The sequence below is a fragment of the Ruditapes philippinarum genome, unplaced genomic scaffold (genome assembly GCF_026571515.1).
Source record: "Ruditapes philippinarum isolate M1 unplaced genomic scaffold, ASM2657151v2 ctg228_1_1_1_1, whole genome shotgun sequence".
Taxonomy (NCBI): Eukaryota; Metazoa; Mollusca; class Bivalvia; order Venerida; family Veneridae; genus Ruditapes; species Ruditapes philippinarum.
The window spans coordinates 489,632-633,810 of NW_026856125.1; the positions used below are offsets into that span (position 1 = coordinate 489,632).

General features: G+C 31.9%; 6 protein-coding genes and 1 long non-coding RNA gene across 13 annotated transcripts; 2 read left to right on the top strand and 5 right to left on the bottom strand.

Annotated features, from left to right (window-relative positions):
* The first annotated feature begins 4,894 nt into the window (after positions 1–4,894).
* LOC132745452 (macrophage mannose receptor 1-like) lies at positions 4,895–11,767 on the top strand. The gene is made up of 4 exons (XM_060734383.1): positions 4,895–5,304; positions 9,071–9,114; positions 10,718–10,802; positions 11,092–11,767. The coding sequence occupies exons 1-4, from the start codon at positions 4,962–4,964 to the stop codon at positions 11,325–11,327; spliced, it is 708 nt and encodes a 235-aa protein (XP_060590366.1). The 5' UTR covers positions 4,895–4,961; the 3' UTR covers positions 11,328–11,767.
* Positions 11,768–14,637: 2,870 nt separating this feature from the next.
* LOC132745467 (fibropellin-1-like) lies at positions 14,638–66,368 on the bottom strand. 6 transcript variants are annotated; one of them, XM_060734412.1, is made up of 17 exons: positions 66,226–66,367; positions 65,595–65,668; positions 62,846–62,986; positions 58,534–58,578; positions 57,099–57,218; positions 56,006–56,119; positions 55,438–55,554; positions 53,268–53,381; positions 52,092–52,199; positions 50,989–51,117; positions 49,356–49,469; positions 47,072–47,194; positions 44,586–44,702; positions 43,821–43,931; positions 43,312–43,425; positions 15,072–15,230; positions 14,638–14,738 (listed from the first exon to the last, which is right to left on the bottom strand). In XM_060734412.1, the coding sequence occupies exons 2-16, from the start codon at positions 65,662–65,664 to the stop codon at positions 15,091–15,093; spliced, it is 1,677 nt and encodes a 558-aa protein (XP_060590395.1). In that variant the 5' UTR covers positions 65,665–65,668; positions 66,226–66,367; the 3' UTR covers positions 14,638–14,738; positions 15,072–15,090. The 6 variants fall into 6 exon arrangements, with proteins under 6 accessions (XP_060590395.1, XP_060590396.1, XP_060590394.1 ...); XM_060734413.1 differs by having other exon boundaries at positions 47,072–47,182; positions 52,092–52,205; XM_060734411.1 differs by having other exon boundaries at positions 52,092–52,205.
* On the bottom strand, positions 38,716–39,189 carry LOC132745468 (uncharacterized). Its single transcript, XR_009627843.1, has 2 exons — positions 39,131–39,189; positions 38,716–38,815 (listed from the first exon to the last, which is right to left on the bottom strand). It is a non-coding gene; the product is annotated as an uncharacterized LOC132745468 (long non-coding RNA).
* Positions 66,369–77,489: 11,121 nt separating the features above from the next.
* Positions 77,490–80,588, top strand: LOC132745453 (uncharacterized). Its single transcript, XM_060734385.1, has 2 exons — positions 77,490–77,604; positions 77,932–80,588. The coding sequence occupies exon 2, from the start codon at positions 77,967–77,969 to the stop codon at positions 78,792–78,794; it is 828 nt and encodes a 275-aa protein (XP_060590368.1). The 5' UTR covers positions 77,490–77,604; positions 77,932–77,966; the 3' UTR covers positions 78,795–80,588.
* A 14,511-nt stretch (positions 80,589–95,099) lies between these two features.
* On the bottom strand, positions 95,100–96,856 carry LOC132745454 (C-type lectin mannose-binding isoform-like). 2 transcript variants are annotated; one of them, XM_060734386.1, is made up of 2 exons: positions 96,768–96,856; positions 95,100–96,423 (listed from the first exon to the last, which is right to left on the bottom strand). In XM_060734386.1, exon 2 carries the CDS (start codon positions 96,368–96,370, stop codon positions 95,579–95,581), a length of 792 nt encoding a protein of 263 aa, XP_060590369.1. In that variant the 5' UTR covers positions 96,371–96,423; positions 96,768–96,856; the 3' UTR covers positions 95,100–95,578. The 2 variants fall into 2 exon arrangements, with proteins under 2 accessions (XP_060590369.1, XP_060590370.1); XM_060734387.1 differs by having other exon boundaries at positions 95,100–96,420; positions 96,768–96,844.
* Positions 96,857–103,221: 6,365 nt separating this feature from the next.
* LOC132745455 (C-type lectin mannose-binding isoform-like) lies at positions 103,222–104,687 on the bottom strand. The gene is made up of 2 exons (XM_060734388.1): positions 104,531–104,687; positions 103,222–104,145 (listed from the first exon to the last, which is right to left on the bottom strand). Exon 2 carries the CDS (start codon positions 104,093–104,095, stop codon positions 103,301–103,303), a length of 795 nt encoding a protein of 264 aa, XP_060590371.1. The 5' UTR covers positions 104,096–104,145; positions 104,531–104,687; the 3' UTR covers positions 103,222–103,300.
* Positions 104,688–133,378: 28,691 nt separating this feature from the next.
* Positions 133,379–135,586, bottom strand: LOC132745469 (C-type lectin mannose-binding isoform-like). The gene is made up of 2 exons (XM_060734417.1): positions 135,478–135,586; positions 133,379–135,078 (listed from the first exon to the last, which is right to left on the bottom strand). Exon 2 carries the CDS (start codon positions 135,024–135,026, stop codon positions 134,235–134,237), a length of 792 nt encoding a protein of 263 aa, XP_060590400.1. The 5' UTR covers positions 135,027–135,078; positions 135,478–135,586; the 3' UTR covers positions 133,379–134,234.
* Positions 135,587–144,179: the final 8,593 nt, after the last annotated feature.

Below are 144,179 nucleotides of genomic sequence, written 5' to 3' on the forward strand. Positions count from 1 at the left end.
AAACTCTTTATTTCTAATGTGTCCCACATACCTTAAGATATGTTAATATGTTTAGAACTTTAGATTTGTTAATATCTTAAGAAAAAAGTAGAAAAAAAACCTCTCTTTTTTCGCCGATTCTTACATTTTCCATTTATTATCATACATAAATCGGTGTGAAGAGATGAATAAGACGTTTTAAACTTCATTCTGTGGAGTTAAACCGCGATATTTTGGCATTTAATCACTCAAGCGCCTTGTCCAGTATATACCGGAATACGGTTTTTAGTGTGGTACTCCAATCTCTTTTTTAGTCTCTGAGTTTGTGTACAAAATATCATAAATTTCAAATATCTTATAAGGTGGAATGCTTTGGTCAACAGACTTCATATTTGGTATTGAGGCTGATTATGACTAGTAGATGATCCCTATTCATTTTGAGGTCACTAGGTAAAAGGTCAACGTAAAAAGGGCATTGACTAAAAAAAAATTTGCGCCCAAAATCTTAAGAATCCTTTGACCTACAGACTCTTATTTGGCATGGATTCTAGATCATGACCATTAAGTGAGCCCTATTAATTTTTAAGTCACTGGGTCAAAGGTCAAGGTCACAGGTGCCTTTAGTTCAGAAAGCTGGTATGCTAAATTGCTTAAGAATGCTTTGGTCAACAGTCTCAATATTTAATATTATGGTTAGTTATGACTAGTAGATGACCCCTTTTGATTTTTAAATGACTGTGTCAAAGGTCAAGGTCACAGGGGCTTTAACTACAATAAGCTTGTCTGCTCAAATACTTAAGAATGCTTGTCTTCAGTGTATTGACTGACATTTCACACTTGAAGCATAATTATGTAATCTCATATATTCATCATAAAACACTCCCCAGACAAAGCTGCATGAATGTGTGGATTCAAGTCCTGCAGTGGCAGTTTCAGTTTTGTAGTCAGTAGGTCAAAGGTCAAGGACACTTTGATCTTTTCCACTAAGACATGTAGAATATATAAATTAGAAATGCATTGGCTTACCACCATCATATTTGGCCGGGAGGTTCTCGTTGAGCTCTAAATCACCACTGTTGATTATGACAAAGTGGTATACGGGGGTATTTACGCCATGACAGTGGCAGTTCTAGTTTCATGCAGTACTCCGATATTCATAAGACCTGTGTTGTGCAATATCTAGAGTATTAAGATATACCTATCTTTCTAAGTGAGTAATGTGTAGTCAGTGATATCAAATAATTCATTGGTAACAAACAACAACGACAACAACAACATTGACGAAAATAACAAAAACAAGAACAGCAGCAACTGAGCAGAAACAACAAATAAATAAATAAATAAATAAATAAATAAATATAATAATAATAATGATAATGATAACACAATAACAACAGATGTAGTAATAATAAAAAACAATAACTATGATTAAAGGAATAATATTAACAACAACAACAACAACAACAACAGCAACAACAACAACAACAACAACAACAAATACGACAAGAACATCAGAAGCAACAACAGAGGTAGTAAAGATAGTTACAATAATAACTATGATTACCGTGCATATCCAGTAACGCACGAATGTGCAGATAACGTAAAAGTAACGCCGAATCTGTGCAGCGATATTGCCGAACAGAATAACACAGTAAGTAAAAGAACCAAATATCTTATTCTTGATAAAATCTACAGGAATGCATGAGCGCATACGGCTGCTACAACATTATACTTTAACCACCAGTACATTTTTTTTCAGTAATATGTTTACTTCTTTAGATCATTCCTGAGAAAGTCAACCTGATTACCGTTTTAAAGGTGACTATGTTTAGTTAAATAAATATACTGAAACAAAAAAGAAACTTTCTCCAAGTTTGAATGTAGATATGTTACTTTTGAAACTCGATTTTCACGTTGAATAAACATATCGGGCTTTTATACGGTGATTAGCTGACCGATTTTACAAACAAAACGAGTTTTACAAGCTACTTCATGTATATATGTGTGTACATCTAAGTGGTACCCTTGAACAACTGGCACATATTTTGCGAAAGTTTCTTTTTTGGTTCAGTATATGTACATTTATCACATTAAAACAGTATCTTTATATTCTGTATAGTGGCCACCCAAGACATTTGTCAAAATACAAGTGCCGTATAACAATAGATGGAAGCTGGTAAAATAGGATTTAGCTACTTTTAAAGCAGCACGCCTCCAGATTTATGTTAATTTTCATGAAAAGTTTTAAAATATGCTTAAACGTATAATACTGTATAGTGACCAAAAGAAAGCAATTTACACCTAATTAATTGCATTTACAACTCTCTTAAATCACTAAAATGTGCAAAAAAGCCCTTACTGCGTTAGTAACGCAGTAGAAATATAGTCATAATATTGAAAAAAAAATCTGTCATTAACAACATTTAACAATTCAATAATTACTTGAATCTTTAATATGTTTAAATTCCTGGTGTCTAAGTTATATTTTTTTCAAGTTTGATTTTATTGAATATATATTTATTGAAATATTTGGCATATCTGGAGGCATATTTGGAGACATGTAGCTTTAATGCAAAAACCGCCGTTGCTTCAGTACTTCACACACGAACTCGGCGTTACTTCGTAAAAATGGTCTTAATTACGTTTTATCTGCTTAATCAAGTGTAATATGACCCGAGTAGATTGGAAAATGTCTCAGGTACACCGATTACAAAAACACATAAAGAAATATGTACATTATTGTATTTAAAGATATCGAGAAACTAAAAATCGTCATCAATACGCTAATCAGGTCGACATTTTCATGAAAGATCTTAAAAAAACATTTTCATGGAGATATTTTTGATGAGGTCTAAACGCTTATTGTTTTATCCCAATTTGGTGTACAATGAAAAATACTTCCTTCACAGCTCACTGAATTCACCCACGTTACTTAAATGAGAAAGTGAGCGATGGTGGAACATTCGACAGATGCACAGGAGAGTGACTGTCCCGGTAATGGCCACGGTATCGCTACGGCGTTTTAAACCGGTAAACCAGGATGTTCCGTGGTGTTTTTCTGAAAAATCAATTGCGTTTACACATCCCCGACAGAGCCTAGATGTATTCCCGGTTCAGTACCTTATATAGCACCGGATATATACGGTAAGTGCCAATGCGAACCCGGTGTATTCCCAGTGGAGACCCGAATAGACACGGTTTCATCACGGTTCATCCCGGCTCAAGTTTATGAGAATAAACTTGTTTGACCACGTTGACATCGGTCATTTGGTTAGAAGACAGCAGAGATGCTACCCAAAGGAAAGAAGAACGCAGTTGGAAAAAATTCGCTTACAACGCCTACAAAGGTTGAGGTACGTTTGGAAACGATTCAGGGAAGGACAATAAGGAAAGCTTGCCTCAGATCAAATAGCAGAGAATGGCTCTTCTTCGTCTTCACTTAACAAAATTTTCTAAAGTAGCACTTCATATACCTGTTCTTTAAATCACCTGTTATCGGCATGAGTTCGTGCCTCCACCGTCTATCACCGCTATAACCGGGGCTTGCCGGCAATATGCGGGACATTAACGGAAACAACCGGAACGTTGTCGCCAATAACCGGAATGTAGCCTAGCTCTATGTCTTACCGTGACGACATATTGTCATTACTGGGGCCCTGCCGTTTTTTGACATTGGTAAAGACACTTCGCGGTTTACTACGATTTATTACGATATGGTTGCGGTACAGATACAGTGGTTCCTCGGTGATTGCCGGTGCCAATCCGATAGAACACGGTCCTGGACTTCCTTCCCGGTGAGTGGCAGTGAGCTTGTTTGTACTAAACATGTTGATACAACCGTGACAATCTCCCGGTTCGTCCCGGTTCACCAAGGTCTATTCCTGTACTTCGCTACGGCCTTACACCGGTTTAATACGGTTGATCCCGGTGGACAAAATCGGGACGCCAAACCGGGGCTGTGTAAATGGGGCTTTACAGGATATACACGGTGATGATGAAAGAACAAGTAAAAAACATTATTGTAACAACAGATATTGTAATGATGATAATGGAAATAACCATAATAATAATTACGAAAGTGAAAATATGAAAGTGCTAAGTATAAGAAAGAACGTTGAAACACGAGGCCATCTGATAAATCAGATTGCCAAATGTTTTGATGTTCTTTTTCTTTTGTATCAAAGTCAAACATAAAAACATGTTCCCTGTTGTCACAATATGAAACCCCAGAAAAAAAGTAACCAATGTACGAGCATATGAATATGATATTTCTATCGCTTTCCCTTCCTCTTCCATCACAATAAGTAAACCCCAGCAAAACTGGGCCAATTAGAGGGCATACTCTGGAGTGCGCACTGTGCATGTATATGTATACGATTTAACTATGACACTTTTTCAACAGAAAGGTCCCCAAACTATGATACAATTTTTTTTTGTCATTGTATTTCACTGGCTTGTTTCCAGAGTGGTTTCTAACAATTTTACAAAATCCGATATTCAATATTTATTTGTAAAAGGCATGTCTATTTTTTAACATGACAATATTGATGAATATCTAACCAAACGTTCAGCATTTCTTTCGTGTGTGTGTGTGTTTCTGAATGAAATTTGTTAAAAACACATCACTGGTAATGAATAATAGATATGTTTTTCCTATTTCGCTTACTCGTATTATTAACGTTTTCTGAATTTTTTTATCTGAAAAACAAACGATTAAACATACAGCGTTTGTACGGGGATTATTTAAATCCATATTGAGGTTGCGCATGTGCCGGAAAAACAAAAGCAAAAGTTGAATAAACAGACGATTGGTGGATAAAATATCAGTTTATGTGTATGAATTATTCCTGCACACTTAATGTCAATGTTATAAAAGGTCGAATAGTCACAGTAGTTTCGGTAAAGCAACGCTAGTTACAATTTAAGCAAAAAGTCTATAGTACTTTTTTAATAGATTTGATAGTAGTACATGTGTAACTTTGATGTGTGCCATCATGAAAAGAGCTGATCTTACCATTTTTTTTATTCATTTGATATTTTTTAGTCGGCACTTTGGCTTTGCTTATGCATTTCTCAAATTTTCCAAAGACGTCGAATTGAGCGGGTATACTTGTCCGTCTGAGCACGTCGTTTTCCGTAATGGGAACGGAATAAGCTTATCACAATGTTTTTTTTTGTGTGTAGAAAGTGGCAATTGTTACGGATTTTTTCATCAAGACGCTGGACAATGTATCGGCTGTGGAGATATGTTTCCGAAGAGCTCCAGCTATCCAACATCCTCTGACACGCTTTTCTATAGAGCTCCTTGGGAAGATATTATTTCAAGTAAGTCTTTATTATTAGATTAAAAACATTATAACCGCCTCCATGGTCGAGGTGTTAGAGTCGATGTCCTGTTACCTCTCTGTGGGTTCGATCCCCGGGAGATGCTTTCAAAAAATTGGTAGTTTAACGCGGAGGAAGGTAGTCTAGTACTGGTGTTACTCTCCAGGAACGATGGTTGTTAGGGAACTACCCGCCTATATGACTGAAATACTGTTGGGAAAAGGTGTAAAATAAAAAACAAACAAACAAACAAACAAAACATTATATTATGTAATGGTTTCACCTTTCAAGATAGAGAAACGTCTACTAACCATTCAATAGTTAAAATTTTAGCTCAATTTGTTACAGTAACGTCAGCGTTGCCGTTACCTTGCCGTCCGCAAACTTGTACCTTGATTATAACTTTATAAGTTCTATGTGTATTTTCACTATACTTGGCCACAAAAACCAATGGGAAAGACCTTTTAGTAGACCCGACTAAACTAAACCTTCATCCATACTGATCTTGACTAAATGTTTAAATTTTGCTTGTTTATCTTTATTAGTGACTATAACTTTGTTATCTTTGAATGAATTGTCTTTAAACTTGAGCACAATGACCTTTTAGGAAAGACATTCAAGTTAACCAGATGGACCGTGATCTTTATTCAGAAATGACTCAAATGTCTAAATTTGCTTTTTTTTTCTTTTTATTGCTGTGGCTATTACTTCGTTATTTATGAATAAATTGTCTTAAACTTGAGCATAATATCTAAGGAGAGACCTTAAGGTTAACCAGACAGACCTTAAAGCAACACGCCTCCAGATTCATGCTAATTTTCATGAACATTTTCAAAATGTATTTGAACGTGTTAAAATGTGAAGTAACCAAAGGAAGAAATTTACACATTATCAATGACACTTACGAACCATGTAAATTACCAAAAAATGTCAAAATATGCATAAATAACCTTTACTGCGTTAGTAACGCATTCGAAATATAGTTGTAAATACTAAAAAAACAGTCATTAATCACACGTTATATGTAAAATATCACTTGAATCATGGATCTTTATTCTTTTCCTCACATCTTATTATATTTTTCTCAAGTTTGATTTTATTGAAATATTTTGACTTATCTGGAGGCGTACAGCTTTAACCTTCACTCATATTTGACATTGGCTTTGAAGGTCAAATAATTGATTTTATCATTTTTTTGTGCTGTAATTGGCTATTACTTTGCTATTTATAAATGGATTAACTTCATATTTAGACATAGCATATTTTAAGTTAGGACCTTCATGTATATCAAAATCAAATTGACCTCGACTCATGTTTGTCCTTGACGTTGCAGGTTAAACTATTAATTTTCACTGGTTTTTGCTATAAATGACTGTAACTTGGTAATCAATGATTGGATTATCTTCATACGTTGAGAAAACAACATTTTGGACAAGACCTTTTAAATGGTTTCATTGATCTTGACCTTGAGCTTTAAATAACATCGACCCTCAAGGCCAAATAATTGAATTATGGTTAAATTGTCATAATTTTGTTATTTATTTACTGATTTTAGTTAAACTTGGACAGAACAAGACTAACTTACCAAAGAAATATATTGAATAATTTAGATGAGACCTTGACCTTTAATTTTACACAATTAAAGAAATTCTCTTTTTTCTGTAACTGACTATACCTGTTATTTATAAATGAAATTTATAAATGACATTGACCGTCAAGGTCAAACTATTGTATTTTAGTTAATTTGTCATAAGTTTCTTATTTATGTACGGATTAGAATCATATGTGGAACTTTGATTATATTCTTTTCTTTAGTTTGTCCTTTATTCACAATGGAACAAAACAACAAATGTGACTAGACTAAAACTTATTTTTTCTTAAATGTCTTGTTAAAGATTTGTTTGAACAATGTATTTGTTTGCATTCAGAAAAAGCAAACAAGTCAAGCGTTGTCCATGACCGGCGGTGGCTCTTGTTTGTTTAAAATTGAAAATAAATATATGTATGGTGTTTTGTATATCATATATACCGGTACGAGATATTTGATCTTAAAGCAGCATTCAGGCTAATTTTCATGAAAATTTTGAAACTGTATGAATGTGTATTATTGTGAAACAATGGCACTTACTAACACGTAAATTACCAAAAGGTGGTATAAATATGCATAAGAAGTCTTTACTGCCTTAGTAACGCAGTAGAAATATAGTTTTCAATACTGAAAAATCAGTAATTAATCGTATATAATGTGTTTAATATTACTTGAATTTTGAAACGTTTTTACTTTTTCATTACATCTTAGTACATTTGTATCAAGTTTGATTTTATTGAAATATTTTGTGTACTCTGGATGCATCTAGCTTTAAGTGAATATTGCATATATTAATAAATAACCTGTCAAGATTACTTTCACCACAATTTTAATGTTTTCATGTTTCCTCCAACAGTTCGAAGCTGATAAAATTCATTTTTAAAACAACTATTAAACATCTAGTCTTACTTTTATTTGCAATTCATTTCATGTTAGTGCAGTTATTAAAAATCAAAGCACAGAAGGCGCTGAATTTGTTTGGGTCTCAGAATGTCAGAAAGGTGAATGTTGTGAGATTTTAAACCGATTGTTTTTTGCATAGTGTCATAAATGCTGTTTCCAGTGTTATAACTGTAGTAAATTGGCTATAAGACTAATTGATTTATTTGACTTAAACAAATATAAAAAAAGATGCCTTAGCTGGAATTTGAACTCCAACCCCTCGCTTCCAAAGCAAGCGTGCAAACCCCTCGACAACGGGGAAGTTAACAGATAACAGTCTGGAGAGAACCATATTATTCTAAGTTTCGATATATTTTGTACACGGTAAACCTGTTGTTTAACACTGATGTAAATAATCACGGAGCTTCATATTTATAAGCATGTATATCTATAAAGAATAACGTTATATAAGGAATTTTCGACCAATCGGGAACTATTTTTTCTTTATCGAGAAGGCTTGAAAATTAATGCGCCTGTCATTTGACAATCTTTACGCTGTGATCTCCCTTTAAATTTTTCGGCGTTAGTTAGCATATAAAGGGAAATATTCACTTCGAGGAGTTTGGACTACTTTCGGTATTTGCACATAAGCACATCAGGGTCTGAAAAACTACCATTATTTGTTTGGTCTGACGACCAAAACAAATTAAAAGTACGTTAAAAGAAAAACACACATTTGTTTAATCTATTTGAGACGTTATTTATGCGACGTCATCACAGCAATCGTTTTCTGTCAGGTTCGTGACGTTGCTTATCCAAAAATTTGAAATAGGGGAGATCCTCCGAAATAAATAAGATGTAAAAGTTCAACATCTTTTACGTCCCTCAGCACTGGCGCTAAAGCGGTAATCAATCTTCAACAGAAAATGTGCTTGAATCCATGATCAAGAAGGACCAGAGAAATGTAATAATACTGAATTGAAGAAGAGATGAGAGTAATGAATGTTAAAGAAATCATTATCATTCATAAAAATTAAACATTGTTTTTAGTTTTGTTATAACGTAATAATTACATCATAAAATGATAGGGTTTTTATCTATGTATTGATTAAGCTGAAATGAGTTTTTTTGCGGTATAGTATATATTAACAAAAATGAGAGTTGAAAATTAGTTTTCCCATGAAGCTATACCCTACCCATGATTGCTATTTGGTAGAAAACGTTTATTTTTATCCAAAACATCATTAAGTTTTTTGTTTATTGCACATCTTTTGAGTTCTGCTTTTACTCTTTCAGAATATGTCTACGTACCAGAAGGAATGACATGGCATCAGGCACAGGTATTTATGATAAAAACATAGAAAACAGTAGAAAGTAGAAAATTCTAATTCCAGATTTTAAAAGCATGTGAATTTAAGATAAAAATGACATGAATTAATGTGACAGGTAGACCATGCGATCAACAGGAGATTACTTATTTTTGTTTTGGGTAAACACTCATGGGAGACACAGGCAATATTTTTATTTCTTCCTTTTGTTTTTTTCCATTTATTATCTGTAAATGTCCTCAAATGAATAAACTAGGCAGTCATAGGAACAAAACTTTTCACCTTAAATAAATAAATGGTGGTTTCCTAAATAGACCCACGTGGATCAGGTTAGAGCGTTAAGATTTCACAAATAGGTGTCACAGTGAACTCTGAAAACGTTTAGGAACATGTCAAATGAATACAATCATACAATATCCACAATATATGTTATTGTAACATCAAGAGTTTGTTAAAGTCGCTTTGTTTTAAACCTACTCAGTGATTCTGTCGGTATCTAAATTTTGTTCAGCATGGATATTTTAACGCTTCAAACTCAAAATATATTTAATTTATGCCGAAATGCATGCTAGGACTTAAAAATGTTATTTTAGCATGATAAGGAGTACATAAGATCAATTTAAATATTTCTGTCATTTATTTTCCTGAGTATCTTGTTTTTCTTTGATACGACTAACAAGACAAATATTTAAATAGCTAAATTTAGCATTGACGTACAGTGCAGTAAAACAAATAAGCATTCTAATGATTAAATGCTGTCTTTGGAACTCATTAATTTAATTGTCTGATATCAAAAGTATTTCTTTAGAAGCAGACTGGATTTTTAAGTGTTTGAACCGTTGCCGTCTGTTTTAGATGGTTTGCAATATTTAAATGTTGCCGACAATGCCTATATTCTGGTCTTTAATATAGCGCAAAACAGAAATTGTCCTAACCTATTCGTTTTGACAGTTTGCATTGAAACAAGAATATAGTTAATCGAAGCCGTTGGATTTCCGGATTTCCAATAATTTTATTTTCCTAGCACGTCTGTCGATATTTTCATTATGATTATGATTGAAACAATATTTATTATTGTTTCTGTCTATTGACGCTGTTTCGTTAAAGGCTATAACGCTTTCCGTAACGAAATATTATCTAAGTTAGGTAATTTGTAAATGCTTAAATGAATTATGTCGTTTCCTTACAGAATGATCAATTCTCAGAGGAATTGAAACGTAAAATGTCTCTGTTATATATGAAAACATGAAAACTGTACTTAAACAGAATGAAATGTTCAAGAACAGTATTTATATATTATTTAGATTTTGACCATTGTATATATATATATATATATATATATATATATATATATATATATATATATATATATATATATATATATATATATATATATATATATATATATATATATATATATATATATATACGTCTTACATATATGATTTATAGCCTTATAAATGTATAATAAAGCTATTAATCTGCTGCCTAAAGATTTCAAAACTATTGTTTGAAAAAAAAATGTAAATACCGGTATGAAAGAAATGTGTAACACTTTCTATATTTCCGATATAATATAATTTTGATAAAAAATGTATGTTTAATGAAATCACAGGACAATTGCAAAGCTAAAGGGGGATCGTTGGTGGAGTTTGGTTCAAATGAAGAAAGGGAGCTTGTGGAAACGAACATCTTACAGGGTTTGTCTATATTGTTTTTCAGGTAAAAGGCGGATTAAGGTTAAATAGTTGTTTGAAAAGATTAATGAATACAAAATAAGGATGTATACATATAACTTTTTCTTACGATGTTTTAATTAACCAAGTTAATAAAAATTTCTGTTACACTTGAAATTGTGAACTTGCGTTTGCTTCTATCTAAGATGCTGAAAATTTTAAATCATGTTCAATTTCAATCTGCTTAGTTTTCTCTTGGTCGACACCGATGTCTGCTAGTCCCATTGCTATATATTATGTTTTTTTTCTTCAGGTTTTGGTCATGGTGCAGGGGTATGGATAGGTGCATATGATGACAATATGGACGAGATTTTTCTCTGGTCTGACGGTACCGTTGTCAATGACATTTTCATAAAATGGGGACCTACTGATCCAGACCTTCACGATCATACTGAACATTGTGTATTATTTGCAAACACAAATGGTATCTGGGCTTCGCATGATGTTTTGTGTAGTAGAGCTCCATCAAGCGTATGCCAACTGGACTAATAAACTAGTTGACATTACGGACATTTATTCATTTTTAACTTGCTTGACATTATTGTTGATGTAAAAAGATAAAAGATAACAATTGTGTGTCAGAGTAATACCATCTCCTTTAATGCTGTAGATTGAACCTCTGTATAAAACATTCATAGAATATTCAATTTGATAGATTTGTCTAGAATCGAAGCAGATTAAGGCATAGACATGAATATGAATTGACCTATAAAGGATGAAACCACTTCTCAAAAAAAAAAAATAGATAAAAATGCATGGATTGAATTTTGTTGTAGATATTGTCTTACATTCTTTCAGCATCCAACACTTTTTGAACTCCTAAAACATATATCCGTAGTTTTATAATGATGATGAATTTTCGTTTACTAATGCTCTAATTCATGTGCACTGGCTTGCGTCAATTTGTACAACACCAATAAATACCCTTCTCTCTGCATCGGCTACACTTGTATTATTATTTCTTTAGCCAATGTAATTTGATAAATAGATTAATGTTCATCATGCGTTTAATTAACTTATTATAAAGAAATAATGAACGAATTCAGCATGTGTCACATTACAATGATTGGTTTTAATGAAATGTCACTGTGTGAGAAACCATGGACTCTCGGAATACTGTTTCGCGGTTCAACCGACTGAGCTATCCTACCGCATACACATTATCTCCCCTAAATAGTGAACAGTATAAATATAACTTACGACCCCTCGTACATATCAGATAGCCTCGTGTTTCGATGATCATTAAATATGAAACCCCAGAAAAAGGTAATCAATGAACGAGCATCTGAAAATGTTATTTCTATCGCTTTCCCATTCTCTGCCGGCACAAAAAGTAAACCCCAGCAAAAATGAGTCAATCAATGGGCATGCTCTAGAGTGCGGGTCTCCAGTTTTTGTACTGTGCATGTACAGGTATTCGATTTCACTATGCCACATTATCAACAGCACTATGCCACATTATCAACAGAAAGGTCCCCAAACTATTATGCAAATATAACTTACTAGGCATTAACATTCCTTGGCTCTTTACCTGCAGGTTTATCATTTAAATGAATTCAATGTATATATTAGTCAAAGACATGAAGAACATTTTAAGTATGAACAATTTTGTAATTAAAACAAATTCATTCCGCATTGACTTAGATGTAACTTGAAGTTGCATTTTCATAGTGATTAAGAAGATTTACAAAAATTGTTGTAAATTGCCTTGGCAGTAAATAAAAGTTTTTGAATTCTATTTATAATTCTGACACTTTCGGGATTTACCGATGACCACAATAAGGTCACAAAATATAATAAGGGATCTAAATAATAAATACGCTTACACATTATTTGAATTAATTTTAAAAGTAAAACTAGTCAAATGGTTATGCAACTATTAAGTGTGACAAAAATGCGGATCGCTTGTCAAAAAAAACAAACAAACCAAAAAAAAAAAAAAAAAAAAAAAAGGAAAGAAAAATGAAAACTATTTCTCTACTATTCTAGTATTGACAATGAAAATGATATAAAAACACTTACTGAATAAATATATAATTATACAGACATAAATATGTGAACAAAAATTCATGTTAGCCCTTCTTTTTGTCATCGCCTATCAATGCACAAGTTCTAATATATAAGTGCATGAATATCTAACCTTATCGTATGTACACATTTAATATAATGTATGTACCTCCCAAATGGCAGAATGACTTTATCTGCCTTGGTTCATGCAAAGTTTTGAACAATCAAAGATTGAAAAATTGTAAGTTAACAGGTCAAAAGATACTACCCTCAACTCTGTATTGAGTATAAGCATAGGATAAAAATGTCACCGTACGCGTGATACTGATGCCATAAAACAGGAACGACTATTTTAAAAACTCCGATACACTTAATGACGAATTCAGAGAAAGTGCATTTAGTTTAAACATATTTATTTCAATATTTTACATATAGTACATTTTATATATATATATATATATATATATATATATATATATATATATATATATATATATATATATATATATATATATATATATATATATATATATATATATATATATATATATATATATATATATATAATTGTTACATAAATTGGAAGGGATTAGAACGAAAGAAAATTATATAGTTCCTCTCCCTAAGTGCATTTGTTAAATTTATTTTCAAATTTTCTAAACACTTATTAAAATCTATAAACAGCAAATTTTATATTATTCAAGAGCAATGACATTGGTTAAGGCACCGGCTGAATACTTTTTGCATTATAAATAAGAACCAATACAGGAATAGTGTAATGAAACAAAATAAAGTGTTCTGGAACATTATATGGCTATTTCAAGAATGGTTATAACCGTTTAGCAATGGTATTAATGGTATCTTGCATGCGCCATTCTCTTTTGAGGCAATTTACTATCATATTTCTTGTATATAGGCATTTGCAAGTATTTGAAAACTGAAACAATAATCTTTAAAACAGATAAATAGCTTAGTACACTGTTAAACCCTATTTTATCGAAATCAGCTTGTATAGACTGATAAGAAATCTTTATAAGATATATTAGTCTATTTTTGTAAAATTAGTATGCCTATGATATTTGGAAATTCCAAACTTCCTCTACTTATGTCTACTTACGTTATACAAATAATTCAGATGTGAAGAAATCATAAATAAGTCAATTTTCTGATTAAAATCTAATTTAAAGATTATTATTGATTACTCAAAATTGCATTCGGTGTATGTTGCATCGTCTTTGCAAACTGGTTGTTGTGGAGGGGCAAATTACAATCCTTAGGGTATTTTTCAGTGAAACAACATGCAAAATATCTATGAAATGGGAGAATATTTCTATAATATTGTTGACATGCAAGTCTTAGACATTTGACCATATGGACATATCTTATTTATTTTTGGTAAAGATAGACTAGGCAATAATACATTCAAATAGCTAAGTATAAAACATTTAACGTCGTCTGAAGAACGTGTTCTGCAGATAGTGTCTGAAGAAGTCTAAATCTCTGTTCTGCAGATAGTGTCAAAAGCTTTTTATTTCATTTGATTGGTTTAAAAGATACAGAGCAGGGACAAAATTGATTACAAACCGACATATTTTAAATACATAAATTCTAAGAAACAGGTATTTTACAACATGTATAATTTACTTTGCCATGAACTTAATGAAGCATTTTTAAATCTCAATTGTATCCAGAGTTTATCATCGCATCAAATTATCTATGTTTTTTCCCATTTAAATATAAGTAGACATATACATACATTTGTATTTATAAACAAAGTGCAATAAAACACAAATAGTTTTGCTTCGTGTATATTAACATTTCACAAATAAGAAAAACAGAAAGAAAATCGTATTTGAAATCGGTAGTATCCACTTGTGTCTTACTACAAAGAACCTAAAATAAAAATAAAAGACGGACATGAAATAAAAGAAAATACGAAAAAAAGAATAATAATTCAGATATTGTATTCATTAACTAATCAAACTTACATTCTTACATTCGGTATGGTTCAAAAGTACACTTCTGGCGTTTTTTTTTTAAATATGATATTTAAAACTGATATATTACTTTCTGGATTTAAATAATTCGCTTGCTCAGAAAGAACTTTTAGAGACGTGAAATCTAGGATTATTGCCAGAAGGTTTCAGTCTGATCCGCTAACATATGTTGTTTTGAAAAAGAAATAAATGAAATTTATTTAAAAGCATATGATTATGTTTTTAATACCAATCAACACTGTTGTGTGTTAGCACGGAAATATTTGCATAGAATCTCCCATGCAATCGCTCTCACGCCCCGTACTACATCTTCTTATCCCAGCACGTGTTCCAGATCCGCATGTCACAGAACACGAGCCATAAAACCATTCTGACCAGCTTGGTGTTACTTTCAACAAGAAAAAGGCATTGAATATTAATAAAAAGAAAACACGTATAGTTATCGCATATATTAGGGAGCTGGAGTTCCTGAAACCATATATTTTTAAATTCTTGCAGAAATCTGGCCAAACACTTATACTGATCGTGTATTGTCATATTAAACATACACGTGCTTGTTTAAAAAAAGTGAACTAATTCGATACATTAATATGAATTTGTTGAATTCTAGGTATCTTATCACCTCGGGTTATTGAAACTCGTGTAATTCTAAGAGATATATTTTTGACATTTCTGTATGTTTCAATCTCAGTTAAGTGTATAAACCAATATATATTTTTTGGAAAAAATATTGTCTGAATGTTAAAAAAATGATTTTTCCGAAATGCTGATATGAATTTAATATGGCATGAAAAGCAAAATCATTGTAAAATCAATGTTAAATAACAGAGACATCCTCTATTACATCTCTTCCAAGGATTTGTCATACGATTATGGAACCAATATAAGTTTAAGATGGCCCCTACAAATGTGACATTTGAATAGGCATTTTTTCTGAAACATGGGTTTCATCACTTCCATCCAGAATAAAAAAAACCCAGAGCATGCAGTAGAAGCACCCGGCTCATCCCTCCAAAGAAATTCAACAGGGTGCCATCAGCACTGACTAACTTCAGCAGGTCGTTCCATAAACGGTACATAATATGCAATCGAATTTAGACTTCTGCGTAAAAAATATCGCGCGTAAAAATAAGGACAAACTGACTCAAGGTGTTCTGCTCTTGCACGACAATACGATGACTGCTGCCACCGACTGCGGCTTAGAAATTCTTCCCCATCCCCCATGTTCTCCGGACTTTGCTTCCTCTGACTTCTGCCTGTTTACGACTGAAAACCATGTTTCGTGGTAGACGTTTTGGAAGAATGCAGTTGTCATGGAGGCGGCCAAAATATAGGTGACATTTTGAAGGGTATAACAAGTTGGAGCACAGGTGGGCAAAGTGCATTGATGTAGAGGGCGATTATATTGAAAGTAAGACTATAAGTTCGGTTCTCTTACTACGTAAGTACATCGGGCCAAGAACTTTTTGATCAATCCTCGTATCTACTCAAAACTTTGATATAAAACTTTCTTAGGCAGTTATTGGTCGGGGTTTTTGTGAATACTTGTAGTTAAATTATTGAAGAGCTTACCTATCTCACAATTATTTTCGTACCAACCGGAACAATAACATAAATAGCCCTGCTGGTTACTGACACAAAGTCAACCATTTTTTGCACAGACTGCTTGAACAGTGGTCAACTTGTGTTACCTCTGTATTATGACATAACAAGTTATTTATACGGTATAAATCCATATTTAAGTCGAGATTGAGAGAGATTTTAATTTAATCATATTGAAATGTTTACCACCATGAGTAGCCGTGTCGTGCACATGAAACATGTCTCTAGGTCACAGGTCAGGGTCAATCTTAGAGGTCATTCCAAATGTTAGTAGGGAGCAAAAATTCTACATGTATAGAGGGATTTAAATATAACTTGGGACAAATGTTAACCATAGTGTCGCGCAATAAATTTAGGTCCCTCCACCACACCAAAGAAACGTCACACATAGACATCAAAGGTCAGATAAAAATATGAAGATATATGTAGGGACCATTGTTTGTTTGTTTCATTCTACGCCTATTCCCAACAGTATTTCAGTCATATAGGCGGACAGTTTCATAACCATCGTCTATGGAGAGTTACACCGGAATCAAACTACCTTCCTATGTGCTAAACTACCAAAGCATTTCCGGGGATCGAACCCACGCCAGAGAGGCAACTGGATAATAAGTCATCGACTCTAACCCCTCGACCACGGAGGCGGTGTAGGCACCATTAAGTCATCACTAATTGTGTGAATGTAACACAAATGGTCATTATCATGACTAAGGCGGTACACGTACTATTAAGGTCAATATATGCAAGGTCACGGTCACGGTCATAAAATATGATGAAATATACAGATTTCGTCAGGAGCATATATCCTACATGTAAAGCAGAATTTATATAATACTTTATATCAATGTTAAACACCATGAGAAGTATTGCTCTACACAAATCTGACTAAAGTTCAGATCAAGTCATTTCTTTTATGAAGATCTGATGTCTCGCCTTCTTTATATTTCGAATTTTCTATTTTTATCAATGTAATAAATCGGTATTTACATAGGCATTAGAAGAAGTTTCAGAATACCGTTATCCGTAGAAGTTATACAAATTGATGATTTTTGTAATTGGTCAGTTTTTAATGGGCAAGATTGTTTTGACAGTTTACCTGTCGGCTATATAGACAACAGAAATGTTTGTTCTCGTTATCGTGAAAATTAACAACTAAGTATTGGTTATCTCAGAATTTAACTTAAAAACCACATCGCTTTCAAAATCACGAAAGCGCGCCGATGATTCGCTGTGAGAAGGGTCACCAAAATGATTTTCTATTTGGACACGGTCAGATCTAAAAGAAGAGCGTTATTTAAATCTGGTTTTAATTAGATAGTGCTCTTTGCATGATTAAGATATCTAGATAGAAACAAGGTAACATTAAGAGCTAATTTAAAAACGCTTGTTCGGAGCAAAACATATACATTCATAGAGGAATTTTGATAAAAAAAGTAACTTGGGACAAATGTTCACCATTGTAAGGCCGAGTGCCGGGCGCGAAATTCGGTCCTAGCAATCAAAGTCAAGGTCACACATAGAAGTTTTGCAAGTCAAGATCATACGAGATGATTATATTGCCAGATATTGTGCAGAGCATATCTTCTACATACAAAGAGGAATTTTATTGTTATTTTACAGAATTGTTGACCGCTATTAGACGCAGTGTCTTGCTTACAAACAGGTCTCTAGATCAAAAGTCAAGGTCACAGTAAGATTTATTTTGTAATAAAACGCTTGTCTCGAGCAAGCCTTCTACAAGAATTAAGGGATTTTATATTTACTTGGCAAATGCAGAAAGTTTCACACACTCCCTAGTATCAGTGAAGTAACATAAGTTTTTGCAGAAATCATGCACACACAGTAACTGTAATTTTTTTGTCATTTAAAGCTGCACGCCTCCAGATGAGCCAAAAAAATCAAGAAATTCAAAATTGAGAAAAATGTACTATTATTTTAAGAAAAGTAAAAACATTCAAGATTCAATTTATATTTTACATTTTATATTCGGTCTTAGACTGATTTTCCCCAGTATTCAATCACCATATTTCTACTGCGTTACTATTGCAGTGGCTGTTTTTGCATATGTTGCTCACTTTGGGAAAATTTCTTGGATTGTAAGTGCCGATTGCAATATATACTGTAAATTGCTTTATTTGTTCACCTCGAAATAATTTACTATTAAATTCATTTCAAAAATATTCATGAAAATTTACATGAATCTGAAGGCGTGTTGCTTTTAAAGGATCTGACATATACTGAGATAACATCAAATTCTTTATTTCTTATGTGTTACACATACCTTAAGATATGTTAATTTGTTTAGAACTTTATTTCTTAATGTGTTCAAAATACCTTAAGATAAAATTAAACTTTTATTTTTTTAATGTGTTTAACATAACTATAACAAAAACAACATATTTATTTGATAATAAGGCCACCGGCCCATAATATACAAAGCAACATGGATAAACATTTTACGTCCCTCTAATTAATATCGTCAGCTTTACAAAGAATATGGTGTATATACATGTAAATACATATATTACGTATTGTTGTATCACAACTCGAGTTCATTAATGAGTAGAAATCATTTAAATTTGTTCTTCCATCATACCAATTTAGTAAGAATAGTTGGCGTACTTCATTATATTTATAGCAATGGAAAAAAACATGAAATTCACAATCTATAATTGAGATATTTCTATTATTTATACAATATGTACAAAAGCATTGTTCTCTTGGTATATTTAAATGTTTGCCGATTTCTATTTTAAGTTTGTGGTTAGAACACCTAAACTTAGAAAAAGATTTTTTATAAATAAATGGTAAAGCCAATATTAAGTATTTTTCAACATTTAAAAGTGATTTAAAATTTCTATAATGAAAGCATCGACTAGAAGTATTAATATCGTTATGCCAATTTTGAGTGTAGCAATCAACACAGTCTCTGTTTAAACAAATGAATAAACATGTCAGGATTACCTATTTCTTGCAAAATTCAGGCAAACCCAAAACCAAACTCGAATGATAATTTTTTTTATCTAAGTAGCCCAATTATATCTCCCACTATCATCATGATTTTTCAACATAAGATAACTTTGTCGCGAATATCTCGATTGTTGCATAGTCAATAACTTGCACCAATATTTTATACAGTTTTATACAGTCATATAAAATATACATAATGGTAATCTGCCACATTCTCCTAGTGCCATTGCGTTATTTGTAGTTCTATTAACATTTAGGCACCTTTTACAAAAATCATTATGAACAGTTTCAATAGTATTTACATAACAATAACCCAATACTTGTGAGGCATAAGATAATATTGGTTTCACCAAAGCATCAAATAATTTAAAGTATTCTTTGACTGGAAAATATCCAAATGACTTTTGATACTGTTTGATGGCTAGAATAGATTTCTTGGCTTGAATAAACAAATTTATTGTGGGTTGATGACCAAGATATAGTAGGTGTAAGATAAACAACCATATATTTATAAATTGATACTACATTAACAGGAGATCCACGATAGAGCCAAGATTCATAATTTCAAAGACCACCTCCATTACGGAATACCATAATCTCTGTTTTATTTAAATTCAATTCCATACCCGTATCTTGACAAAATACGTCTATTATATTAATTTGTTGCTGTAATTTGACAGCGGTTTCTGCGCAATTAGGAATGTCGTTCGCAAACATAAGACAGCTAATGTCATGTATGTCGTTAGTTATAAAAATTCATGTTCCACACGAGAGACGTAGTAACTCTGCTAATTCATTAATAAAAAGTATGAATATAGTTGTGCTGCTTACGTCTCCCTGTTTTGTTCCAGCATTAAAGGGGAAATAAACAGTAGATTAATAACAGCAAATGTTAGCATTAAAATTTGGTCTTTTTTAGCATGATTACAGTAGAGTTTAACACACGATAATAGATCGGTATACATAGTCTTGAGCACGCGTAAAAAATTGCCGCGGAGACCTCTACGATATAATATTTCAAAAAGCTTCCCGTGATTTAATTTGTCGAATGCTTACTTAAAATCAACATAAATACAATAGAATCTACCACCTTTTCTTGTTAAATATTTCTGAGCCATTGCTTGTAAACAAAATATTTTATCTACCGTTGAGTACCCGTGTCGGAAGCCGGCTTGTGACTCGTCGATTTTATTATTATTTTCGGCCCAATTATAAACTAGAAAATACTTTATACAGAGTATTCTATACAGAAATCCCTATAAAGTTACTAGGGTCATTAATCGACCCGCTTTTATGGATTGCCGTTACCACGCTTTTACCCCAAATTTTAGGAAAGACGCCCGTGTTAAGTATTCTGTTAAACAACGCTTCAGTAACGTTAGTACTGTCATTTAATGTATATTTATAAAACTCTGATGGTATGCCATCAGGTCCGGGACTTTTGTCATTAGACAAATTATTAATGGCTGATTCGATTTCAGCACGAGTAAACGGTTGATCTAGCTCAACACACTGTCCATTATTTATTTCAGTCAAATTATCCGTGTTAAGTGATATGGCGGAATCATCGAACAAAAGATCTTTAAAATACGCATACCATTGATTGGCTGAAATATTACAAAGTGTCTTTTTCGGAGGACGTGAACGCTTAATAAGTGACCACATATCCTTAGGATTATTACTAACATTAATGAGTTTTTGTCTTTGGTCGCGCTGAAAAAGTAGCTGTTTTCTACGACAATACGCCTTAAACATATAACGTTTTACCTTATATACTCTTAAATCATGTATTAAGTTTGATGTTCTAAACCTACGTAGCGCGTTATATTTCTCGCGTTTATGCACCGTTTAAATCTTTATGCGTTTAACATGTATTTAAAGTTAATTAAATTCCTTCTTATTGTTGTTACATATATTTAGTTTAAATTAACTATTTTTACATGTGGAGAGAACCGGCCATGGAATACACAAATGCTTTGATTGTTTTTCACACAGCAATAGATAAATAAATGTTAGTTCTAGTATGTGTACAAAATATCATGAATTTCAAATATCTTATAACAAGAAACTGCACTCGAAATAGTATACAGTATATTTTAACTTTACTTTGACCATATTAAATCTACTTGGATATTTTATCCTAATAAGTCTTGAATTCTAAAACGGAAATTAGTCACGCTTGGATCGACAACTTAAAAAGGTGCCTATCGGTAACAAAAGTCACTTAGATTCGAACCCATCCAAGAATATCAGTGACCATTTATGAATTTCTTGATTATTTAAATACGTTATTTGCACATTCCTGTGTTACTGTATATGCACAGTGATCATAGTTATTATTGTTATTATCTATACTACATCTGTTGTTGCTGTTGCTGATGTTCTTGTTGTTGTTGATTTTGTTGTTGTTGTTGTTAGTATTATTTATTTAATCATAGTTGATTGGTGACGATACTATAAAAGTCTTATTAACAGAATTTATCATTTTAAGCTAATTCAAGTCTTGCACGTTTTACAAGAACGATTGAACATATCCTCTTTAATCCTTTAAGATACAAGTTCTGTATAAATTCAGAATACAATCTGGTCATTTCAAGACGGCACCAAGACATACTGGTAATACAAGTTCTATACAAGTATGGATCAAATCACATCAACAAACAATTGCTACCATAGTTACAAGGCGAAGTATGCTGAAAATGGCCGCCATAGTAGCAACATCTATGTAATGCATGACAGGATCAGACCATTTAAAGGAAATGATTTAATATCAAAATGAACTTGTTACTTACATATTTTTAATTTGCTAAAATTCATTTCCATGTCATCTGAGTATTTTTCCTTGAAAATGTAAAATTTCATCTAAAATCATTGATTATTTATTGTTATATCATGCAAACTATAAACTAAATGACCCCAATTAAGGATTCATTGGAACAAGTTTTTACCCAAGGAGCATGACTTATGTAAATTCAATAGCGCATAAATTCGCCTTTCCTTTTATTAGTTTGTGTTCAAATGCTCTTTTTAAAACAGAGTAAAGATGATAAATAATATATGAGCATACCTAAGATTCCACAGAAATGATAACAAACTGCTATCATGCCAAAAGTATACACGTCTATTGAAAATTGCGCATGCGTTAACACTTTTAATTAGAATTTAAAGGATCAACAGTCGTAGTAAACGGGTACGAATTCAACACACTATATTATGATTTACAATGTCATTGATGAACAAACACGTGTCAATAATTCAAAATTTATACATCCCGGCCATCTTTTGAAAACCTGATGTAGTTATTTATGTGTAAGAATAATTATGATTGTATGACAATCTTAAAGGCTTGTTCATACTGTTTTGGTGACACTTTTGCTTGTGTCCCTTGTTGTTTTCTCGTCTACGGTTAGTTTCTTCCCCTTTGCCCCTGGTTTTTGTTTCTTTTATTACCCCCCCCCCTTCCCCCGGTCTCCTGTCCCCTACCCTGTGTCCTTTGACACAGTTAAAAATAAACAAGTTAAAAAAAGTTAAAAATAAACAAGAAAAAGTAAAATGACGTTAATAGAGGACATTGAGTGAGTGTAAGTTCAACACTGAATTTATTGCACATTTTGAATAAAATTATATTATCGAGCCTCTGGCGAGCATAATATTATTTTATTCAACGAGTGCAATAAATTCAATAATGAACTTACACGAATTTAATATTCTATTTATCAAATACCCAAAATAAAGACCGTTTAAAGTTAAATAAGAGTCATTTTTCGTCTATAGTATAACGCTAACATTTAGCGCGTCTTTACACTATGTTTGTATAGTGCTAATGACGTCACGTAAAAATGTATTCACGGCCGTGCAATTTTTTTTTCGGAGTCGCAAAATTGGCACGGGTTTGTGATAAGTTTTTTTATGTTACGGTCGATATTTCGACGTTACGTCATGTGACTGTCACCATCATGTGACGTCTGCGAAGTCAATGGTTGCAATCTTCAAAGGGAGGTTATCACTGTGAGGAGTTTAAACCAGACAGTTAAGTATTTTAATTGACGTCATATACGATGTAATATGACGTTTAAGTATACATTTTATATGTTGTGAATATATCGTATAATATAGCACTTGATTGCATTTTCTCACTAATCAGATAGAAAAATCCGTAAATGTTACTGAAAATAGCGGTGTTGGAAAATATTATCTCACATGGGATTATCTCACACTTAACATGTAGCACTTCTAAAAACGTATTCCTACACATTCGCGATTCACTCCTATTTTAACAAAAGTGAAACGCAAAAGGTCAAAATGTGCTTATCTATTTAATTGTCCGCGGAATCAAAAAAGATTGGTATTAACTTTCACACTGCAATGAGTCCTACTCTACCTTGGTCCGCCCGTTTCAATATCGTTCGGTTACTAAAAATAGCACACTTTAAAACATGCAAAATTCTTCGTCAAATCGGATATGATGACATTTTGCCTGAAAAACATCCATGTTTTCTGTTATGATAACGATGCATCTTGATGACGAATCTCATTTTGATATATTTTAATTGAATATTCGGCCAAAATAACCGAATAAAGTAGAAAAATCATTGCAAACGGTAAACGCTTTTTGTCAACCATAAAAGTATAGACTGAAATCCTTATAAACACTTATATAATGACACTTTTCGAATTTAATATTAATGTGTTTTGTCATGATCACCTTGCTTTTTGATGAGGGATCTTATTTGAATTTACTTTCATTGAATTTTTCACAGAAGAAAATTTTGCGGACGTACTTAATGCTTTTTGTCAGACGCCTAAGCCCCGCCCCGCTTTTCATAACTAGGTACGTTGTAATGCGCGTAGCAAGTAGTTTCACTGATATTTTGTTTCTTGTGTGTCCAGGTGAGTGAGAAAAATAATCAATCATTGGGTTAGATAGAGGATCCTGTATCTAACCCAATGATAGATTCTATTAATCTCATTGATTTTGGAATAGTGTGAAGTGTGTTATAATATATCACTATGAAAATTTGAAAATTTGAAAATTTAGTGAAAGTCAAGGGGGAGAATCACGCCGTTCATTACCCAAATAAGATGGCGGATGACGCCGAAAAGTAAGGTTTAACTTTTTTTTCTCTGTAATTCGTAATTTTCTCGTGTAAAGGTACATATAATAACCTTCTTCACAATTTTCCGGGCTCATAGGATTTTATTTGATGATGTTTCGTCGCGTCCTTCATCTTAAATGCGCGTCACAAGTATCGAAGCGAGATAATATTCCACCGATTTGATCGTGATAACGTACTGCTTCCTCTTTCTCAAATTTACTGTTTCTTTTACATATATGCGTATTGACTGAAACCGCTGACTTTAAAAAGTTGCAATATGTTGTCATCTAAGCATTCATGCCCATTCTGGCTAGAATTACGGCTGTAAATATTAATATCGGGGCATTTTCCGGAACTGATAACGTATAGCGCACAAAAGATCAATGATAACATACGGTGCATTTTACTACTTGATAGATTTCCATTTCTCCAATCAGCTTTTAATGAATTATTTGTATGTCGGAAATGATAGATATCTGAAAGTGGTTTCTAGCAATGTTACAAAAATCCGTCTTTCAATATCAATTTGTAAAGGGAATGTTTATTATCATATCAAACTAAACGATCAACTAATTTGTTTTGTGTTTCTGAATGAAATTTGTTTTAAAGACAGCACAGGTAATGACTGATAGATAAGTGTTTCGGTTTTGTTAATCTGCTTTCTTTTATGGCACTACTTAAATTCTAATACATAGGGTTTCTACGGGGATTGTTTTAAATCGATATTGAGATTGCGCACGTGCTGGAAAAATAAAGCAAACGTTGAATAAACAGACAAGGGGTGGATACACTATCAGTTTATGTACGAATTATTCATGCACACCTAATGTCAATATTATAAAAAGAACGAATAGTCACAAGTTTTGTTTCAGTTAAGCGAAGCAAGTTACAGGCAAACAGTCTATGGTACTTTTTTAAAAAGATTTAATAAATATACATGTGTAACTTTAATGTGTGCCATCATGAAAAAAGCTCATCTTACCATTCTTTTTATTCATTTGATATTTTTCTGCCGGGAATTTGGATTTGCTTATGCTTTTCTGAAATTTTACAAAGACGTTGAACTGAGCGGGTATACTTGTCCGTCTGAGCACGTCCTTTTCCGTAATGGGAACGGAATAAGCTTATCGCAATGTTTATTTTTGTGTGTTGAAAGAGGTAATTGTTACGGATTTTTTCATCAAGACGCTGGACAATGTATCGGCTGTAGAGATAAGTTTCCGAAGAGCTCCAGCTATCCAACATCCAATGACACGCTTTTCTATAGAGCTCCTTTGGAATATATTATTTCAAGTAAGTCTTTATTATTAGATTAAAAACATTATAATATGCAATGATTTTACCAGCAAAGATCGAGAAATTTCTACTTACCATACAATAGTTACCTTTTTAGCTCGATTTGTAACAGCTACGTTAGCGTTGTCGTTGTCTTATCGTCCGCAGACGTGTACCTTGATCATAACTTTATAAGTTCTATGTGTATTGTCACCATATTTGGCCACAACAACCCTTCGGAAAGACCTTTTAGTAGACCCGACTAAACTGAACCTTCATCCATAAATGACCTTAAATAAATGTTTAAATTGTGCTTGTTTATCACTATGAGTGACTATAACTTGGTTATCTTTGAATGGATTGTCTTGAGCACAATGATTTTTTAGGATAGACCTTTAAGTTAACCAGATGGACCGTGATATTTATTCAGAAATGACTTGACCTTGTCAAATGTCTAAATTTGCTTTTTTTTCTTTTTTTTGCTGTGGCTATAACTTCGTTATTTATGAATTAATTGTCTTAAACTTGAGCATAATATTTGAGGAGAGACCTTTAGGTTAACCAGACAGATACAGACTTTAATCTTCACTCATAAGTGACATTGACCTTGAAGGTCAAATAATTGATTTTTCATTTTTTTTGGTGCTGTAATTGGCTATAACTTTGCTATTTATAAACGGATTAACTTCATATTTAGGCATCTTTTAAGTTAGGACGTCCATGTTTATCAAAATCAAATTGACCTCGACTCATGTTGTCCTTGACGTTGCAGGTTAAACTATTGAATTTTCACTGGTTTATGCTATAATTGACTGTAACTTGGTAATCAATGATTGGATTATCTTCATACATTGACAAAACAACATTTTTGACAAGACCGTCTTAAAAGTTACATTAACCTTGACCTTGAGCTTTAATTAACATCGGAATTCAAGGCCAAATTATTGAATTTTGGTTAAATTGTTATAATTTTGTTATTTATTTACTGATTTTAGATAAACTTTGGCAAAACAAGACTTGCTACTAAACAAGTATATTGACTAATTTAGATGAGATCTTGACCTTTACTTTGACACCCAAATTAGAAATTCTCTTTTTTCTGTTTATTATTTATGTACGGATTTGATTCTTTATTTTGTCCTTTATTTATTGAAAGGATTCACAATGGAACAAAACAACAAATGTGACTAGACTAAAAAGAGGAAAAACTTATTTTTTCTTAAATTTCTTGTTAAATATTTGTTTGAACAATTTAATTGTTTGCATTCAGTAAAGCAAACAAGTCGAGCGTTGTCCGTGACCCTAAAATTACAATGAAAAATAAAAATGATTATAGTGTTTTGTTTATTATATCTATACGGGATATTTGATTTTAAGTGAATATTGCATATATTAATAAATCCCCAAATGTCAAGATTACTTTCACCACAATTTTACAATTTTCTTGTTTTCATATTTCCTCCAACAGTACGATCTGATAAAATTCATTTTAAAAACAGCTAATGGTTATCTAGTCCTACTTTAATGTGCAATTCATTTCATGTTAATGCAGCTAAAAAAAGAAAAAAGAAAAAGCACATTAAAAGAAAAATGCGACGTCGTCACATCAATCGAAATAGGGGAGATCCCCCGAAAGTAAAAAAAAATGTGAAAGTTCAACATCTTTTACGTCCCTATCACCACCAGCTAAACGGTCAATGGTCAAGAAGGACCATAGAAATTTTATAACACTGAATTAAAGAACAGATGAGCGAAGTGAATGTTTAAAAAAATCATTATCATTCATAAAAATTAAACATTGTGTTTAGTTTTGTTTTAACGTAATAATTACTTAATAAAATGATAGGGTTTGATCTATATATTGATTAAGCTAAAATGAGTTTTTTTGCGGTATAGAATATATAAACAAAAATTAGAGTTGAAAATTAGTTTCCATGAAGCTATACCCTACCCATGATTGCTATTGGGTAGAAAACGTTTATATTTTTCCCAAAAATAATTAAGTTATTTGTTTATTACACATCTTTTGAGTTCTGTTTTTACTCTTTCAGAATATATCATCGTGCCAGAAGCATTGACATGGCATCAGGCTCAGGTATTTATGATAAAAACAAAGAAAACAGTGGAAAGTAGAAAACTCTTATTCCAGATTTTAAAAGCATGTGAATTTAAGATAAAAATGACATGAATTAATGTGACAGGCAGACCATGCGATCAACAGGAGATTACTTATTTTTGTTTTGGGTAAACGTTAATGGGAGACACAGGCAAAATTGTTATTTTTTCCTTTTGATTTTTTTATTTATTATCTGTAAATGTCCTCAAATGAATAAACTTATAATTGTTTCTGTCTTTTGACGCTGTTTCGTTAAATGCTATAACGCTTTCCGTAATGAAATATTATCTAAGTTAGGTAATTCGTAAATGCTTAAATGGATTATGTCGTTTCCATACTCATATGATCAATTCTCAAAAGAATTGAAACATAAAATGTCTCTTTACATATAAAACATGAAAAATGTACGTAAACAGAATAAAATGTTCTGTAACAAATTTTTTTTATACATTTAGATTTTGACCATAAATCAATCTTTTAGTGTCCGTGCCATTCGCTTTTTAAGGAAATATAGAAAGTTTTACATATTTCTTTCATACAGGTATTTACAATTTTTCATTTTTTCAAACTATAGTTTTGTAAATTATAGCCAGCAAATTTATAGCTTTATACACTTTTAAGGCTTTCACGACTTATTTATATATATAAGTGATTACTTATTATCCCGAGCCGAAAAAATTCGGCGGAGGATATAGAAATAGTCTCCGTCCGTCCGTCCGACCTTCCGTCCTTCCGTCCGTCCGTCCGTCCTTCCGTCCGACATTTTTGTCCGGAGCATATCTCTAAAAGTATTTGAGTTATCAACTTGAAACTTCATAGGTGGATAGACCTCATTGAGGAGGAGTGCAGTGCACAAGAATGATAACTCTACCTTTCATAATTTTTGAGTTATTGCCCTTTGTTATTTTCCATACCTAATTTTTCACCTGAGTGGAGCATAACTCAAAAAGTGTTTGAGATATCAACATGAAATGACATAGGTGGATAGATCTTATTGAGGAGGAATGTTGTGCGCAAGAATGATAACTCTTCCCTATACAATTTTTGAGTTATTGCCCTTTTTTCATGCTATTTTGTCCAGAGCTTATCTCAAAAAGTATTTGAGGTATCAACTTTAAACTTCAAAGGTGGATGGATCTCATTGAGGAGAAGTGCAGTGCTTAAGAATGATAACTCTACCCTGCATTATTTTTGAGTTATTGCCCTTTGTTATTTTTCAAAATTAATTTTTGTCCAGAGCATAACTCAAAAAGCCTTTGAGATATCAAAATGAAACTTCATAGGTGCATAGATCTCTGACTCAGGAGGTGTGCACTGCACAAGAATGATAAACTCTACCTTTTATAATTTTGAGTTATTGCCCTTTGTTCTTTTTCATACTTTAATTTTTTCTCAGAAAGTATTTGAGGTATCAACTTGAAACTTCATAGGTGGATAGATTTTAATGATGAGGGATGCAGCACACAATAATGATAACTTACCCTGCATTATTTTTCAGTAATTGCCCTTTGTTATTTTCAGCCATCGGTATTCACATAGGTTTCAAATCTGTAATCACTATAGCCATCAGTTTTCATTACCAAAAGACCTCTTAAAATAGAATTATTCCGCTCTACTACATATACATTCTTCCAATGAGCAAACACATTCGGCGGGGGATGGCCATGTTGACATGGCTCTTGTTTAGTATAATTTTACAAATATATAACTTTGATAAAAAATATATGTTTAATGAAATCACAGGACAATTGCAAAGCTAAAGGGGGATCATTGGTGAAGTTTGATTCAAATGAAGAAAGGGAACTTGTGGAAACTAACATCTTACAGGGTTTGTCTATATTGTTTCACATTTAAAAAGCGGATTAAGCTTAGTTGTTTGAAAAGATTAATGAATACAAAATAAGGATGCACATTTTAACATATAACTTTGTCCTGCTACACACACACACACACATATATATATATTTGTTTATAACCAAGTTAACACGATTATCTGTTACACTTAAAATTGAAAACTTACATGTGTTTGCTTCTATCTAAGACGTTGAAAGTTTTAAATCTTGTTCATTTTCTCTTGGTCGATACCAATGTCTGCTAGTCACATCTAATGAATTAATTTGCTATAGATTATGTTTTTTCCAGGTTTTGTTGATGGTAGCGTGGTATGGATAGGTGCACATTTTGAACTGAACCTTCATGATCAAACTCAGCAATGTTTTAAATTACACAAAAGTAATGGAATCTGGGTTTCGTATGATTATTCGTGTAGTAATACTCTCTTTAGCGTATGTCAACTTAACTAATAAATTAGTTGACATTTCGGACATTTATTCATTTTGAACTTGCTTGATATTATTGTTGATGCATATCATAACAGTAAGTTGTGTGACAGAGTGATACCATCTCCTTCCATGCTGTAGATTGAACCTCTGTATAGAAAAATTCATAGAACATTGATAGATTTGTCTAGAATCAAAGCAGATAAAGGCATATACATGAATTGGTCTATAAAGGATGAAACCATTTCTCCAAAAAAAGATAACAAAAAATTAATAAGCGCTTCTGGTAAAGCTGAATACAAACAAAAATGGAGATATTTGAATAATATTTTATTTGTAACCATTATATCTACAACATTTAATGGTTGGACTGCGCTATGAAAGCGTAAACATATCATCTCTGTTTCCATAAATTTAATGAGTATTGACAAGTCATGGTAATTTATTAGCTAAGTATTATTACAGTCAACAAAAGATTAACAAATTATAAACGAAAAGAAAGAAATAGATGAAAATGCATTTTGTTGTAGATATAGTCTTACATTCTTTCAGCATCCAACTCTTTTTGAACTCCTTAAACATGTTTCCGTAGTTTTATATTGATGATGAATGTCCGTTTACTAATTCTCTATATTCATATGCACTTGCTTGCATCAATATGTACAACACCAATAAAAACCCTTCTCTCTGCATCGGCTACGCTATGTTTGTTTTATTTTATATTTATTTCTATAACCTATGTCATTTGATCAATATATTAATGTACATCATATGTTAAATTACCTTATTGTAGCTAGGCAAGAAAAATGATAACAAATCTAGGCCAAGTATTGCCAGGTTTAGTTCAAGATTAGTAAAAGACAAGATCATGCGTAACAGAAACTTGTTTCCAAAATCTGTATCTATCATTGATGATTTAACTTCTGAGAACTACGAGGCGCTCCAATCTATTAAATATAAAAAACCAGACACAGTCCAAGCTGCATGGTATAGGAATGGTAGAATATTCATGAAGGACCATTATGAACAGATCCGTCACGTGCCATACAAGGATTTCACTTTCTTGACAAAACTTCCCTGGCCAGAAAAACAGCAAAAAATATTTAAAAAATGTGAACTTGTTAACTGCTGGTCAAGCGAAAAGAAGAAAAAACACTAATTTATCTAAATGCAAGAGAAACATTTCATAAAACATGAAAATAAAGAGTATGCAAAATTACCTATTAACAGTTATTCTTTAATATATTAAAAAATATATGAACATTACTTTAAAAAAATTATATGAATAATAAAATTATCTATTACATATATGAACATTGTGTATTATTTAATGTGACAAAAATTCTTTTGTAATTACTGAAAAAGAGATCAAAACTTATTGACCTAAATGTACTTACTTTACAACCTAAAAGTGTGAAATCTTACACATTCACCTTTCATCATGACTTTTAAAACATCAGATTTGTAAAAACAACTGTACAGGTAAAATACCAATTCATTCTTAATTGGCGTCTTTACTTTCGATTTTTTGAGATGCCATCAAAAATATATTGGCTTTGGTATAAGTTCCCCGAAGCTCAATATGACAATACAATAGTATTTGACATACAAATCATAATATTCTATGAATAAATATCAATGGAATGTTTGTAAACCTTCTCCAAATACACACTTTTAAAGGTATGACATCTATTTTTAAAATGCGAATGCTAAACAAAGGAGAAGATTTAAAAAAAACAGCTCCATTCAATAAGCATGTGAGTTATTTAGCCATTTTGTTGTTTTTGCTTTTTTGTTCTTATTTTGTTTTGTTTTTTGAACTTTTTGAAAAAACCCAAAAAAACTGAGTAATATCAAAATGTCAGTGAATAATTATGGAGTATACAATGCAATGTAAAAGAGTCATACATCTTTAAAATTGGCCAGTGGCAAAAAAATACTGACAATGCTATTTATTATATTGTTGAATAACTGTATAAAATTAGAATGTAAACAACTGTTCAGCCTATTAATAACTACATGATGCATTGTATATCATATATGTGTACTATTATTGCCTAACCTTTGTAAACACTGCAAAACAGCTTTACTTGCTTTTCATGTATACGCTTATTGTAAATATTGCACTTTTAAATATTTATAAAAATTTGAGAAATACAATTTTTGCCTATATGAGAGTAAAGCATTTGATTATACATATTGTATTTACAGTAAACTTCTCTTATAGCAAACACGGATATAGCAAACTTCCGGTTATAAGGAACAATTTATTTTGGCCCGACTTTTGCCCTTCTTTATTTAATATAAACTTATACTGTTATAGAGAACACGGTTATACGGAATTATCGCTAATAAGGAACTCATTTCTTAGTCCCAATTTAATTAAAAGTAAAGAAAATTACACTTTGAGAACGAACTCCAAAATATCGGCTATCCGTAAATAGATCTTGCACTTTCAACTTTCATTTTCATTGGCACATATTAAAACTCGGTTTATTGTTGTATGTACTTCATTACATCTATGAAAATAAATTTGTAAAGCAGTACGTAATAGTTTTCTTTTTAAAACGGTTAATTCTTTTATTCTATTATTTCTTTTTTTAAATAGTTTTTCTCGAGTAAAATAATTATGATCATTAATAATCGGTTATCAACATAATCACACATGCTTGCTAATCCATTGAAAACTACAAAGTACGCTTGATTGAAATAAAAAGAAATATATATCTTTCATAAGGAAAAGTCATAGAAGATTTTCGATATAAAAGGAAGGAAAAATCGAAAATCTGGATTATTCTTAATCATGAAAGAAAACGAAAAGCACTGAATGTAGAAAGGAAATATGATATTTTATGAGAAATTGAGAAAGGAAGTAAAGCTAAAACTGAAATAGCAAAGGATTTTCAAATTCCAAAAAGTACGGTCTCGAGTATTGTGTCTAAAAAAGAATAAATGACTTACCTTTTTTAATCAAATGATTTTCAAAATGGAGGACAATGATTTCGTGATATGTAAAACTGTTCGCTAAAAAAAACTACTGATACAAGGAACTAATTCGCTTTATGCTTACATATATGTTCCGGTTACAAGGAACAGATTTTAATGCCCCTATGAGTTCGTTATAAGCGAGTTTACTGTACTTTTCCTTATGAAGAGTTTCTCAGTTGAATTATGTTATAAAATATTGTTTTTTTTAAATAAAAGTGTTGATGTTTTTGTTTTGTTTTTTTTTTCGGGGGGGGGGATGTTAATGGTTTTTTTCTCCACTTTTTAGGTGAAGTTAAATCGTGTTTTCTCTCTTGTGTGTGTACTTTTCAGGTCATTTGTTTTGAGGGTTTTTTGTTGTTTGCTTTTTTAAAAATGATTTAGTTCGTCATTTTTTTATCTTTCATGTGATTTAATCTCCTTTTTTTAAAATTCAATTAAAGAATCTTTTTTACAATTACCTTTATATGCATCTCTCAACCAACACCCTTTCTTCACCTATTTTAAAAAGTCTGTTTGACTTAAAATACTTTCTGTAGTTTTTATTTTTTTTTACTATTACATATACTCAATACTCTAGAAATTAATTACTAAATTTCCCAAGGCCTTACCTTCATTAATGAATAATATTATCTTATTTCATAAATAATTATTAAGAACAATGATCGTTTCCTCTCTTAACAACATCTAAAATATCATCTATAATTTTAATAATATATGGAATCAACAATAACCACAATGAATGTTAGGGGTTTAGGAAATGCAAGTAAAAGAAAACAAGTCTTTCAATGGCTGAAATCCTTGAGAACGTCCAGAAACTCACCTACCTGATAATAAAAGTTCATTTTGGAAATCTGATTGGAAGGGAGATTCTTAGACAGTGAAGGTGTTGCAATTCTGCTTATTATAATAATATAGAAGTAACATATGATGTTATTAGCTTTAAAAAAATTGTAAAAGGACGTATTTAAGCATTAAAACTTACCTATAAAGATCAAGATATAACAGTTATAAATATATATGGACCAAATAAAGATGATGATGCTTTTTCAAACTTCTTGAAAACTATATTCTTGAAAATAATGATAAAAATCTCATAATTGGGGCGATTTTAATAGAGTTCTTGATCCTACAAAGAATGAAAGAAATGGTCTTTTTGCTTCGCACCATAAATCAAGAAATAAACTCAAAGATATTATAAAAGATTGTAACCTTATTGATATACAGAGAAAACTAAATGAAAATTCATATCAATATTCACGACGGTCAAATACCACACCAAAAATATACTGCAGAATTGACTATTTTATTGTGTCTGAATATTTAACTAATTTAATATCTCAATATAATATCAAACCAGCCTTTAAATCTGACCACTAGTGCGTTACCTTAAATATTAAACTTTGAAATTGTAATAGTTGTCTTGAAGGTTGGAGCCCTCAAAAGAATAATTTAAAATATGCAGAAAATATGAATTTTACTTGGACTTCAAAACATGCGAGAACTCTTGGCATAACGTTCTACACAATCTCCAAAATGAATATGCTTAACTTAGAACCTAAACTACTTGAATTTAAAACATATTTAAAACAGTGGCAACACCGTAAACTAAAATTCGTACATAAGCCTTTATAAATTTGAAATAGCAAAACAAATTATAAGTCATGATACACAAGATTATTTAAAATTTCATCAATTAATCTCAGCTATCCCAAAGAGCCGTAAAGAAATCATTTCAATGCATCATCTCTATAGGAATAAAGAAGATGTTCAAATAGAAAAAACAAAAAAAAACAGAGTCACCAAATCAGCTGTTGTATAAATTTCAAATGAATGCAATAACTATTTAAAAACCAACTGCATCCATAAAATGGGAAAACATATTTAATGACAATGAAATAGATTGGAAACCAATATTTAATATACCTTTTAAGTCTACAATCGACACCAATCTTCGTAGTTTTCAATACAAATTTTAATGCAGTTAGTCCCAACAAATAAATACCTTTTTAAATGCAAATTATCATCTAGCAATTTGTGTGATTTTTGTTCTATGGAGATAGAATCTTTTGAACATTTAATATGGGAATGTCAATTGACACAAGTTTTCTGGAACAAAATTTAAACAATCTTATTCTCTAAAGATTATGAAATACCTCTAAGCTTAAGACAGGTGTGTTCCGGTATATTAGGTAAACATAATTCTATAAATTGTATCATAGTTCTGTGTAAATACTTCATATTTCAAATGAAATATAGCAAAATATACCCACTTTTGAAAATTTATGCCATTTCTCTCCTACAGGATTAGAATTGAAAAAGAAATATCGTGAATACAAGACAATCTACAAAATTTTGAAGGAAAATGGTCAATTTTCAATGAAACTCAACTTTTACAGACCCAAAAAACCACACAATTTAGACATATAATTATGCCAATACACATAGAAAAGGAAACGAACTTGAACTCTTATCCCCTTTAGTCCATTCCTTATATTTTTTCATTTATATATATATTTTACTGAGTATTAGCTTTGTCAAATATTATAATGAATGTAATTTTTTTAATACATAACTGTAGGGATATAACTGACTTTCATCTTTCCTCTCTCTCTCTCTTTTCTTCTCTCATTCTTCATTTATTTTTCCTTTTTTATACACTTTCTTTTCTCTTTGTTCATACTTATAATGCACTTTATAGTACTATATGTTTAATTAGCACTCATTTTTTTGTCAAAAACTTTTGTAAAAGATCTTAAGATACAAATATTCTTTTCATAATCTGATAACATTGATTTGACATTATTTTTATGTGTTTAATTACATGTACTATGATTTGAATGTTTGTATATTATGATTGAAAAATAAAAGAGAAAAAAATACCTCATTATTAAGAAGTAATGAACGAATTCAGCAGGTGTCGCATAACAATGATTTGTTTTAATAAAATCTCACTGTGTGAGAAACCCTGGACCCTCGGAATACTGTTCCGCGGCTCTACCGACTGAGCTATCCTGCCGCTTACACCTTATCTCCCCTAAATAGTGAACAGTATAGATATAACTTACGCCCCTCGTTCAAATCAGTTTGCCTCGTGTTTCGATGTTCGTTCTCTTTTGTATCATAGTCCAACGTAAAACACGTTCCCTGTTGTCACAATATGAAACCCCAGAAAAAGGTAACCAATGAACAAGCATCTGAATATAATATTTCTATCGCTTTCCCTTTCTCTGCCTTCACAATAGTTTAACCCCCGCAAAAATGTGTCAATCAATGGGCATGCTCTGGAGTGCGGGTAACTTATACCTGCTCTCCAGTTAATGCACTGTGCATGTACAGGTATACGATTTCACTTTGTCACATTTTCAAAAGAAAGGTCCTCAAACTATGATACACTTACTAGGCATTAACATTCCGGCTGTTTACCTGCAGTTTTATCATTCAAATGAATACAATGTATATATTAGTCAAAGACATGAAGAACATTTTAAGTAGAAACAACTTTGTAAATTCATTACGCATTGACTAAGATGTAACTTGAAGTTGCATTTTGATAGTGGTTTAGAAGATTAACAAAATTGTTGTAAATTGTCTAAGAAGTAAATCAAAATTTTTGAATTCTATTTATAATTCTGACACTTTAGGGATTTACCGATGACCACAATAAGGTCACAAAATATATTAAGGGAGCTAAATAATAAATACGCGTACACATTACAAATGTATTTGAATTAATAAATTTTAAAAGTAAAACTAGTCCAATGGTTATGCGTCTATATAGTGAGAAGAAAATGCGGATCGCTTGTCAAAAAAAAAAAAAAAAAAAAAAAAAAAAAAAAAAAAAAAACAACAAAAAACAACAAAAAAAAACAAAAGAACAAAAAAAAAAAAAAAAAAAAAAAAACACAACAAATTCAAGACTATTTCTCTGAGTATTGACATTAAAAACACTTACGGAAATAAATATATTATATTTAAACAAAATTAAAGATGAAATAACTATACAGATATAAATATGTGAACAAAAATTCATGATAGCCCTTCTTTTTGTCATTGCTTATCAATGCACAAGTTCTAATACATAAGTGCATGAATATCTAACTTCAATTTAATCGTATATACACATTTAATATAATGTATTTATCTCCCTAATTGAAGAATGATTTTATCTAGCCTGGTTCATGCAAATTTGTGAACAATCAAAGATAGAAAGATTGTAAGTTAAATGGTCAAAAGACACTACCCTTAACTCTGTATCGAGTATAAGCATAATAAAAAAATGCAACCGTACGCGTGATACTGATGCCATAATAACAGAAACGACTATTTTTAAAAACTCCGATGCATGAAATGACGATCCAGAGTAAGTGCATTTGTTATATTTATTTTCAAATTTTTAAACACTTATTGAAATCTATAAACAGCAAAATTTATATTATTCAAGAGCAATTAAATTGGTTAAGACTCATGTTACCAGTTTAATACTTTTTGCATTATAAATAAGTGATGAGAACCAATGCAGGAATAGTGTAATAAAACAAAATAAAGTGATCTGGAACATTATATGGCTATTTTAGGAATGGTTTTAACTGTTTAGCAATGGTATAAATGGTATCTTGCATGCGCCATTCTCTTTTGAGGCAATTTACTATCATATTTTTTGTATATAGGCATTTGCAAGTATTTGAAAACTGAAACAATAATCATCTTTATAGCAGATATATAGCTTGGTACACTGTTAAACCATATTTTAACGAAATCAGCATGCATAGACTGATAAGAAAACTTTATAAGATATATAAGTCTATTTTTGTAAAATTAGTATGCCTATGATATTTGGAATTTCCAAGCGTCCTCTACTTATGTCTACCTATGTTTTACAAATAATTCAGATGTAAATAAATCATGGATAAGTCAATTTTCTGATTAAAATCTAATTTAAAGATTATTATTGATTGTTCTAAATTGCATTCGATGTATATTGCCTCGTCTTTGCAAACTGGTTGTTGTGGAGGGGCAAATTACAATCCTTGGGGTATTTTTCTAAAAAATCTAGTAGTGAAACAACATGCACAATATCTATGGAATGGGAGAATATTTCTATTATATTGTTGCTATGCAATTCTTAGACATTTGACCATGTGGACATAACTTATTTATTTTTGGTTAAGATAGACTAGGCAATAATACATTCAAAATATAAGTATTAAACATTTAACGTCTATATAAATTTGATGTCTCAAAGAGTGATGTTGATCTTAATCTGAAGAAGTCTTAAACTGTGTCAGATAGTGTCAAATACTCTTAATTTCATTTGATTGGCTATAAAGATACAGAGTGGAGACAAAATTGATTACAAACCGACATATTTTACATACATTCTAAGATATATATATTATATAATTTACTTTGTCATGATATAATGAAGCATTTTTTAATCTCAATTGTAGTCAGAGTTTATCATCCCATCAAATTATCTTGATTTTTTTCCTTAAAATATAAGTAGACATATACATGTATTTATAAACAAAGTGCAATAAAAAACACAAATAGTTTTGCTTTGTGTGTATTAATATTTCACAAATAAGAAAAAAACAGAAAGATTTTATTTGAAATCGGTAGTATCCACTTGTGTCTTACTACAAAGAACCTACAATGAAATAAAAGACGGACATGAAATAAGAAAATATGCAAAAAGGATTAATAAATTTAGATATTGTAATCATTAAGCTACATACTTTCATTTGGTATGGTTCAATAGTACACTTCTGTCGTTTTTAAAGTATGATATTTATAATGATATACTACTATCTGGATTTAAATAATGCGCTTGCACAGAAAGAACTTTCAGAGACGAAAATTCTATGATTGTTTCCAGAAGGTGCCAGTCTGATCTACTAAAATATGTTGTATTGAAAAGGAAATAAATGAAATTTATTTATAAGCATCTGATGTTTAAACTTACGTTTTGTTTTGAGTACCAATCAACATTGTTGTGTTTTACACGGAAATATTTGCAAAGAAGGTCTCAACCCGGTACGGAATTAGACCCAGCCCATTGTAGTCTAGAAAGTAGTTCTTTAAAATTATGAAATGGCCCAATTTAAGTCATCTCTAGTTAGATTGTTCATAATTAAAGTGTATTTATTGCATGTGTGTAGTTTTTGTGTGTTATATGATGACTTTAAAAGTTGTTTTTTTGTGTATTCTCCAGGAACTCATTTGTTGGTGGAAGGATTAAAGATGTACTACCCACCAGCTGTCAGGAGTTTTTAAAGTGGTGAATTTAAACAGTGTTACAACAGAATGAAGATTTCTGAAAAAAGTAGATGGCTAACCTATTATATTTTGGGCATCATTTGACTTAGATAGTGTTAATGTTTAAAGTTGAAGACAGTATATAATTCATCAAGAACATTGGAATCCAGAATTAAACCTCAAATTTGACTGATTTACTATAGAACTAATAGTACGAAAATTCACCGGGCCGAGTCCAAGATAAGAAATGTCAAAAATGGGAACTGGTTGATGGATATGGATGAAACTTTGCATCAGTGTTGTGTTCATGAATAGAAGTCAGGAAAAAAAGGATTACTGACAGCTAGGTTTGAAAATTTAAATTTTATTTCAAATTTTAAAATTTGACATTTTAAAATTGGGACATATGTTGTTGTTGTTATCTCCCTTCAAATGTAGATGTCTGCTACTGTGTCAGTAAGCAGGGAGAAGGGTACAGAGCTTTTGCATGAAAGATTAACCACATTTTATTGAATTAAAACTGTAAAAATAAATTTAGAATTAAAAAATGAAATTTAAATTTTGTAAAAAGCAGTTTATAAATTGATAAATTTTATTTTTGCACCCTGTGTTAAGCAATATGCTATAAATCTAGCTTATTTTTTAAGATTTATATAGAAAATGATAATTTTTAGAGAAATGCATCTTAAATTATGGATAATTATGCATTGAAGGAATTGGGAGTGTGTGGTTTCAGATTGGTTACATTGGTAAAAAAAGTGATTGGCAAGCTCATTCCAGAGCTCTCTAAGGGGCCCAAAGATTCACCGGCCATGGGATTTGAAACAAGTACCATAGTAGCCTATTGCTCATAATGGACCACACATTATATGTTTGATGTTTCAGCAAAGGATTGATGCTGTAGTAATCAGTATGTAAATATTCACTATTGTCCTGTATTTAAATGAAGAAGAACTAACAATTGAACAGGACAAATGTGATTTATATTTGGAAATATAGGCATTTTCAGTGTAGTGAAACTTGATGTTTTGCTGTGTTGCAGAATGTATTTGCTAGTAAATAATACACATAAAAGATTTTCTAGTCATTAAACAGTGTATTTTATGGATAATTGGCTCATTTAGAATAACACAGTTGATATAATTGTTGTTGTTGTTGTTGTTGTAGCTGCTACAGCAGTTAAATTAGGTTAGGTTTATAATGTTCTAAACTGCTATTTTCATGCAGGCATGCATTTTTCAGAACACAATATTTATATATGCTCTCCTGTGTGAATTTAAAATTAGCCATTTATTAATTTAAGACATTATTTTCTTTCTTTTTCAGATATTAGAATTTTACAGCATAAATGCCCCTTATAATTTTCTTAAGCATTCCTTAGTGTTGCATATTTTTTAGACCATGCAGTTACCAAAGCCTGGGTTTGAGTATATGACCTTACCTTATCCTGGTAAAGATCTATAGAAGGACTCCTTCACTCTGTTTGGCAGGGCAGCTTTGTTTCAGGCACATTGAAGAAGGTAATAACTTTTGTCTAGTTTGAAACTTACTATTGGCGGTAGCGCCTACCCAATGCTCGGGAATATTTGGTCAAGTTATTTTTTGAATGTATTGGTCAGAGAAAATTTCTATAATTCTGACTATATTAAGACTTCTCAATGATTTTAAAGTGGGACAGTATGTGTGTCATCTTTTAAAGCCTTATTTGTGGGAGAGTTGGCTAATCTTACTTTGTCAGAAGACAATAGCCCATGGTGATATGGTAACCTCTTTGCTAACCTTTAAGATTACCTCTGTTTGTCTTTTATTGATATCTTAAGCAAACAATGTAGGGTGTGTATGTTGGTTCTTCTTTACTTTATTTACCATGGTATATAGGTAAAAATCATAATCAGTAAGTTTTTATTACAATATTGAAGGAAAAAAGATTTGAAAAAAGCACATTTAATTGTGATTACTTGTATTTTAACGCCAAAAATTTCAATGCTCTCATTTAAAGAAATTGAGTTCTATTACAATTTTTAAGCAATAAGTTCTTATTCTTTCAATAGAAGTAACTGTATGACATTAGCGGTAACATTTAAACTTTATTCAAAGAAAATCCATTTACAGAATCAAAAGATATTGACGAATTTGTAATATAAATTTTGCGTAAATTCTATTGCCGAGCCTGACTTTTCGCATGAAGGTTCATATTTAAGAAATTGTACCACATTAATGTAATTTGTTAGAGACATGTCAAACCTATATGACTGTATTTGTATAACACTAAATTACTAGGAAATGAGTATAAAGTTTGGCTTAACTTAAATTTTGGATTCATTTAGGTCTCAACCCGGTACGGAATTAGACCCAGCCCATTGTAGTCTAGAAAGTAGTTCTTTAAATTATGAAATGGCCCAATTTAAGTCATCTCTAGTTAGATTGTTCATAATTAAAGTGTATTTATTGCATGTGTGTAGTTTTTGTGTGTTATATGATGACTTTAAAAAGTTGTTTTTTGTGTATTCTCCAGGAACTCATTTGTTGGTGGAAGGATTAAAGATGTACTACCCACCAGCTGTCAGGAGTTTTTAAAGTGGTGAATTTAAACAGTGTTACAACAGAATGAAGATTTCTGAAAAAAGTAGATGGCTAACCTATTATATTTTGGGCATCATTTGACTTAGATAGTGTTAATGTTTAAAGTTGAAGACAGTATATAATTCATCAAGAACATTGGAATCCAGAATTAAACCTCAAATTTGACTGATTTACTATAGAACTAATAGTACGAAAATTCACCGGGCCGAGTCCAGAATATCCCGTGCAATCGCTCTCACGCCCCGTACTACATCTTCTTATCCCAGCACGTGTTCCAGATCCGCATGTCACAGAACACGAGCCATAAAACCATTCTGACCATCTTGGTGTTACTTTCAAAGAGAAAAAGCATTGAATATTAAAAATGAGATCACGTATATTAATCGCGTATATTAAGAAGTTGAACTGCCTGAAACCATATAATTTTAAATTCTTGCAGAAATCTGGTCAAACACTTATACTGATTGTGTATTGTCATATTAAACATACACGTATTTGTTTAAAAAAGTGAACTAATTCTATATATTATGAATTTGTTTTCTAGGTATCTTATCACTTCGGGTTATTGAAACTTATGTAATTCTACGTGATATATTTTTGACATTTCTGTATGTTTTAATCTCAGTTAAGTGTATATCCACTTGTGTCTAAGTACAAAGAACCTAAAATAAAAATAAAAGACGGACATGAAATAAAAGAAAATTTAAAAAAGGAATAATAAATTCAGATATTGTACCAATATATCTTTTGAAAAAAATATTGTCTGAACTTTGAAAAGATGATTTTTCCGAAATGCTGATATGAAATAAATATGACAGTAAATTGCATGATAGGCAAAAGTGACCAAAAAAACCATTTTTAATCAGTTTTAAAAAACGAACACCCTATTAAATTTTCCCAAGATATTCATAAGATAAAGGGGATAATTAATTTTAATATTGTTTTAATTTTATAAAAAAATTTTTAAGATAAGATCTTACCCTTTGTTTTACACGAATAAACAATACGTAAGACATTACTGATGTATTTTATGCAAAACTCTTTCATGACAGCTATAAGGTCAAAGTTCACTTGGATTTCTGATCTAAGTTCAAATATATTCAATAAGATTTGCCCTGTCATTCTAAAAACAATATAATAAAGTTTATAATCTGGATGAATGTTTAATTCATACACCATTTGTACACAACCACGTATTTAATTCAAAGAATAACTTGAACTTTACATAAATTATTTAATCTTTTACTTACACCCGGCTTTTTATTTTGTAAACAGAAAAAGGTAAATGATAAAAGAAAATCTTACAAGAACAAGTTTCGCCATAGAAGCCTTTTGGGCATACACAGCTGAAATATGGTGACGTGTTATTTGAAACGCAATGCCCGCCGTTTTGACATGGTTTTGTCTCACACACAGTTTCTGGATAACGATGTATAAATATACATTGATTACGAAAGCACTCACAAGGTAATGTTTAATAATAATAATAATAATAATAATAATAATAATAATAATAATAATAATAATAAGAATAATAATAAAACATTACATAATAAGATATCAGAATTAACAGTCGTGGAACCTAAAAAGGTTTAGATAGTAAAACATTATGATTCCAGATGTCTTTATAGCCTAATTAAGACCGGCTTACACACGAACGTCGTATTGCCATTAGATATGAATAATTTTTAGATTTAAGAGAAGTTTAATTTTGCTAAGTAAAATTAGAATTTCGGTTTTGAAAACCATTTTTTCATTGAATATGAGATTTTAATGTAAAAAAAAACAACCAAGATGTTAATAATTGTTTTTACGTTCACAATGTTGTCCAGCATACCCCGCCGTGCAGTTACAATGGTAAAAGGGGAAGGTATCCTGGTGATGACATGTTCCATGTGGTCCACATTGCTTGACATGACACGCATCTAATATGATAAATAATTGTATGATAAATCTGACAATTGACAGGGTTGAATTGATAGTTCAAATGCGATAATATGTGCAAAAACAAAGCCAGGATGACCCTTATTCGCTCCCCTGATTGTTTATCACTCTAAATATATAATTCGGCGCTTCCCGCCTGGTTGGATCCTTTCCTAATAGAACTACCCGAGTAAAACACTCTCCAGATCAACAAAATTATATACCTATAATCCTGTTAATAATCGTGTTATATACATGAACTCATAAATAAAAATTAAACATCTCGATTGAAAATCCTTTAGCTGATGTTTAAAATATTTGTTACTTTCAATAATATGAATGAAATTAATTTCAGACATATTTTTTGTATCTTAGATAATAATGCTGAAATGTTATGAAAATCGAAAATATTATATTAAATTGTTCATGCTTATATTTTAAATGGAAAGCGTAATAATACAAAAAGTGCACTTAGATGTTTCCTCTATTTCATACTTAAAGATTGTTTTTATAGTTTATGTACTATATTTCTGACATTAAGGTAAAATACATGTATTAAGATAACGTGACCTGCCTGATTATGTACTGTACAATCACGTGCAAGATTGCAAGGGATGTTATGGTTAATTCATGTTATGGTAAATTATGTAAAGTACCTAATTCACAAGTATCACCGGTCCAGCCAAGTTTACATTGACACGTGTAGTGACCTGGTGTATTCACGCATTGGCCTCCGTTTTGACATGGAGTACTTATTTTACACTCGTCAACGTCTAAAAGGAATAAAATAAGAACCGATTTTTCAAAAATGGTCGATTTAGGTCACTAACATTAAATTTTAAGTCAATCTACATCTATTCAATTTTTATTATTTATTATGGCTGCAAGTTTCTGTTGAAAACGTGCGTTTCCGTTATGGGATAAACATAAATAAGAAAACTTCATTGCAACTCAACATCTGTGTAAGTGAATAAAAAAACAAACAAAATTTTTATTACGAGGTATGATATAAAAGGTCTCGGCCCGATATACTTCTAGCCACTACACTGACATTTACACACGATACGTCGATACAGATATCTTATTGAAGATTATTGCCAGAGTTACACGCGGTTTTACACAAATTAAGAAACATAAAACACACTTTTATCAGTAGAGGGGTGTGTCATTAAAACCAAATGGAGAGAGTTGAAATCAGAGCCTTCATTAAGTACTCCTATAAGAAAAGGGATGTCCCCCAAGGTCATGAAGACTTCATGGATACTATGGGAAGGAGTCCCTTTCCTACAGCACTGTGAAAAAAATAGGCTGCTGAATTTCAGAGGGGCAGAGAGAGCATTGGAAATGATAAAAAGACCAAAAGAGGCCACCAATGATGAAACTGTCGAAGCTGTGCACGATCTGGTCATGTGCGACCGGAGGCGAGACCTGCGAAGCAAACCTAGGGAAGTGGATATAAGCTTTGGTTCAGTTCAGACAATTCTGACTGAGTCAATGGCATGTCAAAGGTTTTCGCTAGATAGGTCCCAGACAGTTGACTGACGACCAGAAACAGACCAGGCTTGGCATTTCAAGATATCTTTTGTCCTGCTACGAGGTTAAAATCTGATTTTATCTACTGGATCATAACTCAGGATGAAACATGGGCAAGAGGGTCATACCATGCACGCGCATCCTCAACATTCTGATACAGCGACCACTTTTTCAACAAGTATTTTGAACAAAAACGAGTCATGTAAAGCAATCAGAATAGATTTGAATTTAATTTCTTTTGCATAGAAGATGTCCATACTTGTAGTTTTAATATTCCAAATGCCTTGACACAAGTGTTTCCTTTCTTGTCAATATTTCGCGTTGAATGCGATTTTGATTCCGGATACTCCGTACACCCGGAGTTGAAATGTTACAGAAATTGAACTGAAAGTTTCACACAACTGGAAGTGAGTTTATTGTAGAATCTATTTCACAAATATATTTTCAATCTTTGTTATTGTTCCTTTGTACGAACAATGTCTTAAAACGAACCTTTTTCAGGAAATAGACATTATGATAGTGCGTACACTCTTAAAAAATCAAGATACTGCGAACACATTTATATATTATTGATTCTGCCTACACTTTCTTCGAAGCAGTCTTAGATCATAATAGGATCAAATGGATAACACTGGCGAACAAAAAATAAAAAAAGTGAATTAAAATAAAAAAAGGATTCAAATCCTGTGTTAAGTGCTTCCTTAAAATGTTTAAACTGTACATCCTAAAAAATGATTTAAGTTTAATATTTTTCATTAAATTGTTTACTCATTTATGTAAAACTCTAAACTGATAATTTAAAATAACTAACTTTTTATAGTCAAATTTATAGTTCATTGAAAGAAATAGATGCATGTCGATTATATCACGGATTCTTCTCCAGACAACATGAAGGCCAATCAACATGGTCCTTACAAATGTGACATTTGAATAGGCATTTTTTTCTGAAACATGGGTTTCATCACTTCGATCCAGAATCCAAAAAACAGAGCATGCAGTGGAAGCACCCGGATCACCCCTCCAAAGAAATTCAACAGGGTGCCATCAGCAGGGAAGATGATGGCTTCAATTATTTTGGATAGTCAGGAGAAAATCATTATTGACTATCTTCAGCAGGTCGTTCAATGAACGATACTTAATATGCAAACGTAAAAAATCGATCGTAAAAGGAGGAGCAAACTGACTCAAGGTGTTCAGCTCCTGCACGACAATGCGATGGCTGCTGCCACTGACTGCGGCTTAGAAATTCTTCCCCATCCCCCATGTTCTACAGACATTGCTTCCTCTGACTTCTACCTGTTTACGAAATTGAAAACCAAGCTTCGTTGTCGACGTTTTGGGAGAATGAAGGTTTCATGGAGGCGGCCAATGAGTACTTTGAGAACCAAACTAGAGAGTTCTATTTTGAAGGGTTAAACAAGTTGGAGTACAGGTGGGCAGAGTGCATTGATGTAGAGGGCGATTATATTAAAAAGTAACCGGAAGTACATCGGGCTAAGATTTTTTTGATAATCTTCGTATCTGCTCAAAACTGGTATAAAACTTAATTAGGTAGTTCACGGTTGTGGTTTATTTGAATATATGTAATTAAAATCATTGACCAGCCTACCTATTTCACAATTATTTCCATACCAACCGGAACAATAACATGAATAGCCGTGCTGGTTACTGACACAAAGTCCACCATTTTTGCACGGACTGCTTGAACAGTGGTCAACCTGTGTTGTTACCTCTGTATTATGACATAAGAAGTTATTTATACAGTATAAATCTATATTTAAGTCGAGATTAAGAAATATTTTAATTAAACTTCATTGAAATGTTTCCGCTATAAGAAGTCGTGTCACGCACATGAACCAGGTCTCTAAGTCACAGGTCAGGGTCACTCTTAGAGGTCATTCAAAATGTTTGTCGGGAGCAAAACTTCTACATTCATAGAGGGATTTCAATATAACTTTGGACTAATGTTCACCATAGTGAGGCGGAGTGTCGCGTACTAAATTCGGATCCTTCCACCAGGGTAAACGTCACATATAGAAGTCTAAGATGGGTCAAATAAAAATATAAAGATGTATATAGGGACCATACAGTCATCACTTATTGCGTGATTGTAAAAGAAATGTTCATTCTCATGACTGAAGTTGTGACACATGCAATTCAGTCAATATATGCAAGGTCAAGGCCAGTAAAGATGATAACAAATCCAGATTGTGTCTAGAGCATATCTCCTACATGTATGTATTTTAACATCATGAGAGGTATTGCTCAAAAAATGATTTAGGTATATAGATAAAAACAAAGTAACACTTAGAGCTAATTGTTCAACAGCTTGTCCGGAGCAAAATATCTACATTCAAAGGGGAATTTTGATATACTAGTAACTTAGGACAAATATTTACCATTGTAAGGCGGAGTGCCGGGCGCGAAATCCGGTCATAGCGATCAAAGTCAAGGTCACACATAGAGGTCAAAGTTCAGATAAAAATATGAAAACTGTGTAAGGACCATTCAGTCATTATTAATGGATTGAAACACAAATGACAAATATCATGACAATGGCTTGGACACATGTAATTTATGTTAAAATTTGCAAATTCAAGGTCATTCGAGATGATTAAATAGTCCGATATTGTCCAATGCATACCTTCTACATATATGGAGGAATGTTATTTTACATTGTTGACCGTAATATGAGGCAGTGCCTTACTTATTAACCAGGTCTCTAGGTCAAGAGGCAATGTGACTGTAAGGTCTTGTTTAAAAAAACAAAAAAACATAACGCTTGTCCCGAGCAAACATCTACATATATTGAGGGGATTTTAATTTTTACTTGCCACACTATTTCAAAATTGTCTCGCATAGAATTCAGGTGCCTGCAACCAAGGTCAAGGTCAAACATAGAGCTAAAATGTTCGATAAAAATACGAAAATATGTATAGGGATCCACTTGCTTGCCACACTTCTTATTGCCCATATCTACACATAAAGCTTTTGTGATGGGCGTTATTTTAGTGACAATGCCATCCTTGTTGTATTTCGCATATTTATTATGGTCTTCAGTGATTAACGATTATCAAATAACAAGACTATGTTAAATGTTCTGTATATGATTTGTAACCATATCAATTATTCAACACAGTTGATGTCAGTTTGCATATTTGAATGATTGCGTCATTTAATCATGAATATAAACGATCGTTCTATTAACATATTACTTTTTAAATTTGGCACTAATCATGTAGAACAAAAATGCTTTGGAATTAGTATTTCTACACAAGTCATGTAAATTTGATAAATTAAAAACTGACTGTTTTATTTGAATTGAATTATTGTAACATTTTCTTCCCTTTAACTTTCCTAGAAATAATAGACATTTAGAGTATTTGTGATTTTCCAGACCAAAGTCATAGCATTACACACAATGCTTATTAAAGTAAATTCACGTGTCTCCGAATATACGGATGTACGGCAAAAATAAAAATATTAAAATGTTCTTTTTCACAAAATAATTATATGCAATGAAATACTTTTTTTGTGTTCTTAAAATGCTACACATGCAACATATTATATTGAATAAAATCATGAATGAATTCCTTGTTATACAGTTAAAATGTTTTGAAATAGAAAGATACTTGTACAGAAATGTCCCGTCCAGCCATTTGCGCCATTACATTTGTAGTCACCTAATAAATTTATACACGTTGCGTTGTTTTGACATAATAGTCCCCTTTTATGAGTTATCTTTATCATCTTAAGCGTACTTTACAATTTTAGTGCCTTTATTGGTGTCCGTTAGAATTTCAATATTTTTAGATATTTTGTTTACATTATTGGAGTTCCTTCATAATAAGTTTGTTTTAAATTCTAAAAGTTTTATAAATTAGGCATCTGACCTGTCTGACAAAACGCACCAGTCCAACCGGACCCACATTTGCAATTATAACCGCCATACGTGTTGCTACAGGCTGCATGATTTAAACAAGGGTTGTCCAAGCATTCATCCACATCTGAAAACATCAATAATAGTTATCACTCATCGTAAAAAAAATATAAAAAAGAAAAGATAAGTTAAATGTATGTACTTATTTTCAAGCTAAATCCTTGAAAGAAAGGAGAAATGTGGCTGTGTGTTTTCCACTTATCATCTGAATGTGACATGCAGCTGCTGACATGTGGGCAAAATTTTAACTCTTATTATATCGCGGTGATCAGATAAATAAAAAGACAATAAATCGCTCGGGGCTAGAATATCATCTGGAGCCACGGGGAATCTTTGCATGACCAGGATTATGACAAATCTCATAAATAATTCATATGTCACATAAGCTCTTTTATGTAATTTCTTATGATAAAATTAACTTTAACTTGAAATAAGAATGCAGTAGGCGCGAAAGTGTGTAAACAAAATCTGTTATCTTGACCCTAGTGAACCATAGTTAGATAGTCTACCTATATCGATTTTTTTATCAGTCAATAAATCAGGGCAGCATGAACTGTGTAAAAATCTAAATGCATCAGAGTAGGAACCTTGATCCAAGTAACTTCTTCTTTCAAAATGAAAGGAACCCACGAGATATTAACCTACGAAATAACTATGAAAGACATAAGTTATTAAATTAAAGCTGTATAAGCAAAAGTGTATTAAAATGTTATCAAGTATCAGTGACTTTTATCGTAGTGTCCGCTTACTCCTCACAAAGTAAAAGCACCATGACCTTGATCCAAGTGATCCTATCTACACCTATATTAATAAGACTACCAAAAAAAAAATTCAACATTAATATGAAAGAACACTGTCAATAAATAAAGACTATTTTAGCAGAAGATGAAACTTGCATGATGAAGAGTTTTACAGGGAGACTATTCAAAATTCAAGCAATGTATCATTATGTTTCTTTGACAATGTACCCACTCTCTCTAGAAAAACTTGAAACACGTTTCAAAACAATTTCCAGCCGAGCATAATAATTATGTATCAAATTGGGAGATAAATAAAAAAGTATGTAAAGAGGAATATTGCACTTCTTCTCACTAGTCTTTATAATTATTTGGAGTTTCAATGACTTTATAGTTTTTAGGCAATGCACTTTCTCTAAAACACTACATTTTCTCTAACTGGTCGAAGATTCTGTCAAATTACAACCATATGTATTAAGTTATTGTCTAAACAAGAGGATGATGGAAACACGGACAATGCTCCGAAAATATGATTTCCCTTTCGAAAACATGTAAATACGACGCAAGGGTCACATATATGTTGCAAAAATATCAGAAAGTTTACGAAGCTTTACACGCTAACTGAAGCGCTACCTATCATTTAAATTTGCTTATAAAATATATAAAATGGAGTCAGAATTGTGACATCTATCCGAAAATTTTTTTTTTGTTTCCGCCAAATTGTTCGAGACATGTTACAAATATCGGAAATAAGCAAATTATGATAAATGTTAGGCCGTTGTAAGTATTGAGAATATATATTAGTCAAAGATGATTATAAAAACTGATTTAAACAAACCGAGTACATACCTTCCGAGCAAAACCGTCCTGTCCATCCTTCACTACAGTTACATTTAAAGGAACCATTTTCGTTTATACAAGAAGCCCCATTGCGACACAGAAACCCTCTAGAGTTAAATATCGCACACTCGTCTAAATCTGGTTGATAAAAAGAATATTTAACAACACAACGCATCTTACATCGTATCTGGTACTGTAGTATAAGAAACGATTACACAATCATGTGTCACTCTTACAGCAAATAATATTTTTAGAAAATACCTTTGTGTTAATGTTTTAAACATCAAATAAGAGAATGCAAATATACACACGATAATGCATTGATATACGGTTTTAAGCCTATCAATTAGTCTTAACAGAAAACACTTATTGTAAATAATGCATGTACAATTATGTAACATCGATTCTCATTGGTCGCCTAAAATATATACAATCATATAAGATAAACTCAACTTGCTTATGCACCAATATAATAAGCTAGATATACAAGTTTAAATAACATTGTTAGCAGAATATGTAGCTGTATATGTGTAGCATAACATCGGTCACATTTGCCTCGGGTTATATTTATATCTCAACACACTTTTTGTAGCAAAAATTTGTTGGTACTGGTAACTGTTTCAAAATATACATTATTTTATAAATGAATAAGTTTCCTATTTAGAATTAACTTGCTGAATTACATAGACTTTTCCAGCCTGTTTTTGCTTGTAACCGCATATTTCCAACTTTCAGACGTCAATATGAAAATTAACAGTAAACAATTTTTTTCAGACCACACGGAATTTACTGGGTTTCCTTACAAATACTTGTCGGTTCCTGCAGGTTATAGTTTAATAACAACCTAACGTAAATGCATTTATCTTTAAGCGTTAAAAATAGGAGCAAGAGCAAAGATAGGGATACCAGTATCACACATTTGCTCTGTCCAATGTGACGGATAATTACAGGTTTACCAGTCATGTTTGTTCCAACAGGTCCGATTGTTCGAGCACAGGTTTTGTAACATTCGTCAAAATCTTTAAAAAGTAGGATTGCCCCACTTTTCTTCAGAAAGATGAAGTTTAACTGATTATTATAGATTCAGAGGCAGAAAAAAGAAATAAAAGTACCTATGTCACAGTTAATTCCGGTCCATCCTGATGTGCAGGAGCAGTTATATCTCCCAGGCAAGTTGGAACACGTGCCATTATTCTTACATGGATTTGTTAAGCACTCATCTGCATCTATATTCAATCGTATAAAATAGATTTTGTGTCATGAACTTGTTCGGCTGTTAAACAGTTTTTTTCATAGATTAAAATTTGAATCTGTCAATAAGCCTTGTGTGATCTTGGTAACACTTAACATGACAATTAATGTTTAAAACTCACAGTTTTCTTGAAAAAAAAAATTTCCTCATATGTATATGGAATACATATATTTCATATAATATATTAAGTGTTGCATACAACATCAACAGTAATTCTTACTTCTTTATTTTCTTCATGTAACATCAAACTGCAAAATTTTTTGCAGGTATTCACTTATAACTTTATACAAGATCGATATTTTGATCCAAGAACCATAAACTAATTTTAGGGAATATAGAAATTAAAACTTTTCGTTGAAATTAAGCATGCGATATCAATTTTCAAAACAACATAATTTATTTACTTGAAACTTAATACATGTCGGCTGAATAATAATCGTAGGTTACTGTCAATGGCCCCATCTGACGTAAATTTATGCTGAATTAAAGCGCTTTGGGAAGTCAGCAGAAAAAAAGTCTGGTTGTAATATTGATCTTTCAGAAGGAAAACCTACCAGATGTATTCTGTGACATTTAATTCATGCTGTCGGAAATCAATTCATTTTTTGCATATATTTTGAATGAAATAAGGCCCTTTGCGAACTTGACAAATAGCCAGGACTCATGACAATGTCTTGAATGGTGAACTCCAATTATGATATCATCCTGTCCACTTGAATGATGTTTCAAATAATTACCTTGAGTAATTTTGCAGATTGAAGTTACACGAAAAACTTCAACCAATAGTTTTCTGTTGATTTTGCAACATCACAAATGGTCATGAATATAGAATTATTTTACAGTTTCTTCCTATTATGCCCTTAAGTAAGTGTGTAAATTAACAAGCAAATTTGAAAATACATTTAAAATTATACCAAAGTGTAATGCCAAAGCCAACGCCTTCGCCAGGATAAGTAGGATTGTCCAACTATTTTTCGAAAAATCGAGATTAACTTAATAATTATAGATTTGCAGCAGCATAAACCAATGAAAGTACCTGTGTCACAGTTACTTCCTGTCCATCCAGTTGAGCATGCGCAGTTATATCCCCCATGCAAGTTGGAACACGTGCCATTATTCTTACACGGATTTGTTAAGCACTCATCTACATCTATACTCAATCAAATACAAGAGATTTTGGATGATGAAAATTTGTTTAGCTGTAAACCAAAATTTCGTTTTTGTAATTTAAAATCTGAATCTGTCAGTAAACTTTTAGTGATCTTGGTAGCAATTGACAAGACAATATTTTTTTTTAAAATTACTGTTTTTTTTGTAAAAAAGAATTTCCTCATCTTAAGGAATTCACAATATATAGGCTTTTATGAACTCAAACCTTTTAAACAGATAGGACCTGTCCATGTGTCAGTGCACGAACAGCTATACCCTATGCAGAACAAGAAAACCCAATTGAATCATTATGTGAATGCCCAAACGACTGAGGAATCCCAGCAAAATTTTAATGCTTTGAAATAAAGACAATCCACTCACATCGGGTTGCACAAACTTCAGATTTTCGGAATTTGAAAGGCATGTTACATCATATCAGCATAAAACTGCACTGAAGTCACAATCTCTTAGGAGTAAAATAAACAGACACTCTTAAGCACTTCTTGAATCTAAAACTGAAGGTGCTATATGTGCCATGCGATTTATCTACTGGTAAGCTAAAGAACAGTTGCCAACTTCATAGTATAAGTTCTTTCTTAAATTACAAAAAATACAGGGATGTTCATTTCCTGATGAATTGTAAGTAAAATATCAATGGGAAGCATGTTTAAAAATGTGCAGTTTTTCAAATCTATCAATTATGTAATATTTGTAAGTATGACTAGGAACAATGTCAACTTATACATTTATTAATTTAATTCGATACATAGTTGATGTTTAAAATTCAGGATTCAGTAGTTTCAGTTTTAGGAATATTTAAAAGTGTTGAACCTAATAAAGTTAATCGCTTATTTATTATTAAACAGAATAACGATTATATATAAATTTATGATGTTTAAGGTTTGCACTAGTACATCTTATACGTCTCATATAATACACAAATATACGTCTCATATCAAGTTTCCTTCAGGAAGAGACATATATTAGTCTGAGATCTAGTCAATTTATTTCTATTCTAGTATTTGAGACCTGTGACATTTCAATTACTAAAACACTGAAAGAACTGTTAACACCTACTTTTGATGTAAAAACTCATCATATATCTAATATTACCAATGTTAATGGGACATCAAAGACTATTTACACAGCTGTAAATCAAACTCTGGCTTCTCCCAATATCACATTATTGTTGCTGTTGAATCAGATGGTGCATGACTGGTCATAAAAATGGGGTTGTTGCATTATAATATCTTATGATTCCCCATATGTATTTGTTGTACATTGATCTGCTCATAGATTAGCTTTATGCTCTAGTCAAGCTACCGAAAAGGTACCCTACATAATAATACAACAGCAAATTTTATCTGATGTAATTTATTATTTTAAAAGACCAGCAGTCAGGAGGGAAGGACTGAAATTTATTCAAACAATTTCGGAAGATCCTTGATAACAATATAAAGAGTTAAATAGTGTAGTGTCAGATGATGGTTTTCGAATTAAGCATTCGTATGACATTAAAGTAGCTTCTCGTAACAGGATATCTGGAGAAAGGCTGAATGGATTAATGAAAATATCACTGGGACCAGCTGTGGAACATTTTGACTTTAATAAAGCAATGTGCAAGTGAAAGTCTAACCATACAAACAATTAGAATTTGTCCAATAAGGCAGACATAATTATAGCTTATACTTGAATATACTGAAAAATATGGAAAAACAAACAAAACAAGATTAACAAGAAGGGAGACATTTAATGAACGCAACCCCAACACGACCTACCACCGGCAAGGAGCCCAGCAAGACAGCAAACAAATACAAGCCAGGGCACAAGGACCTGTTAAGTGCCATGACATTCTTCCCCTTTGTCTTTTTTGTTGATAGACAAATTCTTCTTTCGATAAAACCATTTCTTTGAAACTTTGAAAATCTTTTATAATAAAGATTTCGTTCAACCATCATTTATTTATGTTAATGCGTTTAAAAGAAAAGTGTTTGAACGAAACATTATGTTTGCAGATATGGAAATAAAAGAAAAAAATGCCACTACTTAGTGATTACCAGTCTGACATTGTGTTCCTTTCCATCCACTGAGACACGTGCAAGTAAAATGGCCTGGAGTGTTTACACACGTGGCCCCGTTCTGACAAAATCTGTACCTTGTGCATTCATCTATATCTAAATGAAAAGGGTCAATGTAATATCCAAATACATTTTTGTTTTCATTATAACAAACAGTTATAACGATGAAACTCCTTACTTACTTATATATGGTGACAGATGAGCTGATTAAGGATAACATATTATATACAACCCGTTTATGTTAATACAGTTGTGTACGAGAATTTGAAAAAGCAATTAATGAAAGCAATTGTATAATGTTCACAAATAAAAAACTCGCTATCCTCAGTCCTAATGTTTTGTATTTTTACGTTGATGATACTATAGTGAAATGTAATAAAGTTTAAATAAACCGTTAATGTAATAATCAATTTGGCATCTTAAGCATGTCTTCAGGCACATTCATTGAATAATTCACTTTAAAATTCAATAAATTAGATATTCCATGAGAGACAGTGCAAACTTGTTATATAATTTGATTATTTAAAGTACGAGTAAATCACATTACCGAGGTCACAATTTTTTCCCTCCCAACCACTCTGACATGAACAAACATAGGTTCCGTCTGTATTTGTGCACTGTCCGTTGTGATTACATGGTTGTTGAGTGCATTCATTTATATCTAAAATGGCATCGAAATAAGGAATGACGTTTGACATTTCTAAGCTTAAATTTATTCGAAGTACAATCTTAATCGTTTACAAATTCCATTTTAATCAGGTGTTTTTATATCTAATAAGTTAATGTTTCCAATTTTTTGTCACTTTAAATGCTTTTTTATTAAAATTAAATTGTGCATTTATTTAGATCTAAAACGTTCTACAAATTGTGGACATTCATTCAATTCATACATTATGATCTAATATGGTTGTTGAAAACATTTAATATATACTATAATAAATGAAATACAGACTACATTTTGTTTATTGCATCATTTATTTATAAAAGTCGCATTTTGTTCTACAGTCAATTATACTACAAGTTTGTCTGCTTTGACTTCTATATCTGAATACAATTTTTTTTAAATGCACTGATTGAAATCACCTGTGAATGAAATGATAAACATACCACAAGCAGACTCACAGACAGATTCAGTAGAAAGCAGATATATAATGCAAAAAATGATTTATAAAGGATAACTATTATACAGTTGTTAGAAAAAACAAAACATTTAAAGCCCATTATTCCCCAGAAAAATCATTTTATTTCTGAAAAAAACCTATTCATTTTGGTACATTGTAATCTTATTATTTCTTCCAAAAAGTAATTTATTCGCCATATAGATGAACAATATTTTCTCCTTTGTTCTACTGACAAGTGGTATATTTGAAGTGAATTAATAAGTATTTTGTATGGAAGTTAAATACTACTTATTTTACATTTTGTTACCTTTACAACATAACTGCACGCTCAGCACTACTTTCTGCAGTTGGTTAACATCTAACACGCTCTTTATTCTTTACTTAAACATGAAACAAGTGCTTAACATTTCTAACAAATTAAAGCAATGTGGATTTCGAAGGCATAATGTGCCTTAAACTATTAATCTTTAAAGTATATAGTTACGCAAGTCTTCTTTGTTTGAAAATATATAATGATACCCGTCTCACATTGGTTGCCCATCCAGCCTTGGTTACAGGCGCAACTAGCTACGCCATTGGTTACTGAACATGTTCCATGTACGCAATTCAAATTTGAACACGGACTTTGTGGTTGAACCCCTAAAAGCCATTGTGAAAAACTAGTATATATACATGTATTTATTTGTATTGAAAAAAAATGTTCCAGAAAAAAATATTTTGTTGCTATTTAAGTAGGGGTTTATTTGTTAAGCAATGATTTCGTGCATTTGGCATTTGCTAATCAGACAATTGATACCATACTTATTTTACACACGGATTTTGGAAGTATTCATTTTTGAAATATAAACACTTATTTTCGTAGCAGATATATAGCTTCTACACTTAAAAACAGTTGTAATCAAATGTTTCTGTTATGTACCACAGATAAATTTTTGATATTGATAATGCTCCGGAAAAAATACCGGTATTATGCTACTATTTTAAGTAGGGCAGTTAAGCGATGCTTACGTGAATGTCCATTCACTTTAAATAAAATATACAATCATATTTCTTTCTAAGATATATTTTGGAATTATTCTTTTATGTATTCAACCAACAATTTGTAGACAAGAGAAAGTAGATTTAGCTTTATACACATTTTAATGTTTAAAAATTGCACTTTTATCAAATAAAGCATACACATAAATTTTAATAGCCTTCTAATATACTTATACTGAGAATGTGCAATTCAAATATCTACATGCTGACCTAACAAGACGAATATCTTAATAAAAACCTGATTCATATATTTGAGCCGAGTTACGACAAAACCAACATAGTTCGTTTGCATCCGCGCAGTCTGATCAGGATCCATGCTGTTCGTTATTAGTTTCTCTACTTGTCATAGGGCTGGTAAGCGACTGGTCGCAAACCCATTTGATGAATTAAAATTGAAGTTGCATTTTGCATAGATGTAATCAAACATTAATGACCGAGTAACATACTTCGAGCTTAGCATATTTGATAACAAAACAGATAACCTACGAGCCATTCATAATATATTTCTTGTCTAAATACGAAACAGATATAAATACACATGCAGTTTTATTACACACCCCTGCTCCGTATAAATGTATTTTGACCTGATGTCATTTGCGTTATATACAAATATAGCGTTAAAGCGCATTGAATGTTAGCGTTACAACATTTATGCATCAATGTAAAACGATTTTTTCTACTGTTAACTGTTCTTATTTTGCGTATGTAATATGTATGTAATATGAAGAATATTATATTTGCGTAGCTTCAATACTAAATTTATTGAGCACGTGTAGGATCGCATGATATATTTTTGTTCAACTCGTTCAATGAAGTCCTTATTGAACCTACAGTTATTCAGTATACAATGTCTCGTATGCATGTTTATTTTGAACAAACATAGAGTTTTTAAATTTGAAAATTCGAAAAGGTATACCTGTGCATGAAATGTTATTCCAAAAACCAGCGCAAATGTCCGACTCTGTAAAAGGTAATTGGCATAAAAATAAACATATTAAATATATATTTCGAAAACAAAGCTTTTTTGTAGAAAAAAAGTAAAAAGTAACTTTTAAATTTTTACTAAAGCTTATTGATGACTTAATTAGGTACCAAATATATACTAATAAAATATAATTCTAATACTTTTAAACTCAAACATCGATTATCAAACCATTCATTCATATTACTTACGATACTATTTTATAGTTTTTCTTTCCTAAACATCCAAGTAAAACAGTTTCAATTGAATGTAAAAGGACGTTTTAGGTGCTATATTAAAAAGCAAATTCGTTGAATTTATATCCCTCGCCCAGTACTAGTTTATATTATTACCCCTCACTTTTTTCGTAATTCTAATTTCCCATAGGCCTCTGGAAGATATTTTTACTGTTAATGCAAGTGTACCACGTGACTAAGAAATTTGTACTGTTACATAGGTGACAGTATATAAATAACACATGGGTTTGTGGGTAACAGTAAAAATATCCTCCCGAGGAAAATACTGTTACTCGAGGCGTAGCCGAGGGTAACAGTATTTTTACGACGGGTGATATTTCTACCGTTTCTCACAAACTCATGTGTTATTTATTTTATTACCCCGAACAAAAATACTGTGATGATCTGAAATTGTCAACTGAATCTAACTGTAACAAAAATAAACCAAGAGTAACAATAACTAAACTGTCCTTAAGTTACCTTTTAAGTTTTAAGTGTACTTTAGGGCTACTCGTGAAGTTTTGTTTTTCTTTTATTCTTTAAGCAAGTGATGATATCTACAAATCATAAACATACAATAAGCTAGGTTTTTATTTAGAAAACAAAACACTAACCCATTTACACGGTTATGATCTGTGAAATCTGATCCTTCTGTTTTCAGAATATTCTTAGCATATAACGATGATATCCTATGTCTGTCCACCATATCTGTAACGTTTCACTGATTAAAATTGTTAAATAATCCTTTGTTGCATGCTTAAATCGTCTGCATGTTTCAATTTGACACATAATTATTTACATTGCAATTACTTCCGTTGAAAACGGATGTTCACTTAAATTTGACTATTCAGCAAAAAGTTAAAAACTGTTAAAAAATACTGTTACCTTAGTGACAGTACAAAATTCTTAGTCACGTGGTTGTAAAAATAACTCCCAGAGGCCTATGGGAAATTAGCATTACGAAAAAAAATGAGGGGTAATAATATATTTTTAACAGTATAAAAACTGATCACATGGTCTATTTTCTAAATAAAATGAAATAAAATGGCCGCCATTATTTTCTCGATTCATTCTTATTTTCGACGTTAAACCCCGATAGGACATCATTTTCTTCTCAGGAGTAACTATGACACTCATAAAATTTAGTTGTTCGCACCCTGGTGTGCTTTTCGCGTAAAAATATCTTTTTGTTAAATAATAAAAAAGTAAACATCCTTTTTCAACGAAAGTAATTGCAATGTAAATAATTATGCGTCAAACTAAAACATGCAGACGATTTAAGCATGCAACCAAGGATTATTTAACAATTTTAATCAAATATGGTGGACAGACATAGGATATCATCGTTATTTTGTCAAAAACCATGCTAAGAATATTCTGGAAACAGAAGGATCAGATTTAACAGATCATAACCGTGTAAATGGGTTAGTGTTTTGTTTTCTAAATAAAACCTAGCTTATTGTATGTTTATGATTTGAAGATATCACCACTTGCTTAAAGAATGAAAGAAAAACAAAACTTCTCAAGTAGGCCTAAAGTAAACTTAAAACTTAAAAGGTAAGGACAGTTTAGTTATTGTTACTCTTGGTTTTTTGTTACATTTAGATTAAGTTGACAATTTCAGATCATCACAGTATTTTAGTTCGGGGTCATAAAACAAATAACACATGGGTTTGTGAGTTACAGTAAAAATATCATCCCTCGTAAAAATACTGTTACCCTCGGCTACGCCTCGTGTAACAGTATTTTCCTCGGGAGGATATTTTTACTTTTACCCACAAACCCATGTGTTACTTATATACTAACACAACAAATGAAGACATAATTTATTTATATATTTATCATGGCATTAACAGTAATACTTTTTCTATATGATAAATATTCAGGGCAATTACAGAGCCATAACTCTGTGTAAAATAGTAATATCTGAACATGCCAATGAGATGTAAATTGCCTTTTTGTATCCATGGTTGTCATCAAGTTTGGTTGAAATCAATAAAGCAGTTGCAAAGAAATAGCAACATTGCTCTATATGCATACTACATAACTAATTAAGGGCCAGAACTCTGCAATGAAGGATCTGGTCTGAACAAGGCAACAATATGCACATTTCCTCTAAGTATTAATGGTTCCAATAAAGTTTAATTGAATTCCAGCCAGTAGTTGCAGAGAAGTAGCGTGTAATCAATTATTGCTCTATATGCATACTGGACCGCCTCGATGACTTTCTACTCCAGTTACCTCTCTGGCTTGCGTGCGATCCCGGGAGATGCTTTGGTAGATAAGCGCGGAGGAAGAAAGTCTAGTGCTGGTGTAACTTTCCAGGAACGATGCTTAGGACTGAAATACTGTTGGGAAAAGGCGTACAATGATACAAAGAAACAAAACAAAACAAAATATGCATACTGCATAACTAAACAAGGGCCATAAGTATGACTTTAAGTGACTGACCTGAACAAGCCGATGATATGTGCATCTCCGCTTGATATTGAACGTTCCCATAAAGTTTGCTGTATATGCATACAGCATAACTTACCAAGGACCATAACTCTGAGTTAATGTGTCTGACCGAAACAAACCAACAATATGAGCATCACCTCTTGATTCTGTCGATTCCCATGAAGTTCCGATGAATTCCAGCCAGTAGTTGCAGAGAAGTAGCGCGGAAACGATGTTTGCTCTATATACATACTGCATAACTAATCAATGGTCAAAACTATGAGTGAAAGGGTCTAACCGAAACAAGCCGAAGATATGTGCATCTCCTCTAGATATTTAAGATCCCAATAAAGTTTTGTTGAATTCAAGCCAGAAGTTGCCGAGAAGTAGCGCGGAAACGATTATTGTTAAATATGCATACTGCATAACTATTCAAGGGCCATAACTCTGAGTTAAAGTGTCCGACCCAAACAAGGCGATGATATGCGCATCTCCTCTTGGTATTAAAGGTTCCCATAAAGTTTTGTTGAATTCCAGCAATTTGTTGCAGAGATGTAGCGCTGAAACGATTTTGCTCTATATGCATACTGCATAACTAATCAAGTGCCATAACTCTGAGTTAAAGTGTCTGAACGGAACAAGGCGACGGTATGCGCATCTCCTCTTGGTATAAAGTTTCGTTGAATTCAAGCCAGTAAGTGCAGTTGCAGAGAAGTAGCGCGAAAACCATTTTTGCTCTATATGCATGTTGCATAACTAATCAAGTACAATAACACCGGGTTAAAGAGTCTGACTTGAACTTAGTTCCGTTGAATTGCAAGCAGTAGTTGCAGAGAACTGGTGCGGAAACGAAATTCGGACGGACGGATGGGCAGACGGACGGACAACGCAAAAACAATATCCACCTCCCGAGTCCATCGGCAGGGGATAACAACATCACGTCGTAACCTTAAGAAAATTTCATTTATTGCATATATGAGAATGTAGCACCAAGGGAATCAATAAATGATTTGGTTGTTCAGGTATATTTTCAATTGTTACTAGGTTTCCAGAATAATAAGTCTCTAAACCATGTTTCCTTAAAGACAACAGTACTAGTTAGCCAGTGTGACAGGCTCATTATAATCACATCCTATACATAATTCTATTACAATAAAGCAAAAGTAATGCAAAACGTCTATCTGTTCATTATGGTGGCTGATTTGTAACGCTTTTGTGCGTCATGCTTTCGCTAGCGGCAAGACGCGTTGTCGACTTTCGTCTTGTGGTCCTGTCATTGACGATGCACGCCAAACCGCGCGTTGTCGTGCAAAGTGTAATGTCACATTGTCACTCGGCTCAAATCAAAGGATTTGCTTTTTAGACAAGCGACATTCTGACAATGCGACAACGCGCCGTATTTCGCGTTTCGCTAGCAAGAACACGTCAAGACGAAAAGGCGATATCGATATAGGTTATGTTGTCGCTATCGACAACGCAATACGCAAAGTGTACCAAGTCAGCTACCATAGTTCATTCTAAACAAAATCGCATATTTCATCTACCTTGGAAAACAAAACATTAATATTACTTGGTAGAAATTTCAACCTTACCTTTTAAATCAAAATCTTGTGCATGACATTGAAGATCACATTTACATTTTGTACACTCTGTTCGCTTTAAAAAGTCTGGCATTTTATCTAAGTCAGCCGTATTTAAATGTAGACCATCTAAGAGAAAACGTCTCGATTTTCCTACAACAGCACAAGAGAAAAAACATGTGTAAGTATTTGTCATGTTAAAATAAAACATAAAATTGAATCGAAACTATCCCCCATTCTTTTTATGACTTTAAGCGGTCAGTTTATGTTTATACTGCATGATAAAGTTTTGTCGGATGTATGTCCGATTGTCATGACACGTTCATGTATATATTTCAGGAATAGATAGCTTGTAGCATTTTTCATTGCCTGTTGTGTAAGTTTATCTTACATTGAAATTGCTATTCGAACGAATAATACTGCGACAGAATATCACAAACTTAAATTAATACGAGGGGTGATCCAAAAATTCGTGGACAATGTGTGCATCTCCATAACGTGACGTCCTACCGGGGTGAACTCTTTGGATATTATTAATCAATGCTTTTTAATAAATTGACCAAATTTTAAAACACCATTTGTAATTTATCTATATATGACAACATCAAAACATTAAGTATCAAAATCGCGGCGCAGCTACATTTTCTCTGTGATGTAAACGCTTTCATCTCATCTCATAAACACATGTTAAACCTGTGCAAACAAAGAAAATTGCGGTAAAACGTTATAATAACGTTGTTTTGATGTTTATGACATCATTCTGTCAGTATCAGAAGACATTTTGAAGTTGTGGTTATTTTACGCTCGTGCTTTAAAGAACAGGTGCTAAAAGCAGCTTTATCAAAAATGGACGTCACAGATCCAGCAAAACTTCGGACAGTTATACAGTTCTGTGTAAATCTTGTAAAGACGCTTGGCGAGACAAAAACAATGATCGAAAGTGTGACAAATAAACCGTCAGTGTGTCGTTCTCTAGTGTATAAGTGGCATCGCCGATTTTCGGATAGAAGGGAAAGTGTTGGGGATGATTTGCAGACTGGTCGACCTGTCGAGGTAAGAGACAAAGAAACTGTTGAAAGTGTGCTTGCGAAGATTAATGAAGACAGACGGATAAGTTTAAGGCAGATCAGTGATTCTTTAATCGTATCGAACTGTTCAGAGAATTGTTACTGAAGAGCTAGAAATGCGTCGTTTGAGTGCTCGATGGGTCCCTCGACTGCTGTCAGCGGATGAAAAACAACAACGAGTTCAGGCGTCAAAAAATTTCTTGCAACAATTTCAGAAAGAGGGACAACAGTTTTTAAATCGCATTGTCACTGTTGACGAAACATGGCTATTTTTCTTTGATCCTGAATCCAAACAACAATCTATGCAATAAAAACACAAATCCAGCTTGGAACAGAAGTACTCAGTCATCCACCATTTTCGTCTGATCTTTCCACGCATGACTTCGCCTTGTTTCCCTAGTGTTGAGAGGGAGACGTTTTGACAATCTGGGCGAGTTGAGAGGAGCCACCCAATGCATACTGCCACCATTCAGCCAGGAATGGTATGCGAGTACATTTAGAGACTGGGTCCGCCGCCATAAAAAATGTGTGCGGGTTAAAGGGGAATACTTTGAAAAGTTATAAGGCAAAACGGTAACGTAGATTACTACCTATGAAAGCAAAACGTCGTTTGTGACGTCTTGATCTGCTCCGCGTTTTGTCATGTCTATGTAAAAAACTGGTGCAGAATCGTTTATTCTTGTACAATCTTTACAATATTTGAGAATTTGCCGACATATGCTCACTTAATAAGATACTAGAATTGCATGTGATTTGCTTCATTACTTTTTGTTTTATGCAGGGTGTCCACGAATTTTTGAATCACCTCTCGTTATGTTCAACACACGGTAGTCCAGATAGTTTACCATATAATTAACTGGAGTCAAGAATGAGTTAATATTCTGTACATTAATTCTAAAGATTTTCAATACCAGCATATTTGACACCTATGTTAATAAAAGATTAATATACGGCAGAGTAGTACCGGAAGGTGATAATCGGCCTGCATCAGCCCGAGGGCATTATTGATTTCAGGGCCGATTATTCCTGTCCGGCCGTCTTTGACGTGCATTATTAATTAACTTTGCAATACAAGGCACGGTTTCACTACAAATGTAAGGTAAATATGACGATCAACCCGTCATTATGAACATAAAACAAGGCCATTAGCAAAAAGAACGGCCTCAAGCTAATATGACAGTCGTCAGCCCAATAACAAGGTCATTAAAAAACACTTAATTTTTAACTTTATATTAATGTTTGAAATACATTTGACAGATCTAATAGAACTATTTTTTAAAATCACTTCTATATTTCTATAGCTGAAATTCCTACCTCTGTATGAAATTGTCGTATTTGTTTTCTTTAAAATTTCATTAAGACTGTATACAAATTACGCTAAAGTTTTTATAAAATCAAGCGATTCGTGCTTAAACACACTTTTATAATGACGTTAAATGTGACGTCATTGTTTAAGTTTGTGCACGTACTTATGTTCAGCAGGCCGATTATGATTATTAGTTTTCGGCCTTGATCAGCATTTCATAATCAACTCATAATCGGTCATGTGACACTCATAAATCAGATGGAATCGTAGTAAATGTTTTTGCTATATATAGTTACAGGTGTATTTATTAACATTTTGTCAGCTTACGGCAACAAATTCTTCCAATGTGACAAAGATCGGCTGTCATATCCGTACAAAATGCACTTACCGTCTGTGTGCTGTGATGCTGTTAAGGAAATAATAGAAGAAATAGCAAAGGTTAATGCAAAAGGTCCCATTTTCCTGAAAAAGACAAAATAAAGTACACAATAATAAAGAATCACTCACTGATTAACGAAGTAAAAAACATATGTTCTTATTAACTTAAACGGACACATAACCAGAAATACAAACATGTAGCTTATATCTATGACTAATTCAATTTTCTTACAAACCATTGAAGCAAAAAAGTTCATATGATTACAAAAATGTGTCATGTGTTTTCTAAATGTATTTTATTCTTTCTCAAGCGGGGACATGCAAACGTAGAACAATTTGTGAACAACTTTTCCTTATGAAAACATACATTATTTTAGTTTAGATACGCGTATCACGGAAACATATGTAAACATAAGTAACTCAAATGTATTCACACGTATTTTGAGCTTGGAAACACAATAAATGGGCACACTGGCTACCTACACTTTATAATCTAAAGGAATATTTGATTATTTGCCAAAAACTTAAGATTGACATGCGAATATGACAATATACCTTCCATACAGTTAGATCATTTAATGTTTTCTTAATTTTATAGCATCAATAATTTTGAAAAAAATTAGACAATAAAACAAAATTACCTTTGCGTTCCATGTAAATCAAGTTTCCTGAGAATTATCAAGCTCTAAAGTTTATCTGTCTGCTATTATAAATTAGCTAATATGTAGATATGCATTTAGATTAAGATATTGACTGGCATCAAAGTGGTGAACTAACAGAATAAAAATTGTTCTCTTATATATTCCTCTTATCACCGATAGATAAACATTCACTTCTTAATATGGATCTGTGAAATGTAGATAAGATAACGGATAAATTCGGACTTAGCGACAGTCGAAAACAGAAACGTTTTGCCAGTCCGCCACTATATGATTTAATTTGAATCTAAAAACAGTTTAACCAACGCAAAAGCCTGGTCTCACAAGCATTTTCGATTCGGTTAGCAAAATACGAAAATTAGATTGAAACATATACAAGAAAAGAAAACTCACAAATATTTTTAACATGTAAAGTATTATCAAATCGAAGAGGATCTTAGAATCATTGATATTTTTCTGTACACGGTGAATTCAATTTCCCTAACTGTGCAGAGGCAGAAATTTTCGCCTTAGGTGCAGGTAGTTTTTGGTTCTAGTCTCAGGCAGAGCCCATGTCTCAATATAATGAAGTAATATATTATTATATAAGTTCGTTATGCAAAATTAACTGCTTTAATTTGCGTTTAACAAGTAAGATTACGCTTACATAAGAGTTAACCAATTATTTCTTAACAAAAATAAACATGCGGCTACAATGTCAGTTGTTTGTTTAGATTAAAACTATCAAGGCATTTTCTATATTGTCTAAAAGTATCTTATATCTTATAAGTATATAAAAGTTGATGTTTGAACTTGCAATTTCTCGAAAGGAAAACAAAAACATGAAAAATGAAATTACATGAGTTTAATGTGATTATATAATAAATGTGTTTTGCTTTTTTCACGTAACGGAACTGGACAAAAATGACATAAAAAAATCGTTTAAACTTTTTTTAAACAAATGAAATTGTACTAAATATCAAGTTTCAATTTAATTCCGGATATATTTCTTTAAAATAATTTCATATTTGTCCCGAAAAGTAGTGTGACTTATACGTAATAGTGTAAAGGAATGACTTGTACTTGAACATCTTTTATGTACTGTTATATATATATATTAAACTTATATACTGTTATATTTATTAAACATCATAAGAGTTGTGTTTACTCTACAAGGTCGTGAAAATACGTGACAATTGTTAACAAATAATTTACCTTTAGTTCTGTCAGACTTATGCATAAGAAAAGAGATTGGCATTCAATGGCATGTTTAAATATCTGGTAAAACGTCATTTATTGACTGGCAACAACTTTGGAATACCAGCGAGAAGTTTTGCATTTTTCCTTTAAATTTATCACTATCAGCGGAAGCTTGAATGAGCAAATGAATCATAAAATTAACCTAAAGGTGTTATTTAACACCAAAACTAATGTTATTTATCAAACTGGACTTTATATGGATTACTCTGAATACGTAACCGGCTACAGAAAATATCTTTTGAAGCAGAGATTATTTGAAAAATAGCGCCGTAAAAACATGTACGACGTACGCCATTGAAGGTCAAACAAGTTCAACTTGATTTTGCAACGTAATTACGAAGAAACAAGAGCGAGAATTTGATGAAACAGTATAAATACCTTATTCCATAACTTTTGAGTCAAGTTCACGATGAAACAAAATTGCTTTATGAATATTTGAACACATTACTTGGTTGACCTGCCGAACTTTCGCATTTACAAGGCAGAACTTCTTAGCGCTTTGATACGGGGAATACGAAAGCTAAATATTTTATTTACTCAAAATTGGTCTTTTTATTAAATAATACCTCCGATAAGTATTGCATTTTTTATTCATTGAGGTTTATGTTTACAAGGAATATGAAATTTTCGCACGGACTTTTTGTTTATGCCTATCCATTGCGGAAGTCGGATGTAATGACGCAATCTGATTGGCTGGAAAAGTTTATAAATATAGCTGGCTACGTCATGTCGGGCAGTCGTGCTTTCGGAAGTACTAGGTTAACTTAACTAAATGAAACGGGTCTTGAGCAGTGAAACACTATGATGTATGATGTATGTCTATATTGTTTCATACTGTTTTTGTGACACTTTTGCTTGTGTCCCTTTTTGTTTTCTCGTCTACGAAAAGTATCTTCCCCCATGCCCCTAGTTTTTCTTTCTTTTAATTTATCCCCCTTCACCCGGTCTCCTGTTCCCTTCCCCTGTGCCCTTTGACTTTCTGGGCCTATGAATCAATCATTTATTTATTTTCTTTGAATTCCTTATCAGTTACAAATAGTTTACCGTTTTAGTGATTGGTATGTCCGTGCTCTGTCTTGTGCCCTTGTCCTGTTTTTGTTTGGGGTTCGCCTGGGCTCATTGCCGCTAGTTCTTGTTGCTGGGTCGTATGGGGGTTGGGTTTATTGAACTCTGCCTTGCTCATCTTGTTTATCATATTTTCTGAACATTAACCCTTTACCTCATATATACGCGAAAAACCACACTTTCGACCTCTTTTAGGACTCAAATAGTGAAAAACTGTCTTATTTGGGCCCAAACACTTTTCTTTTGAGAAACGTTGCTTAAAAAAGTGAGCACTTTTTCGTCGCCCACCGCAAATATAAACCAGGGGGTTGCCAGATGGGTAATGTGCCCCCTTCTGTTTGGGAGAAATTTTGGATTTGTGATAGGCTAAAAATGACTCCAGGTCGATTATAAGGTAACGTGTAACCAACGCTGAAAGGCCTTTGACTCTATCTCAATGCCTTGAAAAGTTGCAGCACTTTGAAATAAATGTTGATGGAAAATAATTGGGGCAAATTAGTGATTTTAGGCAATTTTGAGACCTCCCTTCGTTACCATGGTAACAGGAAATTTAAGAATGAGCATGTCGTTACAAAGGCAATTGTCCAGTTAACATTTGTGCCAAGTTTGATTAGTATTGAAGCATTTTCATAGTTTCATAGCTGTTTGAACTTGTAACAAAAGGCTTTTCAATGACGACGGCCATTTTTCACAATATGCTCATGAGCGAAAGGGTTGACTAAAAAAACAAATAGAAATGTTACAAAACAACAATTTTTCATCAAAATTAGGTGAAAGAACACAAGGAATGTTTACATGGAAAAACTAAATTTCGGGTAATTCTAAAGTTTTCATCATTTTTGTTAACCCTTTAATTCATATATACGCGAAACAACGCACTTTCGACCCTCCCCCTTCTTAAATCCTCAAATAGTGAAGAAATGTCCTATTTAGGCCCCAAACACATGTTTTCGTTTAAAAAATGTTGCTAAAAAAAGTGAGCACTTTTTCGGCGCAGCCATCCATCCAAGATACATCAGGGGGTTGCCAGAAGGGGAATGTGCCCCCTTCCGTTTAGGAAATTTAAGAATGAGCATATGTCGTAACAAAGGCAATGGTCCAGTCAACATTTGTACCAAGTTTGATTAGTATTGAAGCATTTTCATAGTTTCATTGCAGTTTGAACTTGTAGCAAGAGGCTTTTCAATGAAAACGGCCATTTTTCACAATATGCTCATGAGGGAAAATGTTGTTAACTCACTCTACTGATTTAGAATTACTCAACAATTATTGCACAAAAGACAACAATTACGTTACTGTAACAGTATATAGTATCAGTATGTTTTTTAAACAACGTTTGGTGAGCGTCTTTGTGGTTCGAAATTGATTCTTGCTTTCCATTTATAAAATTGGCTTATCATTTTTGTTGAAATGAAAGTGTTTATGTTTTTACAATCTGATCTTTTTCTTGCATTGGTGTAAAATTCGTTTAATGACAATAAAATCATTTTAGAATAACTTAATAAATCAATCATTGTAAACATTTTTTATTAAAGTATTCGCCTAACATTTTGTTCATATCTATAGGTTTTAAACAAAGTCATACATTTTTCACCTTTTAGTCTTGAAGCTTTAACAAATAAGCTGATAAATAGTGTGTGCTTTAACTTCCTTTACGAGAAAAAGAAAACACATTAGAACAACTGACTTTCAACAGTATCCATTACCCCAATTTGTTCTTAAGACGTAAAATATAGTCAAACAAAAGTTACAAAATTATTTTTTTATCTTTTTATCAATTATATTTGTCTAAGTTAGTAATCCAAACAATAAAATAATTTCCTGTTTATTTTTTATTGCTTACTTAATATGTACCTTGAAGTAGGCTGTTCAGCCGAAACGTTGGTATGGTTATTAAAGTACTTTTTAAGAGTTTGCAGTTGACTACATGTACATATTCTTTACTTATTTATCAAAACAAACAAATTCAGACAAATTTTGTAAGGTTATACATGTATATCTTACAAGAGTAAAATATAATTTTTAGAATAAGCGATGTTTATTGATTTCATTTATCTTTTTCATGTAGGTAAATACATTTATATGTTTTAGATTTAATGATATACAATTCTTTATTGAATATCCAAAACAACAAAATACTTATAAATTGTCCTAGAATAGGAATACATTTAAATGTCAGAATAAAAATCTCTGTTTAAAGGAAAGCGATATTGAATAAATCTAATGCTGTTAAAGCGTATAAAGCTCTATATTTGCTGCAAAAACTATAATGATTATTATTATTATTAAAATAAAAACTTCCTGTATGAAAGAAATATGCTAGTATATTTCCTTAAAAACGAATGATGTATGGACGGGATCAATGCTAAACAGTCAAAACAATACTTTAAATAGCAGCCATATATTCTGTTTTTGAATATTTTATTCTGTTCTCGTACAATATGCATTTGTGTTAAATAACAATGTCATTTTATGTTATGACTCTTTTGGGAATCGATCATAGGATAATGAAAACAAATTAATTCTACTGCTAATTAATTTTATAGTCAATATAACTTTATACCATTTAAATGTGCATTAAAAATAATTACAGGAGACCGGGCAATGCATAAGTGACCAATCAAAACAATTCATTTCATCTCATAAACAAGCTGGTACACCTATATATTATAAAAGATTTATCTTAATTTGAGCATAATATATTATAATATAAAACCATCAAATTAGTGTGTTACAGGGTCTTTAAACGTACTCAAAGAGACATGTACACTTCTACTCATCAAGCTGTATTTACTAGTGCTAATTAGTACTAGTAGCTGTGCCTATAAGTACCTTAATTTTATTTTGTTGTCAAGTGAAAATTGCAAGCATTATAAATTTGAAATATTAATCAATAAAACAAGAACGACACTAAACAATCTTTCCGCATTTATTTTGTTTATTTCTGCTTCTGTGTATATGTAAGATTGTAGAGAAATACAATGTTGCTTTTAACTGCTGCTAACATTGAAAGAAAAAAGGTAACGCAAAATGTCAGTGTCATGTTGAACAATGAATACCACAAATTGCGTTTTTTATATGACCCCAAAATATTTACATGGTTTTTTTTTCAATTCGGCTTGTAATGGTTTTTTTTTTTAAACAAAAACAAAAAATGGCAAAATTTTTTAGAAACTTAAAATTTTAGGTTTAAACCAAAAAAGAAAAAAATTTATTACAGGAAAAAAATGATTTTTTTTGGACTGTCATTTTTTATTTTTCATTTATGTCTTACAAAAAAGCTAAAATCGTCACGAAATAACAACTACATATAAGTGTGATTATATTACTAAAAGGTCATTCACAGTTTTTTTAGTTTTTGATTAAACTTTAAATGCGATGTCAAATTCAATTTTATTGGTTTTGTATAATCAGTGTCATTAATTCCCCTAGCACCTTCTAACATTTTTAAAAAAATCAAACAGCTATTTTTTTTAGTTTTTCAAAATTTAAAAGCAATTTTTTCCGCTTTCGTATCAATCTTTTTTCAGCCATTTTTTTGAAAACTCACCCAAGCGTAACAAAAAAAAGTCAAATGACATTATGTTTACATGACTCAAATAAAAAAGGAGAAAGAACAAAAGAAAGAAATACCCCAACACACAATATGAAGAAGAAAGAAAAAAAAAACAAGTAAAACCTTCACAGACAGACATAATATACAAAAGCATGAATAAGTTTAAAATAATCATTGAATAAATGCGTTATAACATTAAAAAGAGTTCAAAGATTTTTTTGTATACTAACTATTTTCAACGTAATTTAGCTCAAGGCACATACAACTTTAGAAACGAAAACAATATTTTGTTAACATAAAGTTTCATAACATTTAAATCATGCTTTCAGAGCATATTACATGCTAATCAACTAGAGGAAGTTGCGATGAATGGGAAATTATTTGTAAAAAATGTAAAACAATTACGCATAGTGGCATTTTGACTTCCATAAAGAATCAGTATTTCTAGTCTAGATGCAAAAATAGCAGCAGAATCAAAAGATGACCCAGGGAACAGATGGCTTGGTAACATTTTGGCAACTTTTTATAGGACATCAAACATATATAAAAAAAGCTTTGTGAAAAATACACTATCAATTATGAGGCAAATTATTTAATTTATTATTACTCTTAACAACACTACATGTTAAGACGGAATATTACTGTCACCATATGACTAAATGAAATAATTATATCCATTTCAATACGGCCATTTACACATTAAAGCAAATTGAAACAGTTATACAAACAGTTCCATATGACAATTGCACTGTAGCGTATTGCAAATGCTAAGTGATTAAGTATTTTTTTAATTATCAGCGGTGATTTTAATTTAATTCATCTCATAATAAAACAGTCTGATTATATACCGGTAAAAACAATTTCACTGTATATAAGATCACAGTTAATTCAACAATTATTTAAATAAAAAATGCATTCAACTTGTATAAACCAGAAAGTGCCTTATTTCTCAAATATCTACTATCTTCTAGCTTTGCCACTCTGACAATGATATTAAGTTATAATTTAGAAAATCTCTATCTGCTGGCTGGTTGAGCAAAGTAATTAATTTAATTTAATTTATTATCCTTTAAACAGTAACTCAAACGAATTTTGGTGTATAAATGTTGTCCTTGGTGATGTATTTAACTTCGTTTAAATTCATATTCAAAATAAATAAATATGTCTTTATATTTGTGTAAATAATGTACAACCATCCAATGCCTTAATATTTGATAATTTTTGAAGAAACAATATAATTGCTGTGTCTATTGTATCTATAGTTCACATTTATTCTTGTTTTGTGGTTTCAGTTTCCCTCTTTGAATATTGTAAAAAAACTTGAAATATATTGCTTGCTTTTTAATGTGTCTTTTGATGGCTTGTCTATAAAGGCTTCATAACCTCTGATCCTCTTCTAAACTCTATTTTAGTCAGTTTCGCCAATATATTCTCGCGCAGGTACACATATTTCTTTCCTAAGATATTGGTTATATTAAGTCACGTGATGTAACAAAAAATTCTGTATGCATTAATAAATAAAAGACTCATAATCGTTACCAATGTTTTTGATCCCCCCTTCTCCGTTTCGAGAAAAACACAATCGCTTACATACAAACGGTCCTCTGATCATCCGATACATTATTTAAAAAGGTCTTTAAAATAACTTATATTCAACTGATTTGAAGACCTTTTTCCTCAGAAGAAAAATCACTCTTTCAAACACATCTCGATTAATACTAGTACTTTAAATTACAATAAAATGATGCTTATTGATAAATCCAAACACAAGATGCAATCATCATCTTCATATTCGTCGTCAGTAAGATCATCATTGTTATCATCGTTATAATCGTCATAATTTTAATCATTTATATTTATCAGACAAGCAGTACGCAGTAAATATTGTGTAAGGCTGTGAATATGATTATAGTTTATACAGGCATAAATACAAGTTTATACTTGTCAAACATATAATAGTTTTTTACACTTAACACTTAAAGGCCGATTATGCCACAGGGACGAATACATTTTGATTTTTTTAAGAATATGCGAAACTGAGTTTAAGTAATTACTACAGATGATGGATGCTTGTTAACTGAAGACAGTAGAGTTAAATTAAAATTGTTTGTTATAAAGTAGCAAATTGTAAACAAAATAGCGTTATGACGTTCATATAGAGAACTAAAACATGATAACTGTACTAATTGCAAAAAACCCCTAAATATTCCACACAACTGAAGAACACATATATATGTATTTTGTATTAACCTGTAAAAAGAGAACACACATTAACAACATCATTTTTTGCTGCTTCCCTTGGTAGTCTTGCAAACTAGAGTGACTGTGAATTGTTTATTCAAAAGTAGTTTCTGTGTATTAATGTGAAAAATTGTGGGGTATGTAAGTGGTTATATAATATTATTAATTTAGAGTTTTCATCAGGGCCTTGTTATTGAGTTTACGATTGTCATATTAGCCTGAGGCCAAAATTCAAAGGCTAATTTATGTATGACCGTCTAAAGCCCACTAACAAGGCCATTATGAAAATACTTGATTATTGACAATTTTATTAATTAACTTCACATAATCTAAAAAAGCAAAGTGCTCGGTGAACAAAAAAAAATAACAAATGTGAAATTTCGTTGTTGTGAGGTATTGCAAATGAAATTCTTGTTTTAAAAATGTCTTGGAAACCTGCCTTGCAGCAATTAAAAATGGTCACTTTTTTCAATATGAAAAAAGCAGATTCATAATGCCCGAGCTGGAGAGCCAAACAAAATTCTGCAATCTCATAATAGCCAAGGATTCTAATAAAAGCTGTACGTTTTGCATAATGGCCATGTTTTATGTTCATAATGTCGTGGTGAATTTCATACAAGCCTTACATTTAAAGTAAAAACGTGCCTTATATTGAAAAGTTAATTAAGTATGAGAAAAACAACAAGAAATTATTGTGAGGGAAGAAACGAATAAAATTATGATTTTTACTTTCGTGTTGACTATATCAACTGTTTAATGATAAATGATTTGATGATTATTTGTACCAGTACCATTTATACCAATGAACTTCCAGCGTTTGCATCATGTGTAATTTCCAAAAATAAATAGGTATATGAATCAACAATGTATCATAACCTTTTATTAATGATTTTGAGGTGAATACTGATTTATCCGTGAAAATGATGTTTGATAATTTCACAGTGGAAATCATCAAATTTTTAAATATAATTTCACACTTTTCAATGAAGAAACTACTTTTTAAAAATTTCCCCTTCTTTTACCTCGATTATATTTAGCTTACAAATCGACATTGTCGTGGCTATTTAGAACAAACCAAAGACAGCCTTTTGAAATATTTAATGTGTTCCAAATTCCTAGGGGCTCCTAGAATGTTTACTCATCTGTCAACAATTACTTATTGTCTATAAAAATCCTCAAATATTTTTTTCATATGAATGTTTGTTGTATTTACAAATCCAAATGAAATCCGTCTCAATCAAAGCACATTTTATTTTTTATCCGTGAAGTATGGCTGTCGCTTACATTTCAAGGGACAGTCTAATGTAAACTTCCGCGATAAAGGAACTAAGGTCGGCATGGCGTAAATGTTTGTTCTTCTAGAATTGTTTGTTTCAATTGTTTAATTAAGTGATCATTCATAATGATTGTTTTTGTATCAAATATATAATATCATCGCAATTTAACGTTGATTTTTGGACTTATTTTCTTTCTCCAGACTTCGTGTATTTATATCACAAATAGGTCTGGACTGGACTCTTACACATAAACAAACAAATATGCGCTATATATTTAATGTAAAATATCTGACGTTGAAAACGCTTTTTTCGAAAACACGATTTTATCATGTCACTTTATTAGGTCATATCTGAGACTGTAATATGACAATTCAACAATAATAGCATTAATATATCAGAAACTGTCTCATATAATGATCAATTTATTTGTTGAGTATGTTTTAGTACACTTATTACATTATATTTACATAACGATCATACCAAGTACACTGAATTACTCTATTCCGTACACTGTGCATCATTTAAACTTGAACATTTTCATATCAGTCATACTTGGAGGGAAATTAAGGAACGTACAAACTAATTCCATGTCACATTGGTGTTAAATGGGCAGGAAAAATTATGTTTTTCTTACTTCTTACTTCAGATAATTTTCGTCGATTAGGATTTTACTCAAAACACCAAATGTTTTGTCCAATATGGTGATAATCTCCCATTCATGAATCATTTAAGATCTTCAACACGTGTTTATCTTAAGTTTAGTTTCTTCTTTTAGATCTTATTTTATCATTGGATGGCGGCTCCATTATCAATGATTGTAATAAGTTAACGGTATGTTTCCTCGTTTTGAATTTGTCTTTTCACGTCTCTTCTGATATACATGCTTTGTGAACCATTCTCTCCTTTCAAATATCTATTATTTTGTTGCAACAACTATTTTCTCGTTCAGACAAATCTTCAATAAAAGGACCTTACAATTTTACTTTGAATGACAAAAAACATCACTTATCAAGTTTCATGAGCAACATCGTATAAACACATTTGCGGATGCTTCTTAATTCCATCAACCACCATAGTCATATATAAATGCTGCTGAAAAGTGCTAAGACCTGTGCGAGGGGTGTGAACAGTAGCTTAAAACTACAACTATGATTCGAGCACCAAGCTTAGTTAAGCCGAGACTGGAACTTAGCCATTTTGCCGTTTCTTTTTAGAGATTTCATTTGTTCTATTTTATCATGCTACTGTTTATATTATCATCTGGATAACGCCTTGCCGGATAAACTTATCTATCTCCAGTCATTCCGTCATACGGTGACCTAACATGGCTAGCACAACACAAATACTACATATAGACGCTGTTTTATCGGGGAAAAGTAAGAATGAAACCATTTTAATAATCTTAAAACATAATCAAAGAAGATAAAGTAAGATAAATAAAAAACATGGCTTATGTCGGGATGGAGGAGGTTTATTCGGTTCCCTGCAAAAGTGAATATTGGCTCGCTAGAGATCGCCAAGATACACTTTCTCGCTCACCGGATAAACCATCTCCATCCCGACAACAACCATGCATTATCTACTAATTTTATTTTGTAAGTATAATATCAAATCATATCATCTTTATATTCTTTGCAGCATTAAACAAAATAACAAAATTTGTTCACTTGGTAATCTTTGATTTATTCCATTCAAAAACTTTTGTTCATTTGTCCTTTACTTATTGTTATTGTTATCTTAAAGTTAAACAATAGAAAAGAAATATGTGGTAAACGTGAAAAAATATCAGTAAAATATGTATTTAAAAATGTATACATTTATAAACCATGAAAGCAAACCTTTGGTAACAGGATGTTATAGTAGTAAATGTCAAGGATGTATGCGTTATAAAAAGGACGGCATCGAATTTGATCTGTTTAAACACGCTGTGCTTGGTCTGGAGCATTTGACAAACATTCGGAAAAGACGCATCTATAACAAGACGTAAGTGCATAAATTAACTTACAAAATATAACGTTTAATATACAGTTTAAGATGTTGAAACATTTTTTAATTCCAGTACAACATAAATATTGTAAAAAAAATTAATAGAAGATAAAATACTACTTGATACTTATTTTGAATTTTTGTTAGATGTTTTGGTATAAATTAATAAAAAATAGACAGTGCCATAGTTTTCATTTCAAAGCAACTAAAACGTTTGAAAGGGAGATGACAAAATTTTACATTTCAAAGCAACCTTTTAATCACACAGTGTCGGCAACTTTTTTGATGTCTTTGACGCACTTAAAAAAATTATTCATTTTTCAGAAGAAAAGATAATTATAATCTACAACGCGTTAATCATGGAAATGTCGCCCGTGACATCGCTTTGGTATTTACTACTATGCATCCAAATTCTGGGAATTTGGTCAACAGCAATACCGGATGGAAATAATACATTAAATGGACAGTCTCTTGTTGAAATGGGCAATAAAATCAAGTCGACTGAACTACAAATGATTGGAAAAACAATACTTAACTTGCAATCTGACATGAATAGCACGATCAGAGCTGAAGTGATTCATGAACTTTGTCGGTTACATAATTGCACTGATTGGGGTGTATGGTCAAAATGTGATGTGGCTATTTTAGGGTTTGGGAGCCGAAACCGTAGCAGGGAGTGTGGATTTCGAACTGTCCTTTGTGATAGAGAAGATTTGCCCAAAATAGATTATGACTTTGAAGTTTGTGATAGAAAGATACGTGTAAACAAAAATTGTTCAGCTGGATTCACTAAAACCGAGCATGGGCTCTGTCTTAAAATGCATAAAAATAACGTGTATCGCCAAACTGCCGAAAATGTGTGTCGGCGGGAGAAGGGACATCTCGTCCAAATAAATTCAGAAATTGCAATGAATGACATTGATAAATTCATTGCTGAAAAATACGGGGATGGCGGGGGATGGTGGTGGATAGACGGTCTAAGGTCAGAGCAAGGTGGTCCATGGAAATTCGGATACGAGACAGAGAATCAAAATTTCACAGCCTGGGGAGATAAGGAGCCAACAAACGGTCCTAATGACCTTTGCCTCCTTTATTACCATATGGCATACAAGGGAGGTAAAGCTTGGCGCATGAATGATCACACTTGCAACAAATACTCTTGGTTTATATGCCAGATTATTCCTTGAAGCCATACATTCTGTCATATTGGCTTATTCATTATGTCTTTGTAAAAGAGTCATGTGCATAAGAAATAAAATTTTCATAATTTGACTGACCTTATAATCAGATATATTTAGTTAAAGTATTAACAAGTAACACAATAATATGTATAATTGTATTGTTTGTTTTGTTCCATTTATATATTTTAATCAATACTGAAATGATTGAAAGGCTTTACATGTATGACAAACTTAATCGACCGGTTAAAATATATAATAATACAAAATACAGACATAAAATAAAAATGTATAATCATGAAATTAGTATCACCGATTTATTTTCGAATCATGGAACACTTACCTTGTATGCCGTACAAAATTTTGCTTAATATTTTTAGTAGTAAAGTGTTTTATTATGTTTATACAAAATTGTAAAGAATTATTGGTTAGAAGTCAAAACGAAAACATTTATATTGCCATTAACATAATTATTAGACTTAAAAAATGAATATATAATTATTTTATATAATTTGAATATGTCAAGTCCATATTATTAATGTAACGATTTTATACTTTCAAGTTAATATAATCAACTATGTAATAACTTTGTGTTAAAAAACTATTTTGATAATGAACATTTATATGGTAACAACTGTTTTATATTTCCTTTTTAAAAGGACCAAATAAATCCATTTTTTTCTGAAAGAAGAACCTAATTATTAATTACTTTTATCATGTAATATTATGTCAATTTTTCTTTGCGTTAATTTAAACTTATGAATACTGTTGTACTAACATATTTGTTTGAATTGTATCTGTCAAATTTGACGTCTGATTGTATTTTATAAATGTAAAGCACGTTTTAACTGTTTTGTTTTTCGAAAAATAGGATATTAACATACTCTACAACATTTCAAATTATAATGCAATTTTGTATCACAAAAACAATTTGTTAAGGTTAATTGAATTTTGAATAATTTGATGTAAAGGTCAAAAAATATTATTGCAGATTTTTATATGATTTGCTGCATTTTGAATAATTTGATGTTGAAGAATATCTTTGCGTGTTGGACGAATGTTTTTAAATAAACATTTTCGCAACCGACAAATTGATCTACTAGATATACACTTCTGCCAATGATATTATAAGGATAGGATTAAATGATAGTTAAATTTTCTTCGGAACGTTTTTAGAAACTTTCATAAATATCACCAACACCTATGAAGAGGGGTGAAAGTTTCTGTTTTTAACACTATTCGAAATTTTTATCAAATATTAAAGAGAAAAATGACAAGTTTCTTAAGTTTAGAAAACTAAATTCCTTAAGACACGCCGAATGTCAATATTCAAAATTTACAGGCTCGGTTTATTTGAGCCTGTATATTGATGGTACTAGTGCAATTTACCATAATATCCTCCCATTACACCGACTAAACCACTTTCAATTGTTATCGAACCATACAACAATTGCAGATGCATGACGTTTCTTACTTGTTTTTTAAGTTATCACTTCATCTAAATCTATAAAGGTTTGAATAAAATTAAAGTAATATAATGTAAGACTTCTGTTTTAAGCCGTGTCTCACTAAAAGATCATTTCTTGAAGACATGTTGTTCTAAATTATCTTCAATGATTCTTTTTAGAACTTTGAGAAATTGGCGTAGATATTGATAGATTTCATAACAGGTACTTTTCTGCATATCCTTCGTGACTAAAAGATGGTATTAAAATGAATAATACGTTTAACATTAAATGAAGATCTGTAATTAACAAACCTTGATCAGATTAATCGAAAAGATAAGATCAATTATATTTCGTTTACATTTTGTTTCATTCAACACCTAATATTGATAATTAGTTTAAACTGTTTAATGAAACGGGTGTGAAAATTGAAGTGCCAAAATCCAAATCATATGTAATTTTACATAAACAAGATGTATTTTATCACGAAAAAAGTTGTGTTATATTGAAACATGAACATATTTTTACGCATACTTGAAATTTATGTTATCATTGTATTCTGCTTTTATGATGTGTTATCAACCAAACTAAAAGGAAAAAAAAACAATAAAATTTAACAGCAATCTGCTTCATGTCTCTGTATCACACATACGAGTATTCTTGATCCCTTTGAAACAGACCTACCTCTTTACCAACAACCACGAATGGTGTTTGCAAACATTATTTCACAGACAATAACACTGACCTGTAGGTTATTCGAAGAAGAAATGATGACTCAGACCGAATAAATAAGGCCAATGTCATGCAACTTTATTCATTTTAACGGTCTGAAAGTACTTCATGTCACCTTTTTTGATACATTTATCGTAAATAATGGTCCAGTTACAGCTTAATCTGATACACTAGAAACTTGAACAACCTGGAATGCTGATACTGAATGAAATTGCACACATCATCTTTATAAACAAAAGGTTCTCAATTTCATCTTGATGTTTTTGCTTCACATCTTAAATCAACCATTCTCAATTGTTTAATAAATGTGTGTCGTAATATCTCAGAAATAATCTGACTGTTTGTTGTTTTCTATCTATAAGTGGTCTGATCGATTTAATTGTCAAGGCGTTAGATCTGCGATTAAGTTAATAAGCTCTTTGCAGACCTTTACACAAGGCTCCAACTATTAAACCGTTGGCCTAGTTGTTAAGGCGTCCGCCTTCGTATCGGGAGGTCGAAGGTTCGAGCCCCGCGAAGAGCGTTAATTGAAGGATAAATGTTTCTCGTGGGACTCGTTCTGAAATAGCCTTTTTGTGAGCCGCGAGGTAGTTAAAGTGAATGGTTACCGATTTCTATCCGCCTGGCGCCTGGCATAGAGGTAGGAATTGGGAGGTACATGGTATGCAAGCAAAAGGTGTCTCATAAGTCAGAAATGGCTGGCCCTTTCAGTAGGGGTGACACTATAATAAGACCTTTTTTATTGTTACCGTTTTATACATACTCGCAATAAAATAAAACAAACATGAACATCAGTTTCGTTTACTAAAACATTTCCTCTCTATATTCTGTGACTGAATTATCCTTTTGAAATATTTCTAAAAAGGGTAACCTAAATGAATTAATTTTACTATGTAGAATCAACATTCTGTTTTGTACAAAACCGTACAAATTCCCATGGAAGTTATCATTTGAAAATGTCTTAGATGCATTGTTTTTTTTAATTTTCGCTCTCTAAAAATCAACTAAACTCAACTCAAATAATTGTATTGCGTTTAACATACAAAATATGTTTATAGAACATACTACCTACCTATAGGGAAATTACCGCTTAAGTTACGTGTTCCGAGATCAGCATAATATATTTTCCCATTTTTTGTATTGGTGATGTTGAATAGTCACATTACCTTATTAAATACAAATATCCTCGCTTTGAGGCGATGGTGAGGGTAAACTGTTTTCTTTAAGATAAAATAAATGCATTGGAATGTTGCCTTACATAGAAAAGTATTTGTATGTTAACATGATATGATACATGTCTCCATTTAAAAGATAAAGCTAAGTATAATATGAAGGGTTTATAATGTCTGGCTTTGCAAACTATTCTGTTAATAAAATCAGGAAAGTTGCACCCAATATTCATGTCCATGTTAGATTGATGTTAAACATTGATTCTCCGAAAAGCAAAAACAAAAATTTCCGCATACCATAAAGTAATAGAAAATCAAATATTAACCTGTATAAAAGCTATTTTATTTGATATCATGTCTTCTATCCGAAATGTGTCTGCCTTTCAAATCAAATTAATACAAAATGTTAATAATAACTACTTTAAATTGGAAGTTTTAAATATTGAAGAGCGGGATTAAATAATGACATATCGAAACAAGAAGTATCCTTAACAAGATAATTGACCGAAGTAAAACTACTTTTAATTGCGTAGTTTATTTCGGTTTTCAGTATGTATGTACATACATGGTATAATTATAGAATTGATTTCTAAAAAAACGAAATTTACTATATGTGCAAATGCTTCGTTTGTATAAACATTTTTTGGACTATTTTAGACTTTGAAAATAAACTATAAGATTAGTTAATCTTCAAGGAATAACTCCTTTCCTTATATTCAGTATTTTTCTTATACATGTGCTTGTTATTTGTTTACATTCTGTTTTACAAAAGTTAACCTGTCTGCCACGCACGCCCCTGTTTATCAAAAATGAGATGCATGTTTTAATAAAATTTTGTAGCAAAGATCGATGACGCCACCATGAACAAAACATAATCTGAACCGTACTCAGCATTTTCGTTAAATTTTTATTTTTATCCTCATGTATATTGATTTGATGTAATGAATGCTATTTTAGATGGAAGTGGAATTAAGTAAGCATTATAAAATACTTATGCTTCAATTGACATAGCAAGCAATGGTTTGATCTAAGAAGCAGTACAAGTTACCTTTCTAAATAAAACTGTCATGTTAGGATAGGATAACTTACATTGACGTATTAATACACACACTAATATTGACTTTACTGATATCCAAATGTAAGTAAATTGTTAAATTCATATCACTTGAACACATCAATAATCATATATCATTAACAAACAGTGTAAATAGTCTATTGAATGCACCAAAAAAAGATGTTTTTATTTGTTATCTGTCGGTATTTTCATTCACATGAGTTTAAGGGATCGAAAGCGTTATTAGTGGAGAAACTTATAAAATGCCATTGCATACTCATTAGATTTAACTATAATTGAATTTATTAAGCGTTTCATTAGAAAATTAAGAGAATCAAGTGTAAAATGTTAAATGGGAGGAAACATAATTCACACTTGTCAAATATCCGCGAAATCTAACTAGAAAGTGTGATTCCGAAACTCCTTTTGATTATTTAAGAATTTAGACGTTTATACATCTCAGAAAAGGTTCGGTGGATAATTTAAACTTTTTTTAAATTTGTAAAGTTTATGTTAGCAATGAAGTTTTGTAATAAAACAACAGAAATAAAAGATGCATCTTTAATTATTAAATGTAAAATTTATTGGCAGTTCGTGGCAAAACATGCAAATGTTAATCTTTTACCTAATAACCTTTTTATTGTATAAGCCAACCGAATCTATTCAATCTGTTCTTTCTTTTTTTTGGTTATTATCTTTAAATACTGTGCAAAAATTAGACTCTGAAATTAAAATTAAATACTTTATATGATATTGTCATTATAAAACATGAGCCTATAGGTTTCAATACTGCAAACTGTTTATATTATTTTCACTAATGTTTTGGTTCGGATATTCGTCAATTTGAATGCTAGTCATAACGTCCGTTCGTTTATTAATTCATTCATGCACATTTATTCATTAGTTTTATTCAATCCTTTCTTATATAGTTTGAAGAAGGGTCTAGAGCGCCATCATTTCTAAATGCGACAGTGAAATTGAAAGTATAAGAAAAATAAGACCTGGTTCCAGTTTATGTATTTTGTTTTAAGCGTAAATAATATTTCCGAAAAAGAAATATAAGTCCAGAAGATTTCTTTGCCGTATCGTGTACTCAAAATCGAGGATTTACTTTATAATGATTCCACCAGATCAATATAAATATATAACAAGTTTTTTCTAGTGGGGCCAACAACTATTTTCGTCCATTTACATTACCTGCATCTTACACATTTTGGCGCATTTTGTCATTTTGTACTGTCATGGTTTCCTATTCTGATTCAATGCACGAGCTTTGATAACATAACATTTAATTTTAATTTCCTTTTTAATTTTAATGTATGCTTTGAAATTTTAAAACTTGCTTTTCATGTTCGTTAAGCCTGATCAGTATGTAATTGATGTAATCGATAGGTAAAATTAATGCATTTTGTTTTTACAATTATGTTTCAATTCGGTCAAGTGGATCTTGCTGATAAAAGTTTGATCCCTACTTTTCAAATGGAACTTAATAACATCGCACGTGGAGGGACGTCATACAGTTGAATCGCCTCCAACAGTGTATAATAAAGATTCCGTCAATACGGAGTTTTAATGATAACATGTCAAGATTTTGACGCTGAATTATTGGATTAACAAATGTACGGTAGGTGGAGTTATTACTTTGATATTAGGACAGAGTGGTGCTAATTTGGGCAGCGAGGTGAAGTCGAGCTTTAGAAGAATAATTTGGCAGGTGCGCGAACAATAGCACGCTAATAAGTGTAAAATAACAATAAATATTTCGCTTCGCGGTTCCACCGTTTTACAATTAAAACTCGACTTTTCGCCCCGCACTGCCGCTTATTTGCATTTTCGCATCGCGCCCCCGCCATTTTAACTTTTAAATTTTAAATTTTTTGAATTTTTGCTTGGCTGGGTCGTGGAGCGAAAACATATACGGCACAAATCAGCCACCATAGTTAAAGGTTATTATTCATATTTCTAATGCAAAATGTACTCTCGTCATAATGAACAGACTTTAGAACATGACCCCGAAATATTTCGACAGGATGTTTTACAAATTCTTAAGCTTTGTAATCGGTTCTCTTTTCAATTAATACAAAAGATGAGGCAAACATTATTTTAGACTTGTTAAAAAGCATTGTTACATATTGAAACAAGGTAAATAATTCGTATGACAGAAAGAGTAATTTTTGTTTAACTTGTCAACAGATATATGTTTTCGCATTTATGTCTAATAAACAAAAAGCTTACATCGTCATGAAGTAGTAATAAATTTTATGTTTTATGATATAACTATTTCAAAATATTACTTAATTTTCGTTAGCTAAAGCGTAATCATTAAATTCACTATGGTCATTCTATAAGTAACATGAATACATATGATTATCCTTTGTTACACTTCAGTTCAGCATAACCATTACGACTGTTGGAGTAATTATGTTACAAAATGCAAAAGGAAGTTTTTTACGGTTTTAAAAAAATCCCCTTCATCAGTTATTCTTTGTTTAAGAACTCTAACTAGGACATAAAATATATGGTGCAAATGTCCTCATGTTATATAAAACAACAACAACAACAAAAAAAATAAGTAACACCATGCAAAGACAATATAATTTGAAATTTAATAAATTAATAAATTAATCTGAAAGTATTAAAAAATATTTAGTGCATGATAACATTATAAAATCAGTTTAATTAATTCATGATTAAACTAAATGACAAACGTAAAATATGTAAACGTATAGAAAAAATATACCGTCACTAAACTGTGTAATTGATTATTTTAAATAAAACAATTTATAACTAAAGGCAAAAGGAAACAGTCAAATTAATTCTTTTAATCAATGTATTGAAAAACAATAGGAACAAAATCAAGATCGAACCTGATACGTATTTTACACCATTCCTAACCCCCAATTACCATTTAAAGAAAATAAGATGACCGTTTACGTGGAAAATTAGCAATTTAAATATACATAAGAAAATTGTTAATATTTACGCAAAAATGCATATTCGCAAAATTTCGAACCAGGATGTTTCAGCCATCGATTCGGTGTCCTACTTGTACTTCATTAGGAATATGACAAGGACGTATGTGCTATATAAAGGACCACAACAAGTTACGTTTAACCAGAAGAACTTAGTTTCAGCTTTAAAAGGAGGTATATCAACAAAGAGGTAAGCCCTTTTAAAATAAACTTGAAATGCTTTGCATAACAATACAAATATTTATTCTAATACTTCATCAATACAAAAGGAATTTATAATACATTTTTTTTCTAAATTAATGTTTTGGTAAAATATCAATGTATTAAGATTAAAAAAAAAACTGCTCTGTAATTATCATCATCAAAGCACTTAAAATCTTGTGGAGAACATAAATTCTAACTCATTCCTTTAAGTTTTGATATTTCATAGCCTTAATTTAAATACAAAAATGATATACACGTTCATTATATACTTATAAATAAAATATTGAGCAATATTAATGAAATAAAATACGTAGATTCATTTTCCGTATTTGCCGTATTTTCACTGTGAAAAAAAACAAAAAAACTTTTCTCTGCAGTAAAACACATTTTTCATACTTTCACTGGTGTCTTGCCGGCTTATTTCTTCTAAATTCAACCAGTACACACAATTTAAGGGGAAATCTTTTAAGTTGTAATGTCCAAAAAAGTTATTTATAGAAAGAAAAAAAAACACAAACATCCTATATTAATTGATGAAATGTGTAAAATAATCTACGGGCAATTCTCAATAGAAAGTTAATAAAATGAAAAAAAAATATTTGTATTGTTACGTGTATTGAGTAACACAAACAGCGCATAGGCAATCGGGTTGGTCTTATTAGCTCATAAGCTCGAGTTACGGGTTGCGGTGTCTCAACGTTTTCAATGTAAGGTACCTGCTGTATGTACGATGGACATAAATGACAGCGTAGAGCTATGTTTATATCCCAAACATTTTTAACATAAAATTGATTTAATATTTCCAAATTGGCTTTTTATTTTAATCATTTGTAATTGTATACATGGAAATGATGTTCATCATGTTGTTAATGTTTCAATTTTGAAATTATCGAAAACTTACTTTTGCAATTCAATATAATATATGCATTTTCTTATCGGATGCACGGAAAGTTGCATTCCAGTTCTTACATATACATCGGTCAATATGAATATAAATTAAATTTTATAACGTTCGTGGATGTTGTAATTAGTTATAAAAATATTACATTACATTTATGCACCATGTTATTAATTTCTGTGCAAAACTAAATAAAATACTGATAAAAATTTACAAAAAGTGTGATAATGCTTATTATATCTGATATAAAATACATAAAACGTAAATAAAGGTACATTAAAATGTTACAAGACTGCCCCACTCTTTTAAAAAAAATAGAGGTTACCGTCTCACAGATTATGAATTATTCTTTTATAGTAAAATATCAAACTGAATACAAGTATAGAAATTTGACTTGTACCTGTGCACACACCATTAACACTCGGATGGGCATAAAGTCATTTTAAACGATTGTCTAGACTTCCTATAGAATCCTTCTGTACAACCGTTATCAATATTTTTGTTCTGGATGCCTTTGACGACGAGAATATGTTTTCTTCGTTTTTCTTTTCAGAGGAAAATAGACTTATTGTCTGCCACGCCTTAATCATGCAAATGTTTTTAACGACATCCCTAGGGGTATTACTTCTTTGCACGCAGATCCCTTTTATTGAATCAACAATAAATCCTGATGGACATGAAACGTTTGGTGGCCAGTTCCTGGTTGAAATGGGCAATAAAATAGGATCTTCCGAACTACAAATGATTGGGAAGACAATACTGAACCTAGAATCTAAAATTAAAAGTACGATTAGATCTAAAGTGATCCAAGAGCTTTGTCGACTACATAATTGCACTGATTGGGCTGTATGGTCAAAATGCGACGTGGCGCTTTATGGGTTTGGGAGTCGTAAACGCAGTAGGGAGTGCGGATTCAAAACGGTTCTTTGTAATCGAGACAACTTACTGAAAACAGAATATGAATTTAAAATTTGCAAGACAAAAATGCATAAAAACTGTCCAAATGGATTCACAAAAACCGAGAGCGGGCTTTGTCTTAGCATGCATAAGAGAGCTTTAAGTCGCAATGGTGCCGAAACTAAGTGTCGAAAAGAGAATGGACATCTCGTACAAATAAATTCCGAAAGAACAATGAAAGATGTCAATAAGTTCCTTGCTGAAAAATACGGGCTAAATCGGGGATTTTGGTGGATAGATGGTCTTAGGGCAAAGCAAGGTGGTTCATGGAAATTCGGATACGAGACGGAGAATCAAAATTTCAAAGCCTGGGGGGATAATGAGCCAACGAATGGTCCTCAGGATTTGTGTATGCTTTATTTCTATATGTCTTACAAGGGAGGCTCAGCTTGGCGCATGAATGATTATGCTTGCACAAGTCATGCATGGTTCATATGTCAGGTGATTCCCTAAAGCAAAATCATATTTTTTGTAAAATTGACTTATACTTTATGCCTCTGTTAAAATAATTATATTGTTGCAAATAAATTTTGACAATTTCATAGCATAATCAAATTAACGCAGATTGAGTTGGAAAAAAGTCCCATAAATTACCTTTTATTTGCCTTTGTTTTATACAATTCAATTTTGGAAATTTTATAAAATACTAACAAGTAGATGTGACTTATAAACTTTTTGCTAATCCTGCTTCAAATTTAGTGTTATTTACATTGAATTATTGTATGACATATTTCTGTGAAAATCGTAATACAAACTTTCAAGGTTGTTCAAAGATGCATCTAACAAATAATATTACGAATAAAAAATTCTTAAATAATCTTGTTTTTCTAAGCTCATATCAAAATGTTACATTAAATCAACATGTACATTATTTTATAAGAGATAGCTTCCACATTGGTTTTCCAAAAGCCAAATTATATTTATATAAACTAAATAATAATAACACCAATTGTTTTGCGAGTCCTCAATAAATATAGTCCTAAATAAGTACATAAGAACACACGTGAGCTTTACACTTCCAGATCTATTGTAAATTTCTTGATTTGTTACTTAACATTTTCATTTACATTTTCATCAAAAGGAAAAACAATGTTGTTTTATATCTGTATACAAATATTGGACTGTACAAATGTCTAATTTCATTTCATGCTAGTAGTTCTCCGAGACTTAGTATCATGAAACCATGCGTATATACGTCGTCTCAATCTATAGAGAAAGTGATTTGCATTCGACAAAAGGCATCAGTATAACAGGTCTTGCATTGCATTGTCAGAAAAAAAGTCCATTTTTTACCTTCGTTATGAATCTTTTTTTCTTTAGAGACGATTGGTGTTGTGCGGTTAAAAGTCTGGCTACCAAAACTTTAATAGCCACCTTTTATACATGAAAGCGAGATCACACGTGCATTGTTCTATTTCGGTTATATTTGGTAACGGCTCTGATTCCTTTAATATCTACTATCTTCATGCTTAAAATTAAGGCTTTGCTTATTAAAAGTTTATACATGAATATTGTTTAATTAAAATATAATGACATTAGAATAAACCATTTCTAGCGTGTCAGCACTGTACATATATATATCAATATAACACATGGTATCGGATTCCTGACACAGTCATAGGTAAGTGTCCTTACGGCAAAAACGTATCCAACCAACCACGATATAAAATGAGTACTAGAAGGGACCATATGGTCTTTCCGTGTCATAACGCCTCCCCTTTAATTTCAATTTTTTCACATGCGCATCATTGTGCATTATGCGCAATATGATTAAGAGTGCCCTCTTTCCATTACATGATACTACTTTGCCGTTGATAGAATAATCAGAATAGGAAGTTTGCTCTTATTATTAATTTTAGTTTATTATTTAGAATTGGTACATGACTGCTACATGAAGTATATTCATACCTTTTCATATCGAGCTACTTTCTGGGAATTACAAGAGAACAAACCAATTTAAAACATTGAAATATTACTATAAAAAAACACCAAAAACATTCATGTAAGGCACAGTGTAAAATGTGTTTAAATTATTTAGCTGTCCAGTAAGTACAAAATGAATGCCATGGAAAGATGTGTTATTATCTGTACTAACAATAGTGTGGTTCAGAATTTGATGAGTACAAATATAGTGTGTCCAATACGTTCACCGGGGCCAACTCATTTTTGCAATGTCCCAATGCCATGTAAGATAAGTAACTTATGCCAAGCTCTATAATTGTTGACATTGTAATATTGCACAGTTGAGAAATAATTACAAATTTAAGATGACTTTAGTTCGATTTTCGATTGATGACTCGGTATTATAACTCGGACTGTCAATTGACCTTTACCCGTTGTAATTATGTTTTCAAGTATAAATCTAACACCTTTGATCATACACAAAAAGACTAGATTTAATGTAAACAGGCAACTAATCTGGAAAAGGACTGTCAGAAAATCACGACCAGAAGTAATCTCACTTTGCTTAATCTTTGAATGACGATTAATTACATTTTTATATATCAATATATTGCCAATGCGGCACAACAGATTTATGATACCATCAAATTTTTAATCACATCCGAGGGTTGTCGCAGATAAAAGAGACAACCGTTGAAAATAAAAATAAAAATAAAAACACATTGCTTAAGTAACATATTTTATATTATTTCAAAATGTTCGTAGAAATACATGGAATATTAGTAGATCTTCATACTCAATATACACATCACTGACTGAAGCCCGGCGTACAAAATGTGATAAATGACGTCGCCTACAGCACCTGCTCTACGTAGTTTCAGCCAGTGCGAACACACGCCATGTAAAGTGCGACACATTGTTAAATGTGTCCTTATAAAAGTCTTTAACAAATGTTTCTGTTTCAACTCCTCCCCACTGCTGAAATGAAAGCTATGCATACGGGACTTCACTACTGGGAACACACTAAAATCCATTGGGACGAGGTCGGGACTGTAGGGCAGATGGCTGATTCTTTAAAACCGCATGCCATCAATCTTTAACTGAGAGGAATTCGTCATATGAGGAATGGCGTTGTCTTGGTCATCACACTTTTACTCAGCGCATGAACAAGATCACGACGCACCAGCTTAGATAAAATAACCACATTTTAGCGAATTGCAACACGTTTGCAGGTCGTTTTTAATTATTGATACCATGTCGTAGTATAACTATTTAATTAAACTCTAAATGTAAGTTAAAACGTTAATCAATATAAAGTAATTACTTTGAAATAGTAATCAGCTTTAAGGTACGCCCTCGGGCAACCGGTCGATCAGTATCATCCCCTGTCCGTCCTGAAAGAAGACACATAAGTGCATACCACCGGATTGTGACACCCTAACCTTCTTTGGCGCTAGTGCACCTGGTGTTTACCAAAAAGACGAGTTGGCCTTTGTTTCTGGGTCATAATGTCAGATGGGTGACTATCCTGTCCTCGTGAAGGTCTAGACATTCCGACAATAACGTCACGCGCTGCATCTTTTGGTCGTCAGTTAGAAATCGGAGAACCAACCCATCTAGTGCTCACCTTGCCTATGTTCAGATCATGTTCGATAAACTGTATCCTTAGACGTATCCTTAAAGACATGAAAGAGTTTAATGGCTAATCTTCCAACTGTAAACCTATGTTCTATGGCCTTCTGTTTTCTCATCTGCTTTACGAGTGACAATCGCAGACAGGAAGGGCGACCGTCTCTCTATTTGTCTTCTATAGAATTTCGACCTTCCCAAAACTATTTATGCCATCTAAACACTAATTGAAGGCATCATTTATATTGCCTGCCTCCTGAACCAATTTATAGATATATGTTGATGTTTTCCCGAGCGCATGGCAGAACTGATTTACCGCCCGTAGCTTGACTTGATAAATAGCGCTGTTTCTCAGCTACTGATAATGCTATGGAGTCTTTACAAACAGGAAGTGAGATTGTAACGTCACGTTTTATGCCGACTATTTTTTTGCGCGCAAAAACGTGCCGTTATTACGTCTTTGTAACGTCATATAATATTGCAAGCGCCGCCCGTCAGACATGATATTTTGGAAACGCTTCACTTTTTAAGTAGGAAAAGGAATTTTGATGCAGAGGGTTTTGAAAGATGGTATTCATATTAAACTATATTCAAGCAAAGCAACTGACCCGAGTGACTGTAAATAAAGTAGGTAAAATAAAAGTTTTTTTACTTCTGCGATAACCCTGGCACGTTCAAAATGTGGCTGTATTGAACATTTATGCGTCCATCTCTTATCACTTTGAATATGTATAGACTATTTGATTTAGACTATTAAATTACAGATAAAACATTTACTAAGACGGTGCATGGGCAAATCATGCAAAACATTTATATTTAGGCATTACGAAAAATCAATTAAACATATGACCAGATGTATCACTTATTTTTAAACTATCCGTGCATTACATGTTTTTTTTCAAACGACTATGACCAATACAGCTGTGTATAAATATACTTCTTGGGATTGACGTTGCATAAAACTAAAAAATGTTTGGTTATTAAGATATAACATATGCGCAGCATTTTAGTATTCTATATAATTCAGCTATAAATATAGTCTAATACATGACAAATTTAATTATTAGGTACCTATCTTACTCAAAGTGGCACAGAAAGCGGGAGGATCAACATTTCAGAGACTGGCAGAAAATCTGTTTCGTTTGAAATCATGTTGTGGTGGCCTTGTGCTCCAAAATTAATTTCTTGCGTCTAGTACAACTTGCGCTTTTTATCAAAATTTAATTTAATTTTCTATTTGCAACCGTTGTTTCCAATAAACTTGATTTTATGAATTTTTTGGCCCCAATCTAGATTTAGAATATACATAAAGAAGCCAATTCAGTCAAATGTTCATGTAGGAAAGTCACATGTTAGTAATAAGTATTTGAATCTTTGTTTAAAAGCTTTAAATTATTGAAATAAAATATGACAACTAAGATTAACAAGAAAGGGCTGCATTCAAATGAAAGCAGTTGTTTTTCCATGTCCTTTTTCTAAAATGATTTAAATTTGTAAATTATACATTGCAAAATTGTGGATTGTTAACTGAAACATGTACATGCTGTTACATGCATATGTGACAGCAGATTTTCTTATTGAAACTTAAACATTCCTTTGACATTTCTGTAAACAGGTAAACTAACCTTTTACATTATATGTAAAAAACAAAAAATGATGGGCTTGTCATTTTGACGTCTTAAGACCTTTTTTAGAATTCTCTACCGCATGTTAGCAGACCGTTATATTTCTGTATAAAGGAAAACTTGAATAATAACCAAGAACGGAGCTGTAGCAGAAACCAATAAATCTTCTTGTCCAAATATTTAACAAGGATGTGCTGTTATCATAATACATTGTACCATATTAATATTTATTTGCTGTAGAATTGCTACTACTTTATAATTGCTACAATTTCTCGTATAATCATTAAAAAAAATCTTTGCGTTGCACCATAGATATAAATGCTGCAATTGCTTTTTAGAAACTTTGAAGAGATTTCCATTCTTTCTACAGTAGAATGTTTGTGTTCAAGTCCTGAGAGTTTCATTCATTTCCAGGATGTTTCAATTTAACTATTGTTAAAAATCTGTTATTTAAATAAAAAGAGTATATTTTAATGCATATAGTTGGCAAATGGTTTCATACATTTAGATGCAGAATGACTTCATAATCATCCTTTCATGATTTGTCCATAATATGACTTATTTTGCCCTTGCATTTATTACACACTTTCCTAAACAATTGTTTATTTGATTTTTCCACACTGGCCGAAAGGTCTTTTGCACATTTGTAAACTTCGATATGTAACGTTCAATCAATTTCTTTGCTTTTGTCAGTGAAAAAACCCAAGACAAAATATTGTAAGAGTATATGTTTTTGGCTTGCAGCCACGGCTGCAAGCCATTTCATATGGAAAACTTGTTCCGGTTAGGTGGTTTCCTGCTTACATCTGTTGGTGCATGATTGAACGGGAAACCAGATGCAATTGTGCCAATCGCAACTTTTCGGCCTTTTCCGTCAGTCTTCGGATTAATGATAATAGCCGATGTAGTTCCGATTGCAACCGTAACAATTCGGGCGATTCCGTCATACTGCGGAAATCTAAGCTATTTTAGTTACTTCGGTAATCCCCGTTTGTTTATATAAATAGGATTTCTATTTTTACTTGATTTATCGGTTTAAACCGTAATAAATTATAAACGAAATTGTTCCGTTTCATTTGTTTTTCAAGACGCAAAAGTTAGTTTCTTTTATAATTGTTTTTTTGTCTGTATTAGTTTTTTACAATAGAGAATGGTGACTGTAGTATTATTCCGTCTTCAAAGGGTTATCACGCATGATCGAGTTATATTTAGATCTACTGAACGCAATTCAACTTCTTGGTGAGGTAATCTAAAAATAGCCCATGCATATCATTAACCTTGCCACGATCATAGTTGATACATGCTTATTAATATATTGGTACCACGGTACCACGTAACGAAGTATTTTAGTGCATTTACTTGTCTATAAAGCAAAGGAATGATTTCGCTGCGAAAATGGGGAAATGAGATGTGCACACTTGTTTTCCTTCAGTATCACGTTAATATTTTTACGATTGATCATTTTCTTTATTAGTTTTATACAATAGAGAATAGATCTAAATCGTTTTGACAAAAAAATATTCGGTTTTCCAAAAAAAACCAAAAAAACTAAATAAACCCTTTTTGATAATAAATTGACCCCCCCCCAAAAAAAAAACAACAATTTTAAAAGGTTGGGATGAAGGCACAACTGTGCAAGCCTTTCCTTTTAAAAAGGAAACTTTATTTTTTGTTTCATTTAATTTGTTAAAATAAACATGTAGTAAATGCAAACGGAAAATATATGGTGATTTATTGCAGAATTGTATATTATAATAACTATATCTATATTCATATATTTATATAATTGTCTTATATAGTTTTTTCCTGTCCCTGAAAAATAAATATCATGATATTGTTTTGTGATAAACACGGCTAATACGGCGGATAATATTAATTTTAAAGACATATTTTTTTAAATTGATGATAAGATCTTTATAGAGGTTATATAAACGATGGTGTTTAAAAAGCTTTAATGAAACGACAACGTTTGCTTATAAGGATGTTTCAGATTCATCTTGAATTACAACAAAATGTAAAAAAATATATACACTTAGCTTGTTTTGTTATTGTTATATTTGTTCCTTCATCCTTTTTGTAAAGATTTAATGTTTGTTTCAACCATTAGATTCTGATTGCAGAATTCGTTAAATCAATTATTTCTATATTATTTGTGTTTAATTTAGTCACTAGCCGCATATAAATTCAAACAAATATGTAACGATAATTATGCAAGAATCTGGCAGATAAAATGAAATTGTTTATTGCATGGATAGTCAAACCAACGCCAAAGAAATTTTGTTTTTTCAGTTTTGTGGTACAGCATACAGAGATCAGTTGCTCCATTATCAGGATCATTGTCACCCCAGTAAGTAAACTTTGGATCTGATGCTTTGTATCCATACGACCATGGTCCTGCTTGAACAGATCGTCGACCATCTATCCATACCGAACTGGTACTTGACAACAGTGCAACAAAGGTTACGTTTATGTCCTTGGCTTTCCATTCTGAATCAACATGCACCAGATGACCACCATCAGATCGACAAACGGCTTCAGCGTTATTCCAGGACTTTGGACTTGTGTAGTATTTTAAGCAAAAGCCATTCGTTGTGAACTTATATTCCTCAGGACATCTTAATCCACTTTCACATACCTTATAATCCAGAACTGTGCTAGATAATCCATATCGCTCGCACATGGTATTGTTTTCTCCGCATGTCCGTGATCTGGTTTGAACACCGACAAGTCTTTGTTTATCTGAGCTGACATCACAATCAGACCACTTTGTCCATTCACTACAACGATGCTGACGGCACATTTCCTCTGCTACTTCCCGAACATCAGATTCTATGTTCTTTATAGCTTTACCAATAATGCTTAGCAATGATATGTTGTAAGTTTTGCCAACGTTATATAAGGTCTGTCCACTTATTTTGTCGTTTGCTGAATTTTCAACACTCGAAACGCGTAATGACAGCATTGCAAACAAAAACGTATATACGATAGGGACATTCATTTTTTTGTTCCCAGTACTATCTCTCCGTTGGTAAATGGGGTCTCCCTTTTCTTCTGAAAGATAAACGTAATAGACCTTAAAATATGTTGTTCTTATGTTATACACATACATTGCTTATTCGAAACCCTTTGGAATGCGTCAAAGAATCAATCAAAGCGATCCTGAAACACATTCATTTACGGCGTTGCGTAGTATTCTATAATTTGACGCAAACACCACGAATTTCAATAAAATGCAATATAACTTTGATATATGTTTAAATGTACATTTCATTCAAACTTACATTTCATTCAAACTTATATTTCAATAAAACGTTCCTGATAAAAAACATTAAGTCATGTTTGTTTTTAATGTATTCATCCATACGCAAACATAATAGTACTTAAACTGTCCTTACCTTTATGATTTGAACGTTCAGTATTTTGTTTTTGCTACTGTCAAAGTCGTTGTCATCTGACTACTGCCTACTGGGGTAACAAAGATTGGTGATACATTCAGTAAGTTTTAAGATAAACAAATAGGAATAAGAAGGAAATTTTTTCACATATCTGATTAAAACATAGAAGAGAAAAATAGGGTGGGCTACGTGAATATGATTGCAAAAAACAAACAATATTTAAACGAACACATCATTATGAAACATAATTTAGGAAGTTTATACAATTTGCTTATACATGTTGACAACGTTTTCGAATATAACATAATATTTATGTTTACATTTATAGAGTTTACAATACATATTTCGATTGCAAAACAAGTTCTTGTCCGAGTTGACCGACATATACCTAAACAATATTCTTTTTTAATGCTAGAATAGAGTCAAGACATACATGACATACCATTTCATAATTGTTTATAAGGCATGTCATCATAATCATGCCGTTATCGTTAGCCCTTATAATGACTCAACGTGCCCTTTTATTGATTATGCGTGTAATTTGACGTTTTAGTTCTGACAGTTTGCAACAGATCAGTTTGTTTCATATACATGTACCACAATTATTCACAGACATATACACATGGGACAGCTCAGCTATTGTCAATAATATCATCGGACTTGATACGAATTGAAAGTAGTTCTATCATGTTGTTTTAGATGTAAACAAAAACAGATGATAAATGTTTGATACTGTATTACTAGGTATTGAAATGTATTAAAACACCATGACATCTGATTTGGAATAATATTTATAAATAGTAAAGAAATATTGACTATAGTCCGTCTGATAGATTTAGATTGTAACTCAAACAATAGGAGAACAACAAGAATAAATACTCCCTTCAACACACAGGTTGGATTTGTCAGTAAGTAAGATTACATCAGAATCAATAACAGGTGACGATGCATCCAAACATTTGCATAAGCAACAGTTTATTATTAACAAAAGTACCAGATATTACCAAAAAAATATCTTATGTAAGCAAACAAAAGTGTACGCATTGCTTATCTTATCATGCAGTTAAACGCTGTTTTTAAGAAAATGAAATGAATATCAACATATTTATTGAAAAATGTCTTCAACATCATTCTCCCGTGACTTGTCAACGTTCTTCTGAATGCGGACATTTAAAAAAAATGTCCAAAGTTTGTATTTGCTTCATTGTTTATATTTTACCTTCAGAAAATGCTTTTAGTCTGAATATTCTAGTCTGTACTATTGCTGTTGACTTGTTTTCATCATATTATTGTTTTTCTGTATACTTGCTCTAATTTGTCTAATATTGCATTTTATTGTTGCACCATTGATACAAATGATGCAACTGCTGATATTTTAATCTTTTGCACAGCTGCTAATTGTTAATACAGGTCTCCAATTAGAGAACTAGTGAATAAGCAGCTCTAAACATAGAAAAAAAATCTTGGCCAGACCCACAATATCCTGCAAGATATTTATTGCCCTTTAAATAGTGTTGACCTATTTCCGGCATCTATTAATATGGTAATAAAGCTACCGGTGATTATTCGTTACCGAGTGTGTTTACATTTTCATAAATTACCGCAGATAATTTACATCTTCCTAGTCACATTTTTAAAATCTAATTTTCGTCTTTTTTTAATTTTCATAACAAAGTCAAGACTACATGCCGGCATTACATACATAAACCTCTCTATGAAAATGCAGCCAATAAATAAAATTAAAAAAAACAACAAAAAAACACAAGAAAAACACACCAACCAAAACATAGCAATCATCTTATTGTTTTGAGATTCGATTTAGGAAATCAACAATTTGTTCAACCATTATGCAAACACATGTTCAGCTATCACAAGGAGAAATAAACCTTTATCTAACATTGATACGACAAAGTTAGACAGCCTTAGACACAGTCGCCGCTTTGCTTAGTAACGTACCCAGCACAATGCATTATACATTCGACTTCACCCACAACTTTAAGCGTTTGCACCATGTCCGTCAGAATAGTTTCAAGATATCGATCATTTCTTTGTTTCCCAACTTATATCTTTATTTACAATCTGTAATTTAGAATGCGGACTATAACTTAGGAAATATACATCAATTCTAAGTGCATCTTTTTGAGTAATGTACGGTTTGATTTAGACGGAACACTGTCACACGAAAAAACAAACTATTATTAGTATGATGCACCATGTGATAAACAGGAAGAGTTTTGTTCACTGCATGCTGATAATTGCGCGGCTATTTGATTTAATAGGAAGTCTTTAGTAAAATAAATACATGTAATCAAGACAAAATTTACTAATAAGCAGAAAACTTGTATTAGTTACTATAAATAAATTAATAATTTTGTTTGTTTTGTCGTATTTAATTCACACCGACACTGTTAAGGTCACATGATAACTTTTAAGCTTTACTGATGGAGGAAAACCTCGTGTGCCCCATCGTGTATTATGTAAGACACCTGGTAGAACCACATTCTTTCCGTAAGTTAGCTGGACAGTTTTTTTATGGACGATTCCAATGTCGCTGAAATATACAGCGTGTAGGGACAAGTGTATTGAAGTAGGAGACTTTTATCCCGCGACCACCGAGTCCGCAACTATGAAAATATGAATATAACGTGAATTGAGCTAATAAAGGAACAAATTAATAAAACAAGGTCGAAACATGTGAAATAAATAAATAAATTTGTAAAGTAATAAATTATTAAATAACTGAAAATATTGCCAATATACCAAAAATAAAGCCCGTAAATAATTCCTGTTAAAGGACACAACATAAAAAGTGTAAGTCTATCTTACCTGGCGTGTAATGACAGGACTGCAAAAGAACATTGACCTATAATACCTGAAGATTCCAGGCCACACTAGATGTCTTGTACACGCTAGATTTACAAATGTTGAGAGTCTGTACAGGTATGTTTACTTAATTTAATAACAGGACGAGAAACAAAATGGTCAAGATATTTCATCGCTACTGTTATTTAATTTACCGCAAAAATATCAATATTTATTTCAAAATGGATTTTTCCCTCAAACGCAAGATTGTTTTTATTTATCACTATTTGGACGTTGGTATAATTATGAAAAATCCAAATGTATTATCTTAGGAAGGAATGTATGAAAATAAGACCGTTTTATTTAATACGATTTTAATATGGCAACAACGGTTATTTATTCTTTGCCTCTTATGTACATAAAATGCACGGTTTCCTACGTCTGTGTTTATGTATTTCAGCTAATTCCTTGTATCATTAAATTATGTTGGCAATTCTTTAAATGCCCTAAATATGTGAACATTGACTCCCTGTAGGCGTTGTAATGCAAATTCCATTCTTGATCTTTTAAATCAAGTCTTTATCTGTAAATGAAGCAGTGAAATACGCAGAATGAAATGGTTTGACTGGAATACATATTTAGTATTAGTATTACAAAGCCCTACGGGGTATGTCATAAAAACATTTCAGGTGTCGATATTAATATATACGTTTCACAGATTTTCTTTTATCATGCTCTCACATTAAATTTACGCTTGCCGCATGAAATTAACTTACTGAGATAAATGTATATATAAGAGTTTTGTCAAAATATGATTGTATTATTTCAATATATTTACAATGAATGGTAACAGAATTGAGCACAGCAGACCAGTCGATGTTGACTGTAAGGACCACTCCAGATGGTGACAAAAGATAGTTCAAAATCTTACGTTAATCGGATAGTGCATGCTGCAAAACAAATGGCAAATATATTACAGCTAGTGGTTTTTCATTTGAAAGGCAGATATACTAACCTTGTAAACATCTGTTCTTCTATAAGTGCGACAAGTCGATCAAGATAAAACATGCCCGTTGTCTACAAGGGAAGAGAAACTCTTCAGCTCAAAACACGTTTTAATTTTGTACTTAGGATAAATTTACAATTGATATATAGTATACTGGAACAGAAACTGTCATGACATTATTAAACTAAAACTATCACTTAATATGAGTAATACCCACACAAGACTGCTTTGGAAATAAAAACCTTGCAAAGAAATAAATAAAAAGTCCAGAAAGAGTTACGCTTCTTGAGCACTTTATTTCCTCTCATTGCGCTTGACCATTGTATGAAGTTGCATTGAATTCCAAACATAAGTCTTTTAGCAAACCACCGGACGAGGAAAAGGAACAAAAGGCAATAGCTCTACAAATACTGAAGATGGAGTTATGATAAGTAAACGCTGTACTTCCTCTTATTGCGCTTGACCATTGTATGAATTTGTATTGAATTTCAACCAGTTGTTTTCAAGTTATGCACTGGACAAAAAGTAACAAGAGCAATAACTGTAATTTATCCAAATTGAGTTATGGTTCTTGTGCACTGCACTTTATCCCATTGCCCTTGACCATTGTATGAAGTGTCATATAATCTTAACCATTAATTTTCAAGTTATGCACTGGACAATAAAAAGTAACAAAGGGCAAAAACTCTTAAATAAGTCAATAAAGAGTTATGGTTTCTGTGCGTGCACTGCGCTTTCTCTTAAGAAAATGGACCATTGTATGAAACTGTATTTAATTCCAACTAGTAGTTTTCAAGTTATGCTCTGGTCAAGAAAAAAAGCAATGGAAAAGTTACAAAGGGCAATGACCTCTATATTTACTCTGGACAGAGTTATGGTTCTTGTGCACTACACTTCATCTTATTGTGCTTGACCATTGTATGAAGTTGTTTTTATTTCAAACCAGTACTTTTAAAGTTATGCTCCGGACAATGACAGGTATCAAAGGGCAATAACTCTGTAATTTGTCAAAATGGTGTTATGGTTCTTGTGCACTGCACTTTCTATTAATGTGCCTGACGATTGTATGAAGTTGCATTAAATTCCAACAAGTAGTTTTCATGATCCGGACAAGGGAAATTAACAAAAACAAATAACTCTGGAATTAGTCAAGATGGAGTTATGGTTCTTGTGCACTGCACTTCCTCTCAATGTGCCTGACCATTGTATGAATTTGTTTTGAATTACAACGAGTTTTTTTTAAGTTATGCTCAGGATAAAACACAATGGAAAAGTAACAAAGGGCATTTACTCTAAACTACTTTAGCTAGAGTTATAGTTCTTGTGCACTGCACTTCCTCTTATTGTGTTTGACCATTGTATTAAATTGTTTTGAATTCCAACTAGTAGTTTTTAAGTTATGCTCCGGACAAGAAAAAGTAACAAAGGGAAATAATTTTGTAATTAGTGAAGATGGTGTTATTGTTTTTGTGCACTGCACTTCCTCTTAATTAAATTCATTTTTCAAACATACGTCAAGAAAAAACAAAATGTTTGTTTAATCCATCTGATGTTGCTTTTTTGAACGCCGTCGTCACTAAAGTCAACTTAAACGTCTTCATCAATAATGTTCAAAGGTGCTGTAAAACAATTTGTCATTGTTCAAAAATACTAAGTTATGTCTAGAATGATTCCGAAAAGATTGATTTTGAGAATATGTGAAACAAAACAAGAGCACAGCTAGGCGGAGCATTATATACCCGAAAGTACTTTTTTTAAGGATGAAGCATTTATAAGACATGGGAATTAGCTGTTAATCTTATAAAATTTTACAGCTGTAGGTTGATTAATACCTAAGTTAATAAAGGTGACCTAACCATTGATCTTGTGACCCCAAAATCAATAGGGGTATTCTACCTAATTTGGACAATCATCCTATGAAATTTGAATATTGTGGGCCAAACGGAACTTTATTTATGCTCTGGATTTTTTTTTCAATTTTTAAGTAATATTGACTTTGACCTTTGACCTGGTGACTCCAAAATCAATAGGGGTCTTCTACCTAATATGCACAATCATCCTATGAAGATTGAACATTGTGGGTCAAATATGAACTTAAGTTATGCTCCGGAAACTGTTTTCAGTTTTAAGGTAAGAGTGACCTAGACATTTTTACCCCAAAATCAATAGGGGTCTTTTACCCAACATGGACAATAATCCTTTGAAGTTTGAATATTGTGTGCCCAATAGAACTTAAGTTATGCTCCAGAAAAAACTGTTTTCAGTATTAAGGTAAAAGTGACCTTGACCTTGTGACCCTAAAGTCAATAGGGGTCTTCTATCCAAGATGGACAATCATCCTATGAAGTTTGAACATTGTGGGTCAAATGGAACTTAAGTTATGCTCCGGAAACTGTTATCAGTATTAAGGTAATAGTGACCTTGACCTTGACCTTATGACCCCAGAATCAATATAACCTTGACTTTGTGAGCCTAAAGTCAATAGGGGTATTCTACCCAAGATGGACAATCATCTTAGGAAGTTTGAACATTGTGGGTCAAATGGAACTTAAGTTATGCTCCGGAAAACAAATCGCTAACGGACGGACTGACAGACGTACGAACGGACGGACGGACGGACAGACAGACAGACAGACAGACAGAACATTTCCTATAATATAAAAAAAAAACAGAAAAGAATACAGCAGAATTCCTAAAACCGGATATGAATTCAAATATTAAACGATTACTCTGCAAGAATTTGGCAGATGAAGTTAAATGTGTTATGACAATGATAGTCAAACCAACGCCAAAGAAATTTTGTTTTTTCACTTTTATGGTAGAGCATACAGAGTTCAGTTGCTCCATTATCAGGATCATTGTCACCCCAATAAGTGAAATTTGGATGTGTTACTTTGTACCCATACGACCAAGGTCCTGCTTGAACCGATCGTCGACCATCTATCCACAACCAACTGATACTTGGCGGAAGTGCAAGAAAGGTTTCGTTTATGTCCTTGGCTTTCAATTCTGAATCAACATGCACCAGATGACCACCATCAGATCGACAAACAGCTTCAGCGTTATCCCAGGATTTCGGACTTGTGTAGTATTTTAAGCAAAAGCCATTTGTTGTGAACATATATTCCTTAGGACATCTAAATCCATTTTCACAGACCTTATAATCCAAAACTCTTCTAGATATTCCATATCGCTCGCACATGGTAGTGTTTTCCCCGCATGTCCTTGATCTTGTTTGAACACCGACAAGTTTTTGTGTATCTGCGCTGGCATCACAGTCAGACCACTTTGACCATTCACTACAACGATGCTGACGGCACATTTCCTCTGCTACTTCCCGAACATCAGATTCTATGTTCTTCATAGCCTTACCAAAAATGCTTAGCAATGTCATGTTGTAATTTTTGCCAACGTTATACAGGGTCTGTCCACTTATATTGTTGTTTGCTGATTTTTCTAAACTCGATACGCGTAATGCAAGTATTGCAAACAGAAACGTATACACGATCGGGACATTCATTATCTTTATCGAAATGCTTTCTTTAGATATGAAATGGGGTGTCAGTTTTCCTGAAAGACAAACGTAATATCCAGCATAAAACTTATTTTCGTTATAATTTTCGTAAGAAGTACTGATCACATGCAATATTAAAATTCATCATATTTAAATGGATGAGTTTTTCAGTTTTGATTAAATACCAGCAATTGCTTATCTAAAGCTCTCCGGACGTTACCCTTTGAACTCGTCCCTGTACAATCTTTAAAAACCGATCCTCAAGTTTAATTCATACACTATGAATTTCAATACAAAGGCCTTTGTAACATCAAACTATATTTACAACATGTTTATTCAAATTTGTTCTAGTCATTTAAATTTAAATTGCTTTTAATACTTTTTAGTCAGTTTTTAATTATTAACTATATGAAAACTAAATAGTTAATAAACGGATCTTACCTTAACGACTTGAACGTGCAGTACTCTGTCCTACTGTCAATTTTGTTTCACCTGTCTACTACCTACTGGAGTAACAAAGACTGGTGATACATTCAGTAACTTAAAGGTTTTAAGATGAAATATATAGGAGTAACAAGGAAATTTATTAACATATCCGATTTAAAGAAAAACAAGTTAAATTGGGTAGGCTACGTGGCAATGATTGCATAAACAAACAACATTTCAACAAACACATATGAAACATGATTTAGGAAGTTTATGCAGTTTATTTATAAATGCTGACAACGTTTTCGAATAAGACATAACAATGTTTTCAGTGTCTGTTATTTACAATATTCATTTAAACTCGATTGCAAAACAATTCCTTGCCCGAGTTGAGGAACAGATATAGTCCTTATATTGATGCATTCATTTAATGTTGATCCCTATGTTTCTTTTACTGTAAGATATATTTCTGTTATTATTAATACTTTTTGTTTACTGTTTTGCATCGAGTTAGAGATAGAGGCTTACTGTGTCTTTAAAATGATAACACATAATGTTTCAATTCGTTATAAGAACATACTAAAACAAAGTTTAGTAAACATATTGAAGAAATAATTCAATATTTGTAGACGCGTGACGACAATTTATATTGTCGTTATTATAAGTACTTTTGGTGGCTCATTGTGTCGTTCATTTCATTTTGCATATTTTAAAATACGTTTTATTCCGATCTTTTTTTATTCCGATCTTTTTTAATTGTTTTGCTGAAGATCAACGTTTCTATTACAATGTAAACATGTGACATACATCAAAGAACACATACCACAGGTAGGTATATAATACTGATTTAAGTTGCTGCTTTTCCCATAAATAATAAAATATGTAAATGTAATATTAATTTTATTTTAGAAGATACAATAATCTTCTTTCAACGAGAAAAGCATCAATCTCATATACAACGTACAATTCCCACGAATATGTATTAAAGATGTATAAAACATTAACAACTGATTCTGAATAATACTTATAAATAGTGTAACAACATAGAGAAAAAGAATCTCTAAAAACGCCAAAAAAAACGACTGAATTGAAAATGTTGCAGCTCCGTTTGATTAAGCCAATTGAAAGTGCAAGTTACCTAGCACTGACTTAAACTGAGTTCAACATTTAATCATTGTTATTTTGAATTTAGAAACGTCCGCAGATTCATTCATACGGCGGTTATCATGGAACCTTCAAAATGACACGTTGGTGTAATGTGACACGTCAGTGTCATTCCATGAAAAGCGGCTATGGTCCCAAAGTAAAAGAATGAGTGTACCCTAAACGAGAAAAGAAGTTAACAATAGCCGTGATACTCTTTATGATAGTTTACCACTATAATTAATGAAAGGAGAAACTAAACGTTAAAGTGCTAGGGCCGAAATAGGCATTCAAACAAGTGAGATGCGTGATATTTCCTTATAATATTTTGCCATGAAATAAAGAAAAACAAACATAAACATATGCATCGAACGTTTCCATTAGAAAAAGAAGAAAAAAGGAAGGAGAAGAAGATAATCCCCGTTCACATCTGTGTTTTAAGTATTTATTTGGTCTAAATAATGTATCCACCGGAACCTTAATCATAATAAAATTGGCGCTAAATTTAACATATGTTATCGTATTGTATCTCCGTACAAAATGTTTTTGTAAGTTACTTATCGATTTATCTTCCTCATATTTGACGAGACAACGGCAAAGAACATATTCTGTAAATCTTTTGCTTTGTTATTCATGTTTAATTATTTCAATATTAATATTGTCCGAAAATAAAAGTGAATTTACAAAATAAATTCACAATTGATTAAAAATAAAGACAGTTAGCTACATATATACATCACGCTTATTCTGTTGTTTAAAACTATGTTCAAAGAAATAATCCAGATGATTTTGAATAGTATATTTCGATCGAGGGTCTTTGTCAATAGTAGGGTCCCGTAGTTACTTATTATGTTTGTTGATAATGTCACACTGGTTTACATAAGATATACATACGATATTGTGCAAATTGCAATTAATAGTAATCAAGTTATTTACTACTGGAATACATGCAGAAATATGCAATAACTCAGAAGTGAGAACAATGACCCCCAAATTTGTGTCTATTACCATTATTCTAACAACATGCTATGTTAAAGAAATTCTGTTGAACAGTTTTAATTTTTCCTTATGTCTTTAATTTTGAAATTCCCGAAAACGTCCTTAAGAAACAGAGAAAGGTTCATTCTAAAGAATAGAAGGAAATAATTGTCCTATGCTAGCAAATGATGTTTAACGCAATTAACAAGTGCTGTGCCCAGATGACCATACAGTCAAATGATCATTCTATAGGAATACTGCATTTAGTAAAATGAAATTATTCTATTTTCAGAAACAGTACATCTTACACGCTTTTTATAATAACTGTGACATTATTCAAAACGTAAAGGGCTACGTAAGATACAATATTTTAGTAGCCACATGCCCTTAACTCTAGTTGCTTGTATTTCCTTTCTATTTCTTAGCCGAGGATCATCCTTCCATGCCGGATAGTTAAAAAAAGATAAATCCATAGTTTCCTTTTGGTTGTTTCTTTTATTGAAAGTTACCAAAATCCTGCATAACTTGTTACATATATGAGTGTTGAATTCGAATATAACTAGGATCGTGAACGGCAGCTAAATTTGCCACTACCGTTCATGAGCAGACTCAGTAAAGTCGAGCATGCGCAACAGATCTATTCTATTGCGTTGGGCGACTCTCGTTGTTTGAGTGGCTGCGTCTTGCTTTTTTTCAATTGGAAAATTTCAGCTATTCAAAACCGTCAACTGGAAGTGTTTGTAACAGATAACTGTAATGATGAACCTGAACCATTACATGTTTAGGCATATGGGTGTTTATTGTTTCATTACAACTGTAAACATATGACGTCAAATGATTTCAATGATATTGTATCACTTTTAGATACTGATTTATGATACATGTGTGCTTAATATTGTGTGCCAGTTTGCCCACGTGCTTGTTATACAAACGCACATACACTATGGAAAGTATGTTGCTGTGGAATCTAATCTTTCAATTGATGAAATATATTAAAGTACATTTTAATAACATTTTTTTTGCATTTTTATTTGTAAGAAAACTATTTCTGTGGTAATCAATGGTAGGATACTACGTCATCGTGCACCTTCAAAATGCTCCAAATCGGATAGTTTCTTTTTGTAAACATCCCGTCGACTTAAGGTTGGCCTTAGTATTTGATATGATTAAAAAAAATTCTGCCTAGTTTAGTCCAGAAAACGGGATAAAATGTTTTTCCCTTAATGCTCCCACTCGAACTCCGAAACAATATGTATTCCGTTTTCAAGCTTAAACCAGAGAGTAAAACTTTTAACGTTTCTTTTACATTTATATCAAGTATATATAAAACACAATCCTTGGTCAATGGCCGAGTGAACAATGCGTCGGACTAGTAATCTAATGATCACTAGCCGCATAGGTTGAAACCCCGTCAGGGGCAAGTCCAAACTCCCCGCAGCGGTTACTTCCCCTGATCAGTACAGTAACCACTGCCACCAAAAGTAAATTCGGCTTCAGAGAGTCGAATATATATTTTTCACTTTTAATTTTAAAATAGAATACTTTATATCATTTTAGTTTTCTTTCATTAAATTGTTATGATTAATGTACAAGAATGTAAAACAATATACTTGCAAAAATTATTTTGTAAAAATAACGAAAGATATTTTCATTGTGACACTATATGTATTGTAAACAATGGCTGATTGAACGATTGCGCAAACAGATTTTGATTCCGGGACACTTGTTTAAAAGGTAAAAAACAAATTGAGTGTTTTGAACATATTTTATCTCTTGGTAAGGGGGATGTTATATTATAATATTCTGTCCAGTTTTGGATTATGGTGATCCTTGGGCTGTTTCTGGAAACTGGCCGCCGCCATTGTTTTTTGTCACATGACACAATATTATCGTTCACATGATTTCAGTGGTTGGCAGTGGTTAAAGTTAGCAAAGCGTGACGTTAACCGCTGTGAGGAGTTTGGGGCAAGTTCGTTGTTTCCTTTGCCAGCATAGAAGAAACTTTAAACACTTCCATTTACTCAAGTACTAGATTGGTTTCCAGGAACGGATTCCGAAAGTGTGTGTATAAGCTTATAGCTTCCTACACAATCGAACTAAAATAAATTTGTATTTATTTTATAAAATCGTTGGTGCGCTACATATTTGTATGATATTCCAATGATTTTTATCTTAGAGTTAATGATTTAACGGTCCGATTGGGAACATCTTCCAGGTGCGCGACGATGAAGTATCCTACGTTTGTTATACTAAAAACATACACAATTGTAAGTAAATTATTTCTCGTATCTATTTTCTTACGTCAGGATTAGTGCTCGATGTATTAGTAACTTAAGTGACAAGTATGTGCTATGTATTCATTTTTATGATATCATTTGCAGTGTGTGTTTATTTTTTTTGAAAGGCAGTGATATAACTGTAGAAGTTATTTAGCAAATGGTAAAATATTGGGAACGTTTACATATTCGATTGTTTGTAAAAAAAAATTCAAATTATTCAAATATTTTCAATATAGAGGGCCGTTTTTTTTATTCATGAAGGATTAAATAACTGAGTCTGTTTTACTGTAGACATAAATTGATGAAGGTTTTTGGAATGTCGTTTTTATTACATTTTTTCATACAAGATGACTAAACGGAGGAATTTACTGTCATAGTTAAAAAAAGTCCCACATTAGATATATTTTCCTTGCGATATATAGTATTGTCATTTGAGCAAACTGCAAAATGCCGATTAATTGCAGTTGTGTAACAATAGATATACATGTAATGCTGCTTGATATTTATCTTTTTAAACACGAAAACAAGGAATGTTTTTAAACATTTCTTTTCTGTCTTTTAAAACTAAAGTCTTATACAGTGGCGTGTTCAGACTCATAATTGTTTTAATCTGTAAACCAAACGCCATCTCTATTGCTTTCAAAAGACAAAAGATGAAAAAATCTTTGCCAAGTTTAGGTAAACAATATTGTTTAAAGATTTAAGAGATAAAAGCTAAATTTTACAAACCAACAAAACAGGAAGTAAAATTGTGAAAATCAAGACAATAAATAAAGTTTTAAAAGTTTTGTTAGATGTTGCACGTATAAAAGAATGAATGATTAGATGAACATTTATTTAACCAATTTTGTCTGTGTAAATCGTTTTTAATTACGTTCAAAGATTAAAGTTGATATTTCATATGTATAGATTATTTATCGTTGCTTTTTAAAACTGTTATGAAACTTCAAATACTTACCTTTTAATTCAACGCGACATTTCATTTGAATATATACCCAAATGACATGTTTGTTAAAAAAATCAGCGCAAAATATTTTCCTATCATAAAGAAATGAATAAATGATGGATCAATGTTAGTATTATCCGCAATCAAAAAATTCAAGTTTGATAATGAATTCAATTAAAACTGATAATGAAATACAACTTAAAAGAAATCTACCGTGGCCAATTAAGGGGCCTTAAATATAATTTTTAACCCACGTAAATGCCGCCACGAGGGAAGTTTATACTAAGGCCCAAGAAACGATAGCTTAACTCTACCCGGCCCACGCGATGGCTACCAAATGTGCATCATAACCATCCACGTTACGTACGCGATTAGCTAACTACAGCGGCATTTAATGATTATGTACCCCAACGTATGAAACAAATCGCGTGCGCACGCCCGTAGCTATTGTGTGCCCAACGTTAAATAGTTATTAAGGGTTTTCACAAAATAATCCTTCGCAAAAACGGGGCACGTAAAATAGCTATCGGGGGGTTTCGCCCCCTAAATAGTTATCGCCCGGGGCCACGTTTATTTGATAAAATTTTATTTTGATGCGCCTTTTTGCCTCCGGGAGAAATCAGAAGGGAAAAGTTAGATAAATAACCTGTTGATATTATATCATTAATTCCATAAACACAATACTTTTTAAATACTTATGCAGTTACAAAAAATGAGAGTCGGATATCTACGCCCGAAACCGTACGGTACGTTCCGTCTGACTTTGTGAAACATTTGATATTAAATCAAAGTTGAAATGCCATTAACATGAAAGCTTATCTTTGTCTGAAATGACAAAGTTAAAAGTGAATACAAGCTACTCAACTTTTGCAAAGCAATAACTATTTTAGGGTGAATATTTTTGGCAATAATTTGTTAGCGCATGTTGCATTCTAATTTAAATCTGATGTTTAATCAATTTAAATGAAGAACAAATTTAATATTGTTTTACTGATTATGCATTTACTAAGTTATATGTTAGAGGAATGAAAACCCCCTATGTCTACACTTTGTATAAGCAATTTTTAACAATATCACAACCGTTAACGCACGCGTGTGTGTGTGAGATACATTGCTAAAATCAATAGTTTTACAACGCCTTGTTGTGGTCCTAATGAGGATTATGACAGTCCTCGCAGAATGGCGGCCAATTATAACACCTATCTTGCTCCCTCGCCTATACCAAACGGGTCTCGCAGCGACGACAAGTTGCAAAAATTTAAATGCAGGGTTTTTTTGTTCGCAGATTGTCCTCGTGCAACATTGAACACAGCGTCTGATTACCAACATTGACCCAAAAAGCAGAAAGAAGGTCACAATTAGTATGCGTTGAAGAATCTACTGCTTCAGTTCCATTCAACATCTCTTCTTAAAGTAAATTAACTTGTACTGACTCACTTGTGCCATATAGGCCTCCTTTTTATATTGTTCCGTAAGGTATGGTCAGCAATGTGTCAATGTCGTTACACCAAAATATACAAGAATATAACCTTCCAAAAACGCTTCCAATAAACAGCAGTTTTGTCTTAACTTTTAGGAATTTGTATACATGTTTGGTTTAACATTTCAATGTCCTTGAAATTTGAGGTTTTAATAAAACTATATAAGTACAAAATACTCCTTAAATTTTAAGTTTTAGGTCAAACACTTTTTTTGTTTTAGACTTAAAATGAATTTCAAGTTTTATGTTCATCAAAATGTTTTAATTGAAGCGTTTACCAAACATTAGAAAACAAAATAAAGGGAGATAGTTACAGAACAGTACAGATAAAAGATATGCATAGTTCAGTTCCTTGTTCTATAGGAAAGACACATGTTAGTAATAAGTATTTGCATCTTTATTTAAGAAGCTTTGAATCATTGAAATAAAATATTATAATAGATATTAACAAGGAAGGGCATTCAATGAAAGCAGTTGTTTTTCCATGTCTTTTTTTCTAAAATGATATAAATTTGTAAATTATACATTGCAAAATAGTGGATTGCTAACTGAAACATGTAAATGCTGTTACATGCATATATGACAACAGATTTTCTTATTGATACTTAAACATTCCTTTGACATTTCTGTAAACAGGTAAACTTACCTTTTTCATTATATGTAAAAAAACAAAAACAAAACATGATGGGCTTGTCATTTCGTTGACAGACATTTGACGTCTTGAGATCTTTTTTAGAATGCTCTACCGCATGTAAGCAGACCGTTATATTTCTGTATAAAGTAAAACTTAAATAATAACAAAGAACAGAGCTGTAGCAGAAACCAATAAATCTTCTTGTCCAAATATTTAACAAGGATGTGCTGTTTCCATAATACCATATTAATATTTATTTGCTGTAGAATTGCTACTACTTTATAATTGCTACAATTACTCGTATAATCATTAAATTTGCGTTGCACAATATATATAACTGCTGTAACTGCATTCTAGAACGTTTGAAGAGATTTTCCTTCTTTCTACAGTAGAATGTTTGAGTTCAAGTACTGAGAGTTTCATTCATGTCCAGGATGTTTCAATTTAACTGTTGTTAAAACTTTGTAAGTTAAATAAAAAGAGAATATTTTAATGCATTTAGTTGGCAAATGGGTTCATACATTCAGATGCAGAATGACTTCATAATGATTGGTCCATAATATGACTTAATTTGCCCTTGCATTTATTACACACTTTCTAAAACAATTGTTTATTTGATTTTTCCACACTGGCCGAAAGGTCTTTTGCACATTTTTATACTTCGATAAATAACGTTCGATCAATTTCTTTGCTTTTGTCAGAGAAAAACAAAACAACAACAACAAAACAGTGTAAGATAAATATGTTTTTTCCGTTTTCCATTTTATTTTTTAAAATAAATATGTAGTATATGCGTACTAAATATTTATGGTGATTGACTGCAGAATTAACTATATCTATATTCATATATTTATTTAACTGTCTTATAAGATTTCTTTCTTTCTGAAAAAAAAAACAACAACAACAATAAATATGATGATATTGTTTTGTAATAAACACGGCTAATACGGCGGATAATTTTATTTTTTTTAATTGATCATAAAATCTTTATAGAGGTTATATAAACGATTATGTTAAAAAAAAGCTTAAATGAAACGACTACGTTTGCTTATAAGGAAGTTAAAGATTCATCTTGAATTACAACAAAATGAAAAAAATATATACACTTAGCTTGTTTTGCTATAGTAAATATTTTTTACTTCATACTTTATGTAGAGATTTAATGTTTGTTTCAACCATTAGATTCTGATTGCAGAATTCGTTAAATCAATTATTTCTATATTATTTGTGTTTTACTTAGTCACTAGCCGCACATGAATTCAAACGAGTATGAAACGATGATTATTCAAGAATCTGGCAAATAAAATGAAATTGATTTTTGCATGGATAATCAAACGCCAAAGAAATTTTTTTTTAGTTTTGTGGTACAGCATACAGAGTTCAGTTGCTCCATTATCAGGATCATTGTCACCCCAGTAAGTAAAACTTGGATCTGTTGCTTTGTATCCATACGACCATGGTCCTGCTTGAACAGATCGTCGACCATCTACCCATACCGAACTGGTACTTGACAACAGTGCGACAAAGGTTACGTTTATGTCCTTGACTTTCCATTCTGAATCAACATGCACCAGATGACCACCATCAGATCGACAAGCGGCTTCAGCGTTAGCCCAGGAATTCGGACTTGTATTTTAAGCAAAAGCCATCGTTGTAAACTTATATTACTTAGGACATCTAAATCCACTTTCACATACTTTATAATCCAGAACTGTTCTAGATAACCCATATCGCTCACACATGGTAGTGTTTTCTCCGCATGTCCGTGATCTGGTTTGAACACCGACAAGTCTTTGTTTATCTGCGCTGACATCTCAATCAGACCATGTTGTCCATTCACTACAACTATGCAGACGGCACGTTTCTTCTGCTACTTCCCGAACATCAGATTCTATGTCCTTCATGGCTTTACCAATAATGCTTAGCAATGATATGTTGTAAGTTTTGCCAACGTTATATAAGGTCTGTCCACTTATATTGTCGTTTGCTGAATTTACAACACTCGAAACGCGTAATAAAAGCATTGCAAACAAAAACGTATATACGATAGGGACATTCATGTTTTTGATCACAGCACTATTTCTTTGAATGTGAATGGGTCGGCCTTTTCTTCTGAAAGATAAACGCAATATACCTTAAAATATGTTGTTCTTTTGTCATACCCCTACATTGCTTATTCGAAATGCTTCGGAATGCGTTAGTGAACAGAATCAATCAAAGCGATCCTGAAACACTTTCATTTTCGGCGTTTTTTAGTATTCTATAATTTGACGCAAATACCACGAATTTCAATAAAATTCATTATAACTTTAACATATTTTTTAAATGTACTTTTCATACAAATTTATATTACAATAAAACGTTCCTTATAAAAACTTTCAGTCATTTTTGTTTTTAATGTATTCATCCATACGCAAACATAATAGTACTTAAACTGTCCTTACCTTTATGATCTGAACGTTCAGTATTTTGTTTTTGCTACTGTCAAAATCGCTGTCATCTGTCTACTGCCTACTGGAGTAACAACGATTGGTGATACATTCAGTAAGTTTTTAAGATGAAACAAATAGGAGTAAGAAGGAATTTTTTTCACATATCTGATTAAAACATAGAAGAGAAAAATAGGGTGGGCTACGTGAAGGTGATTGCAAACAATATTTAAACGAACACATATTTATGAAACATAATTTAGGAAGTTTATACAATTTGCTTATACATGCTGACAACGTTTTCGAATATAAGATAATATTTATTTTTACTCTTCTATAGTTTACCATACATATTTTGATTGCAAAACAAGTTCTTGCCCGAGTTGACCGACATATACCTAAACAATATTCTTTTTTTAATGCTAGAATAGAGTCAAGACATACATGACATACCATTTCATAATTGTTTATAAGGCATGTCATCATAATCATGCCCTTATCATTAGCACTTATAATGACTCAACGTGCCCTTATATTGATTATGCGTTTTAATTCCGACAGTTTGCAACCGATTAGTTTGTTTCATATACATGTACCACAATTATTCAAAGACATATACACATGGGACAGCTCAGCTATTGTCAATAATATCCTCGGACTTTATACGGATTGAAAGTAGTTCTATCATGTTGTTTTAGATGTTAACAAAAACAGTGCATACATGTTTGATACTGTATAACTAGGTATTGAAATGTATTAAAACATCATAACATCTAATTTGGAACAATATTTATGAATAGTATAGAAATATTGACGATAGTCCGTCTGATAGTTTTACATTGTAACTCAAACAATAGGAGAAAAAGAAGAATAAATACTCAATTGAACAAACAGGTTGGATTGGTCAGTAAGTCAGATTACATCAGAATCAATAACAGGTGACGATACATCCAAGCATTTGCATAAGCAACAGTTCATTATAAACAAGATTACAAGATATCAACCAAAAGTATATTATGTTAGAAAACGAAAGTGTACGCATTGCTTATCTAATGATACAGTCAAACACTGGATTTATGAAAATGAAAAATATCAACACATTTTTCAAAAATATTTTTTTTATTGTCTTCAACATCATTCTCATCATGAGGTGTCAATTTTCTTCTTAATGGCGAATATTTAAAAGAAAATCCAGTTTGTATTTGCTTCATTGTTTATATTTTACCTTCAAAAATATCTTTTTGTCTGGATACTTTACAGCTATCTCTGTTGACTTGTTTTCGACATAATATTGTTCTTCTGTATAATTGCTTTATTTTGTTTAATATAGCCCATTGATACAAATATTACCACTGCTGACATTTTTAACCGTTTGCGCAGCTGCTGATTGTTAAGTGAAAGTGTAGACTCAAATCAGAGAATTTGATTTCTAGGGGTTAAGCAACTCTCGTTCAGGTCCACAATATCTTGCGAGAGATTTATTGCCCTTGGTGTTAAACTATTATCGACAGGTTCTTTTAATACGGTTATAAAGTTATCAGTACTAATACGTTACCGAGTATGTTTACATGTTCATACATTACCGGCAATAATTTACATCTTCCTAATCGATATTCATTTTCATTTTTTTAAGAATCTATTTTACGTCTTATTTTTATTCTCATAACAAAGTCAAGACTACATGACGGCGTGAGTATCGGTAAAATTTGTCATATCAAACATGTCGAAACCTTAAAACACACCATGCAATAAGTACTTGAATTAATTTTAGGAATACTAAGTTTCAAAAAATGCAAAATAAGATTAGCCGTGATCAAGCATTTGATTTTAACATAGCGGCCAAATGTCGTATTTGTTGAAACACGACGTCCATAGCGACGCTAAAATTATCATGTATTCAAGCATCGCTGTACAGTTTTGTAACAGTGCGCGCACCCGTTGACATTCTGCACGACAAACTAATCAACAATTAAGTTAAGTTCAACAATAGTTAAGGATAAACATGATAAAGGGCAGGGCACTAAATATTGATAGGACGGAGTGCATTTGATAGTATCTATGCTTTCTAATTTTGTTTCTCGTGGATAAGACAAATGGAAAAACAGCAGTGAAAACCAGTATCAGTATTACATTATAAATTGAAGGAAACATGTAAACAGGTATTTACACTGACCAAATAAATCAAAATGTAAGTGTAACTGTAATTTGTGGTAAAACAGATATAAATAATGTACATACTCTAGAAAAACTGGTATTTCCAAAAATATTTTCAGATTTATAACTTAAATTAATATAAACAAAACGAAAGGGTTGACCCTGTACAGGACAGGGATACCTGAAGAAAAACATGGTCATAAAGACTTAAATATGAAAAATAAAGAATGCAGCTAGAAATTTAAGATAAAGATTGGGGATCATATACTGATTTAATCAGTTCATTTCCCTTTATCAAACCGCATTATGCCTACTACATGTAATTTACATCTAGCTACACCCGAACCCACTGGAAATACTCGTATCATGATTGTCTGAGCATTTCCAAAAGTGATTCTTGGTCATGTTCTTGAAATTATAAGTGTCACTTTAGAGTTTTAAACAAATAATTTTCTTCTTTTTACTTTAATGTTTCTATTAACAATAATCAATTAAAAAATCGGTCGTCGCAAAAATATGTGACATTTAAAAATATTCACAATTATTGTTTGAGAACCAGTGCTTATTTAAAAGTAATGGAATCTACTTTTTGATTATTTTGACAATGTTTCCCACTTAGAAAATAAAAAAGCATTAAACTAAAAATTGTTTGAAATTTACGGCAGAGTTCACGGTCGACTTGTCTTTAAGACGATGTCTCTTACTCACTACTCAGTAGTGGTTATTATAATATTGAACAATATCTGAAATGTTCTACAGCTTATCTTTTGATATATATTTTAAGCTTCTTGAAATTTTATTCAGACACGAGGACTGACGTAAAGGAAATTTATCTAGGACCGCATGATTTCTATTACCGTCCTAACAGATAATGAAGACTATATTTTCTATAGTATATATAGTATATATATATATATTCGTGAAAACATTTCTTGAATTCATACAAATACGTATTACTTCATCCATGCTTTGATATAACGACAGAGTGGCGCTAATTGGGGCAGTATAGTAATATAGTAAAGTCGAGCTTTATAAAAATTAATTTGGCAGGGGCGCGAACATTAGCACGCTAATTAGCCTCCAATAACAATGCCCCACCGTATTACAATTAAATATCAACTTTTTGCCCCGCGCCCCGCTAAGTCGCTTGTTTTCGAATCGCGCCCCCGCCATTTTAACTTGTTAATTCTCGAATTTTCGCTTGGCGGGGTCGTGGAGCCACCATAGTTGAAGGTTATTATACATATTTCTAATGCAAAATGTGCTCTTGTCATAATGAACAGACTTTAGAACATGACCCCGAAATATTTCGACAGGGTGTTTTACAAATTCTAAATCTTTGTAATCGGTTCTCTTTTCAATTAATACAAAAGATGAGACAAACATTATTTTAGGCTTGTTAAAAAGCATTGTTAGATATTGAAACAAGGTAAATAATTCGTATAACAGAAAGAGTAATATTTGTTTAACTTGTCTTCGCATTGATGTCTAATAAACAAAAAGCTTACATCGTCATGAAATCATAATTACTTTTAAGTTTAATGATATTACTACATATGTATTTTAAAATATTGCTCAATTTTCTTTAGCTAAAGCATAATCATTTAATTCATTATGGTCTACTTTTGGTTTGTCATTCTATAAGTAACATGAATACATATGATAATCCTTTGATACACTTCAGTTCAACATAATCATTACGACTGTTGGAGTGATTATGTTACAAAATGCAAAAGGAAGTTTTTACGAGTTTTAAAAGAATAATCCTATTTATCAGTTATTCTTTGTTTAAGACATAATATATATGGTGCAATGTCCTCATGTTATATAAAACAACAACAACAACAAAAAAAAAAATAAAAAAAAAATAAAAAGAAACACCATGCAAAGACAATATAATTTAAAATTATTAATAAATTAATAAATTAATCTGAAAGTATTAAAAATATTCAGTGCATGATAACATTATAAAATCAGTTTAATTAATTCATGATTAAACTAAATGACAAACGTAAATTATGTAAACGTATAGAAAAAATAAACCGTCACTAAACTGTGTAATTGATTATTTAAGCCTTTTAAATAAAACAATTTATAACTAAAGGCAAAAGGAAACAGTCAAATTAATTCTTTTTATCAATGTATTGAAAAACAATAGGAACAAAAATCAAAATCGAACCTGATACGTACTTTACACCATTCCTAACCCCCAATTACCATTTAAAGAAAAGAAGATGACAGTTTACGTGGAAAATTAGCAAAAAAATACGCATAAGAAAATTGTTTAAGCAAAGATGCACATTCGCACAATTTCGAACCAGGATGTTTCAGCCATCGATTCGGTGTCCTACTTGTACTTCAGTAGGAATATGACAAGGATGTACGTGCTATAAGAAGGACTGTTACAAGTTACGTTTAACCAGAAGAAGTTAGCTTCAGCTTTAAAAGGACGTATATCAACAAAGAGGTAAGCACTTTTAAGATAAGTCTGAAATGTTCTACATTACAATTATCAATATTTATATTTATACTTAATCAATATAAAATGTCAAGCGATCTAAATACTTCAGTTTGCTAAATAAATGGTTAATTAAATATCAATGTTGAGGATTGAGATCAAGATTAAAAAGACTTGTCTGTTATTGACATTACGCCGCCTGTCAATCAAACTGGCAGGGGTCTTACAGAAGAGCCGATCGGTGATTGTTATCAGTTTCACGCTAAGATGTCTCCAAAGTCCGCTTTTTTACGTATACAAGCTATTTGTATAAGACAATGGTGCAGCACTATTTATATTGAAATTATTTTGATTTTTTTCGTATTTAAAGCTATTAAATCGGTATATCTAAGTTACCAAATATCCTGGCATATTGACACTAACTTTGTATATATGAAGATAATAAATTACATAGCAGATACGTAAGTTATACGAGGGTTGTCCCAAAAGTCCGTGACAAATTTTATAGCCGGTTCATTTTTAATGCCAATAGAAAATAATTCACACATATAACCATTAAGTTTATTATTTAACATTACAACAGATCATTTACAAAAAATTTACGCTTGTTACTTAGAAATTTTCAGTATTAACGACATTGGTTTGAGTTGCCGGCGCACGTCAAATAATTTACATTTTGTTATGAATAGGCAGAAATTAATTACGTATATTTCAAATATCTGATAATGTGTCTGCGCAATGTCAATTTGACTTCCTCTGCTGCTATGTTTAAGTCATCTCTGAAAATGCTAGTTAAATAACTTAAAAGACGAAAAAGATACGAATAAATGAAAATATCTCCTATAAAATAGGAAAGTTAAAATGGCGACGTTCGAAGAATTTGCGGCGCAGTGAACATGTCACTCGGGTTTCATGACTATTTCGAGATGACACATGTAACGATTTTCAACAAATATACCAAAAATGACAGTTTAGCAACATATTCTGAGCATTTGTGTACAAAAGGCATGAACGGAACCAGAGTTTTGCGCTACAAAAAGCGAAAAAACACGGATAGGAAGACCGATCTTTCTACTGCTAAAAACAGGAGTAACGAGACCGGAAGTTCGCGTATAGCAAAAATTAATGTATGCCATTCAAACATTCAACAGATATTAACAACCACATGATTTAAGTCAGAAATTGACGATTAATGGGTTCCATTATTGCGTTGAAAGCCATTGAGAGTATTTGAGAAAGGCGCCTTATATAGATTTAACGCCGTCTTTGACGTTGGACGTGCGCCTCGATTCAGTTAGTTGCCATGGTTTTTATGGCATATTTTTGTTGTTTGTTGATATTTATCTATGAAAATTTGTGAAAATGGTTAAATTATATGGGGTTAAATCATATTAAAATATCATATTCGTACCTGTTTTATTTAGCTTTTAATCAATCTTGTCACAGAATATTGGGACAACCCTCGTACTACAATGCTTTAAACTAGGAAAAAGTTTAAACAATTACATTTTTCCTTTATTACAATTATGTCTATTCATAATCACATTAATATGTATATTATAATGTCCCAGAATTTCCAGATGATATGATATTTTTTGTTCGTTTCTAACATAGTGTCAATAAACTGCTGTAGTAGAAAAAAGTACTTGTAAATAAAATGAGAGAATATGCAATGAATATTTTAGGTGAAATCTTCCTACCTTAATATTTCTATAAAAGCTCAAGATTGAATATTCAAATACATCTGCTTCAATAACATCATATCTGATTACGGCGATATCTCACCGTTTGATATATGCAAAATTTATTTTGAAGTGAATTATATTGCGTTTTATCTAATGTACAATTTACATAATATAATCATATATCATACTACAAAGTTACGGATGGGCAATTTTGTCAAAAAGGACTATTTACATGTATAAGTGATTTCGCACAAGAAAGTCTTTAATCATTTGTAAATGTTACTGTGTTTTTGATATAATTTTACTATTTATATGTTCCTCTACTTCAATTTAAACTTTGAATATGTAAACTAAAATGAAATTTTGTCATTAACATCTTCCTTGAAGTCAACGAGAAATTTAACAAGATCTTTGCCAAACGTTTTATTCATCATGAACGCATGAATGCAGTTATTTGTTACCTTTTTAAATACCATACTACATTGAACTATTTATGAAAAGCATTAAAATTTTATATATTTATTATATCAAATTATATAAGGTTAATTCATTTATCACTTTAGTGGCATAATAGTTTCCCGTAAACGTCGGTACCGTGTTTTGTCTAAGGTTCTGAATGACCGGGTTACGTGAATCAGTGGGCGGAGCAATCTCTTCTCTGGCGTTATTTAAATTATCATTATCAAAACACTTAAAATCTTGGACAGATTATAACATAACTTCAAACTCATTACTTTAAATTTTGATATTTCTTAGCCTAAAAATCAGAAAATGATATACACGTTTATTGATGTAATAGATAAAATGATCTACGGAAAATTCTCAATATAAAGTTAGCAAATAATTTTTGTACTGTTATGTATATTTATTATAGCAAACAGCGCATAGGCAATCGGGTTGGTCTTATTAGCTCATTAGCTCGAGTTACATTTGTTCATTTCATTACTTACTATTTTTGTTCTATAAAATTTACCAGTTGTAAGGTCATCAAAAGCATAGAGGAGTTAATATTGATAGATTTTTATTTTACTGGCTTATAGACTGGATTTTTCTAGTGTGTTCAGTTAGTACATACATACAGGTATTCTGCTACAGGAATCTTCTAATCACTATGTGAAACTAATTATTATTTTCAGTTTGTATATAAATTGTTTATAAAATAACCTTTGGTAAAAATGAAAGGTAGAAAATTAAAGCTGTGCATATAGGTGCTCATGTCCATATATTAAAACAGAGAAAGGATAACATCCTGAAGTTATCAATTTGAAACACTTGATATATATATGCAGTTAGTTATATAGTAAAGTCTAATGGAAGGTTAAAAGAGGGACAGTATTTGCTTCTGTAAGAGATATGCATTTAATGTTTAGACACTCACACAACTTAATCTGTATTATATGATATAGACTACAGTTTGTATTTGAGACTTTTTTACTTTTATACTATACATTATAGTTTTTTTCTACAAGATTATTAATTCCATCTAAGTACCAATGTTAATAGGAGGTTATATTTTTTTTACTGGAAACTGGGAATTATTAATGTAATGAGCATACATGTGTATCTTAGTATATGGATATAATGTGTATTTCTGTATTTAAAGACTAACAGTTATGATGGAATCAGATGGATGAGACTTGCATTTAAATTTACAATTGATAATGCATGTATTGATTAGTCTACAGGTTATATAAATAGGTGTTTATACCCAGTGTTAATTGGTTAAAAATAGTATCTATAATAGAGTTTATACATTATAGTTTTCTTTCTACTAGTTTTTGAATTCCATCTATTACCATTACATTTCCAATGTTAATGTTTATGTTAGGATTTCATATCTATGTAATAGAAACTGGGAATTATTAATGTTATGTGCATACATGTATATCTTAGTATAGTGATATGATGAGACTTATAATATTTCTGTATTTAAAGAGTTACAGTTATGACATTATTATTAAAGGGATGAGACTTTAATTAAATGTTATAAATGATAATACATGTATTGATTGAAAACGTCCTTAAACTTGGATCAAGCAATATAGTTAATAAAGTCTCAAAAATTCATATTCTGAATTGTTATTCTATTTTTTTTCTTACATGTGCATAGTATGAAAAGGGCAGCTTCTGTCTTATCTATTTATTATGGAGGGACACTGGTCTCAACCTCCAGGTCTCCAGAGTCAACCCGACAACAAACTTTTCATAGAGTAGATTGTTACTTGCCCTTTAATAAATTGTGCACTAAATTCTATAGTGAGAGATTTATGCCACATGAAAACCAACAAAGTACAAACATTAACCGGGCGCCAGATGAAAACATGAAAATACAATCTAATAAAGTGGTTCGTTTGTTGCATTATCATGTTTTCGCCCGGTGCCCCTGATTCAAAATACAAATCAACCTTCATAATATTTTCTATCATAGAAAAAAGAGGTTAGCTTTTTATCTGTACCAAAAATAAATAAATATTGTACATGTATTAGTACAGTAATGTCCACTTTCAAATTGACCTGTTATAAATAATGGCACAACCAGTAACTGTCTAAGCCCTTTTTAGTAAAAATAATTATACAATATATAAATTGTTATTTTGATTAAGGCTATGAGTATGTAAGTTTTTTTCTTATTTGTTTAATTAATAATTAATCTACTTGTTAATTTAAAAATCTAAAAGTATCTGTCACGGTTTAGAACTGTTCACTATTTAGGGGAGAAAATGTGTATTTAAGGCATTCTTACATGGTTCAAGTCTTATCTCTGATAGACAGCTGCTGGTGGATGTGGCTGGTTATCATTCAACTACTACTCCTAGTACCTATGGTGTCCCCCTGAAGTTCATTTTAGGTCCTCTTTTATGTCTAATATATGTCAATGACATGTCTGCAACCCTTAGCAATAAGCTTTTATTATATGCTGATGACTCAGGTATCCTTTTATCTGGTAAAATAAATCTGAAAAGATTCTCTCTTATGGCATGAGTCTTATAAGACTGGTTAATTGAATATAAATTGTCTTTGCATCTTTGCAAGACAGAGTCTATTCTTTTGGGTTCAACTTTCACATGTAATGGTACTGCTGTAAAGTACACATCTTTGGTTAATATTAAGGCGCAAAACTTGATCAAATTTTTTTGCGTCGCCTTTGATGCTTTGCATCAATGCTTTTCTTGTTCTTTTATAGAAAGATATCAAATTGAATACAAACATCGAAAAATGTACAGTTAATTTGACACTCACCATTTACACTTGGATGGGCATACCGGGCACTATAATGAACTGAAATAGTGACAATATAGGTCAAATATTTACCTTCAAGGACACCTGTATGCAAACTTTACCGTAAGAAATTCGAGTTATGGCCACTTTTCTGAATTTGATCTTGGATGTCAGAAGGACCCTTTTTCAGAAATAATGGATCTTTAGGTCTTCTACAATATCATCCTGACGAAAACTCTTTTACCATTAATTTTGGTAAGAAACAAAATGTAACCTACATAAGCAGAATAATTGTTCTAACTCAAAATGTATGAAATATGTATAAAAATGTAACCCAACCCCACCTATTTTAAAACACGTGTTTGACCAATCTCCTAATTAGAGAGCCTGGTTAAAAAGAATCCCTAAAAAATACAAAACTGAGTGCCTGTTTTCAAAGTTTTCCTCTTTCTTCAAAATAATATTGGTTGATCTTATAAAATATTAAATACTTTTACCGTCTAGTTTTGATTTTATTGCACTTTGAAAAATATCAGGTATCATATTTGTTATTAGATTGATAATTGTTTAGACAATAGATACCTATATTAATTAAATAATTAAAGTAAAACACATTTTTCTTTCCAAAAGGGATATGAGAGATACACGAATAATGTTAAAAGAAAAAAAAGTTGACCCTTCTTTGGTTTGAACCCACGGCCCTAAGTTTCAATGTATTTAAGAGTAGTTCTAGCCTAATTGAATACTCCTCAAAGTGGAGGTAATACATTAGGATGGTCATACTTTAAATGTTTGTCTAGAACTCCTATAGAATCCTTCTGTACAACCGTTATCAACATTTTTGTTCTGGATGCCTTTGACGACGAGAAAATTTTTTCTTCGTTTTTCTTTTGAGAGGAAAAGAGACGTATTGTTTACAACGGCTAAATCATGCAAATGTTTTTAACGACATCACTAGGGGTATTTGTACTATGCATGCAGATCCCTTACATTGAGTCAACAACAAATTCTGATGGAAATGAAACGTTTGATGGCCAGTTCCTGGTTGAAATGGGCAATAAAATCGGATCTTCCGAGCTACAAATGATTGGGAAGACAATAATGAACCTAGAATCTAAAATTAAAAGTACGATTAGATCTGAAGTGATCCAAGAGCTTTGTCGACTACATAATTGTACTGATTGGGGTGTATGGTCAAAATGCGATGTGGCGCTTTTAGGGTTTGGGAGCCGTAAACGCAGTAGAGAGTGTGGATTCAAAACTGTTCTTTGTAATCGAGAAGACTTACTGAAAACTGAGTATGATTTTGAAATTTGCGACAAAAACTGTCCAAATGAATATACCAAAAGTGAGAGCGGGCTCTGTCTTAGGATGCATAAGAGAGCTTTAAGTCGAGACATTTAATCAAAATTTCACAGCCTGGGGAGATAATGAGCCAACAAATGGTCCTAATGACCTTTGCCTCCTTTATTTCCATATGGCATACAAGGGAGGCTCAGCTTGGCGCATGAATGATCACACTTGCAGCAAACCGTCGTGGTTCATATGCCAAGTGATTCCATAAAGCAAAGTCATAATTTCTGTAAAGTTGACTAATGTTGAATGCTTTTGCTAAGATAATACTATTGTTACAAACAAATATTGACAATTTCATAGCATAAGCAAGTCAACGCAAATTAAGTTGAGAAAGAGAAAAAACGTTTCATTAATTACCCTTTTTGTCTATATTTTATACAATTTAAAAATTTTGATAATAGATGTTACTGATACCCTTTTGCGAAGTTTGCTTCAAATAAAGTGTGGCATATTCATAATGTGTTATTGTATAATGTAGTTCTGTGAAATCATAATACCAACGTTTTCAAGGTCGTTGACAAATCATATTGAACAATACAAAATTCTTGAAAAATCTTGTTATTATAGGTTTATACCATGATAACAAAACATTTCAATTTTAATGGTTGAAGTATTTATTTGCTTTAAGAACTGTTTCTTGATAAACTATAACAGTTAAAAAACATGAAGTTTGCAAAAACATATGCAATACCTTTGTTTTTATATCTTCCAAAGACTGTTAATGTTTGTGAAAGAATTACCACTTAAACAAACTGTGTTATATGTAGTTTTCTTCCTTCTTAATTACAATTTGGTCTGTATGCTGTTCATTACTACAGAATTACAAAGGCAAAACATAATTAAAGGAATTTTGCAACCAGACTAAAGTGTCATGTTTATAATAATTGCACGATAGATAAACAAAGCTATTAATACACTTGTTACTATATATAGTAACAAAATCGCCCATGATTTCAACTGATATGAATCTCACGTGGCCTATTATGAGTTTGCGGCCCGGGGCCGAGAACTAGACATCAGCCCGCTGTACATGTGCACGTGCAGGAACTGAAACAATGACGTCACATTTTGCGTCATGAAATAGTTAACTGTAAATTAAAGTCAAAGTAGGTTTTAAGAATAACATGAATCGCTTGATTTGTTTATGAGAGATGAAGCGTATTTCGTACACACACAGTTTTATTACTATTGAAATTTAAAGAAATAATACGAAAATTTCTTTCCTATAAAAAAAAAATAAAACTGGCGTCTAGATTCTACAGTAGTGTACTTTGAACATACAAAAAGTAAACAACTCTGAAGTTACTGTACAAACTGTACAGTAGAAATACAGACATGATTTTCCAGGAAAGATATTTCAAAGTATTTTTTTTATTTTTTTTTTAGAAAAATGCTACCATGAGATCTATCAAGTGTATTGTAGACATTAATGCACGTCTTAGTTGTGCAAGAAGGTGATAATCGGCCCTGAAATGATTAATGCCCTCGGGCGGAAGCCCTCAGAGGCAATTATCCATTTTGCGGGTCGATTAACACCTTCCGGTCCTACTCTTCCGTGTATTAATCTTTTAATAATTTTCTTGAAAATCATTTCTTCGAATGCTTTGTATGATGAGATCCATTACCCATATTACGGAAAAAGCATTTTGTATATTTCTTTAAAAGTCGTAGCTTCCACATCCGTTTTCCAAATATCCAAATCTATTTATACCATAACTAAATGATAATAACATCAATATATTTGCGACTCGTTAATAAATATACAAGCAGGCCTTAATAAGAACTTTCACACACGTGAGCTTTACACTTCTAGATCTATTGAAAATTTCTTGCTTTGTTGCAAAGCATTTTCATTTACATTTTCGTCAAAGGAAAGACAATGTTGTCTTATTCATGTATACATATATTGGACTGTACAAATGTCTGGTTTCATTTCATGAGGGTAGTTCACCGAGGCTTAATATCGTGGAACCAGGCTAAAGTTAAATCATGCATATATATACGTCCTCTCTATTTATAGGGAAACTGATTTGCATGCGACAAAAACCATCAGTATAATAGCTCTTGCATTGCATTGTGAGACAACATATATTAGTATACCTTTATAAACAGGTTCGTTATGAAGATTTATTTCATTTGAAACGATTGGTGGTGTGCGATCATAATTCTGGCTATCAAATCTTTAATAGCCACCTTTAATACATGAAAGCGAGGTCACGCCTGTACTTTTCTATATTGGTTTTCTTTGGCAATTTGGTATTATTCCTTTAATGGCTACTATGTTCATGCTCAAAACTAAAGCTTTGGTTATTGAAGTTTATAAATAGTGTAATCAAAATACAATTTATTAACGTCCGAGGCATTAGTATAAACCATTACGAGCGTGTCAGCACTGTACATATATATCAATATAACACATAGTGAAAAGTTATTGGTAAGTATTCCTTACAGCAAAACGTATCCATCCCGCAACAATATAAAACGAGTACTAGTAGGGACCGAATGACCTTTCCATGTCATAATCCTTCCTATTTAATTTCAATTTTTACACATACGCAGTATTGTGCATAATACGCATTATGATTAAGAGTGCCAATTTTCCATTAAATGATTGATACTACTTTGACGTTTATAGAATAATCACAATAAGTAATTTGCTCTGATTATTAATTTGTTTATTATTTAAAATTGGAGAGCTCTATCTTTAGCCTCTGTTACATGAAGGATATTTATACCTTTTCATATCGAGCATCTTCACTGGGATTTACAAGAGAACGGACCAATTTGAAACAATAAGAAACCACCGAGGCACAGTGTGAAATATATTTAATTATAAAGCTGTTGAGTTAGTGCAAAATTAATACAATGGAACGATATGATATAATATTGACTAACAATAGCAATATTGTAGTGCGTTTCAGCTTCGAAGAATATACGCTCTGTAATAAAGTTTCTGGTTTCAGAAGATGAAAAGCCCTGCCACATCTTCTTTGAGAGGCTTAAAAAAATATTTTCTGATAAATGTGTATCACGTTCCACCTTCTTCAACTGGGTTTCTCAGTTTCGGGAAGGCAGAACAAGTGTTTGTGACAGGCCTAGGACTGGGCGTCCAGCTGAGGCGGTGACCCCAACAATGGTAGCAAATGTTAAAGATTTTGCCAACAAAAATCGTCGAGTTACTTTGGAGGAGGTAGCCAACAAGTTTAGCATCGGTAAGGCATCGGCATAAAAGAGTTTACACGAACACCTAGGCATGAGCAAGGTAAGTGCCAGGTCGGTGCCTAGACAGCTGTCCGCAGATCAAAAGGCAACCAGAGTAACCAATGCAAAAAGACATTTAAGTCGTTTTAATCGTAAAGGAGATCAGTTTTTGAACCGCATTATCACTGGAGATGAGATATGGGTTCATTATTACGAACCTGAGACAAAAGTTCAGCCAAAGCAATGGAAACGAGCTGATTCCCCACCTCCTAAATAGTTTAAGCTGTCTCCTTCGGCTGGCAAAGTCATGCTTGTTGCCTTTTGGGATTCACGAGGAATGATACTTACTCATTTCATGCCAAAAGGTTAAACTGTCACCGCCAAGTACTATTCTGAAGTAATTCTGAAAAATCTCAGAGAAAAGCTGATGCAAATGCGTCCCAGGTTAGCACAGAAAAATGTCCTCCTTCTTCACGATAACGCCCCCTCCCATACCGCCGCAGCTACAGTGGAGTTTATCAACTCTTACAAATGGCAATTGTTGTCTCACCCTCCTTATAGCTCAGACCTCGCCCCCTGTGACTTTTATTTGCTTCCAGAACTGAAAAAATTGCTTGCTGGAAAGATATATAAGACCAGGGTGGCTTCGATATCTGCTGTTACTCAGTACCTAAAACATAGGTCTACGTCATGGTTCACAGCGGGAATACAAAGGCTCCCACGAAGATGGCAAACGAGTAGAAAGATTTTTTTTTTAAAATGTTGAATGGTTTTCGAGAACGAGTCAACAGTCCGGATATTTTCTGACTTCCTCACGTATAAGTATAATTTGTCCAATACATTCATCGGGTTCATATCATTTTTGCATTTCTAAAAGCCATGTAATAAAAGTTACTTATGACTAGCTCAATACAGTTTTGAAATAATTACCCTCGGGGTCATTGATGCCAGCACTATAAAGTGTTGAGAAATAAGTACCGCTCAAGCTCATCTTTTATATTTCATATTTAAAACGTTCGTAAAAATACATGAAATATTAGTAGATCTACATTCAAAATTAACACATCACTGTCTGAAACAACGAGATTTAAAACACACTGACGTACCAATTGACGATGTAGGGAGTGTAGGGCGGATTACTGATTCTTTAAAACCGCAAGACATCAATCTCTAACTGAGTGGAACTCGTCATAAGAAGAGGGGCGTTGCGTTGGTGCAACACGCTTTTCCCGAGCTCTTGAACAAGGTCACAACGCAACAGCTGAGAAAATAATAATCACAATTTAGCGATCTGCAACTGGTTTGCAGGTCTTTCTTTACTTATTGTTACGATTTTGTAATATCACAATTTAATTAAACTCTAAATGTAAGCTAAAACATAAATCAATATAAAGAAATTACTTTGAAATAGTTATCAGCATTTATACAGTGAGATGTCGGGACACTCATCTAGCGCTGACCTAGCTCATGTTAGATCTTTCTGTATCCTTAGACATACAGTATTGAGGCTAAGCTTCCAACTGTTTACCCATGGTTTATAGCCTTCTGTTCTCTAATTTGCTTTACGAGTGACAATCGAAAACTGGAAGGGTGACCGCCTCATTATTAATGACGACTTTCCCAAAACTATGTATCCCATCTTAACACTAATGAACGCCAGCATTTATATTTGCCTGCCTCTGGAACCAATTTATGGTCTTTTTTGGTGTTTTCCCAAGTGCATGGATGATCTGAATTACCGCCCGTTGCTTGACTTGATAAATAGCGCTGTTGCTCAGCTACTGGTAATGCTATGGAGTCCTTACTTGTAAACACGAAAAGATACGTCACGTTTTATGCAGACGATTTTTTTTGTCTAAAGGGGTAAATTTTTTCTTGGCGTCATATAATATTGCGAGCGCCGCCCGTAACACATGCTACCTTGGAAACGATTCTTTTTTAAGGAAAACGAATTTCGATGTTGAGGGTTTTTAAAGATGATATACGAGTACATATTAAACCATATTCAAGCAGAACAATTGACCCCAGTGAATGTAAATAAAGTAGTTATGATAAAAGTCATTTTACTTCTGCGACAACCCTCGCACGTTCAAAAAGTCTCTGCATTGAACAATTATACGTAGTGTTTTTCCTTGTCATATTTCTTTGAAATATGTATTGACTTACTTGATTTCAAATATAACAGTTACTAAGACAATGCATGGGCAAAACGTGGGCGTTACGAAAAACCTAAGAAACATGTGACCAAATGTATCAATTATTTTATAGACAATATCCTTACTTTAATTGTTTTTTTTTCCAAACGACTACGACGAATATAGCTGTGTATAAATCTACTTCTTGGGATATACATTTGATAAAACTTGGAGAGTTTGATTATTAACATATAACATCAGCAATTTTCAATTCATTCTCTGTGCTAGTAGGTCAGTAGTACTGGTCCTTTAAAGGACGAAAATGTCCTTAAACTTTTTGATCAAGCAATATAATTTATAACGTCTCAAAATTATCATATTTTAATTGTTATTTAATTTTTTTCTAACATGTGCATAGTTTGAAAAGCAGCTCCTGTCTTACATTTATGTAATGGAGGGACACCTGTTTCAATCTTCAGGTCTCGGGCAGAGTCAACCCGACTACAGACTTTTCATAGAGTAGCTTGTTTCTTGCACTTGAATAAATTTGTGCACTAAATTTTATATTGGCTGATTTGTGCCACATAAAAACAGACAAAGTACAATTGCATAAAATAACCGGGCTCCAGATGAAAATATGAAAATTGATATGAAAGTTGTTTGTTTGTTATATTTTCACGTTTTTGCCCGGTACCCAATATAACATGGCACAAATCAGCCTCCATAACATTTCTTATCAATTCATTTAATTGTAAAAAGAATAAGATATTGTATTATTTTAGTTATGTTCACTTTTAAATTGACCGGATATAAATAATGGCACAATCAATAACAGTCCAAGCCTTTCTTTTAGTAAAAATAATAGTTCTCTGGTCAAACTGTGCGGTTTTCTTATCCTGTGACTCCATATAACCCAGAGTTTAATTCACTATGCTCTGTAAGTAACATCAGAAATTCGAGGCATATATCAATATAGTGGGGAAATATGTTATGATTTAGAACTGGTTATTATTAAGGCCGGATAGCTCAGTTGGTCTTCTGACAGTCATGGGTTTGAGTCATGATCAGGCAGTTTCAGTCAGAGTTTAGAAGTATTTATTTAGCTGACACATGTTTGACTCATTTAATTGTATTATATTTGAAATGGACAAAGGCAGTATTGTATGCAAAATACTTTTAGATCTACAAAAGACATTTAATACAGTTGATCACACTTTACTGCACATGAAACTTAAAGTATTTGCAATAGATAAGGACATTCTTATATGGTTCATCTCTGATAGACAGCAGCTGGTGGATGTGGCTGGTATTCATTCTCTTACTGCTTCGAGTACCTATTTTAGGTCCTAATTATGTGTAATATATGTCAATGACTAGTCTGCAATCCTAAGCAATACGCTTTTATGATATGCTGATGTGTCAGGTATCCTTGTATCTGGTAAAATAAATCTAAAGAAATTCTGTCTTATGGCATGAGTCTTATTTGTGATTGGTTAATTGGCTATAAATTGTCTTTGCATCTTGGAAAGACAGAATCTATTCTTTTGGGTTCAAGTGTCAACTTAAACAGGGTCCTAGCCTTCAGGTCACATGCAATGGTACTGATATAAATTACACATCTTCTGTTAAGTATTTAATGTGCAATTCTTGATCAAAAATAATTTGGCGTCGCCTTTGATGTTTCGCAGCAATGTTGCTTTGAATCATTCTAATAAAAAATACATGAAATAAAAACAAAGTTTTATAAGGAAGGGCTACACTCAATGAACGCAGTTGTTTTTCCATGTCTTTTTTCTAAAATAATTTAAATGTGTAAACTATACATTGCAAAATAGTGAAATGTACACACTCATGTACATGCTGTTACATGACAAAATATTTTCTTTTGGTTACTCAAACATTCCTTTGGCATTTCTGTAAACAGGAACACTAACCTTTTTCATTATGTGTTAAAAATGAATGACAGGCTTGTCAGTTCCTTGAAATACATTTTACGTCTAAAGATTTTTTTTAAAAATTCTCTACCGGATGTAAGTCTTATTCAATTATCAAACACATATTAAGTAGACCAATATAACCGTTATATTTCTGTATTAAATATTAAAGAACAGAGCTGTAGCAGACACCAATAAAGTAAGCTCTTTGCAATTGTTCACATAACTTTCAAATACATGTATTACATTTTACATTACAAAAAATATTAGTCTAAACCAATATTACAAAAGAAACTTTAATTCTTTTTATTATATTGCTTTGGTATTTAATAAATCACGTAACAACAAACTTAAACGGCTGATTTCTGGCCAACTAAACAACTACAACTGAATAACGGTAAGCTTAACCAACATATTTTCCTTAATATTGTCTTAATCCTCATTTTCATTATGACGAGTACTAGTCAATTTTATTTCAACAATACTTTGTGATTTATATTTTATTTTCAGTAGTTTACAAAGTTTCTTCTGGTCCGAAATTTTACAACGAAGGTGTTTTACATTCGTTTTTAGAAAGTTTCCATAATGTTTCAATTTAACTGCAGTTAAAAAACAGTATAATTAAATTCACATAGTGGGCAGATGTTTTAATACATTCAGATGCAGAATGACTTCATAATTGGTCAATAATATGACTTATTTTGCCCTTTCATTTATTAAACACTTTCTTAAACAAGTGTTAATCTGATTTTTCCACACTAGCCGAAATATCTTTTGCACATTTTTTTACTTCGATATGAAACGTTCAATCAATTTCTTTGCTATTGTCAGAGCAAGAAAAAACAAGACAAAACATTGTAAGAGGAATATATATTTTCCATTTAATTTGTTTTGATAAACGTGTAGTATATGCATACTGAAAATTTATGGTGATTCACTACAGAACTGTATACATGTATAACTATATCTATATTCATATTTTTATAATACTGCACGTTTGTAACGTCATTTTTCATTGGATAATCGTGACGTTTATATAGTTATATATACACGGCTGCAGTCGATTCATGAAGAAATCTACCTTTTTTCTCTAAAAATGATGCTTGCTGTATTATAAATTCGTTATAAAGATTGTTGACAGGCTATATGGCCGTATATAAACGGCTGTTTGAAATATAACCCTCGCCTAACGGCTCGGGTTATATTTACAAATAGCCGTTTATATAGGGCCATATAACCTGTCAACGATCTTTATAACTAATAATATAACTGTCTTATATAGTTTGTTTTCCTCTCCCTGATAAATAAATATCATGATACTGTTTTGTAATATACACGGCTAATACGGCGAAATTAATTTTATAGACATTTTTTTTTAAATTGATGATAAGATCTTATAGAGGTTATATAAACGATGATGTTTAAAAAAAGCTTAAATGAAACGACAACGTTTGCTTATAAGGAAGTTAAAGATTCATCTTGAATTACAAGAAAATGTAAAAAATATATACACTTAGCTTGTTTTGTTATTGTAAATAGTTTTTCCTTCATACTTTTTGTAGAGATTAAATGTTTGTTTCAACCATTAGATTCTGATAGCAAAATTCATTAAATCAATTATTTCCATATTATTTGTGTTTTATTTAGTCACTAGCCGTATATGAATTCAAACAAATATGAAAAGATAATTATGCAAGAATCTGGCAGATAAAATGGAATGAGTTATTGCATGGATAGTCAAACCAACGCCAAAGAAATTTTGTTTTTTCAGATTTGTGGTACATCATACAGAGTTCGGTTGCCCCATTATCCGGATCATTGTCACCCCAGTAAGTAAAGTTTGAATCTGTTGATTTGTACCCATATGACCAAGGTCCTGCTTGAACAGATCGTCGACCATCTATCCATAACCAACTGATACTTGGCGGAAGTGCAAGGACTGTTTCGTTTATGTCCTTGGCTTTCAATTCTGAATCAACACGCACCAGATGACCACCATCAGATCGACAAACGGCTTCAGCGTTATCCCAGGACTTTGGACTTGTGTAGTATCTTAAGCAGAAGCCATTCGTCGTAAACTTATATTCCTTAGGACATCCAAATCCACTTTCACATACCTTATAATCCAGAACTGTTCTAGATAATCCATATCGCTCGCACATGGTAGTGTTTTCTCCGCATGTCCGTGATCTGGTTTGAACACCGACAAGTCTTTGTTTATCTGCTCTAACATCACAGTTAGACCAATTTGTCCATTCACTACAACGATGCAAGCGACACATTTCTTCTGCTACTTCCCGAACATCGGATTCTATGTTCTTCATAGCTTTACCAATAATGCTTACCAATGACATGTTGTAGTGTTTGCCAACGTTATACAGGGTCTGTCCACTTATATTGTATTTTCCTGAATTATCTAAACTCGAAACGCGTAATGCAAGCATTGCAAACAGAAATGTATATACGATCGGGACATTCATTATCTTTATCGAAATGCTATTTCTTTAGATAATAATGGGTCTGTCAGTTTTCCTGAAAGAAAACGTAATATTGAGCAGAAAAACTGATTTTCGTTATAAATTTCGTACGAAGTACTGATCACATGCAATATTAAAATTCATCATATTAAAATGGATGAGTTTCTCAGTTTTGATTAAATATCAGCAATTGCCTATTGAAAGCTCTTCGGACGTTATCCTTTGAACTCGTCCATGTACAGACTTAAAAAACCGAGCCTCAAGTTTAATGCATACACTATGAATTTCAATACAAAAGTCGTTTGTTACATCAAACTATATTTACAACATGTTTATTCAAATTTGTTCTAGTCATTTAAATTGATATTGCAATAAAACGTTGCTTTTAATACCTAATAGTCAGTTTTTTACTATTAACTGCATGAAAACAATATAGTAAATAAACGGATCTTACCTGAACGATTTGAACGTGCAGTATTTCGTGTGTCCTACTGTCAATTTGTGTTCACCTGTGTACTACCTACCGGAGTAACAAAGACTGGTGATACATTCAGTAAGGTTTTAAGATGAAATATATAGGAGTAACAAGGAAATTTATAAAAAAAACTAGGGTAGGCTACGTGACAATGATTGCAAAAACACAAACAATATTTAAACAAGCACACATGAAACATGATTTAGGAAGTGTAAACAGTTGGCTTATAAATGCTGACAACGTTTTCGAATAAGACATAACAATTTTTCAGTGTCTGTAATTTACAATATTCATTTAAGCTCGATTGCAAAACAATTTCTTGCCCGAGTTGAGGGACAGATATAGTCCTTTTATTAGCTTTTGATGCATTCTTTGAATGTTGATCCCTATGTTTCTTTTACTGTAAGATATCTTTCTGTTATTATTAAAACCTTTTTGTTTACTGTTTTGCATCGAGTTATAGATAGAGGCTAAATGTGTCTTTAAATTTATAACATATAATGTTTCAATTCGTTATAAGAATATACTAGAACAAAGTTTAGTAAACATATTGGACAGATAATTCCATATTATTTTGTAGAAACGGCACGACATTATAATTTTGACATTATGATAAGTCCTTACGATGACCCATTGTGTCATTAAATTCACTTGCATGCATTTTATTTCGACTGTTTGTAGGATAACAAGTGACGATGTAGTGCTTTAACAATTATTATAACTTCGTGTTAAGTTGCTACTTTTCCCTTAGAAAATAAAACATAAAAAACAACCAATTTTAAAGAGAATTTACAAAATAAATTCACAATTGATTAAAACTTTAAGGCAGTTGCCTTCATATATATACACATCTCTTATTCCATGGCCATTATTATATTCTTTCATTCTTTTGTTTAAAACTATATTCTGGGTAATAATTTGGATGTTTCTAATAGTATATTTCGAACGAGGGTCGTTGTCACTAACAGGCTGCCGCAGTTACTTCTTATGTTTGTCGAAAAATATCATAATATCACAATTGTTTAAATAAGATTTCTCCTAATTTTATGCATATTGCAATGCATAATAAACAAGTCATTTATTACTGGAATACATGTAGAAATATGCAATACATTAGAACGACGCCTCCATTTTTTTCTATTAATCATATTCTAAATATGTGCTATGTTTAAAGAAATTCTGTTAAACAGTTTTGATTTTGCCTACATGTGTATATGAAAACTCCCAAAAATCAAAGCAACAGAGAATGGTTCATTCTAAACAACAGAAGGAAAAATCGCCCATAAGTGTGCTATGATGGTGTACGTAATTCACAAGTGCCGTGCCAAGATGATCATGCAGTCAAATGATCATTCTATAGGAATACTGTATTTTGTAAAATGAAATTATTTTACTTTCAGAAACAGTACAAACTTACACGCTATTTATAATAATTGTGACATTATACAAATAGTAAAGGGCTACATAGAATACGATATTTGTTAGCCACATGCCCTTGTCCCTGGTTGCATGTATTTCCTTTCTTTTTATTAGCCGAGGATCATCCTTCCATTCGGATTTGTTTAAAGATAAATCTGTATTTTCCTTTTGGTTGTTCCTTTTATTGAAAGTTACTAAAATCCTGCATGACGTGTTGCATATAGTAGTTCTGAATTATAATAATACTAGGGTCGTGAAGGACAGCTAAATTTGCCACTGTTGTTCATGAGCAGGCTCTGTAAAGTCGAGCATGCAACAGTTCTATTTTATTGCGGTGAGCGACTGTAAACATATGACGTGAAATGATTTCAATGATATTGATTAATCATATACGCGTGCTAAATATTGTGAGCTAGTGTGCTTGTGCGTGTTATACAAACACAAATACACTATTGAAAGTATGTTGCTGTTGAATTTAATATTTTAGTTGAAAAAAATAAAAGAACATTTTGAAACACTTTTGCGTTTTAATTTGTAAACAAAATCATGGCGCATCTGCAAAATTCTCCCAATCGTACAGTTTTTTTGTAAACATCCCGTCGACACGTACGTAACATATGTCTTTATTTTAAGAAGCCGAAGTCGTTAGAAAATCAAAAATAATATGTTGGTTTAAGATTCGCTTAAGTACCAGATATAATTGAAAATAATAAAGTTTTACTGCCTAGGTTAGTCCTGAAAACGGATAACGTGTTTTACCCGTAATGCTCCACTCGGACTTCGAAACAATATTTATCTTGTTTTCAGGCGAGTTGTGTAACAATAGACATAATGCTGTTATCGCTCTCTTTAAACACGAAAGTCAAGGAATGTTTTTAAACATTTTTTTCTGTATTTAACACTAAAGGCTTATACAGTAGCGTGTTCAAACTTATCATTGTTTTAATCTGTAAACCAAACGCCATCCACTCTATTGCTTTTAAAAAGACAAGACGAGAAAAATCCTTTTCAAGTTTAGGTAAACAATGTTGTATACAGATTTAAGAGATAAAGAACTAAATTTTACAAACCAGCAAGACAGGAAGTAAAAGATTGAAAATCCAGATAAAAAATAAAGTTTTAAAAGTTGTGGCTCATTTTTTTAATTGTATGTGTTGCACACATCTTTTCAGGTATTGAAGAACGAATGATTATCTAACTGAATTAGCACTTAAGTCTGAAGGCATTTGAATTCATTTAGCCAATTTTGCCGGTGTAATTCTTTTTTAATAACGTTCATATATTAAAGTTTATATTGTATATGCATTTATTATTTATCGTTGCTAAAAATTGTATGACTTCATCATACTTACCATAATTAACGCGACATCATTGGAATAAAAGCAAATGACTTTTTGTAAAAAATCAGCGCAGAATGTTTCCTAGGATAAAAGAAATGCACACATGATGGCAATGTTGTATTATCGACAAACAATATTGATAATGAAACTTATATATGATTTTGATACTCTATCTGATTTGTTGAATTAAACTTAAACAGAAATCTACTGTGGTATAAAGGGGCCATCAGAAATATTTTATCTACCACGTGTGCACGAGATAGCTACTGCGTAGGCATGCGATAGCTTCTGCGTTGGCACGCGATAGCTCTAACGTGTACACGCCATCACTACCAAGTACGTACGCGATAGCTTCTTCGTGCGCACGTTCAAGCTACATGTATTATGTGCGCAAACGATAGCTATTACGTGCGCACGCAATGACTGACCAACGTAGGAGCTTTTGCGTGCCCACGTAGTAGCCATATTGTAGTAGCTATTTCGTGCACAAATAGTCAATATTGCGTGCGCACGTAGTAGCTATCGCGTGCGAATGTGACAGATAAAATACTTCTGATGTCTTCTCAATGCCACCATAGAAATAAGACAGATATATGTAAGATAATCACTGTCGATATTATGTCATTAATTCCACGAATACAATAAATTTTAAATACTTATCCAGTAATAGAAATGAAAAACGGATATCAAACGCCTGAAACCTTACGGTACGTTACGTCTGACTTTGTGAAACATTTGATATTTAATCAAAATTGAAATGCCATTAACAATGGAAATTCTTTGTAAGCCTATCTTTGTCTGAAATTATTATGAAACGTGAAAACAAACTTCTTATCTTTTACAAAGCACCAACTATTTAAGTGTGACTATTTTCGGCAATGATATCGATTTGATTATCGCATGTTGATTTCTAATTTCAATCTCATGTTTAATTAATTTAAATGCAGAACAAATTTAATATTATTTTACTGATTATGCATTTACTAAGTTATGTGTAAGAGGAAAAGAAAGCCCCTATGGCTACACTTGGTATAAGCAATTTTAACAACATCACAACCGTTAGCGCACGCGTGTGTGTGTGATCCATTGCTATAATCAAGCAACTCCATGAGGATTCGGACTGTCCTAGCGGAATGGCCGCCAATTATAACACTTATCATGCTCCCTCGCCAAACAAGTCAGCAGAATTCAAATGCATGGTTTTCCAGTTCGCAGATTGTCATCGTGCATCATTTCACGCAACGTCTGATTACCAACATTGAACAAAAAATCAGAAAGAAGGTCACACTCCGTCTACGCTGAAGAAACACTCAGTCTACGCTGAAGAATGTTTTGCTTCAGTTCAATCCAAACAGCTCTGCTTAAAGTGAATTAACTTGTATTTTAAAAGTTAACTAACTCACTTTTGCCATATAGGCCTACTTTTTATATTGTTCGGTGAGGTATGGGCAGCAATGTGTCAATGTCGTTACACAAAAAAACAAGAATATAACCTATAACAAAACCCTTCCAATAAACAGTTTTCTCTTAGCTTTCAGGAATTTGTATACATGTTTGGTTTAACATTACAATGTTTTTAAAAATTGAGGTTTTGATAAAATTTATTATAAGTCCAAAATACTCCTTAAACTTAAAGTTTTAGGTCAAACACTTGTTTGTTTGGGTGAAAACAAAATAAAGGGAGATAATTACAGAACATTACAGTTTAAAGAGAATCATAGTTCAGTTCCTTGTTATACCTTACTTAGTAAGTCAACGTCTTATACAGTTTTTGTATTAGACAAAAATGTGTATCGGAAGATAGTGACCATCGTTACAACTCTATTCACCACTTAAAAAGGTGATAGGTGGCGTTTTGCAAAAAGCATAGTCATTGAAAAAGGTCTATCGAGCGTTCAATTTCGCCTAGCTAGATGACCGTCAGAGGAGTTCTTCTTATGAATTTTGTTGAAGAAACGTTTTTACGTATTGCTATTTTTCCAAGACAGTCTTATGATCGAGCGTGCGAAAATCGTATATCAAAATAGTGCAATACGATTTCCAAAATTTCTGGTACAAGGTTGCACAAAACATGTATAATTCTGAACTAATGACTCCCCTTCTAGAACACACAGTAATTTGATAATTACAACTTAAATCCCATGACATTATATTTCACAATGCCATGTACACAGTAGATCCATCTGATTCTGTATTATACTCAACTGTGGACTAATTGGTTAAGGCCCATTATGCCTCAGAAAAGTTTTATTTCCACATGTATTTGGTATAGTGTTACAGTTTCCAACAAATTACTCATTTGCCAGATGGACAAACTATCTTTTGCTTCTTTTGCTCTATTTGCAATTAGTATAATTATTGTTAGTATTTTGTATGAAACTTTAAGTTTAAATACTACTTTATTGACATTTTGCTTCCTAAACGACACATTCAATCTAGTATAAATCTATTTTCATTAACATATTACGAGAAAGATGTGCAAATTCTAATCTCATTTATTTCTGGAAAAAATAAATATATAATACGTTTAAACATATTTTTTTGGATATATTTTACATTATGATGAACAATATTTACACAATACATTTGAGATTGGTCAGAAAGCTATAAAATCTTATGAGTGTTCTGTCCAAGTAGGAAGTTCGAGAATATTTGTGGTGTCCGGTACATGTATAACTTTTTTATCTATTAAGGGATTTTGAAATTACATGGCACAAATGTTGAAAATGATAAGACAACATATCATACACAACACACGGATCATTATCTCTAAGGTCACGGCCACACTTGGAGGTCAAAGCTTAACTCTGTTAAAAATTATTTTTGATTAAAACTAAAATTGTTCTTTTTTATTTTAAATGATACGACGGTTGCGTAAATTAATGTAAACCTTTATCAATAACCGATGTAAACCTTTATCAATAATCGAGGAAAAACACGACTAAAATAGAAAAAAAATACCATAATGACTCGTCAAATCAAACAAATTAGACACTGGATTTAAATACATTTTAGAAGCAGTAAAGGAAAAACTTAAAACAATGCAAGAAGCTAGATTCATTGGGCATATTTAGTTTTATTTCACAATTTATTTATTAGTCTTTTTAAGCCCCTGATGGGCACTATAAGGAACTATAAGATTGACAACAGAGGTCAGTTAAATACCTTTAAGGACACCTGTGTGCAAAATTTAAACAAAGTTTACAGTATGGTTTACGAGCTATGGAGATTTTGCTAAACTACAACTTGGCTATTAGAAGGGCCCTTTATTAGAAAGAAGAATCTCTAACTAAACTATTATATAATCAATATGAAAAAATATTTTCTATTGAACATAGTTTAGAAACAAATAAGAATATTCAGTCAACAAAGGACACAAGCAAAATTATTGTTTTTTACTTAAAATGATTGAAATATGTATAAAAATCACATGATTTTATGACTGTTCTGACTGTTCGTATATTTATATTAGTATCATATTGATATTCATGTGCTTCTGTATGTAATGTATAAAAGAATTTTTCAATTGTAGTATTTTATTGATTTTATAAGTCTTGGATTTGCAGTACAATAGGCTTGAGCACAACGGTAAGTAAACAATAAGTTTAACATTATGATTTTCTTACGCAAAAAAATAATAAATAAAAATGAAAACAAAATTAATCTTCGCAAAACAGGTACATCTACGCAATAAGTTTCCGTATCAAACAGGATTAATGGATACCGCAGAGCGCGAAAATCGAAGTCTAACGGAAACAGTTTATAATCTCCAAGCACGCAAACTATTACGGTCATATATCGGTTCTGTTTTTCTCTATTTTACAGATTTAGAGATTTATATCCCTACAAAACACTGCAGCCTTGGCTTGCTCAACTAAAGACTGGACGTGAATATTTAAAAGGTAGAAATGTAAAATAATCAGAAATATTTATTCGATTTCAGTTTTAATTTCCACCTTGGTTTACAGGCCCGCATCCACCGCCATACACAAAGTCACACGATCCTGTATAACGTATATATAAACTCAAGAAATAAGAATTTTGTCTTATCTTGTTTCTACACATTTTGTTTAATTGTCATATCATATTGGAAAACAGCACGCCCAGTCGGACAACTACAAAAAAGGAAGAAGAAAAAGTCGAATTAATTAGTAAATGAAGAAGAAAAATGAGTATTCATCGATTTATCAAAGAATTGCAAATACTTGTAATAATATTGCTGATTATTCAATTTTATTTGCAATGAATTTTGCATTACTGTAATGTTTATGCAATTTTTTTTTCCATCCGTTATTTCAGCTATCATAGTATGTTATGAAAACGACCAACAACAAATGAAGATATGACATCATTTCATTACAACAATGGGAAGATAACCGCTTATTGTGGACCCCAGCAGACAAAGATTATACTGAAAAAATATTCTCTGAGCCTCATAACATTTGGAATCCGGAATTAGTTATAGATAATTCAATACAAATCTTCTATTAATAGAAATCGCTATATTGTTAAGGGGAATAGTTATAATCGATGTTTTTGAGTTCAGATTAGAAGACTATGTTGAGTACAAAACTGATTCTATATTTTGAACTCATACACACCTGCAAAACGGTTGGCATTTGTATACTCGTATAAAAGAATACAGAATTGTATTATAATCTTGTTGTATTATACTTATTAGGAAGCCAGACGAATGGAAGGTAACGTCAACAGATGTTGTGAATACATTCATTGACGAGATATTATAAGCTGGTATCTCGCAAATACAACTTTACATTTTTTGAATTGGCAATAATATTATGTCTTAAGGATTTCGTCTCAAAACTACTGAGAACAAGTTATCGAATTCTTGTATACACAATGCATTATTCATGTCGTTTTATTTTGTCTATCAATATAATAATGATATTAGATTCGGCAAATTAAAGTGTTGTGTTTGTTATTCATACAATATATATTTACATATTGCTGAATAGCATTAACCAAAAGTGTTTATATTATCGGAGATCAGGGTATTTGATTCTCATCATGCCAATATTTTTGACATCACTTTATGTTGTTTTGACGATTTTTGTTCCGGTAGTTTGAGAAGCTGATGTATGTTTTAACAGTCTTGCTATCTTCCACCGTACTCCTAACCTTTGTCGCAATGTCCATACTGTCAACATCTATCACAACGTCAATTTTAGGTAGGATGTTTTCTTGTACAATAATGCTGTACTTTTAGGACTTTAAGGATACTTCAGCGGTGAGACGCAAGTGACAAGAGAGCGATTAGTTCATAAAAGAAAAGTGAAAATCGCACATTCGGGTCTTATTTAGTAGCTACAATGAAGGAAACATCTGCAGACGTATTCTGTCATGAAATCTATACATGCATTATAAATAGACACAAAGAACAATGTCCTGTAGATCAAATGTTTTTAATTGGATACTGTAGGGGCGTCCGTAACAGTGTAGTTAAGGTCGTTATATTCAAATTACTTTTACATTTTATTAAATTCAGCCGGTGCTAGAGGGCGTGAACAAGGTATATTTTACTTAAATTTTGCATACCGGTGACCTTTAAGACTTTAAGTTCCTTACATTGCCCATTACCCATGGTCTACCTGAATGAGGATTATAGAGTTCGATACGACTTATAGGATATAAATACTTTGATAAATATTTCGTAAAAAATAGATACTAGATAAATAAATAATAAAAAAAGCAATCGCGTTAAATATTTCGTAAAAATGAAATAAAAAACCAACAACAGAACAATTATCTCGAAATGTCGATGATTCGATTACAATTATTAATTTTACCCGCAATAATTTGTTATAAATGTGTAAAGAAGTTTGACCTTTATAAATCGTACTTCATTTTCTTGGACGATATCATTCTAAACGTTAGTCATGATTCTTAACAAATGACGCTCAT

Bases quoted from the DNA above. Each gene is read 5' to 3' on its own strand.
- LOC132745467 (XM_060734411.1), bottom strand. From the start codon at position 65,664: ATGGGACCTTTTGCATTAACCTTTGCTATTTCTTCTATTATTTCCTTA. The intron at 57,219-58,533 runs GTATACCTTTTC...AATGGCTTTTAG, and splicing joins GAATAACATTTCATGCACAG to GGGTTCAACCACAAAGTCCG. The intron at 55,555-56,005 runs GTAATGTGATTT...CTTTTCATTTAG, and splicing joins GGGAAAAAATTGTGACCTCG to ATATAGATGAATGCACAAGG.
- LOC132745453 (XM_060734385.1), top strand. From the start codon at position 77,967: ATGGAAATGTCGCCCGTGACATCGCTTTGGTATTTACTACTATGCATC.
- LOC132745452 (XM_060734383.1), top strand. From the start codon at position 4,962: ATGTGTGCCATCATGAAAAGAGCTGATCTTACCATTTTTTTTATTCAT. The intron at 5,305-9,070 runs GTAAGTCTTTAT...TTACTCTTTCAG, and splicing joins TTGGGAAGATATTATTTCAA to AATATGTCTACGTACCAGAA. The intron at 9,115-10,717 runs GTATTTATGATA...ATGAAATCACAG, and splicing joins TGACATGGCATCAGGCACAG to GACAATTGCAAAGCTAAAGG.
- LOC132745469 (XM_060734417.1), bottom strand. From the start codon at position 135,026: ATGAATGTCCCGATCGTATATACATTTCTGTTTGCAATGCTTGCATTA.
- LOC132745454 (XM_060734386.1), bottom strand. From the start codon at position 96,370: ATGAATGTCCCTATCGTATATACGTTTTTGTTTGCAATGCTGTCATTA.
- LOC132745455 (XM_060734388.1), bottom strand. From the start codon at position 104,095: ATGAATGTCCCGATCGTGTATACGTTTCTGTTTGCAATACTTGCATTA.